This window comes from Neoarius graeffei, chromosome 21 (genome assembly GCF_027579695.1).
Source record: "Neoarius graeffei isolate fNeoGra1 chromosome 21, fNeoGra1.pri, whole genome shotgun sequence".
Taxonomy (NCBI): Eukaryota; Metazoa; Chordata; class Actinopteri; order Siluriformes; family Ariidae; genus Neoarius; species Neoarius graeffei.
The window spans coordinates 61,537,031-61,655,017 of record NC_083589.1 but is presented as its reverse complement, the minus strand read 5'-3'; the positions used below and the strand labels follow the sequence as shown (position 1 = coordinate 61,655,017).

At 44.1% G+C, this 117,987-nt stretch overlaps 1 protein-coding gene and 1 long non-coding RNA gene across 2 annotated transcripts; both read right to left on the bottom strand.

The window, feature by feature from the left end:
- Positions 1-29,184: 29,184 nt before the first annotated feature.
- Positions 29,185-78,508, bottom strand: si:dkeyp-38g8.5 (uncharacterized protein LOC568385 homolog). Its single transcript, XM_060903459.1, has 4 exons — positions 78,256-78,508; positions 68,947-69,040; positions 39,967-40,054; positions 29,185-30,402 (listed from the first exon to the last, which is right to left on the bottom strand). Exons 1-4 carry the CDS (start codon positions 78,491-78,493, stop codon positions 29,707-29,709), a joined length of 1,116 nt encoding a protein of 371 aa, XP_060759442.1. The 5' UTR covers positions 78,494-78,508; the 3' UTR covers positions 29,185-29,706.
- A 7,606-nt stretch (positions 78,509-86,114) lies between these two features.
- Positions 86,115-94,158, bottom strand: LOC132869912 (uncharacterized). The gene is made up of 3 exons (XR_009651019.1): positions 93,879-94,158; positions 87,576-87,753; positions 86,115-86,795 (listed from the first exon to the last, which is right to left on the bottom strand). It is a non-coding gene; the product is annotated as an uncharacterized LOC132869912 (long non-coding RNA).
- Between the last annotated feature and the right edge of the window lie 23,829 nt (positions 94,159-117,987).

The following is a 117,987-nucleotide window of genomic DNA, read 5'->3' as shown; positions in this document are numbered from 1 at the left end:
GATTAATCCTCAATTATTTAACACAAATCCATTTCTTAAATTTTAACCAACAATTTTCATACAGGGTTCAAAAACCTTTGGCATTTTTTTAAATAATCATATCCTGTATATTGTTATAAACTGAAACAGATAGAGTAAAGTATGCTAGTTTGATTGCTGGCTTGTAGAGTTAATAAAAGTTTAAAAATGGGAACAAAAGGAATAAAAAAAATCCTTTCTGTGGATTAAACACTCTGATAAACGTGTGACTCATACTGACCAGGCGCATTGTTTTGTCCATTGCTCATAACCGTCTCATTTACTTTCCCAGCTGCATATGAGGATTTATATGAGTCTATATATAATGATTTCGCATCTGTGTATGTGTTGGCTGTAACGTGTTGCTTCTCTGGCTTATTTTAGCCTGCGTTTTTTTGCTTCTTGTCTCCCCACAGATATGTATGTTTGCATTGGGGGGCTGGTGGTCAGGAGGTGGGGGAGACTTACAGCTCGCACAGAGTCAGGCCTTGTTGTCTCTCAAAAGCTTTTGGTGTCATTACACTGAAACTCCAGTTATACCTATTAAACACTCACTTAACCTTGAGCAGTGGAATTTTTGTAGACGCTAGTGGTGATATTCTTATAGCTCTTGCTAGTCATGCACACCGAGCACTGTAGTCTTAGTTTTGGAAATGGCTTCACGTTGGAGTTTCTCTTATTACTTTGTGCAAATGAAGCACTGTGCAGGAATAAGGATTTTCTGCCTCCATGTATGTCTTGGTTCCACAAGGACCATTCACATGTTGATGATAGAATCGGCTTTTCGAGCATGTGAGAAGCGTACAGTACAGCACGTGGTTTCATGGCGCCACATTCTGGTTTGTGGTAGAACTGCAGACAGAATGGAGACTCAGAAACCTGAACTGGATCCTGTTTCCTATATCATAGTTTGGTGAACTATTCAAAATCATTTCCTTGCAGTACGATCCACTGCATTGTGGTCAAAAGGGGCGTGACCAGTCCAGATATTACGCCGCACACCTGAAGCTCATTAACATATGAGGTGATGTGATGCTTTAAAAGTATGGATGCTCTGAACGCTGAGCAAATGTTCTTACTTGTTGAGACAAGCAGCTTCTTCAGATGTATAAAGAGTCGTGATGTCTAAGGAATTCCTGAGCAAACCTATCAGGAAGGGACACATTAGGAACCCCGCTACACCCACCTCCTGTTTTCTGTTCTCTAATCAGCCAATCCCTCGGCAGCAGCACAATGCATAAAATCATGCAGATTATTATCTCAAAGTGTGACTTTCTCTCACTGTGGTATGGGTGTTGGTTTGATCCAGATGGACTGGTTTGAGTGTTTCAGAAGCTGCTGATCTCCTGGGGTTTTCACACACAACAGTCTCTAGAGTTTACACAGAATGGTGCAGAAAACAAAAAACACTGAGTGAGTGAGCGACAGTTCTGTGGGTGGAAACAAATGCCTTGTTGATAAGGACAGACTATCAACAAGGACAGATTGGTTCAAGCTTTTTTGCCAGGATGGATACTTGCTGTATGCTAATGTGAAGGATGCATACAGAGTCACACCCCTCCCCCCACTAGGGAAGTCTGACCACAACCTGGTTCTTCTACAGCCGAAGTACACCCCCCTGGTTCAAAGGCAGCCTGCAACAACTAGCTCCATCAGGAGGCGGTCCTCTGAAATGGAAGATGCCCTCAGAGACTGCTATGACATCATGGACTGGGATGTGCTGCTTAGCCCACACTGTGAGGACAGAGGGGCTGGCACACTGTCTGACAGATTACCTCAACTTCTGTGCAGACGTGGTCTCCCCCGCTAAGACTGTACGGTGTTACCCTAACAACAAGCCATGGGTAACACAGGAAGTCAAAGCTATCCTCAACAGGAAGAAGGCCACCTTCAGGAGCAGGGATAGGGAGGCGATGAAAGCAGCACAGCAGGATGTAAAATGCTGTGTGAGGGAAGCTAAGGACAGCTACAGGAGAAAGGTGGAGCAGAAGCTGAAGGAGAACAGCATGAGGGAGGTCTGGGAAGGTGTGAAAACCATCACAGGCCACAATACAAAGACCAGAGTCGTTGAGGGGACAGTGGAGAGGGCGAACGAGTTGAATGACTTCTTCAATTGGTTCAACCAGCCCACATCCCCCCCACCCTCTCCCTCACTGCAGCCATCTCTCCTTCTTCCCTCAACACACCTCCCCCCAGTCATCACAGCAGCCCCCTCCTCCCCCACCTCAACACAGACTCCTCTATGCATTACTGCAGACCAGGTCAGAGGTCAACTGAGGAAGCTTCACCCCGGGAAAGCAGCAGGCCTGGACAAGGTGTGTCCACGACTACTGAAGACCTGCGCTGCTGAACTGGGTGAACCACTCCCAACGCATCTTCAACCTCAGCCTGCAGCTGGGGAGAGTGCCAACCCTCTAGAAGACATCGCGTATCGTTCCAGTTCCCAAAAAGTATCGGTCCAGCGAGCTGAACGACTTCCGACCAGTGGCACTCACTTCACATCTGATGAAGATGTTGGAGCGGCTCTTCCTCAGCCTCCTCAGACCCCAGGTACAACATGCCCAGGACTGTCTGCAGTTTGCGTACCGGGCAGGTGTTGGTGTGGAAGACGTCATCCTCTACCTGCTACACCGAGCCCACTCGCATCTGGATAAGGGAAATGGCACAGTGAGGATCCTCTTCTTGGACTTCTTGAGTGCCTTCAACACCATCCAGCCCCTATTGCTTCAGGACAAACTGAACAGGATGCGAGTGGACCCCTGCCTGGTCACCTGGATCACCAGCTACCTCACTGACAGGCCGCAGTACGTCAGGCTGAAGGACATCACATCTGACACTGTGATTAGCAGCACTGGAGCACCCCAGGGCATGGTGCTGGCCCCTCTTCTCTTCACCCTGTACACCGCGGACTTCTGCTACAACTCGGAGCTGTGTCACATTCAGAAGTTTGCCGATGACACAGCCATCATTGGGTGTATTAGTAATGACAGAGAGGAGGAGTATAAGAGCCTGATGAGGGACTTTGCTGTGTGGTGCAACAGAAACCATCTGCAGCTCAACACCTCGAAGACCAAGGAGCTGGTCATTAACTTTGGGAGGTCCAGACCAAGGTCACGACCAGTTCTGATTGAGGGAGTCGAGGTGGAGGCTGTGGATTCCTACAAGTACCTCGGGCTGTGGCTGGACAGCAAGCTGGACTGGACTTGCAACACCAATCACTTATACAGGAAGGGACAGAGCAGGCTATACTTCCTTAGGAGGCTGCGGTCCTTTAACATCTGCAGGAAACTCCTGTGGATGTTCTATCAGTCTGTGGTTGCCAGTGTCCTGTTTTACACCGTGGTGTGCTGGGGGGCAGCACATCCAAGAAGGACACATCCAGGCTGGACAAACTGATCAGGCGGGCCGACTCTGTGGTCGGCATGAAGCTGGACTCTCTGGTGACAGTGGCAGAGAAGAGGTCTATGGACAAACTATTGAACATCATGGCGTGATGCCAGTCACCCTCTGCACACCGTCATCAGCAACCAGAGGAGCCTGTTCAGTGACAGAATGCTCCTTCCCAAGTGCAGGACAAACAGACTCAAAAACTCCTTTGTCCCTCAGGCCATCAGACTGTACAACTCCTCTCTGGGGGGGAGGAGGGGTAAGAGAAGGACAGAGGACGGGAAGGAGCAGTTGCCGAGCCTGACAATAAGCAATACCGGACAATGTGCAATATAGTGTGCAATATAAAGTGCAATATCTTTCCTGCTTCCCCCCACACACACATATACACACACACTTACCCTAACCCTACTTCTCCTCCCCTTCTCCTCTTCCTCTCTTCCCCATATCTTATTCTTTTATATTTGTATATGTAAATACTTAATTTATTTTAATTTATCTAGAAGTTTTCTCTATTTCTTTTCTTGGTTTATCTGTAATGATGCTGCTGGAATCTTAATTTCCCTGAGGGAACCCGCCCAAAGGGATCAATAAAGTTTTATCTAATCTAATCTAATCTAATCTAATCTAATCTAATCTAATCTAATCTAATCTAATCTAATCTAATCTAATCTAATAACTCATATAATCACTCTTTACAACCGTGGTGAGCAGAAAAACATCTCAGCATGCAACAGCAGAAGAACACATTGGGTTCCACTCCTGCAGCCAAGAACAGGGATCTTACAACCCCAATTCCAAAAAAGTTGGGACAAAGTACAAATTGTAAATAAAAACGGAATGCAATGATGTGGAAGTTTCAAAATTCCATATTTTATTCAGAATAGAACATAGATGACATATCAAATGTTTAAACTGATAAAATGTATCATTTAAAGAGAAAAATTAGGGGATTTTAAATTTCATGACAACAACACATCTCAAAAAAGTTGGGACAAGGCCATGTTTCCCACTGTGAGACATCCCCTTTTCTCTTTACAACAGTCTGTAAACGTCTGGGGACTGAGGAGACAAGTTGCTCAAGTTTAGGGATAGGAATGTTAACCCATTCTTGTCTAATGTTGCTCAACTGTCTTAGGTCTTTTTTGTCGTATCTTCCGTTTTATGATGCGCCAAATGTTTTCTACGGGTGAACGATCTGGACTGCAGGCTGGCCAGTTCAGTACCTGGACCCTTCTTCTACGCAGCCATGATGCTGTAATTGATGCAGTATGTGGTTTGGCATTGTCATGTTGGAAAATGCAAGGTCTTCCCTGAAAGAGACGTCGTCTGGATGGGAGCATATGTTGCTCTAGAACCTGGATATACCTTTCAGCATTGATGGTGTCTTTCCAGATGTGTAAGCTGCCCATGCCACATGCACTAATGCAACCCCATACCATCAGAGATGCAGGCTTCTGAACTGAGCGCCGATAACAACTTGGGTCGTCCTTCTCCTCTTTAGTCCGAATGACACGGCGTCCCTGATTTCCATAAAGAACTTCACATTTTGATTCGTCTGACCACAGAACAGTTTTCCACTTTGCCACAGTCCATTTTAAATGAGCAACGGCGGATGGCACGGTGAATTGTGTTCACAGATAATGTTCTCTGGAAATATTCCGAGCCCATTTTGTGATTTCCAATACAGAAGCATGCCTGTATGTGATGCAGTGCCGTCTAAGGGCCCGAAGATCATGGGCACCCAGTATGGTTTTCCGGCCTTGACCCTTACGCACAGAGATTCTTTCAGATTCTCTGAATCTTTTGATGATATTATGCACTGTAGATGATGATATGTTCAAACTCTTTGCAATTTTACACTGTCGAACTCCTTTCTGATATTGCTCCACTATTTGTCGGCGCAGAATTAGGGGGATTGGTGATCCTCTTCCCATCTTTACTTCTGAGAGCCGCTGCCACTCCAAGATGCTCTTTTTATACCCAGTCATGTTAATGACCTATTGCCAATTGACCTAATGAGTTGCAATTTGGTCCTCCAGCTGTTCCTTTTTTGTACCTTTAACTTTTCCAGCCTCTTATTGCCCCTGTCCCAACTTTTTTGAGATGTGTTGCTGTCATGAAATTTCAAATGAGCCAATATTTGGCATGAAATTTCAAAATGTCTCACTTTCGACATTTGATATGTTGTCTATGTTCTACTGTGAATACAATATCAGTTTTTGAGATTTGTAAATTATTGTGTTCCGTTTTTATTTTCAATTTGTACTTTGTCCGGACTTTATTGGAATCGGGGTTGTAGAATCAACAACAAGTTCCTATTAAAGTGTACGGTGGGTGTAGGTGTATATGTATATTTAACAGTTATTCCATGAAATCGAGTCATACATGAGCTGATAGCGCTATAATCCATGTACGATGAGATTATGTGGAAAAAACGTTTTATTCTATCCACATTCACTGGATTTTGAGAAAGAGCATTTTCATTTTTTGCAAATTCGATAAAATAAATAAATACTTTATACAAAACGTCCGACAAAATTATTTCCGCTTAGAATGTAAACAAACCAACAAAATGACAGGAGCAATTTGAGAAAAATGTGATAATAATAATTCTTGAAAAATAAAAATAATACGTTCTTACCATCAAATACTTTCATTCCATATTTTGTTGCACTTTTTTTTGTATTTTTTGGGGTTTTGTTTTCGAGTTGAGTTTTTATTTCATCCTCGGTTGGTTGAGCAACACGCTCCACCATTTTGTTTTTTCTGTACTCACGGTATATGAGCTGATATACTAGTAGTAGAGTAACCAATCAGAGCGCGCAATTGCTCATATCCAGTGAATGTGGATAGATTGTATGAATAGAGATTTTACTGTGTGCTGCTTTCTATAGTTAAGTTTAAATGGATAACATTCAAACCACGTTCTAGCAGGTGTTCCTAAACATTTGGGCAAATGACACTAAAAGGATGTTGTGAATGTTCTTTGACCCCAGGTCTGGACTAACCTATATTAGTTTTATTCCAGATTTATAATTACAATTTGTAAATTCAAGTTTCTGTATACAGTAATTTTCTGTTCGGTGTTTTGGTTTCTGTTGTTCCACTGCATCATAATCATTCGATGTTGTGAAGGAACTTGCAGCAGTAGATGGATGGATGGAGAATTTGTTTTCTATTTTTAGTGCTCAGTTCAGAATAGTGAAAAAGATTAAAATAGAATACCTTCTTAATTTAAATGTGGGATTTTTAACCCTTTGGTGACTGACCCCTTGAAAATGGTTCCTCCAGGAACCATGACGTTTCAGTTGTCAAGACAACGGAAAAACTAAAATACAAATACAAGAGCATTTTGTTTTGTGCACAAGAGCATTGTGACGTATCTTTCTGTTTTTGTATTTTAGTTTTTCCGTTGTCTTGACAACTGAAACGTCATCGTTCCTGGAGGAACCATTTTCAAGGGGTCAGTCACCAAAGGGTTAAATGTCAAAATTTTCAATATAGTTGCACACAAAATCTGTTGCCATAATGGAGGAAGTCATGACCTAATGGTTAGAGAAGCAGCTTTGGGTCCAAAAGGTCACCAGTTCAATTCCCTGGACCAGCAGGAATGGCTGAAGTGCCCTTAAGCAAGGCTCCTCACCCCCAACTGCTACCCAGGCTGCTCTAGATTGTACATCGCTCTGGATAAAAGCATCTGCTAAATGCCATTAATGTAATGTAATGTAATGTAATGTAATGCAAACCGCGAGCTGGCCTAGTGGTTTGTGTGTCCACCTCTTGATTGGGAGATTGCGAGTTCTACTCTCGTTTGGTCATACCAAAGACCATCATGAAAATGGTATCTACTGTAATACAGATGTGAGGGGGGAGTCAAACTCTCGCGATTATCAGAAGGCTCGCCCCCCACTGTAACACTAGCTGTATAGGCGAGAGACAGAGGGCTATAGAAGCAGAGATCTGCACCACCCAATGCGCCTTAAGGGCCTGGTTGGTACTGGGATAGGAGACTGCCTGGGATGACCAGGTCCTGGCACAGGAAGGACTTTGACTGTAATGTAATGGTATCAGTGCATCCGCATTGGGTGTTTGGGCAGCGTACTGAGCGTACCATTGGGATGGAGTCAAATCAGAATTATGGTCGAACCATGCCTGCCCGAAGTGTTGTGTTGACATCAGAATTGCTGCACAGTAATGACAAGGGAATTGGAGACTGCTTCTCTGATATGTTCAGCGCCAAGCAGTAGACACATGCTTGTGTGGTCTTCTTCCTCACATTCCAGGTAGCTTAGACTTTGCTGCAATAAAAATATATATATCAATAAGGCCACATTTTTCCTTCTATATTGTAACCCAACCCACAAGATGGCACTCAGTAAAATAATCTACTTAATAACCACAAAACAGGGAAATAACTGTTTGTTTATTCATCATTACCTTGGTTGTCGTCGTCATCATCATCATCATCATCATCATCTTATTCAAACTGGTCTTAATTACCTTCAAAAAGACATTAAGCATTTAAAAAGACATGAGCCATAACAAATTGGACTTACCTTTCCTTTCCCTGCAGATAGAGATTAGCACTCTGTCCCCAGAGGAAGAATATGATCCTGCACGTGAAGCCTCACTTGAGGAAGAGGAACCAGAAGAGGAACCGGAAAAAGAAAGTGGGGATAAGAAGGAATTACCTATAACGCCTTCGCTCATCCCATCAGGCTCTGGAGTACCAGGGGTTTTGTTGGGACCACACACTTCAGGAGGTCTGTATTACACCAACCCAATCATACACACACACACACACACAATACTAAAAAAAACATTTGCCAACATAAAATATTACTTAATATCCATTTAACTAGCAGTTTGATTGGTTAAATGTTTTGTATAATTCTGTAACCCTTCTGTAATGCTTTCTTACAATGCATCACCTAAACCATTGCATTCATCATCTCTAACTGTCTAAACTGAATCATTGTCATCATGCAGTTCTAATCAGTCTCTTAACACCTAATCTTGTCTCTAACAAGAGGAAGAGCTGCGTCTGACACCCACTGAAATCCTTCATATCTCTGGAGACTCTTTGGGTTCTGGGGACATACTGAGTTCTGCAGGTTCTGAGGCTTCTGGAGCTTCAGGGTTTTCTGGAAAGATTCCCGATGCTAGAGAATACCATTCTGGGGAGCCTCTGAGTTCTGGAGGCTCTGTGGGCTCGATTTCTGAAGGATCTGCAGAAGTAAGCTCTGGAGAAATTAGTTCAGAAGGCTCTGTAGACCTTGGCTCAGGCATCTCTGGAGACCTTGTTTCGGGAGTATCTAGTGACTTTGTTTCTGGAGCATCTGGAGACTTTGTTTCTGAGGTCTCTGCAGACTTTGTTTCTGGAGTGTCTGGAGACTTTGTTTCTGGAATGCCTGAAGACTTTGTTTCTGAAGTGTCTAGGGAGTTTGTTTCCAGAATGCCTGAAGACTTTGTTTCTGGAATCTCTGGAGACTCTGCTCCCAGTGTATCTGGAGACTTTGTTTCTGGAGTATCTGGGGACATTGTTTCTGGAGTCTCTGGAGATGTTGTCTCTGGAGACTTTGCTTCAGGAGGATCTGGGGAGTTTGTCTCTGGAGTTTCTGAGGATTTTACTTCTGGGGTCTCAGGGGACTTTGTTTCTGGAATCTCTGGGGACTTTGTTTCTGGAGCCTCTAGGGACCTTATTTCTGGATATTCTGGGGATATTGACTCTGGACTTTCTGGGGTTTCGGTTGAAGAAATAACATTGGTTCCTGGCAGAGGTCAGTACTATTGACTGTAGTGGAAACTGCATTCTGTACACCTAAACCCTATGTATTCCATAGTATAGAATGTGACGTGTTTCACTATGGGTTGACTAGTTGTCTAGCTGGCCAGGTAAATGGTTTCTATTTTGATATTTAACTTCTTATTAGTTGTTACTGCTGAAGTTACTATCATACTGTCAGGCCTCTTCTTGTGCTATGGGGCTCTAATTGATCTCTTACCACATCGCCTTGTCTTTACCAAGAGGAGTACGACATTACAGTTACCACTGGCCCCGAAGAAGCCTCTGGGGTTTCTGGGGAATCGGGGGCACCAGAGAAACCTCTAATCCCTGTGGAGCCTGTGACTCCAGGGCCTCCTGAGGAATCTGGGGTTCCTGAGGAATGGGTAACAATCATCCCTACTCTAAAGAAAGGTTAGTACCTCACTTGCCCTGTAGAGATCATATTGTTAATATTTGCAACTTGGTAGCACAATAGCCTGAAAAAGAGCCCCAGAGTCATCGGCAGCACAACAGGCATATATTGGATCATTTGAACCATTAAAATAATATGCAATTTCCTGTTTCATCCAGTAATGCTAACGCATTTACTACACATCATACCTACTGATACATGATATTTTCCTCTTCTCACAAACCTTTGTGCTTCATTTAACTGGCTGTGATGGGTTAAATGTGTGTTATTTGTGTTCAACTCAAGATCTTCACTGCTCACTTTATCTCTTTGTCAAACTTTGTGCTAATCCTTCTCCTAACATCCTAACGTTGTGTGTAACAAGAGGAGGAGCTGTTTTTCACCACCCAGACCCCAACCCAGGAGGGGACTGGGAGTGCAACAGGTTCAGGGCTACCTGAGAGCCCTGACCCTGATGTTGAGGTCATTGACATTGACGTACAAGGTCAGTGTCCTACCTGTTTGTTGTGCATTTAAGGTCAACCAACATGAACATTGTAAATTGCAACAACCATATAGAAATTATCAAAATAAAAGAATATTCTGCAAAGAGCTTTGCACACATTAAAGTTGGTACATTTTTACAAATCAGAAAAAGTTGGGATGGTGTGGAAAATGCAAAGAAAAGAGAAAGCAGTGATTTCTAAATTGACTTTGACTTGTATTTCATTGCAGACAGAATGAACCCAAGATATTTCATGTTTTTTTGGTCAACTTCATTTCGTTTGTTAATATCCACCCATTCCTGCGTTTCAGACCTGCAACACCTTCCAAAAAAAAGTTGGGACAGAGCAATTTAGGGTGAGTAATTTGGTAAAACAATTAAATAATGATGTGATGTCAACAGATGACTGTAATCATGATTTGGGACAAAATCAGTTTCCAGGAAAGGCCTAGACTTTGAGGAGTAAAGATGGGCAGAGGATCTCCAGTTTGTCAACAAATGCATGAGAAAATTATTGATATGTTTAAAAACAATGTTCCTCAAACAAAAATAGGAAGGGATTTTGATATTTCACCCTCTACGGTGTATAATATCATTAAACGATTCAAGGAATCCGAAGGAATTTCAGTGCGTAAATGGCTGAAGCCTAATCTGAACACCAGTGATCTCTGATCCTTCAGATGGCACTGCATCAAGAACCGTCATTCGTCTATAGCTGATAGAACCACATGGGCTCGGGATTACTTGACAAACTGGAGATCCTCGGCCCGTCTTTACTCCTTAAACACTCGGCCTTTCCTGGAGACTGATTTTGTCCCAAATCATGATTACAGTCACCTGTTGACCTCACCTGCTTCAAATCACATCATTATTTAATTGTTTTACCTCATTACTCGCCCTCAACTGGCCCTGTCCAAACTTTTTTTTTTGGACTGTGTTGCAGGTCTGAAACACGGGAATGGATGTGTATTAACAAATGAAATGAAGTTCACCAACAAAATATGAAACATCTTGGGTTTATTCTGTCTGCAGTGAAATACCGTCCTAACTTTTTCTGATTTGGGGTTGTACTTTTCCCCAGCTCCCAACACATACTTACCAGGGAATCAGTGTTCTTGATTGTTTGGTTAAGGTATATTGTCACTGTATTGAAGACAGTAAAGTTGGACAATCCAGGGTTCCTGAGGACCAACTTGGGAAACATTACTGCAGGTTTATTGTTTCTTTCAGTTACATTTTTGCACTCATGTTTATGTGTCTTTTTTTTTTTTTTTTTTTTGGGGGGGGGGGGGGGGGGGTGGACACTATCTCCTGATTTGGTGACAAGATATGCCCACCTGTCTCCTGTGTACCTGCCTGGGAGGATCTGTGTACTGTGATGATGTGAAGTTGGTGAATGTGCCTCCTCTTCCCAAAGATACCACTCACTTCTACGCTCGCTACAACAGAATCACAAAGATCAACAAATCAGACTTCGCTAACATGAGTATGTTTCCTTGAGTATTTTTTTTTTCAGTTATAGGAAATATTATAGTGAAGTAAACATAATGTCGCACTGTTGAGTTGGGCTGGGCATTATGACTATATGATATCAGTATTGTCAAATATTAATGATACTTTTCATAATTTTCTTCAGTACTGTGGATATCATCAGGATCATTATAAAACTGCTGTTTATGGTATCCAGTCCACTTTAACATATAATTTGTATCCGTCCCATTCTGTATCCATCCATCCATCCATCCATCCATCCATCCATCCATTATCTGTAGCCGCTTTATCCTGTTCTACAGGGTCGCAGGCAAGCTGGATCCTATCCCAGCTGACTACGGGCGAAAGGCGGGGTTCACCCTGGACAAGTCGCCAGGTCATCACAGGGCTGACACATAGACACAGACAACCATTCACACTCACATTCACACCTACGCTCAATTTAGAGTCACCAGTTAACCTAACCTGCATGTCTTTGGACTGTGGGGGAAACCGGAGCACCCGGAGGAAACCCACGCGGACACGGGGAGAACATGCAAACTCCACACAGAAAGGCCCTCGCCGGCCACGGGGCTCGAACCCGGACCTTCTTGCTGTGAGGGGACAGCGCTAACCACTACACCACCGTGACGCCCCCCCATTCTGTATCTTCCATATTGAATATGTACATTTTGAAAAGTTGTTATTACTAAGGTCTTAGTTTGTAATAATGCTGTTCTGATGTTTTGTTAGCAAACCTTGGCAAAAGTAAATATTGAAAAGTTGGAATTATAGCATCAGTTCACATTAGTTCTGATATACAGTATATAGCTTTATATTATATAGAAACGAGTGTTTTACTGTGAAATACGCCACTGGTATTTTTCATCCAAGCTCCATCCGGGACATGGAGAACAAAAACCGTGAAATAAATCTCTATCTGTCACTTGTGAGGAAATTGATGAATTGTTTTGATAAACTTGGGGACTTTTTGTTTGTGAATGTGTCGATATAATAAAAAGAAAAATCACACATTGGCTTGAAGTGACGAAGTTTATCATCTTGTGTTGAAAAACTCACATTTTTCATATGAAATACATCACTGATCGGATTGAAATATGAAATACATATGAAAAACATCACGGATTTTGCATTCGATTTTATTCCAGCCCAATCTGTTCAATTCCATTGCATTTCATTCCATTCCATTTTATTCCATGCTGTTCCATTCCATTCTATTTAAATAATATTGTCTGGCTTTTTTTCGTGGTCTATCGGATATATTCCATTCAGCGAGCATGATACTGAACGAGTCGAAGACGAGTAGCTGAATGGAATATATCTGATAGACCATGAAAAAAGCCATTATTGTTATTACTGTTATTATTATTATTATTATTATTATTGTTATTACAGTGCCGCCTAGTAGTATTGGCACCCTTGAAGTTTATGTACTTAAAGTTAAGCATCTCCTGAACAAAAGTGATGTAGTGATGCAGAATTTTTCTACAGATAGCTCGTGGTTAATATAAAAGAGCAAAGTATCAACAAAATAAAAAAAAATAAACAATTAGAGTGAAAAAAATGAAAAAGGTAAATCTTGCTGTATCACTAGTATTGGCACCCTTTGCTGTTAGTCCTAAAACCTAACCTAACTAAACCTAATTTGACTCACCTATGGTAAATTACAAATGGAAATCACCTGTGAAGACCTGTCTGTGCCCATGTGACATGAAATGGCCAATGAATGATGAGATTTGTGTTTTGAAAAACCAACTGTTTCACTCAGTCCCTTTTTCACAATGGTGAAGACAAAAGAGCTGTCTGAAGAAACAAGAAATGCAGTTGTTGACAAACACAGGAGCTCCAAAGGATATAAAGCCATCTCCAAAGAGCTTGGTATCCCTGTGTCAACAGTGCGTAATGTTAAGAAATATTTGAAGCATGGAACTGTCAAGAACCTCCCTGGGCGTGGGGGTAAGAGAAAAATCAATGATAGAAGTCGTCGAAGGTTGGTGCGATTGGTGGCAGAATCACCTCAGTTAACATCTACGGACCTGCAGGCCCACCTGGAACAGTCTGGGGTAACTGTTTCAAGAAGCACCATAAGGCGCACACTCAACACAGCAGGGCTACATGGACGGAGGCCAAGGAAGACCCCATTATTGAAAAAAAGACACAAAAAGGAGCGTCTGGAGTTTGCGAAAGAGAACCTGGACAAGCCACAGTCCTTCTGGGAAAATGTCCTGTGGACAGATGAGACAAAAGTAGAGCTTTTGGGGAATTCTCACAGGCAGTATGTTTACAGGCGCTGCAATGAAGCATTCAAAGAAAAGAACACCCTACCAACAGTCAAGCATGGTGGAGGATCAATAATGCTGTGGGGCTGCTTTGCTGCATCTGGGACTGGAGGCCTTACCCATGTCATAGGTATTATGAAATCTGAAGATTATCAACAGATTTTGGAGCAAAATGTCCTGCCCAGTGTAAGAAAGCTCGGTTTGAGGCGAAGATCTTGGGTACTCCAGCAGGACAAAGACCCCAAACACACATCTAAAAGCACACAAAAATGGTTAGAAAAGAAAAAATGGACTGTTTTGAAATGGCCAGCAATGAGTCCTGACCTCAATCCAATTGAGAATCTTTGGGGGGAGTTGAAATCTGCCATTGGCAGAAGGAATCCTTCAAATATCCAAGACCTAGAGCGCATAGTGAAGGAAGAATGGGAGAAAATACCACAAGACAAATGCAAGAAACTCATTGATGGCTACAGGAAACGTTTGGAGGCCATCATCGCTGCCAAAGGGTGTGCAACCAAATACTAAGGAGGGGTGCCAATATTCCTGCAACTGCTGTATTTCTGTTTTTTGTTGTCTTAGAAATTAAAATGTCTACTTTGAACGAAAACAACTTTTCAGTTCCTTTGGACCTTCAATTAAAAGATCTTGGTATTGCAAATTGTGTCCATTTCCATTTATTTCTGGAGATATTACAAAAGTTGTGAATAAAATTAAGGGGTGCCAATACTGCTAGGCGGGGCTGTATTATACATTCCTTTCAGGTGTTCAACGTGTCTTTCTCTTTCAAAATTCTCTCAAAATCTTCCATTTTTAACGAAGCAAACCTGGCGGCCATGTTTGGTTACAAATTGTCACAGTCACTTTCTAGTGTGGAAGTTTTACGTCTCAGACGTGTGACGTCATGTTGTCTTGACAACTACGCAATATTGTAAACCATATTCAACGCTCATTCTCCATTGGGTAGAGTGACGTAATACATGTAGGATAAGCGATATGCTAACAATATTGCATGCTATCAAACCAAATGAGCGAAACCCGCTAGAAGGGAATAGAACACGTTTTCATTCCATCAAAAAAGTGTCGTAGGTGGATAATAATTCCCGATATTTCACTCCGATAACATCACTCCCAGTGTTTTCCCGCTGACTAGACACGCATTATAAAAATGGCTAATGGGTTCAAAATTAAAATTCTTTTGATTAACTTGCTTGTTTTTTTTTTTTTTTTGTGGACGTGTCCATATAATATAAAGAACATTACATGGTGGGGTGAAGCTATGAAGTTTATCTTCTTGTGTTGAAAAATATAAATATGTTCACCACTCAAAGATAAATGTAATATCCTCGCACAACCGTGTAATACCCTCGATATATGGCTCATGCTTCACTATTAGCTGAATACTCTCTTGACTTCTCTCTACATGTTGTGCTTTTTGCTCTCCATGATAAAGATAAACTGAAGCGGATCGATCTGACAAGCAACGCCATCTCGAAGATTGAAGATGGCGCTCTCTACGGCCTGCCCGCTTTAGAGGAACTCCTAATACGAGAAAACCGTGTGGCTCAACTCCCAGCGCTGCCAGCCACAATGACCCTTGTTGATGCCAGTCACAACCAACTGGGCAGAACTGGTATCCAGAACGAAGCCTTCAAGGTAAGAGGGAAAGAAAAGGCAATGTATGAGCTGTTGTGGGTTAAAGGACTGTTTACTTTTATTTGTTCCTTAGGCATTGCTTATAATAGTCTAATACATGATTGTTTCTATAGTAACAACTTACACAGGTACTTGTATGACAGACAGATTCTCCATATAAACTAAGACTAATGAGTATTGTATTGAAATGAAATGTACGGTATATTTGTCGATCTCCAGTCTTCAGTATAAGCTCCAGGGAGAACGTTTTTCTTGCTGAGTATTTTGCAATAACAGCATGTCTCAGATGTTGAGCTACTGGATATGGTTTACTTCTTTAACCAATCAGGATTCAAATTTCTCAAATAAATTACTTTACATATAATCCTTGATGGCGGCACGGTGGTGTAGTGGTTAGCGCTGTCACCTCACAGCAAGAAGGTCTGGGTTCGAGCCCCGTGGCCGGCGAGGGCCTTTCTGTGTGGAGTTTGCATGTTCTCCCCGTGTCCGCGTGGGTTTCCTCCGGGTGCTCCGGTTTCCCCCACAGTCCAAAGACATGCAGGTTAGGTTAACTGGTGACTCTAAATTGAGCGTAGGTGTGAATGTGAGTGTGAATGGTTGTCTGTGTCTATGTGTCAGCCCTGTGATGACCTGGCGACTTGTCCAGGGTGAACCCCGCCTTTCGCCCGTAGTCAGCTGGGATAGGATCCAGCTTGCCTGCGACCCTGTAGAACAGGATAAAGCGGCTACAGATAATGAGATGAGATGAGATAATCCTTGATATCAATTATGGCACAAGAAAACTTTTCAAAGTATTAGTGCAGAGGGGAAGCGTCAGGGCCTTCTAGTCATTCAGAGAGGTCCCCAACATATCAGCATTTCAAATGTTATATTTAATTTCTTTCATTCTTTCATAATTTCATCATAATTATTCTCTTCTAATTCTAATTTGGCCTCATTTTCTATCAAATTTGTTTCAGAAATGAAAGGGTTACTGTCCTGAAAACATTAAAATCGAGAGTGAGATTGTTTAGTTTGTTGTCTCCAGGCTGAGAAGAGTTTAGAGCTGCTCACTCATTGGTTAGGACTTCATTGCCGGGACAGAAGGCCATGGCAGTGTATGTTTATGTAGGAAGTGACAGATGAATTAACCAATCAGATTTTGATTTATAGTGGGCGGGACCAAAAATGTATCGCCTTCAGCCCTCTCGAAGGCCAACGTGAGTTTAACCTAGGGTGACCAGACGTCCTGGTTTTACCGGGACAGTCCCGATTTGGGGTTGTGTGTCCCGAGTCCCGACAAAAGTCTGTCGGGACACGGATATGTCCCGGTTTTCGCCACTCGCGACGTTTGCGACTGAGCAGCGTGGGAATCATTAGCGGAGAAATGTCTGCGTTTACTATTTTGATGAATTGACAGAAATCGCAAACTTTCCTGGTTACTGCCCCCTGGCCCTGTGGCATGGGTGTTTATTTAGCCGCATTATTCCAGACAACAGAACGGGTTGCCATGCAACAATAAAATAAACATTAACTGGCGCGAATGTTCTTTGTCTAGCAGCTAGCAGCAGTAATGCAGCAGCAATTATGCCGAAAAGAAAATGTACCTTTTCCAAAGATTTACAGGGCACCTACCCCTTCCTCCGAGAGGTGCAGAACAATGCGCACGAAGCCGACTGCACACACTGTAAGTGTTCCTTCTCCGTAGCCCACGGTGGTAACGCCGATATACAGGATCACATTAAAACTCTTCTTGTAAATATACGTAGGCTAATGCATTTTGTTTAGGGTGGGTGGATTGACAGTCGCCTTAGCTTTGTTCCTGTGTTTTGTTCTTGTACTGAGTTGGGTAGCCTATGTTGCAAATGCTGTGCACTCCTGTGGGGGCTTTCCTCGGGCTGTCGCCCCTCTCCTCCTTTACTGCTGTTTTGTTTGAGTGCATATTCTCAAATCACTTGTCTTTTTTTTTGTTTCTGTTTAACATACCATTCTGACAGTTTGGCCATATTGCTGTGTTGAACAGCTTGTTGCACCTTCCATTAAAGTGTTCACTTTTGTCCACATCTTCTTGCTTTATTCATTCAGTTGTGGGGAATGGTTAGTAAGGTTGATTCTGACCGAGGCTATGTTGAGGTCACATATCTACTTTTTAAGTTCATGCTATAGTGCATACAATTTTAGAGATATAGCCTACATGTGCATATGCATTCTTCTTGGTGTTCTCACAAACAGGTGAAATAAATCAGTGTAAATGTGGCCTATGGACATAGCCTGGCCTATTCTCAGCTATTACAAAATCTGCTGTCTGACCATAATTTAACTGATCTGTATACCACTATGCTACTAGATAACAAAATGCCTGTTTGTGTTAGGGTTTTGCTGGGATTCGAACCTGGTTCGTTGGTGTGATAATCCAGCAAACCCCCACTAGGCCACCAGGGGGATGACTCAAATGCTGAGGCGTGAGGCGGAAGTAGAAAAAGAATCAAAAGGTTTATTTAAACTATATACACTATATACAGGGCAAAACAAAAGACAAAAAAAAAAACCAAAGAGTATAATCCAAAAGAAAAGCAAAGTGCAAAAATACAAAAGCTAAGAAGATCAAAAAACACAGTACAAAGGAAACTGGAGATAAACATAACAGCACAAAGACTCCGTGACAAGAGGACTGAACTCAGGGGTATAAATAGACAAACTAATTAAGGACACAGGTGAAGATAATTAGGCAATTAACACAAACACAAAACACAGGAACAGTGGCGGCCTCTAGAGGCCAAAATAAACACGACATGAAAAGGAAATAACAGCGGCCTCTAGAGGCCAAAACAGTCCTAGTCCTAACAGGACCCCCCCCTCTAGGAGCGTCTCCTGACGTTCCCAGGGCGATCCGGATGGGCCGAATGGAAGTCCTGACATAGTTCTTTATCAAGGACATCCCGAGCAGGAACCCAGCAGCGCTCCTCAGGACCATAGCCCTCCCAGTCCACCAGATATTGCAACCCGCCGCGGACCCGGCGGGAGTCAAGCAGGCGATTCACAGTGAACACAGTCTGCCCCTGGAAGATGCGAGGGGGTGGGGGGTTCCTAGGGGCAGGGGCATACGTAGACGTCAGTACGGGCCGTAACAGGGAAACATGGAAAGTGGGGTTGATCCTCAGAGTCCGGGGCAACTGGAGCCGGTAGGAGACAGGGTTCACCCTGCGCACCACCTTGAAGGGGCCAATGTAGCGAGGAGCAAGCTTGCGGTTCTCCACCCGCAGTGGAAGGTCCTTAGTGGACAGCCAAACACGCTGCCCAGGGCGGAAAGCGTGTGCAGGTCTTCTATGGCGGTTGGCCTGAGTCTGGTTGGTTCTGGAGGTCTGTATGAGGGTCTTCCTGACCTTGCTCCAGGTCTTGCGACACCGTCTCACATATTGGTTGACCGAGGGCACCCCCGCGTCCTCCTCCTGGTCCGGGAACAGAGGTGGCTGGAACCCGAATTGGCACTGGAATGGCGACAGCTTGGTGGCCGATGACTGCAGGGTGTTGTGGGCGTACTCCGCCCATGGCAGCCAGGTGCTCCACGATGTCGGGTTATCCATAGCCAGGCCTCGCAGGGTGGTTTCCAGGTCCTGGTTGAGCCTCTCCGTCTGACCATTGGACTGTGGGTGAAACCCAGAGGAGAGGCTGGCAGTGGCTCCGATGACCTTGCAGAACCCGTGCCACACTCGGGAGGAGAACTGGGGCCCTCGGTCTGAGACGATGTCCTGTGGAAGACCAAAGACTCGGAAGACATGATTAAACAAAAGTTTCGCAGTTTCAAGAGCAGAGGGGAGTTTGCACAGTGGTATGAAGCGGCAGGCCTTGGAGAATCTGTCAACTAAGACCAAAATGACCGTGTTACCTTGTGACTCAGGGAGACCCGTGATAAAGTCGACTGCCACGTGGGACCAGGGACGCCGGGGAATGGTCAGAGGATGCAGGAGACCCTGGGGACGCTGTCGTGGGTTCTTGGTTCTGGTGCAAACCTCACAGGACAGGACAAATGACCTTACTTCCTTCTCCATGTTAGGCCACCAGAAGCGTCTTTTCAGGAAGTCCAGGGTCCTCCGAGCTCCCGGGTGGGCGGTGAGAGGGGAAGAGTGACCCCACTGGAGAACCTTGGCCCGGGCTTGATGTGGGACGTACAAGAGGCCTGGTGGCCCCGTCCCAGGACCGGGGTCCTGGCGTTGGGCTCGTCGGACAGCCTCCTCAATACCCCAGCGGACAGGGGCCACAATCCGGGACACAGGGATAATAGGCCCGACTTCATTCTCCCTGTTAGTGGCAGAGAACAGTCTGGACAGTGCGTCAGGTTTGGTGTTCTTGGAGCCGGGGCGGTATGAGAGGGTGAAGTCAAACCGACTGAAAAACAGGGCCCACCTAGCCTGTCGAGGGTTCAGTCTCTTGGCTTGCTGGAGGTACTCCAGGTTCTTGTGGTCAGTCCAAACCAGGAATGGATGTTGTGCTCCCTCCAGCCAGTGCCTCCACTCCTCAAGGGCCAGTTTGACCGCTAGCAGTTCTCGATCCCCCACATCGTACCGGGACTCAGCAGGACTCAGGCGGTGGGAGAAGTAAGCGCAGGGGTGCAGCTTTCCTTCCGAACGTTGAGAGAGCACCGCGCCGACACCACTGTCCGAGGCGTCCACCTCCACGATGAATGGTTGGGAGGTGTCCGGGAGAACCAGAATGGGTGCCGTGCAGAAGCGGTCCTTGAGGTCTTTGAATGCCTTTTCTGCCTGAGGAGACCAGCCATAAGATCCACCTGTCCCTTTGGTGAGGTCAGACATGGGTGCTGCCACAGAACTGAAGTTCCTGATGAACTTGCGGTAGAAGTTAGCGAATCCTAAGAACCGCTGAACCTCCTTAACGGACTTGGGAGTAGGCCAATCCCGGACGGCCAGGGTCTTGGCAGGGTCCATTTGGAGTTGGCCTGTCCGTACAATAAATCCCAGAAAGGAGACCTCGGGAACATGAAATTCGCATTTCTGGGCCTTGGCGAACAGATTGTTCTGTAGCAGCCTCTGGAGAACCTGGCGGACATGGTGGCGGTGCTCCTGCGCGGTCTTGGAAAAGATAAGGATGTCGTCGAGGTAGACAAAAACGTATAGGTTAATCATGTCCCTTAAGACGTCGTTGATTAGGGCCTGAAAAACAGCTGGTGCGTTGGTGAGTCCGAAGGGCATCACCTGGTATTCGTAGTGCCCAGACGGGGTGTTAAAGGCAGTCTTCCACTCGTCTCCCTGTCGGATACGGATGAGGTGGTATGCGTTCCGTAGGTCCAACTTGGTGAAGACGGTGGCGCCTTGGAGCAGGTCGAAAGCTGTGGACATCAGCGGAAGGGGATATCGGTTGCGCACAGTGATCTTATTCAGGCCCCTGTAATCAATACATGGTCGGAGCCCCCCATCCTTCTTGCCGACAAAGAAGAAGCCGGCTCCAGCAGGTGAAGTGGAGGGTCGAATAAACCCAGAGACCAGGGCATCTTTGAGGTATTCCTCCATGGCCTTGCGTTCTGGCTGAGAGAGTGAAAACAGTCTGCCACGAGGAGGGGTAGTCCCAGGGAGCAAGTCGATGGCACAGTCGTAGGCCCGGTGCGGAGGAAGAACGGCGGCCCTGCTCTTGCTGAATACCTCCTTGAGATCCCAGTACTCTGTGGGAACTTGAGATAACTCGGTGAGATCAGGGGGCTCGGCAGGAGACACAGGAGAGCTAGAGAGCAGACAAGAGGCATGGCATGCAGGGCCCCATTCCACAACCTGGCTTGTTACCCAGTCTATGCGAGGGTTGTGGCGAGTAAGCCAAGGAAGGCCTAGAATAACTGGGAACTCAGGTGAAGGAATCAGGTGCAGGGATATTTCTTCCTTGTGACCTTGAGACTGGAGGAAAACAGGAGAAGTAACTTGGGTGACTCTTCCATCACCTAACGCTTGGCCATCGAGGGCAGACACAGACAGTGGGACTTCAAGAGGTGCAGTCGGAATATTGATGCTTTGGGCGAAGTGAATATCCATAAAGTTCCCAGCCGCCCCTGAGTCTATCAAAGCTTGACAAGAGTGGACAGACTCACCCCAGGAGATGGAGACCGGGATGTAGATTCCTTGGCCAGGGAGTCCGGGAGAGAGGGTAGGCCCCGTCACAACCCTCCCTCGGCTGGACGGGGCGGTCCTTTTCCCAAGAGTTCGGGACATGATGCTCGGAAGTGACCAGGCTTGCCACAGTAGATGCAGCACTTGTCCCTCCTTCTGCGCTCCCTCTCAGATGCGGAGAGGCGAGTACGACCCACTTGCATGGGTTCTGGACAGTCACTGAAGGAGGTAGACGGTCTCCAGGTAGAGGTAGGGAGGCTGGGGGGGCTCAAGGCTTGGTGGCGTTCTCTCATCCTGTTGTCCAGACGAATAGCATGTGAGATGAGGGTTTCGAGGTCACTTGGGCATCCAATAGAGGCCAGACCGTCCTTGATGGGGTCAGACAGACCATGGTGGAAGGCTGACACCAGGGCAGTCTCGTTCCATCCACTTACTGCTGCGAGTGTTCGGAACGAGATGGCGTAATCTGCGACGCTTCCTCCTTGCCGGATGGACATGAGCTTTCGGGCTGCGTCGGTACTGATGTCTGCCTGATCGAAGACCCGAAGCATCTCTTCAGAAAACAGCTGGAAATCAAAGCACTCAGGTCCCTGTCTTTGCCAGATAGCAGTAGCCCAGGCTCGCGCCTTACCAGCTAATAAGGTGATCACAAAGGCAATCTTGTGGCGATCCGTAGTGTAGGTGGTAGGCTGAAGCTCAAAGGTGAGTTGACACTGGGTAAGGAACTCTCGGCACTCACTGTGCTTGCCGTCATACCTCTGTGGTGCAGGAAGGCTGGGTTCGCGAGGTGAAGAAGGCAGCATTGCAGGAGGCACTGGAGCAGGAGTGGGAGCTGGATCAGGAGCAGGAACTGGATCAGGAGCAGGAGATGCAGGCAGAGATGTCAGCTGTGCCAGGGTTTTCCCAATTTGCTGAAGCAGTTCCTCGTGGCGAGCGAGGGCCTCACGTTGGCTGGTGAGCATATGTCCATGAGCGTCCATGGTCGCTCCGAAGCGTGTCAAAGCTGCCATAATTCCCTGAAGGTTGGCCGGGTAGACAGTTGAAGCAGCCTCTGCTGAGTCGGTCATGACGGAGTCTTTCTGTTAGGGTTTTGCTGGGATTCGAACCTGGTTCGTTGGTGTGATAATCCAGCAAACCCCCACTAGGCCACCAGGGGGATGACTCAAATGCTGAGGCGTGAGGCGGAAGTAGAAAAAGAATCAAAAGGTTTATTTAAACTATATACACTATATACAGGGCAAAACAAAAGACAAAAAAAAAAACCAAAGAGTATAATCCAAAAGAAAAGCAAAGTGCAAAAATACAAAAGCTAAGAAGATCAAAAAACACAGTACAAAGGAAACTGGAGATAAACATAACAGCACAAAGACTCCGTGACAAGAGGACTGAACTCAGGGGTATAAATAGACAAACTAATTAAGGACACAGGTGAAGATAATTAGGCAATTAACACAAACACAAAACACAGGAACAGTGGCGGCCTCTAGAGGCCAAAATAAACACGACATGAAAAGGAAATAACAGCGGCCTCTAGAGGCCAAAACAGTCCTAGTCCTAACAGTTTGTTTGATTTCATGTGAGATGTTGATAAATGTGAGCTTCAACAAAATGATAAGAGCACCTCTCTGAGTGTCACGCTTATGTAAAAAAAAAGGTGTGCGTGCACGAGCATGGTCGCGCGCAAAAGTGTCCCGGTTTCAGACTCGGGAAATCTGGTCACCCTAGTTTAACCGCAAGTCGGCACCATCAGTGCAGCAGTGAAGTCACCTTCCAGCCGGTGTACCGTTCATCAGTAGTGTTAGCGAATGCTAATAAAGTGGTCAAGCCAGTGCTATCGAGAGCTACAGGCTAACGGCTGAGAAACCAAGATTTCTGTCTCCAGACTCTTCTTCCACACTGCACGCTCACTACAGTATTTTTCACTCAGACTTAAGGATTCATTTCCCTGTGGAATTTACTGAGTTACTTTTAAAATCAACATCGACAGCTACACACAACAGAGCGACCTGTCAGCCTGACGCTAATCCCTTACAAAATCCTTTACCCTGTTGCTGTTTTGGTGTCTGGCTCAGTTTTGGCTGAGCTCAAGTCCCAGCTTTAATAGTAACTGTTCGTCACTGTATTAGAGCCATACTAATCTTGGTGTTGGATGGAAAAGCAAATCAATGACATCTCCCATCCCTATTTATTAGCACAGTGTATACAGTCCTGTGCAAAAGTCTTAGCCCCCCTATTTTTTCATACAATCTTTGTTATAGATTTCTATTTTATGACTTCTACATTATCGAGTCAAAACATTACAAAAACATTTTAGAGTCCAAACGTTCAGGTTTTTTGTTTTTTCAAGACAAAATTAAATGTTACAGGAAAAAAAAAGTTTGTATCTGAGCAGCGTATTCCACAAGAGAGCACTTTTCAGATGAAAAAAGAAAGCATAATGAAGGCTGCTGGGTTTTGGTGTAAAATGAAGAAGTGAGTGTGACAGTCAAAGTGTCCAGAAGAACTGTGGCTGGTTCTGTAAGATGCTCAGGAAAACCTACAGATCATTTCCGCATAAAACTGACCTCACTGGACCTGAGACGGAGATTTTTATTTTTAAAGCAAAGGAAATTTTGTCTCGCACCAAATATTCACTTTGTTTCATTTATTACGGCTTAGTGATTACTGTTTATAGTATTTTTTTAATGTTGAAACATTTCATTTCATTATTTTAAAGCCATTTTTGGTCGACAGCATTTCTTTACATGAGCCTCAGACTTTTGAAGAGTATGTACTGCATATCCAGTGTGTGTGGAATGATCTGTCTGTATCCGTGCTGTTTCTGCATCGTAGGACATGACAGGACTTCTTTACCTCTACCTGACGGACAACGCCATCGATCACATCCCTGTTCCTCTGCCTGAGAGTCTGCGCTCTCTGCACCTTCAGGTACCTGCACTCCCACCTCACTACTGCCCCCATGTGTACACTCCGTGTGAAAGTGTTCAGTCTCTTTGACATTTTTGAGTCAGAGTGATTGCCGTCCTTCCTGCTATATTTAAAATCAGACACTTATAACAGCATCATGCAGACAGAATATCACACACAGAGTGGTGCAGGTCCCTGCGGACTCGATTCGATATTTCAATCCTTTTTAATGCACCTTTCAATGTCACTCTAAACTTACAAAGTTAGGGGACATTAACATTATACAGTAATACAATCTATTAACATGACACATTTTCATACATGTCAACCTATACGGAATGTCCGTATTTTATACGGATATGATTCAATAAACGTCGTATACGGGTGTACAAATAAAGTTATACGGATTCTTTAAAAAAACTTCAATATTTATTTAGAGCTATAATCAATTCCCACGATGATAAAAGAGCGCATAACATTTACAAACGTACTGTACACTACAGAAAGCACAGACAGCCAGTAAAGAGTCTTATGAAATCGCGCGTTATCTTGTGGTAGCGAGACTTCGTTCCACTTTTGATCATGCGCACACCACATTGTGAGAATCCCGCCAACCGGGAAGTAACATTTTGTTTGAAACGCGTATTTCCACCTGAGCGAATTTCACTAGCGACTGAAAAGATTCTGAATGGGCACTCCGGCAAGATCAACACAGACACTTGCTGTATTGGTGCAGAGCGCTAAAAAAGCTGTCATGGAGTACAATTCAGAACATTAGAGTGACACTTTGTGTTTTTGTCAAACATTGGAGCTTTGTATTCATTCTGAAGGTTTATTGTTATTAATATTGAATAAAAAAGTAACTTGGATACATCATTGTTAATTATCATTCAAATTTTAGGTAAATTATTTTAATTTGCATCTTATACGGATTTTATAAGGGAAATACGGATTTTGGAGGTTGGTTATACAGGTTTGATTGACCAAAGGTTGACATGTATGCATTTTTAGGATCGTATTGTTGTAGTCCTGTAATTAGTAGCTAATTATTGAACTATTCTTCCGTTCCTGTGCTTAAATATTTATTTATATGTAAATCAATCATCAAGACTGTATTTTGTGATACATACAGTACACTGAAGACATCTTCACAACACAGTATTGCAATACACTGCATTTTTGTTGCTTATATTGTTTCGTCTATGACTACAGTACCACACAAAAGTTTGTACACCCCTACTCGACTCATTTATAGGTTTTTCTGTATTTTGACTATTTTGTACATAATAATAATAATAATAATAATAATATCAGAGTTTCCATAAATATGGCTCTTCACCTGATATAAAAGCTAAATATACATACTCCTACATCCTAATATTAAAAATCCTAAATACTAATTGTTGAACTTATATTACTGAATATAAAAGATATTTTTTTTAAAAATTCCGACCCTGAGATACAAAAAAAACCCTTTGCTTATAAAACTAAATATTGGAGATATATGAGAAATAATTCAAATTAGAAACATGAGCAATACTATGATACTAATAGAGGAAAAATTATCTAAGACAAAGCGAAGGAATTAAACAATACGATTACCGATTAATAAAGAAAAAAGGTAAATGTAAACAGTGAGAGGATAATAAGGAAAAAAATTGTAGGACATTGTACATTGTAGAACAATACTGAAGACATCAAAACTATGAAATAATATCTGGAAGAGAGATGGAATTTTGTGGTAAACAAAAAAGTGTTAAAAAATGCATTTGATATTTTAGATTCTTCAGCGTATCCAGTGTTTCCCTTGATGACACGTTACACAATATTGGCATTATCATAACCAGCTTCATGAGGGAGTCACCTGGAATACTTTTCAATTAACAAGTGTGCCTCATCAAAAGTTAATTAGTGGACGAGTTTCTTGCCTTCTTAATGCATTTGAAATCATCAAACAGTAAATAATAAATAATAAACATACAAATAATAAAATAGCCCGATTCCACACCACGACTGTAGTAATCCATATTACATCAAGAAGCGTTCAGTGAACAGAAACGACATCCATCGTTACTTCAAGACATGAAGAAGTGTCTTTTAATTCATAAAGAACAATCATTGAATGAAAAGGCGTGTCCAAAGATTTGACTGGTATTGTTAACTTTTTAATAGTCTCTGGCTGCAAAATTTTTGAGAAGCCCTGGCTTTTAATTTCTTAAAGCTCAAGTAGGCAACATTGGAGAAACCAGCAAGAGTAAGATAGATTTTGAAGGTATCCAACTGAATATTCCCACCCCCTCCCTTCAAAGCCACTCCTCCAAAACACATGAATGTGCACTGCCTGACTACCGCTGGAAGACGTGTCCATGAGAGAGAAGCGTTGGGGAAAATAACAAATTCCCCACATCAGATAATTACCTGTACAACAGAAATTCAACAACCATGGTGTCACTCGTCAGGTCCTTCAACTCCTTCAGGTATCACGATCACTGAAAAGCCATACCCATGTCTCTTGCATTATCCAACCTTTTTTTTGTCGTAGCCTTTTCTACTTCAGTCTTCCTTTTCTGCAAGCTGTTGTAGGTATAACTTTTGGCATAACTGGAAATTTTGGCTGCCCTTTCTCTGCCATGCATATGCAACTCACTCCCTAGCTTTCACAACATGTCTGCAGTATGTCTGCCTCGCCTTGTAGAAGACTGAATAAGTGAACGAGTGCACAGGCGGAGTGCGTGCAGGTAAACAGGTCGGTACGTCGGCCTTACAGTTGTTTCATTTGGACTGAATGAAATAATTAGACAGGATTTTACAGCCCTGCGACTGCCACAGATGACGGAGTTTTCTTTTTATTGTCAGAGTGTTTGATTTATTCATTGCTGTCAGGATGTAAAGAGAATTTCAAACAAAAAAGGGCTTCTAAAATAAAAGACCTAGCCCAGTTTTAAAATGAAAGACTGCACAAAATCAAGACACTTCAAAACACGAGGCTTTTATCTTATTTTAATTTTATTCATTCCATAAAATATACGCAATATCAGAATAAAATAAGAGTTTGATGATGTGCTGGAGGGCGGCACGGTGGTGTAGTGGTTAGCGCTGTCGCCTCACAGCAAGAAGGTCCTGGGTTCGAGCCCCGTGGCCGGCGAGGGCCTTTCTGTGTGGAGTTTGCATGTTCTCCCCGTGTCCGCGTGGGTTTCCTCCGGGTGCTCCGGTTTCCCCCACAGTCCAAAGACATGCAGGTTAGGTTAACTGGTGACTCTAAATTGACCGTAGGTGTGAATGTGAGTGTGAATGGTTGTCTGTGTCTATGTGTCAGCCCTGTGATGACCTGGCGACTTGTCCAGGGTGAACCCCGCCTTTCGCCCGTAGTCAGCTGGGATAGGCTCCAGCTTGCCTGCGACCCTGTAGAAGGATAAAGCGGCTAGAGATAATGAGATGAGATGATCATAACTACACCTGCTTTTGATAAACTTTCCTAATCACTTTTCACTGAAATAGTAAATCCAGAGGAATAAGAAGGTTCTGGTCAGGACGAGGGAGAAATCTCGCTGCTTGTTTGAGTGGATTAAAGAGTTAATATAGAGTTCTGAGTGCAGCATGTTTGATCTGTTTATAGTAACATTTAATATTGTGGAATGTCCAGCAAACAAATTAGTTCCTGTTCTCACTTTAAACAGTCAGTCATTCTCTCACCAAACTCCACTGACCTCAGGACTTATGGAGACGCGCCGATACTGGAAACTCCTTCTATAAATGTTAAATCAGAGAAAATTTCACCCTCTGAATAACTGTACACTCTTTTAACCTGATTAAAATTGTTACTACAGAAATGTTAATGTATTAAAATGAGGTCTTTAATATAAAAACCTGTGATTTGCAGCTGCAGCCTGTCAGAGGAAATTCAACACCACCTACTGACACTGCGCTATCGGATTTACCGATTTTATAGTTATTGATACGAGGTATATTACAGCAAAAGAAGAGAATGAAAATTTCCCTCTTTTCCTCAGAACAACATCATCCGGGTGATACACGAAGACACGTTCTGCAAACAGCACAACTTGAACTACATTCGGATGGCGCTGGAGGACATTCGCCTGGACGGCAACCCCGTCAACCTCAGCAGAACTCCACAGGCTTATGTGTGTTTGCCACGTATTCCTATTGGTCGCCTTATTTAAACACACACACACACACACACCCCAAAACCTCCAAGTTTCCAGCTTTTTTTTTTTTAATAAACTTTGGGCTGGAGTAAACACTTGCATGAATGGCTGTCTTATACAAGAGATTTTCTCACACACACACAAAAAATGGTTGTTCCTCTTATCAATAATTTTTCCCCCATATGTGCAATAAACACACATCACTTAACATGTTTAAATGTTAAATATGGACAATAGGATTAAGATGTGTGGGTGAATATTCAAGAACAATCAGATTCATGAAATCTGGGAAAAAAAAAGGCAATTTAAGACGGCGCATATTGGAACTCCTGATCTAAAAATCAACCCTTTAATGTGTTTTACTCATTTTCCATTTTGGACTGGAAATGAAAACCAGACAAATGAAATGTGTTTTGTACAAAAATAAAATAAGCGATATATTGTTAATATTCATATAATTGTTTCTGAAATGTGTTTAGCGTAAAATCAGTCACAGCTGGTGCTCACTGAATTTTCAAAAGGTAAAATTTATTATCTAATGCAATAAAAGAAGCATCAACATAAACATTTTTGTTGTAAAGTTTGTATTGTAATATAAAAACATAAATCATGATTTTTCCACATGAACTGCAATATTTGGTATATAATTAATCAAAACATTTTTTCCTCTCTGTTGTTTTGTACACGGGGCAAAAGCCTTCAGGTGAACGCTTCAGAGCTGCTGTACTGTGTGAGGGCGAGAGATGCTGAACCTGGTTCTTATGTGCTTTGTATGGAAATACCACAATTGAATAAAAGTTGTTTGGATGACCTCTCCAAAACAGAGGTGGCTTAACGTTTTTCATTGACAGCCTCAGCTCAGGAAAACTCAAACTCAGACCCTGATCACATCTGCCGTTCACATCAGTAGGATATCACAAAAAACAAACAAAAAAATTCAAGCATGGCAAATTATACAGCATCTTCTGCGCCCCCCCCCAAAAAAAAAATACACTCAGAATATCAAGAAGCCAACTCTTCTAGAACCTTTCAGAAGTTTTCAATCAGCTTCTCGAATAAATCGAGGAATTTCTGTCTCCTCTGTATGGACGCGAGCTCCATTTCCTCCTCGGCCGCAGCTTTCTCGGGTCCCTCCTGACTGTCGATTGCGTCCCCTCCGATGCCTGCTCTCTGTCTCTCCAGTGCTGCTCTGTCTCTCTCCAGCCTTGCTCTCTCTCTGTCCATCTCAGCCCTCTTCTTCTCCAGCTGAGCACGCTCGTGCTCCACTGAGGCTCTGTCCCGCTCCACGGCGGCTTTCTCTCTCTCCAGGGACGCCCTGTCCCGGTCCAGCGCAGCGAGCTCCCTCTCCAGCCCGGCTCTCTCCCTGTCCAGGACCATCTTCTCTCGCTCCAGCACCATCCTCTCGCTCTCTAGAGCCGACCGATCGCTCTCGAGCAGCGCCTTCTCGTGCTCCATGTCATCTCGGTCGCTGCCCAGCTCTCTTCCTGTGTCACCCGAGAGCCCCGTGTCTTCTCCATCGACGAGGAGCTCGATGTCACTGCGGAATGAGTCGCGACCCCGTCTCCTGGGTTTGTCGGGGCGGTAGTCGCTGTCCTCCCCCAGCGACATGGTGGACACTATGGCCTCGCTGTCGTTCAGCCTGCCCTCCATGGCGTCCTCCATCAGGGAGAACCACTGCCAGTTGGTTGGGTTCACCGTGATGCCTGGTGGAGGGTTCTTCATTTCCTGGAAGAGGAACCACACCAGCTCATCTTAGATCAAAAATTACAATACAGGCTTTAAACTAACCAACACATTTTCCAGTTGAATGGTTTTTTTTTTTTTTTTAGTCTATGACGACTGGTACACTGATGAAGAAATACTAGATGATGAATACGATCAGCAACACATTGTGTAATTTGCTCACTTTCCCACTAGGAGTCACCAAACCCGTTTCCCCATCTTCAACGCCACACTAAATCAAAGCCAGGGTTCCCGCTGGCACTCGTCACACTCGATATCGACAAAGAGAAAATTACTCACAGTTGTCATGGTGACGAATGTATTAGTCAGTCATCACAAGTCATATTTTGTAGAAATTATTCCACAAATCCCTCTGTCGAAATCCAAACCCCAATGAAGAGACGACGGGAAGCCAGAGTGTAAACAATGAGCACGTGCTTGTGACCAATTAAAAATCAACTATATAAATGACCAAATGGGCGCCAAGCTTTTGACCAATCGCAGTGTCTCTGAATCAACCTGGTGTGGTGATGTCATTATCTCTACATGTACCAAACAATGGCGCAGTCTAAGCTGATGAAATTTTTTTGTTCGGGCTTCTTCAAGCACTGAAGATGGCTGAAGGGCTGAAACAGCCACGGAGGGAGGCGCACTCAGCCCCTACCGACCCCGAGCACATCGGACAGCGTCAGTAATACGGGTAATTCCGCCCCAAATCACCAGATTTAGAAAAATGTTTGCCACTGACCATCTCAGATTTGCTTCATACTTTCTGGAAATATTGTCAGTGTGTCCAATAAATAGTGTACAAAATTTTAGGCTTGTACCTTCATTAGTTTCTGAGATATAGGGGCTTAAAAAAAGGGGCGTGGCCCCAATTTCACTGTTGAAACGTGTGCTACAGAAAACGGACCCAACTTCCATAAGTCATTACTTTTAAACTATTCATGCAAGATGCATTAAATTTTCAAGGATTGTTCTTCAATGCCAGACGCCTTTAAATACTAAAATAGAAAGTTCACAGTTCAATATTTGCCAAGTTATGGCTTGCTGAAAATCATAAAAAAATATGTCTTCTAATCGTGCTTTGGAGCAAATTTGACGCCCCATATCTCCACATTAAAGCTCACCAGATCTTTCAAATTTTCTTATTTATTACTCATGTTATAGTACTCTTTAGATAACTAGGTATGTGTTCAAAAGAAATAAAACTTTGATTAGGCTTTAAAAATAAAAAAAATTAAAAAAATAAATAAAACCCCTTTTTGCACCTATAATTCATATGCATATTGCAAATGTATGACAAGGTCTACCATAAAAACAGTTAGACCACTGGAAAGAGCTTGTTTTGATTAGCAAATGCACAAAATATGAAGTTGGTACCCTAAACCAAACTATAAATATTAAGGCATCAAGTACGGCATGTTTTACTATAGACGGAAATGCTGTTTTAAGGCATATAATCTACTTGGATGCATCCAGAGATGCATAAAAACTGAAAAACCACAGGATTCTGCCCAGGGATCCCACTGGGACAACAGCCAATGCACTCTTCATCCATTTGCAGTGTACATTAGAGCAAAGAATGAAGATGGTACAAAAGTAACGAAATGCATCTCTATCTGCATAATAAGTGACTGCCTTAAGCACGATACAGTGGCCGTGCATGCATTCTTAAAAAAAAGGTTTTACCGTATGTATGCCATTTACATCCCCAGCTGAAAAAGGTCATTTACTTCAGTGACGGATCAGCAGCCCAATACAAAAACTATAAAAATTTCACAAATCTAATAAAGCACGCAGACGATTTTGGACTTTTGGCAGAATGGCATTTCTTTGCCACTTCTCATGGTAAATCACCCTGTGATGGTATTGGAGGCACTGTAAAGCGGTCAGCAGCTCAAGCTAGCTTACAGGCGGTCACGAGTGATCACATACTAACCCCATCTGATCTGTTTTTGTGGGCAGAAAAACATATAAAGAACATCCATTTCATCTGGGTTGGTACAGGGGAAGTTATGGAGAGCAGAAAAGCATTGGAGACAAGATTTTCAAGGTCAGCTACTATTCCTGGAACAGGAGACAATCACTCATTCGTTCCAATCATGCCAACCAGCTGCAGGTCAGCAGGGTGTCAGGTGGTCCTAGCTTCATTGTGGATACGAGTGGGAATCGGCCACAAGTAACGCATAAAACCCCTGTTAAATCAGCAGTCTCTCTGGCAGATACAATTCCTGGTCAATATGCTGTATGTTTGTGTGACACAGTGGTGGATAGGTAACATTTGTGCATTATCAGAGGAGGAACAAGATGTACAAGTAACATTTATGCATCCTCATGGTCCCTCTCAGACTTGCAGCTGGCCCAGGAGAGAGGGTAACTGTTGGGTCCCTCTGGTGCATGTCATGAAAATCATTGATGCCCCACTTACATCAACTGGCAGGCAGTATAAACTTCCATCTGATGTGGAAAAGCAAAATCAATATACTGTTTAAGCTCTTCAAATAAACTATTTTTAAGGTTATTTTTTCTACACTGTAGGTTTGTAATTGTATTGTAATATGCCTTAAAACAGCATTTCCGTCTATAGTAAAACATGCCGTACTTGATGCCTTAATATTTATAGTTTGGTTTAGGGTACCAACTTCATATTTTGTGCATTTGCTAATCAGAACAAGCTCTTTCCAGTGGTGTAACTGTTTTTATGGTAGACCTTGTCATACATTTGCAATATGCATTTGAATTATAGGCACAACATTTTTTTTTTTTTAAAGCCTAATAAATCAGAAAGTTTTATTTCTTTTGAATGCATACCTGGTTGCCTAAAGAGTACTATAACATGAGTAATAAATAAGAAAATTTGAAAGATCTGGTGTGCTTTAAATGTGGAGATATGGGGGGGGGGGGGTGTCAAAGGTGCTCCAAAGCACATTATTTTATGATTTTCAGCAAGCCATAACTTGGCAAATATTGAACTGTGAACTTTCTATTTTAGTATTTAAAGGCATCTGGCATTGAAGAACAATCCTTGAAAACTTCATGTATCTTGCATGAATAGTTTAAAAGCAATGACTTATGGAAGGGGCGGCACGGTGGTGTAGTGGTTAGCGCTGTCGCCTCACAGCAAGAAGGTCCTGGGTTCGAGCCCCGTGGCCGGCGAGGGCCTTTCTGTGTGGAGTTTGCATGTTCTCCCCGTGTCCGCGTGGGTTTCCTCCGGGTGCTCCGGTTTCCCCCACAGTCCAAAGACATGCAGGTTAGGTTAACTGGTGACTCTAAATTGAGCGTAGGTGTGAATGAGAGTGTGAATGGTTGTCTGTGTCTATGTGTCAGCCCTGTGATGACCTGGCGACTTGTCCAGGGTGAACCCCGCCTTTCGCCCGTAGTCAGCTGGGATAGGATCCAGCTCGCCTGCGACCCTGTAGAAGGATAAAGCGGCTAGAGATAATGAGATGAGATGAGACTTATGGAAGTTGGGTCTGTTTTCTGTAGCACACATTTTAACAGTGAAATTGGGGCCACGCCCCCTTTTTAAAGTCCCTATATCTCAAACTAATGAAGGTACAAGCCTAAAATTTTGTACACTATTTATTGGGCACACTGACAATATTTCCAGAAAGTATGAAGCAAATCTGAGATGGTCAGTGGCGAGGCCTCTGGTGATTTCACATGGATTGACCCATACAGGGGTCGGTTAAAAAACACCAAAGTGAAAGTGCTGTCAGCCAAGCAAGCGACTGAAGGGAGCTGGGTTTCAGGGGGCGTGGCATGTTGAGTCCCTGTAGCAAACTAAGGTATGATGTAAAATGCAGTCATTCTGTGTTCAGTTCATAAATCGACGGGAAATTCAGATTCCTTCACTGTTGGTTGTTCCAAGATTCTTCTCGACTGTTCAATTGTAAATTAAGTGCTGTGTTGAAGTAAAGGCTAAAGGGAGTCCTAACATCTCTTTAGGGTAATTCCATGAAAAAAAATAACCTTCAGTGAGCTCAAACTAAAGAGGGTTATTTGAGCTTGATGGTACACAGGGGCCCAAAATCAGGTCGGTCTTATTAGAGTCTGGAGTGGAGCCCAAATTTTATATGGAACGGAGAGGCCAAGCTGCATCTGTACAAATATTTCAATGGTGCCAGTTTGGTTGGTATAAACCTGAATTAAAGTCCACTTTGATAAGTTGGTAACTAAGGGAAAGAAAAAAAAGAAAAATTGAAGAATACTTCTTTGACTTGATTTTTCAAGGAAACTAGATACAGGGTTTCTGCAGGCTTGAACAAGTTCAATTTAAGACTTAAGACCATAACAGGTTAAATTTAAGAGACTTATGCTACACAAAAAAAAATAAAGAAACTTGGGAGAGCCTGAATTACTTTCGAAATAACAAAATTTATCATCATTCACCAATGAACTCATTACATCCCTAGGGTGCGCTCTTGCATTAATGAGGAACTAAGCTGCAGTGGAGCCAGAGACATCCCGCAAATCACTTGAGGATGAGGCATTCGATTCCGTACGGTTTGCGTGTTGTAGCGTTACAGTTTGCACGGAGTTCGCTGATACACCGTCTCGAGATGTGCTTGGACCTGACAACGGTGAACAAAATTGAGTGATGGCATGCGAATGTTGCAGACGTTTATGGGCAGCCTGGTGCTTCTCCGCTTTCGCGTGCGATTCCGGTGCCTTTACACCCAGGGTGCTGAGTTTGAGTGTTCTTTTGCACAATGTGCGGTACGCCTCAAACGGATTGTTTGGTACACGTTTTAACCAGTCTACGAAATCATTGCGTTCAAGCCAGCAGTCGTTAAACTTGCCTTTGCCCATTTTGCTACAAACCGTGACAATAGGGCTGTGCGATATGGGAAAAAAAAATGAATATCCCGATACATTTTCTCCATTTCATGATATACGATATATATCTCGATATATTTAAATCTCCTCTAAAGGACCCCATGAAATCTAACTTTTACTCTTTACTGTTTTCACTACAATCCCTGCAGATTAAATAACATTCTTGGTTAACTTTACAGGTGGTTTTCAACAACACATTTTAAATTTTCATGTTGGTGATTAATCACAATTGAGTTGAAATAAGACTATTTTTATTCAACAAAGATGTGGCACGAACTGCAAAAACAATCTTGAAAATTGCAGCAAAGGGGCAACACAATACAGAGCTGCTCAGAGCTCAAACCAATAAAGTGCAGCTCAACACTGAGAAAGACATTTAGCCTAAATAAGAAAAGTGCTCATTCATTAAATTATTTAAAAAAATAGATCTCCAAGCTATTAACCTGACTACTGAGAACCACTGGAACATTCACAATAGAGAGAGATTGCGGGAGAGAAGAGAGAGATCTGCAAAACATAATTTTTCTCTTTGCACACTTTTGAACTGAATGTTTTCTGGCTCTGCCTCTCACGCCCCTTTTCCACCAAAGCAGTTCCAGGGCTGGTTCGGGGCCGGTGCTTAGTTTGGAACCGGGTTTTCTGTTTCCACTGACAAAGAACTGGCTCTGGGACAGAAAAACCGGTTCCAGGCTAGCACCAACTCTCTGCTGGGCCAGAGGAAAGAACTGCTTACGTCAGCGGGGGGCGGAGTTGTTAAGACCAACAACAAGACCGCGAAAGATCGCCATTTTTAAGCGACGAGAAGCAGCAGCTGTACAAACGCGAAGTCATCCATTATCAGAGGTGGAAAAACCCGGGTGCAGAAAGTAAAAACCCTGCCACATTTTTGCTCCAGCCAATTCAATGAACCAGCTGATCCTAATTACCACATCCCCCAAGCCAGGTTGATGAGCTAATTGGTGAAATCACCTGTGTTGAGAGCACAGGCAGAAGGAAAACCTAAGCAGGACTTTTACTTTGTCAATCCAGTTTTTCCACCTCTGTCCATTATTATTATTATTGTCGCTGCTGCTGCTTCTTCCGCGTTGTTTTTGCTTCGATATTCGCACCAAGGTTTATGAAACGTAGCGACGTAACTGACGTATACAGCGACGTAATGACGTATACAGCGACGTAATGACGTATACAGCGACGTATACAATGACGTAACTGACGTATACAGCGACGTAATGACGTGTCTTCTCTTAGCACCGCGAGCGATGGAAAAGCAAGCTGGTTCTCAGCTGGCTCGCAAGTTGAACGAGTTGTGAACCAGCACCAGCCCCGAACCAGCCCTGGAACTGATTTGGTGGAAAAGGGGTACGAGATGTGTACAATTCCGGTATTACCTTCTCTGTAAAATGTCTGTGACCAGGCAACTCATGTTTGGGATCGAGTGTGTTTAGTAATTTTTGGAAGCCTGGTTTTTCCACTATACTAACTGGGAGCATGTCTTCGGCAATGAAGTTAGTGATTGCATCCGTTATAGCTCTCCATCTTTTCTCATATGGGGTGGCTTTGGAGAACGAGGCCGCTATGGTCATTTGTTTAGCTCGTGGGCAAGTAGTTTGGAGTTTAAGAGACTCTTCATACTGTACCAGGTGAGTTTTCAGGTGATGGAACATATTTGTAGTGCTGCTGCCTTTCGTGATGACAGGTTTTTTTTGCACACTTTACAAACTGGCATTTGCTGTTCTACGTCCTCCTCGCGATATCCAAAAAAATGCCAGATGACTGACCCCTTACTAGTTCTTTTAGGAACCAATTCGTCCGCCTCCATTTTTAATTTGTCGCTGAAATTGACAGAGCTTACATGGTAGCCTACGCAACACCAGCAATTGCACGAACTGAATCAGCGCTGTAAACCGGAACCAGGAAATCTTCCTGCCGGCAGTGTTGCCAGATACTGCTGACGTTTTCCAGCCCAAAATATGTTCAAAACCCGCCAAAACGCACTTAAAACCGCTCAATCTGGCAACACAACCGAAACTAGAAAATATTCCCGGAAGTTCCTTTCAGCACCGAGATGCCAACCAATCCCGGTTGACATCTAGGTGCTGAAAGGAACTTCCGGGAAGATTTTCTACGTGCAGAATAATTCTGCACGTAACCTAGGTCTTAAATTACCCAAATGAGATTTTAGACCAACAGTGCAAAATATCTCTGTATTTTAGACTTTTTTAGGCCTAAAATTGAAAATGTGTAATTTTAGACTTTTTTTTTTTTAGACTTTAGACTCCACGGACACCCTGTAGATAGAACTCGACGCCAACGATGGGGACGCCTCCGTCCGGTAGACTACACGCCTTAAGTTGTGATTTGGGGATGGACATTTGACCTCACAGTGACCTTGACCTTAGACCTTTTGATCTCAAAATCTAATCAGTTCATGTTTGTCCCAAAGCGCACAAATGGTGAAAGTTTGGTGAAATTCCTTTCATTAGCCTTTGAGATATCGTGTTCACAAGGTTTCGGGACGGACGGACGGACAACCTGAAAACATAATGCCTCCTGCACCTTGCGGTGGCGTTGGCATAAAAAGTGGGGAACATTTTTCAGAATCCAGGGGGAATGCTGAAAGCTGATAATACTGTTATTCTGATGTTGATTAGAGGTTTTAAGACAATCCCGAGTGGACAGATCAGAAGGCCGGGTGACCAGGACATGCCAAGGTTGTGTCTGGGCTTTTAAGTAATTCACAGCTGGCTGACAGAGGGGTAGGATCCATGAACAAAGAAAGGAGATAGAATGAAACTCTCTAGAAAATATAAAATGTTTGAACAAAACCTAGAATAACATTGTGCAAAGTTACAATGGAAGGGTTTTTTATGCCTCCGCCACCGTAAGGTGCAGGAGGCATTATGTTTTCGGGTTGTCCGTCTGTCCGTGCGTGCGTGCGTCCCGAAACCTTGTGAACGCGATCACAAAGGCTAATGAAAGGAATTTCACCAAACTTTCACCATTTGTGCACTTTGGGACAAACATGAACTGATGAGATTTTGAGATCAAAAGGTCCAAGGTCAAGGTCACTGTGAGGTCAAATGTCCATCCCCAAATCATAACTTAATAAGGCGTGCAGTCTACCAGGCGGAGGCATCCCCATCGACGCCGTTGGCGTCGAGTTCTATCTAGTTTTGTTTATTTTTTTAATCCGTTTCTTCAGTTCCACACTTTACTTCCTGCTTGTGTTTGGTTCCCATTCGCAGTCAGACACACAAAAATGGAACTGTGATTTATTTCGCCACTCATTAAATGCCTATGGAGACGTTACAAAGAAAATTAATGCTTGGGAAGGAAGTCGCAGAAATCAAGGATTCCTCTGGCAAACATACTGCATCTGTGACGATTCTCAGTCATCCAGGTACACAGTAATCTGTGGTTGAAGAGAGCAACTGGACTTGTTTGAAGATTCTTGAAAACGTTTCGCCTCTCATCCTAAAGGCTTCCTCAGTTCTGTCTGACTAATAGGGAGTATCCAGTATTTATCCTCTCATGGATCATCATAGAATCCGAATCAGTTGCTCTCTTCAACCAACCACAGATTACTATGTACCTGGATGACTGAGATTCGTCACAGATATGTTTCTACGCACTTTGGGATGAGTTCCCTATGAGAGGACTTCTGGAAAACTGGCAGACATCTTAGCCAGAGAGGATCGTTCATTTTTGTCAACCTGGAACGACCATCACTGAACAGAGGTGGGTGTCTATGACATCTTTTATCAGCCACCTACAATGCAGCCATCAGCATTCTGATTCAGATTATATGATGATCCATGAGAGGATAAATACTGGATCCTCCCTATTAGTCAGACAGAACTGAGGAAGCCTTTAGGATGAGAGGTGAAACGTTTTCAAGAATCTTCAAGCAAGTCCAGTTGCTCTCTTCAACCAACCACAGATTACTCTGGCAAGCATACATAGCTAATACAATTAGCCTGCTTTGCTCAATACGGTGTTATTTAATTTGCATTTATCTCGTTAGGACTGTGTCCTAATGGTCCATTCTAGGCCCTTTCCTAACCACTTTTCCCTCGATGGAGGTGAAGGAGAACTCATGATGACGCAGGCTAATGACGTGTTACTTTAAACGCTGTTACTGTGAGGGATTGTGGGAAGCATTATCTCGTTTCCTTTCCTAAAGGACAGTCCAGTGCACCCTACTCTAAAGCAGATAGCAAAGGAAGCAGTGAAGCACCTTTCCTTCACATTTTAGGGAATTCAGAATACGCAGCCTGTGTATTTTTCCACCATCGTTTCTCACTGGATCTAAAGACCTTAGCAGGCCACGCCCACGAGTGACAACCGTATCCGTCTCTCCACAGCCACCAAAGACAAACAAACGACACAAACAGACTTATCACTCGTTAGTATGGACACATGGTTAGTAATGAGTGCTCAGAGGCTTTAAGGCAATTCTGTGCCTCAGTGCATCCAATCTGATCCTAATCCTGTACTCCATATTCAGTGTCTGATTACAGTCCGAGCTGAGTTTGGGCTCATGAGCTCATCAAAAACTTTACAAATGTTGTAATAAACACGTTGCACCATTTTAACTGCTGAAACCAAACAGAGTTGAGGATATTCGGCAACAGAGGAACAGCAGAGCACAGTTCTGCCCCGTTTGATTGGGGATTTGTATTTTACAGGACATAAGTGGATTAGACTGGGGCTGTAAAAACATACCTTGTATTTCTTTTTGAGGTTTTCCCATTTCTTTCTTGCCTGACTGGTCGACATCTTCCTGTGGATCCCCATCTCCTTCAGGATGGCCCTGTAACACGAGCACACAGAGCTGAGAACACAGCTATACCCTGAGTACTCTGCACCCGAGAGAGAGAGACTTTCAACTAGTCTTTAACAGTCTTAGCCCATGTTTACATTAGACCGTATCAGCGGATCATCAGATTAACGTTTTTAAAACGATTAGCGTGCAGACAGCAACACCAATACACGATTCGCGTGCACACAACAATACCAATACACGGATACGCTCGGCTCCACAGTAGGGCTGGGTATCACCAGATACCTCACGATACGATACTATGGCGATATTTTGCCCACGATAACGATATTATCACGGTACAGCGATTCTGCGATAATCGATATATTGCAAGAAATTTCAACCACATCACAATATCTGTGTCACTGAAGAAAATCAGAATTTATTGACCACTGTAAAGTTACATTTCACATACATAACTACACACTCTTGCCAGACATATATTTCTCTATTCTACTGCTGGCAAAACCAAGAGTTGCTTCACTACAACATACAGAAAATTCCCATTTCTGTGCTAGTATTATCAACTGTTCTGTAAGCATGGACACATCAGTGCTGCTTAACAAGCAGAATCAAATTGTTTTATGAAAACTTAAAACTTGCACTGCAGACTGCACATACATTTCAGTGCTAACACTAATATCAATTTGTTCTTTGTAAACTTGAGAACATATACCGGAGAACATTTAACTTGTGCTTATTTTGCAGGAACAACACACTGTCTGAAACACACTGAAAAGTGCAGTGGGCATCTTAATTGGAGCATCTTAATCAGGGATGCAAACAGCGCGCCTTTTGGCGGATGGCGCCTTTTTCACGGCTGAATCGCGCAGATCCGAATTTTTTTTTTTAGGAGGGGCGTTGGAGTGTCTGATTATAATTTCAAAGTAAATTCTGTATTAAAATTACTAAATAAGCAAATCCGTTACAGTCCATGAAACAGGAAGTATTTGCATCAGTATTTGCAGTATTTTCATACTTTAATACTCTTTAATGAAAGGTGATACAAGGCGGAAGTCCGCACCGTTTTTCAGCAGTCACGTCACATGACCAACGCCAGCGAATCAGGAAGGTGGATGTCACAGTGACGTTGTCCAATGATGACGCCAGCTAGAGCTCAGCACAGCGTATCCGCGTATCTCAATGTTTACACAGCACCGGAGCTGACACGATCTGGATTGAATACGTGGACGCTGGCGAATTCCCGTTTCCCGGCGTTTCCAGGTGGTTTAATGTAAACGGACAGTGCATCCGCGAAGAAAACGAGACAGATACCGTCTAATGTAAACGTAGCCTTAGTTGGCACACAGTTTTGAGTCATCTGGCAAGTACATGAACAAACAAACAAACAAAAACTAAAATGAACAATTCAATTACAATTTGGTAAACCAAGTTAAAAGTATATGTACAATGGTGTGAAAAAGTGTTTGCCCCCTTCCTGATTTCTTTTTTTTTTTGCATGTTTGTCACACTTAAAATGTTTCAGATCATCAAACAAATTTAAATATTAGACAAAGATAACACAAGTAAACACAAAATGCAGTTTTTAAATGAAGGTTTTTATTATTAAGGGAAAAAAAAATCCAAACCTACATGACCCTGTGTGAAAAAGTGATTGCCCCCTGAACCTAATAACTGGTTGGGCCACCCTAAGCAGCAATAACTGCAATCAAGCGTTTGCGATAGCGGGCAGTGAGTCTTACAGCACTGTGGAGGAATTTTGGCCCACTCATCTTTGCAGAATTGTAATTCAGCCACATTGGAGGGTTTCCGAGCACAAACTGCCTTTTTAAGGTCATGCCACAGCATCTCCATCGGATTCAGGTTAGGGGTCGACCGATAATCGGCCTGGCCGATATATCGGGCCGATATTCTGCATTTTTAGGGTTATCGGTATCGGCCATAATTTCTACCGATATGCCGATAACATGCCTTTTTGCAGCCATTTCGTTCCTAACGCGACTGTCACTGCACGTCCTTTCCTGCACTCGCCTCTCTGAGTTCAAGAACACGGTCCCGCCCACCACAACATCTGATTTGTTTGGCACAAGAGATATAGCCAATCGACACGCGCAGCTAAACACTCTGAACTGTTTCAAGGCGCCCGTATCAAGGTAAGGACACGCTGCTTTTCCCGCAATAAGTCACAAACACACAAGTTGCAAAAGCACAACATCATTATATGTTTACATTCTTCATCTACTACTCGTTAAAATGGTCCATTTGCATCTGTGTAGCCAGGCAAACTTAGCTTACGGAAGGAAGCACTTGAATTAGCCTACAACCAACTAGTCTCGCTGAAACAGCATAACGCAGGCTGCAGTCATTTTTAAATCCCCGTCTGGAAACGTTGTGAATGTGTCAGTAGTTCTACTCGAACAGTAGAATGACAGCCATACAGAGAGGCGGTCAAGGCAACTTTATAAAGCGCTATTTGAACATTTAAACACGCCAGGTGTGACTAGTATTTATAATTCTTGCGCAAGTGATTCTCCTCGCTAGCGCTTCTGATTCGGAAAGCGATATACTCTTAAAGCAGCAGCCGCTCCTAATAGGGAGTGATAGCCTACTTTACTGTATGTTTGAGTTTACTTTTTAAAAAATGCTGCAGGCAGCTCCCTACACTTGGTTTGTTATTTAAAAACTACTTGAAGTTGGTAAGTCTTACTTAGTTCTTAGTGTAAAAGAATCCAGAGTGTATTTTCATTTATTTTCCACTGAAAATGGTGAGCTGTAATATAGTAGGGAGTGATTTATTTTTTTTATTGGTGAATATTTATTTTATTATTATTTTATTTCTCATTTTATTCTAACTAATGTTTGACTTTATTGTACAAATGCTGCTGGCATCTCCCTGCACAAAATTTCATGTTCAATTTTACAATTAAACATACATTTCATGGATATGAAGGTCTGTGTCAGTGTGTGCTATGTTTAATTTCATGTGAATTATAATGTTTACATTTATCGGTTGCACATATCGGTTATCGGCATCCCAATTCCATAATAATCGCTATCGGTATCGGCCCTGAAAAAAAACATATCGGTCGATCCCTAATTCAGGTCCGGACTTTGACTCGGCCACTCCAAAAGTCTTAATTCTGTTTTTCTTAAGCTGTTCAGAGGTGGACTTGCTGGTGTGTTTTGGATCATTGTCCTGCTGCAGAACCCAAGTGCATTTCAGCTTGAGGTCACGAACAGATGGCCGGACATTCTCCTTCAGGATTTTTTGGTAGACAGCAGAATTCATGGTTCCATTTACCACAGCAAGTCTTCCAGGTCCTGAAGCAGCAAAACAACCCCAGACCATCACACTACCACCACCATATTTTACTGTTGGTATGATGTTCCTTTTCTGAAATGCTGTGTTACTTTTATGCCAGATGTAATGGGACATACACCTTCCAAAAAGTTCAACTTTTGTCTCGCCAGTCCACAGAGTATTTTCCCAAAAGTCTTGGGGATCATCAAGATGTTTTCTGGCAAAACTGAGACGAGCCTTTATGTTCTTTTTGCTCAGCAGTGGTTTTTGTCTTGGAACTCTGCCATGCAGGCCATTTTTGCCCAGTCTCTCTCTCATGGTGGAGTCATGAACACTGACCTTAACTGAGGCAAGTGAGGTCTGCAGTTCTTTGGATGTTGTTATGGGGTCTTTTGTGACCTCTCGGATGAGTCGTCGCTGCGCTCTTGGGGTAATTTTGGTTAGCCGGCCACTCTTGGGAAGGTTCACCACTGTTCCATGTTGTCGCCATTTGTGGATAACGGCCCTCACTGTGGTTCGCTGGAGTCCCAAAGCTTTAGAAATGGCTTTATAGCCTTTTCCAGACTGATAGCTCTCAATTACTTTGTTTCTCATTTGTTCCTGAATTTCTTTTGATCGCAGCATGATGTCTAGCTTTTGAGGATCTTTTGGTCTACTTCACTTTGTCAGGCAGGTCCTATTTAAGTGATTTATTGATTGAGAACAGGTGTGGCAGTAATCAGGCCTGGGTGTGGCTAGAGAAATTGAACTCCACTTTCCAAAGATGTGATAAACCACAGTTAATTTATGTTTTAATTGGGGGGGGGAGCAATCACTTTTTCACACAAGGTCATGTAGGTTTGGATTTTTCTTCCCTTAATAATAATGACCTTCATTTAAAAACTGCATTTTGTGTTTACTTGTGTTATCTTTGTCTAATATTTAAATTTGTTTGATGATCTGAAACATTTAAGTGTGACAAACATGCAAAAAAAAAAAAAAAAAAAAAAAAAAAGAGAGAGAAATCAGGAAGGGGGCAAACACTTTTTCACAACACTGTATATACACATAATTATTGACTGTCCATTATTTATATCGCCATTTAAAAAGACAAAAGCAAAGATTCATCAAACACACGACATAACACGTCTCCTCGCCCCCACATTTCAACAAACTCATCTAGACATGAGGTCATTTTGTAATAAAATTCTATTTTCAGCCGAGCTGCCACGAGACCTTTGGTCATGAGAACAGGGTTGACCGGCCCTGATCCTAGCATTTTGTTTCTCCTTGTAAGGCAAATGCTCATTTTAGCCTGACTGATCAGAAAGTTAAGACTAATCTTCCTTCGTTTCAATGCGTTGTATTTTAAACTGAAAATGAAAGCTGCCTCGCTCAGCTCCTCTTCAAATTCCCTGAACCATTCCTTCAGTAAACCAAATAAGCTTCTTAACCTTCCGCACTTTAGCCATAGATGTTGCAGTGCTTCCTCTTCCAGGCAAAAAGGACAACCCTGTCTACCCTGGGATCTGTGTGTGCCGCGTGTCAGTTTGCGGCCGCGGCCCCATGTGCTATTCTCCACTGCAGATCCGCAGTGCATTTCTCTATAGGAGCTTTGTACAGGGACCTCCAGCATCCTCTGGGGGACGAGCCTGGTGCAAGCAACCCCAACCACCTCGACTCCTGCAGTCTGTCCAACGTCACCTTGTGTCGGAACTTGACACTTCGATAGTATAAGGCCTTTTTTGATGTTGCTGGAGAGTCCGCTAGTTGGGGTGTTTTAAAGGATAGAAGCGTCTGTTCCTCCTCAACCTGGTTTTCCACCACAGCAGTGATAGCCAGAGATGGGAAGAGCAGTTCCCTTCCATGAACCTCCGGGACAGGTTTTGTTCAGAGTGCCCTTCTGAAGTTACCGGGGAGTGAGGACAAGACTTCATCCAACAGTCTTTGCAGCAAGCGGATTGATTTTATTCCTGACTCCTCACTCAGTCTTTCAGCAGTTTTCCATGTCCTTCCGCTCCTTAGGTTAGCTCAATTCACCAGACTAGCCTTTACGAACGCTCTCTTCACATCTGCAGAGTTCAATGTCCTGCTCTGTATGAAGATATTATGAAACAGTGGTTCCTGTCCTACATTGCCATAAAACTGTGTGGTAAGTCTCTGAGCCTGTATGAACTTGTTCCAGGCCTTCAGCTTGGTTTGATAAAAACCCATAGTCCCGGACAAGTCCATCCCTTCCAGCCTCGTCAAAAAGAGATGTTTTTCATTGCCCAGATTCCCAGCTTTACGTAAGAGTAGGCAGACTGTTTTTGTCCATGCCAGCTTTCCTCTGTATAGAAGACGCTGTGCTGACTGTAAACGGAAGGCTGCGATGAGACTCTGCAGATCAATTAGTCCTTGACCTCCTTCATGCAGGGGTAAGAACAGCACGGCAGGTCTGGTCCAGTGACATCGCCACCAGAAGTTTACCAGCTTCTTCTGGATCTCCTTAACGAGTGCTTCTGGTGGCTCTAGGACAGTGAAACAGTGCCACAGCATCGAAGCAATCAGGTTGTTCACAACCAGAGCTCTCCCCCGGTATGACAACTGGGGCAGGACCCAAGTCCATCGAGACAACTTGGCACTGACCTTCTCTACCAAGGAAGACACCTAGACATTTCGTTCCCTCCCTGCTCCACTCCAGTCCTGCTGGCAGAGTTGGCAAGCCTTTCCTTTGCCACTGACCCATCATGTATGCTCTGCATTTTCCTAAGTTTATTTTGTCAGATGATGCTCTTTCATAAAGGGCCAAACTGCACATAACACTACCTACATCCTCCTGGCCTCTTATAAAGACAGTCACATCATCCACATAAGTGGACAGAGCTACTTTACCTTGCTCATTTACTTCCTGAAATGGAAGCCCCATTAGATCCTGTCAAAGTTTATGTAGTAAAGGTTCTATTGCTAATGAGTACCCAGATAAAGGACATCCTTGTCTGATCCCTCTAAAAACTTTAACTGAACGACTATGTCCGCCACCAACTTTTAGGATTACAGAAGCATTTAAAGCATATACGCAGAGCCATGGCCTCACTTTCGTTTATAAATGCCTTGAGACCTCAAGAATGGCACAGGAATAGTTTTAAGCATGAACAAGAAATCTAATATAGTAATTTTTATGATTAAAGTGATTCATATAGGTAGCGGTCTGAGTGAATGACCTTGACATCCATGACATCACAGCAGGAAGTCTATCAGTCTCATCGCCATTTCCGCTATACTAAAACACAGCGCTGACTGCAACTCCGATCCTCCATTTTGAGCTAATTTATCGCCATGCCACGTAGATGTGTTGCTGGCGGGTGCAGCAACATGACAGAAGGTGGATTTACGTTGCATTCACGGCCCAAGAATGTTCAAACTGCAAAGATTTGGACGCATTTTGCGAGAAGTTCACGGGCACATTGGGCGCCTATGAAGTGGTCTCTCCTCTGCTCTGCACATTTTACTGAAGACTCGTACGAGACCTCTGATCTGTTGAGGAGCGTTGGCTATAAGCCCGTATTGAAAGAGGGTGCAGTACCAACAATTAAAGGAAAAGAAAACTACAAGGTTTTTTTTTTTTTTAAAGGAAACGGAGTTCAGTTGCACCAGTCCTCCCAGAGCGTGAGCCGAGGGTTGTTGCTAAAACCCGGGACAGAACAGGATGGGACATATCGCTCGGGCAGTGACCTCCCCGCAGTTGTTGCTAAAACCGGTGACATCCTGCTCCGTCCCGGGTTTTAGTAATTGCCTGAGCCCAGCAGTAATGGCGGAAAGCACAGTATGAAGAAAAGTGAAAGTGGAGCAGCCATCTGATTTCTAAACTGGATATTACTGCCGTCTCGCCCTTACATGGAAGAAGTGAATGAACAGCGAACTGAACGAACAACTGAAAGCCAGATTGTTTCAAAAACAAAATCGGCCACAAGCTCGGCCTTCAAGAAGCGAGAACAGACGAGTAAGCTCCGACTCGCATTTGGATTAAAAAAAAAAAAAAAACCACGTTGTTTCCCTGCATTTAGATTAATCCATGTAACTTGTACTGTGTGTTTAAGTTAGCGGTATAAGATTATTTAATTTGCTTCAGAATGTGATTGTCTCAGTTCATCTGATTATTTAATGAGCCTTTTACATTTTATCAGTGAAAATGCATGCATGTACATGTATGTTGCATAAGTTATAGCACCCATCCTGTTTTAATGAGAGTCAACCCACAATCAGTGAAGTCAAATCAGTCTTAGTTGAGCGAGTCAGTAACGCTATTTCTTACTTTCACCACCAATTTTTATTTATATGACTTTGGTCTACCCCTCCTTGAACTGCCACCTTATTGTGGTGGAGGGGTTTGTGTGCTTGAATGATCCTAGGAGCTATGTTGTCGGGGGCATTATGCCCCTGTCAGGGTTTCCCAAGGCAGACAGGTCCTAGGTGACAGGCCAGACTAAGAGCAGTTCACCAAAACCCCTATGGAGAGAAATCCGAGGACCGTGACGTCGCCCGGGATGACGCAGCCGGGGCCCCACCCTGGAGCCAGGCCCGGGGTTGGGGCTCGTATGCGAGCGCTTGGTGGCCGGGCCTTTGCCCATGGGGCCCGGCCGGGCTCAGCCCGAAGAGCTGACGTGGGCCCGACCTCCTGTGGGTTCACCACCCACAGAGGTAGCAGTAGGGGACTGGTGCAATGTGGATTGGGTGGCAGTCGAAGGCAGGGGCCTCGACGACCTGATCCCCGGACACAGCGGCTGGCTGTTGGGACATGGAATGTCACTTCGCTGGGGGGGAAAGAGCCTGAGCTTGTGCGGGAGGTTGAGAGGTACCGGCTAGAGATAGTCGGGCTCACCTCCACGCACAGCTTGGGCTCTGGAACCCAGCTCCTCGAGAGGGGCTGGACTCTCCACTTCTCTGGAGTCGCCCGTGGTGAGTGGCGGCGGGCTGGTGTGGGCTTGCTTATAGCTCCCCAGCACAGCCGCCATGTGTTGGAGTTTACCCCAGTGAACGAGAGGGTCGCCTCGCTGCGCCTTCGGATTGGGGAGAGGGCTCTTGCTGTTGTTTGTGCCTATGGCCCAAATAGCAGTATAGAGTATCCGGCCTTCTTGGAGTCCCTGGGAGAGGTACTGAGGAGTGCTCAGACTGGGGACTCCATTGTGTTACTGGGGGACTTCAATGCTCACGTGGGAGATGACAGTGACACCTGGAGGGGCGTGGTTGGGAGGAACGGCCTCCCCGATCTGAACCCGAGTGGTGTTTTGTTATTGGACTTCTGTGCTAGTCACGGTTTGTCCATAACGAACACCATGTTCGAGCATAGGGGTGTCCATAAGTGCACGTGGCACCAGGACACCTTAGGTCGGAGGTCGATGATCGACTTTGTAGTCGTTTCATCTGATCTCCGGCCCTATGTCTTGGACACTCGGGTGAAGAGAGGGGCTGAGCTGTCAACTGATCACCACCTGGTGGTGAGTTGGATCCGCTGGCGGAGGAGGAAGCTGGACAGACCTGGCAGGCCCAAACGTATGGTGAGGGTCTGCTGGGAACGTCTGGCCGAGCACTCTGTCGGGGAGGTCTTCAACTCCCACCTCCGGGAGAGCTTTTCCCAGCTTCCGAGGGAGGCGGGGGACATTGAGTCTGAGTGGACCATGTTCTCTACCTCCATTGTGGACGCAGCTGTTCAGAGCTGTGGCCGCAAGGTCTCCGGTGCCTGTCGTGGCGGCAATCCCCGAACCCGGTGGTGGACACCAGAAGTAAGGGATGCCGTCAAGCTGAAGAAGGAGTCCTATCGGGCCATGTTAACCTCCAGGACTCCCGAGGCAGCTGACGGGTATCGGCAGGCCAGGCGTGCTGCAGCTCGGGCAGTTGCGGAGGCAAAAACTCGGAACTGGGAGGAGTTCGGGGAGGCCATGGAGAAGGACTATCGGTCGGCCTCGAAGAAATTCTGGCAAACCGTCCGGCGCCTCAGGAGGGGGAAGCAGTACTCTGCCAACACTGTTTACAGTGCGGGTGGGGAGCTGTTGACCTCGACTGGGGACATTGTCGGGCGGTGGAAGGAATACTTTGAGGATCTCCTCAATCCCACCGTCATGTCTTCCACTGAGGAGACTGAGGCTGATGACTCAGAGGTGGACTCGTCCATTACCCAAGCCGAAGTCACTGAGGTGGTTTGCAAGCTCCTCGGTGGCAAGGCACCGGGGGTGGATGAGATCCGCCCTGAGTATCTCAAGTCTCTGGATGTTGTGGGGCTGTCTTGGTTGACACGCCTCTGCAACATCGCGTGGCGGTCAGGGACAGTGCCTCTGGAGTGGCAGACTGGGGTGGTGGTCCCTCTTTTTAAGAAAGGGGACCGGAGAGTGTGCCCCAATTATAGGGGAATCACACTTCTCAGCCTCCCAGGGAAGGTTTACTCCAGGGTACTGGAGAGGAGAATTCGACCAATAGTCGAACCTCGGATCCAGGAGGAACAATGCGGTTTTCGTCCTGGTCGCGGAACACTGGACCAGCTCTATACCCCTCATAGGGTGCTCGAGGGTTCATGGGAGTTTGCCCAACCAGTCCACATGTGCTTTGTGGATCTGGAGAAGGCATTCGACCGTGTCCCCCGTAGTATTCTGTGGGGGGTGCTTCGGGAGTATGGGGTTCGGGGCTCTTTGCTAAGGGCTGTCCGGTCCTTGTACGAACGGAGCAGGAGTCTGGTTCGCATTGCCGGCAGTAAGTCAGACCTGTTCCCAGTGCATGTTGGACTCCGGCAGGGCTGCCCTTTGTCACCGGTTCTGTTCATCATTTTTATGGACAGAATCTCTAGGCGCAGCCAGGGGCCAGAAGGAATCCTGTTTGGGAACCACAGGATTTCATCTCTGCTTTTTGCGGATGATGTTGTCCTGTTGGCTTCTTCAAACCAGGACCTTCAGCATGCACTGGGGCGGTTTGCAGTCGAGTGTGAAGCGGCTGGGATGAGAATCAGCACCTCCAAGTCCGAGGCCATGGTTCTCGACCGGAAAAGGGTGGCTTGCCCTCTCCAGGTTGGTGGAGAAGTTCTGCCTCAAGTGGAGGAGTTTAAGTATCTCGGGATCTTGTTCACGAGTGAGGGAAGGATGGAGCGTGAGATCGACAGGCGGATCGGTGCAGCCTCCGCAGTGATGCGGTCGCTTTACCGGTCCGTTGTGGTGAAGAAGGAGCTGAGCCAAAAGGCGAAGCTCTCAATTTACCGGTCGATCTACGTTCCGACTCTCACCTATGGTCATGAGCTTTGGGTAATGACCGAAAGGACAAGATCGCGGATACAAGCGGCCGAAATGAGTTTCCTTCGCAGGGTGGCTGGGCGCTCCCTTAGAGATAGGGTGAGAAGCACAGTCACTCGGGAGGAGCTCGGAGTAGAGCCGCTGCTGCTCCACATCGAGAGGAATCAGCTGAGGTGGCTCGGGCATCTTTTTCGGATGCCTCCTGGACGCCTCCCTGGGGAGGTGTTCCAGGCATGTCCCCCCGGGAGGAGGCCCCGGGGAAGACCCAGGACACGCTGGAGGGACTATGTCTCTCGGCTGGCCTGGGAACGCCTCGGTGTTCTTCCCGAGGAGCTGGCCGAGGTGTCTGGGGAAAGGGAAGTTTGGGCTTCCCTGCTTAGACTGCTGCCTCCGCGACCCGGTCCCGGATAAAGCGGAAGAAGACGAGACGAGACTTTGGTCTATAGCTGTAAAAGGCCTCGGCCTTAAAACCGGTTCCCACTGTGACGTCACGCACTCAGGGCTGGCTGGCTCAAATGCCAACTTTTTTAACTCTCAAAAATATTTTTATGCAGCATACAAGAGTCAAAGATGGAGATACTATCCACTCAGAAATGTATTTAAAAATAAAGGCTCTGCGTATCTCCTTTAATAAATTGTTATAATAAATAAAAAAGTGTTACCAAAACCAAAAGCTCTCAATGTCTTAAACAAATATTCATGATCAACCCCAGGGCTTGAAATTCATATATTTTTCCACCAGCCAGCCGGACTAGTTCCCTTCCAAAGTAACTCGCCAAACAGAAAATCAACTCGCCAAAATTTGTTCATGTATGAATTTTACTTCTGTCAAAAATAACACAAAAGTGAGTAGTTACCATTGTTCATGACTAATGTGCATTTATTTCAAGACCCGAGTATTTTGATACTGTTGTTAAATACATAAATGAGAACAACACAGAGCACCATAATATAATATCAACAAATAATAATATATTGGACTTTTTTCCCCATCAGCGGGGGGGAGGGGTCTGCAGGTTGGGATGTCTGTAAACCAATCAGGATGCTCTTTGTCTAGCATGCGCTACATGAACAGTCTCTCTCGCGCACTCCGTCATATGCGCGATGCAGACATTTATGTTTCGCGTGCACGCTCTTGCTCGCTTGCTCTAGATTCCGGGAGATATTCTCCAATTTGCGAGCATCAGGGAGCCACTATCAATATGCGGGAGACTCCCGGAACTTCCAGGAGACTTGGGATGTCTGTTACATGCATGCGCAGTAGTGAAAAAACCGACAGCCTGACCGTCCTGCCAATAAACACATCGATTAACAGACACGGCACGCGCTTAATATGTGGCAGCTTTAGTTGACGGTGTGTCTGAATCTTCGCTTCATATATCTTTATTTTCAACTAGCCAGCCGGGCTGCCTAGTGACAGGAATTACTTGCCAAATGACAAATTAAGTCGCCTCGGGCGACCAGACCACCGTGAATTTCGAGCCCTGAACCCTATCAAAAGCTTTTTCTTGGTCAATGGATAAAAAAAACAAGATTAAGTCTTTGAATAGTTGATAGATCAATATCACATATTAAGAATAGATTGTCCATTATTGTACGTCCAGGAATGCAATAGAGATCTTGCATGTGACGTCACAGCCGATCCAGATTGTAACAGACACCATCTTGTCGGTTGTGGGTGCAATCAGTTAATTATTGAAATTAAGTGATCAATCTCGTTAAATCAGTCTCATTAAATTTTGAAGGTCAATAATTAAAATGAATCAATCCCATTGAATCGTTTAATTTGACTCGTTTGAATTGAATCATACCATAGAATCAGTCTCATTCAATGAATCATTTAGTGAATCATTCAATGAATCGTTTAGTGAATCATTTGGTGAATCATTCAATGAATCATTTAGGGAATCATTTAGGGAATCATACCATTAATCCTGGTGCTTAATAATAAATTACCAAACAGCTAAATTATGGTATATTTCCAAATTATTACGATCACTTACCATATTACATAACATACGCACCCTTTTTGAATTCTTTGAGAAGATTGGGGACTTCAGATGTTGTTCACCAACAAGATGAATACACACAGCTTTGATAATAAATGAATTTATTATACAAAGATTAAAAAAAATGGATAATCAATATATACAAGCAGTGAGGTGTATATACATGTGTGGTGTGTGTGTATGGCCTAGCTTGTGGCTAGCTAAAACAGTGTGTGTGTGTGTGTGTGTGTGTGTGTGTAGGACTTGACCATGTGTTTAGCCTCGTGTAGCTAACTACACGTGGTGGAGGCCTAGATTAGCCTTGTGTTGCTAGTGTGTGTTTGCTAAAGGCCCTATGGCCTAGCTAAAGTGTGTCTGTTAGGCCTGGTGAGGCCTACTGAGCACGTGTTGCTAAAGACAAGGGTATTAGCCGTAGCTAACTAAAAGCTGGCTTGTGGATTTCTAGCTGAGGTGTGGTTTATCAGGCCTGATGGCCTGCTGAGCACATGGTAGGCCTTGATTAGCTTTGTGTTGCTAAGCAGACAAAAGGGAAGCTGTAGCTGACCCACTAGCTCATAACCATACTGAATCCACTGAAATCTTAATGAGATCAAGATGTATAATAATGAAATTATAATGTTACTAAGAATAAGAGAGAGAGAGAAGCATGCGCAGCCTATCTATTAAACAATTGAGAGAACATAGAACCAAAATAAATCAACACGCTGCGTGTCTAACAGTGTAATGAATAAACCTGGGTTTAAATTCACACCATTTCAAATAAAAGCAAATTCCTAAGACTATCCTAATTATGCCCAAATGCCAAAATCTTACTTAATCCTGCCTTTAGCAAGATACGAAGAACTATTCGCCGGTGTAGTTTCAGGCCTCACCGTGGGAGCACGTGAGCCGCTCGTGATGGAGGTGTAGAAAACTTTCGGGTCCAGCGGAGCACTTGGGTGGTTCCCGTGGAAAGCAGAGGATTCTTGGTCCGAACCTCAGCGTTCGTGAGGAAAAGTCTCTGATCAGAATAAGATGCACAGCGCTTTTGAGTTAAAAAGGATTCAATCGCTTCTTAACTTTTAACTGCCTGGGCTGCAGTCGTGACGTCACTTCTAATGCAAGTAAACCGGTTGTAACTCGGGTTGAGTTTAAGGATCGCGCGACTCTAGAGTTTACCTTTGCCAAGGGTAAGAAAAAAAATCGCGCTGAGTGATGGATCTTGCAAGAAAGAAGACGTCTTTTTGGGGTGGAGAGCGCGCCTCTTTATACGTCCAGATTCATCGGAAGCCAGACGTGAGAGACAAAGATGGAAGCGTTGTCCCATTGTTTTATGTTTCCTTGTATGATGACGTAGATGATCCCGCCCACGCGTGACGTAGGTCACACGGAAGTGGACTGGGAATTGTAGTTCTGACACAAGATGGCGGCATGATACCTACACGGTCAAACGCCATATTTCCGCCTTCTACTTCTGGTTCTACTTCTGCCTTTTCTTCTGGAAAACCCTACTATATACAATTCTACTACAACGGCTGCGGCTACAAGCTCTCCCTACCTGTGCACGTTTATGTTTTTTGTGTGGATTTTTGCGTGTTGTTCGTCTGTACCGGACTTCAATATCCACTACAACCGTATGGACTTGCTGGACATTGGTTTCCAGCAGAAAATGACGGTTTGTAGCGATTTCCATCGCATGCACAACATTCCGGACAAGATAGCGAGACTAGCGGGGTCTCCGTGGATTGTTATCGGGTCTGGCAGGTGAAGGAGGCGGCGTCAGGAGCAGAAGCAAAAGCGAGGCTGCAGGCAGAGCCGGCCTGTTGACTAAGCTCAGAAAACAGCCACTCAAACCTCCACTGCCAAGCCTCTACCTCTCCAACGCCAGATCCATGGTAAACAAGACGGACGATTTGGAATTACAGCTGGAATTACCTTATTCTATTCTATAATCAGCTGGTCAGTGCTATACTAGGTACTACTGATATATCTAGTATCAGTACTAGTACTCAATACTTAAGTGACTTACCCGTCCAATGAGGATTATTATTTTCTTGTTTACAAGATGCCACATCTGAGTCGCTGACAAATCCTGAATTTCTGTAAAGATAACTGTGCAGAGATTTATAAGCACGCAGTGCTTCACCACTGAACAGCGAGGGAAAGTTAATGAGGTAATTATACACATCTGGGTATTCCACCTCTGGCAGTTCAATATCCACTGACACAGTCGTGAAAACTCCGTCCGGTAAGCCATAAGAGTCACTAATCTGTAGGTCGTTTATTTTAGACATATCTAGTTATCTGTTCATTAGAAAAATGAGCCGTGTAGTCCGTTGGTTGAAATTGATCCATTTTGTACACGAGTGCAGCAGTATTCAGCGGTGTTCTTTACCGACAAGATGGCGGCTGTGTACTTTCCGGTCACGTGACTGCAAGATCTCTATATGATTGATTTACGTGTACCAGGGCTTTACATTAGCACCCGCCCACCCGTAGGTAAAATTGGGCTTTGGCGGGTAATGACTTTAGTCTCACTAGCCACTTTGGTGGGTGGTTTATTCTGTGGTATGACAATATATATTAATTGTAGTTTTCTCTGAAGGTATTTGATATAATAAACGCATTGCAATGTAATATTACGCACCTACAATTCTCATGAGCACCTGCATAAACATTCTGACAACATGTTAGAATTGTTTAGAACGTTCGTTAACAGCTCAGATAAAATCAGTGATACGGTTACCTGCGTTTAATGAACGAAGCAACAAAAGTTGCTGACGACTGACAAGCGCACAATGCGGCGGCATATAGCTGGAGTTTCAAACCCTGCTGCTCAGGGAAAAAGGGGCGGAGATGATCAGGACCGGAGCAGCATTTTAAAATCACCGAGGTCCGTGATGCGCAAAGCGCGCCGAAACATGTTCGACATATTTAAATGAGAGGGTGAATTACACGCCACACAAAAGATCTATTCCTGAAATTACTTTTAATGGTGTTTGAACTAAATATAATCAGTTTTGGAAAAAAAAAAAAAAAAAAGGTGGCAAGAGTAAGAATAGTTTAAGCTTGTTTAATGGTTTGATCTGGCCCAAGCAATGAGGGCAAAACTGCACTGCTTTGAAAATGTAAATTTAACAGCTTGATGAAAGTGCGCTGATTGTTACTATGGAAACCCCATGTCTCCTGCACTGCGTTCCTCCGCCGAGTCGCACGCTCATTCGCTTTTGTGTTCTTGGTCTCAGAGCCGCGCGCACAAAACAGACAGAATCAGCGTTTAACATCATTAACAATGCACTTTTTACGGAGACGTTTTAAATGTTCTTTATTTTTTTTATCCAGTTGAATATTTGGCGTACAAATGTATTTTCAGCTCTTAAAAATGGCCGAGGTCCAGACCGCGGGGGCCTCAGAGCTGGCTGCGGCCATGGAGATGAACAAGACACCAATAGGAAAAGAAAAGGCAGTTCAATGGCAAATGGAAGTTCGGGTGAGATTGGCTAGTTCATAGCAAAACCGAAAAGACCATGTACTGTGAAGACTGTAGAAAGTCTGGCAAAGACAGGCACCAGTAATTTTAAACTCGAAACTATAAAGGACCACGAAAAGTCAAATGCACGCATCGGTACTGTAACATCAAAACCAGCGAAGACGGCTGGTTCATTACAGGACAGCATTGCTTTCAGTCCCTGGCTGTCATGAAGTCGGCTGAGCTGGAGAGGATGGAGCTGCTGTTTAGAAACGTTCACGCGATTGGAAAGAAGTTGATCCGCCCCAGCTATCAACTTATAGCCTGCTGGAAGCCTCAGGTCACAAAGACCATTTTTCATGGACCATTCAGACTCATCTGATGATGAATGTAATGAGGACATTTAATGTCCCTCTCTACACATGTTCTCACACACACACACACACACACACACACACACACTAATAGATAATACACATAATAATACTTGATAATACACATAATACTTGCATATCAAAACATCAAATGTTTTTCAGTGGTAAATGTTTTGAATTGGACTTTTAATATTAGAATCAGTTCAGTTGTACTGAATGTTATTTTTCATATTATACGATATTTCATATTGTAAGGGGCTTGAATTTGAGTTCAATAAACAGAATACTCTGTTTATATTTTTGTCTGAACTGGTTGCATGTTTTCATATAGGGAGCGACCTTAACAGCACGGAATACTTGAGTGCTACTGTAGAGATACATTATACGCTGCCGTTCATAATTAAATCTAGATCTTCCGAACTTTAACGTATCATGGTGAAGAAAAAAATGCGATTTCCTAGTAACACAATTGTGGCTAGTGAAAAGGCTGAATGGCTAGTGACTCGGGAAAACCACTAGCCACAGTGGCCTGTGAGCAAAAAAGTTAATGTAAAGCCCTGGCGTGTACTATAGTGTCGATGTGATTTTTTTAATCTATTTGAGAGGCATTTAGACAGTATTTTATAATCAGTACACAGTAATGAAACACACAAAAAAAAAAATCCGAGAAGTAAATTTAACATAACTTGAATGTGATATTAACAATTAAAAAAAAAAAGTTTGTATGTTTACACAAATATATCTAGTTTTGAATCAATTTGTGTTTGTTAGAAACAAAAGAATTTTTTTTTTTTTTTGCTCAACAAGAATAATTACGTAATGCAAGCCAATCTTCTTACATTCCCAACCTCAACAAAACAAACCTTGTTATCTTTACTCTTTTCCATTCAACACCAAAAACACTGAGGTTTATGCGCCCCAAGTGCATTGTGGGCACATTTTGCAGCAACAAGTCCGGTCCAAACCAGTCTGAACCAGGTCGGAGCGGAGCGTCTTTGACACTTAACATTAAATGTCAGTAAGGTAAGAATAATGCTTTTCTCTCTTTTTTTGCTTACTGTTGTCAAAAACCAGAATTAATCGGACGCTTTTCGTGTTAACTGAAGTTACCGTAGTGTGTTAAGAGACTAGTAAAGGAATTAAGTTACATGACTTATAATCTAACAACTTACTAGCGCCAAATCTGTAACGTTAGCTATAGATAGTTTTCACTGACGTCACGGCATTCCGGGGAACGCCCCCCAGCCGCCATCTTGGAGGGCAAACAAAACGGACCATCGCCACTACTGGCTACGTTATCTCGGACGAATTTATGAAGTTATATAGTCAGTTTTCTAAAATAAAGATCAATGTCGGCAAAATCAAGCAAACAGAAGTATATAGATACACATCTCACGGTATGCAGCCAAACTGGCCTTGACTGGGGGAATTGACCCCTACGGTGTGGACAAAGATGCATTTTCAAGTGACTATGCAGGGCTGCCAAAGCCTGAAACTGCCAAAGCCTGAAACTGACTTCATCAAACTTTAAAGGCTGTCTGATATATACAACTTTATATATTCACAGCGCGCCTTTTGGCGGATGCTGCCTGAATCGCGCAGATCCGATTTTTTTTTTTAGGGGGGGCGTTGGAGTGTCTGATTATAATTTCAAAGTAAATTCTGTATTAAAATTACTAAATAAGCAAATCCGTTACAGTCCATGAAACAGGAAGTATAAGGATCAGAAAAAAACAGTTTAAATCGGGAAGCTGCGCACATTTGCGCAGTCCTGCACACCGCTCAGGACTACAGAATAGACCTAAAATGTTTTTCAGAAATGACCCTTGCGTGAGTGAAGTGACACGTTTCAAATAGAAACGTGACAAACGAGCGATATTAAGTGTACATTACAATGTAAACGTACACTCAGCGGTTCCAGTTAGGCATTCTCCAGAGATTGTTCACACGATGTTTTGGCTTCCAAAAACAAACTTAAACACAATTGATTGTTTATTTAAACAACTTACCACTTATAAAATGATCGGAGCAGACTTTGCTGTGTTTGGAAGGCTGATAATCCTTGCGGCTGATTCTCGCAAGCCATAGATTTCTCCTTTGTATGCCGAGTTTGTTTGCTCACCTTCGTGCTCCCGTACAGTGGGAATTCCATAAAAGCTCCGCTTGACTTCATCATCTGACCTATTACGACAGCCGTGAATACAACAAGTTTGCACCATTGCTAGCTTTAAATAAATGTAAATAATATATAAATGAATGTAACTCGCGCGCTACAATGTGTGCTCAGTGACCCGTACGGTAAGCTTGCCCTCCAAGATGGCTGCCACCAGGGAATCCCTGACTCTGTGACGTCATGTGAAAACTATCTATAGACCCGACCAAACCTTCGGTCAGCCTGCGGCTAGTGTCGCTCTGTAAGCGCTACTGCTGCCAATTTTTTCGCGGTGTATCCTGCCCTATTTTAAGTAGAGACGGTCACCTTGCCAAGGCCTTAACGCTTAATGTTATTTGAACGGTAGGTATAAATAAAGTCGATCATTTAAGTGGCCTGCTCGACCGTTACTGTTGAACAGCTGGGCTGGTCCTCACAATTATAGCAGATTCTGTGCAAATGTTAAAAACACACGTGCCGCAAGTTTAATGCCATCCACGCAGATCCTTTACTTAACCGACAACACGCAGTTATAAAGAATCGCAGCAGGATTAATGTCAAATGTCCCATTTTTATTTCGCTGTACATATTTGGGCGCAGCCTCCAGGTCCAGCTCTCCCTCCCTGGCTCCCCGAGGCTGAGGGAACACAGCATGTTATAGTATTATTCAACTGATGTTTCCAAAGTAAACCTTGACTACAGTGAGACGCTAAAATAAAACTTAAGCATACGAATATACGAATAAAAAGTTTGACCTGACATGAGACGCGTCACTCTTCAGGAAGTACATAATCATATGATAATAACTGGATAAAGAACAAGATTAAAAATTCATTGTGGCTGCAAACAGACCTACCATTCAAAAGCAGAAAAGGAAAGAGACCTCAGCAACAGAAAAATGATGAAACCGTCTCGAACTGTGGGCTAGTTATTGTTGTGTAATTGTAATCGAGTGTGACGATGTAAATTTTGGTTTCTGAATTACAACATCCAGAGATTAAAAAAAAGTGTAAATTATGCAGTTTAAAGCTTTCAACAATGAAAATAATGCAGTAAATTCAACTGTGTTTTATTTTCATAGATGAAAGAACAACCTATTTTTTTTTCATTTCCAACATTATTTATATAGAATTGAGGAGAACAGAGGAAATAAAGGGTTTGAAAAAAAGTCAACAATTTCAGGAGGAGATTTTTCTGAGTGAGAATGAGAGTTAGTCATGTAACATTGTGCAATTTAAATTTCTTTTAGATAAGTAGTTCTTTTAACAGTGTCTTAGAATGAAAAAAAAATTATTAAAAATTAATTTTTTGTTTCAGTCGCCAAGTGCATTTAGACATTGGACTTTGCACAAGTGAAGTGTTCGGAAAAGGTCCTGTCAATCCGGTTCCGTTAGAGGAAGGAAACAGCTGATAAAGTTTGATTTTTGGCTCGGCTATGCTGTTAAGATATTTTTAAATTTTAATTTAATTTTTTTTTAAATTGCTGTTGTCGTCATTTGCTTTCAGTTAAATTTAACTTTGAAGTGGTCGCTCATATTTTGTATCCAAGCCAGTTTGTGTCATATTTTTTCTAAATAATAAAGGCAGATTCTACCGTAACTGGATCCATTAACCACTTGCCCACAAAATAAGAAATTTTTCTTGTCCTTTTTTCAGTGAGGTAATATTTTCAAGATTGAAAATGTGGTATTTGGTCTTCTAAAACAGCACGTCATTTAAAAATACACTGAGTATATCAATAAAAGATTTTTAAAGAATAAAGTTCTATTTCTTTGACATGTCTGACAGACATAACTCCCATTTTAAAAATCCCTTTCATTATCTCTGTTGCTATCGTCAGTGAATTTCTGTCAGATGACCTGACGATAGACTCGGCCGTTATGGATCTTTGGTAGTTATCGTGTGGAAGCAGGCTTTATCATTTTTGGGTGTCAACAGATAGAGCTGAAATAGATTAACAGCGAAAAAACTATTTCGTTCACGAGAGAAGCCCACAGTTATTTTTAAAAAATGCTGTCATCAGTCTGTCAGTCAAATGCACCTGACGATAGCAAAATTCAAGCCCTCACCACGCACATGTTGACTGACGCAAAGAGGAAATTCTACTGCGCATGAGTTTTGTGACGGCAGACATTTACTTCCGGGCAAGACTCGGAGTTCTGACAGCTAGATTTCATCAAATAAATCAAGGTAAGATTTTCAGTCAGCTATCCTGCCAATAGAAATTTTTGACGGTAGAAACATTGAGAATATATTTGTGCATTCATATTTACATTTTTCTGGAGGAAAACTATCGTAAGTTGAGATAAATCAGAGCCACTTGCGACCCTTTCAGCCGACAGGCCATTTCAATGTGTTATTTCCCCACGAAAGTGACAGTCATGTCTATCGTCACTGTTCTGACAATTATTGCTGATATTTCAATTTTGAAAATAAATTCTCTTTTTTATTTCAATATTTTATTATTTGGTTCTACTGATCTCATCTCATTATCTGTAGCCGCTTTATCCTGTTCTACAGGGTCGCAGGCGAGCTGGAGCCTATCCCAGCTGACTACGGGCGAAAGGCGGGGTTCACCCTGGACAAGTCGCCAGGTCATCACAGGGCTGACACATAGACACAGACAACCATTCACACTCACATTCACACCTACGCTCAATTTAGAGTCACCAGTTAACCTAACCTGCATGTCTTTGGACTGTGGGGGAAACCGGAGCACCCGGAGGAAACCCACGCGGACACGGGGAGAACATGCAAACTCCACACAGAAAGGCCCTCGCCGGCCCCGGGGCTCGAACCCGGACCTTCTTGCTGTGAGGTGACAGCGCTAACCACTACACCACCGTGCCGCCCGGTTCTAGTGATGAGGTATTTAATATTATTACTAAATTTATGAATATGAAGAATATGATGGTAGCCGTTAGTGTTAGGACTAGGACTGTTTTGGCCTCTAGAGGCCGCTGTTATTTCCTTTTCATGTCGTGTTTATTTTGGCCTCTAGAGGCCGCCACTGTTCCTGTGTCTTGTGTTTGTGTTAATTGCCTAATTATCTTCACCTGTGTCCTTAATTAGTTTGTCTATTTATACCCCTGAGTTCAGTCCTCTTGTCACGGAGTCTTTGTGCTGTTATGTTTATCTCCAGTTTCCTTTGTACTGTGTTTTTTGATCTTCTTAGCTTTTGTATTTTTGCACTTTGCTTTTCTTTTGGATTATACTCTTTGGTTTTTTTTTTGTCTTTTGTTTTGCCCTGTATATAGTGTATATAGTTTAAATAAACCTTTTGATTCTTTTTCTACTTCCGCCTCACGCCTCTGCATTTGAGTCATCCCCCTGGTGGCCTAGTGGGGGTTTGCTGGATTATCACACCAACGAACCAGGTTCGAATCCCAGCAAAACCCTAACAGAAAGACTCCGTCATGACCGACTCAGCAGAGGCTGCTTCAACTGTCTACCCGGCCAACCTTCAGGGAATTATGGCAGCTTTGACACGCTTCGGAGCAACCATGGACGCTCATGGACGTACGCTCACCAGCCAACGTGAGGCCCTCGCTCGCCACGAGGAACTGCTTCAGCAAATTGGGAAAACCCTGGCACAGCTGACATCTCTGCCTGCATCTCCTGATCCAGTTCCTGCTCCTGATCCAGCTCCCACTCCTGCTCCAGTGCCTCCTGCAATGCTGCCTTCTTCACCTCGCGAACCCAGCCTTCCTGCACCACAGAGGTATGACGGCAAGCACAGTGAGTGCCGAGAGTTCCTTACCCAGTGTCAACTCACCTTTGAGCTTCAGCCTACCACCTACACTACGGATCGCCGCAAGATTGCCTTTGTGATCACCTTATTAGCTGGTAAGGCGCGAGCCTGGGCTACTGCTATCTGGCAAAGACAGGGACCTGAGTGCTTTGATTTCCAGCTGTTTTCTGAAGAGATGCTTCGGGTCTTCGATCAGGCAGACATCAGTACCGACGCAGCCCGAAAGCTCATGTCCATCCGGCAAGGAGGAAGCGTCGCAGATTACGCCATCTCGTTCCGAACACTCGCAGCAGTAAGTGGATGGAACGAGACTGCCCTGGTGTCAGCCTTCCACCATGGTCTGTCTGACCCCATCAAGGATGGTCTGGCCTCTATTGGATGCCCAAGTGACCTCGAAACCCTCATCTCACATGCTATTCGTCTGGACAACAGGATGAGAGAACGCCACCAAGCCTTGAGCCCCCCCAGCCTCCCTACCTCTACCTGGAGACCGTCTACCTCCTTCAGTGACTGTCCAGAACCCATGCAAGTGGGTCGTACTCGCCTCTCCGCATCTGAGAGGGAGCGCAGAAGGAGGGACAAGTGCTGCATCTACTGTGGCAAGCCTGGTCACTTCCGAGCATCATGTCCCGAACTCTTGGGAAAAGGACCGCCCCGTCCAGCCGAGGGAGGGTTGTGACGGGGCCTACCCTCTCTCCCGGACTCCCTGGCCAAGGAATCTACATCCCGGTCTCCATCTCCTGGGGTGAGTCTGTCCACTCTTGTCAAGCTTTGATAGACTCAGGGGCGGCTGGGAACTTTATGGATATTCACTTCGCCCAAAGCATCAATATTCCGACTGCACCTCTTGAAGTCCCACTGTCTGTGTCTGCCCTCGATGGCCAAGCGTTAGGTGATGGAAGAGTCACCCAAGTTACTTCTCCAGTTTTCCTCCAGTCTCAAGGTCACAAGGAAGAAATATCCCTGCACCTGATTCCTTCACCTGAGTTCCCAGTTATTCTAGGCCTTCCTTGGCTTACTCACCACAACCCTCGCATAGACTGGGTAACAAGCCAGGTTGTGGAATGGGGCCCTGCATGCCATGCCTCTTGTCTGCTCTCTAGCTCTCCTGTGTCTCCTGCCGAGCCCCCTGATCTCACCGAGTTATCTCAAGTTCCCACAGAGTACTGGGATCTCAAGGAGGTATTCAGCAAGAGCAGGGCCGCCGTTCTTCCTCCGCACCGGGCCTACGACTGTGCCATCGACTTGCTCCCTGGGACTACCCCTCCTCGTGGCAGACTGTTTTCACTCTCTCAGCCAGAACGCAAGGCCATGGAGGAATACCTCAAAGATGCCCTGGTCTCTGGGTTTATTCGACCCTCCACTTCACCTGCTGGAGCCGGCTTCTTCTTTGTCGGCAAGAAGGATGGGGGGCTCCGACCATGTATTGATTACAGGGGCCTGAATAAGATCACTGTGCGCAACCGATATCCCCTTCCGCTGATGTCCACAGCTTTCGACCTGCTCCAAGGCGCCACCGTCTTCACCAAGTTGGACCTACGGAACGCATACCACCTCATCCGTATCCGACAGGGAGACGAGTGGAAGACTGCCTTTAACACCCCGTCTGGGCACTACGAATACCAGGTGATGCCCTTCGGACTCACCAACGCACCAGCTGTTTTTCAGGCCCTAATCAACGACGTCTTAAGGGACATGATTAACCTATACGTTTTTGTCTACCTCGATGACATCCTTATCTTTTCCAAGACCGTGCAGGAGCACCGCCACCATGTCCGCCAGGTTCTCCAGAGGCTGCTACAGAACAATCTGTTCGCCAAGGCCCAGAAATGCGAATTTCATGTTCCCGAGGTCTCCTTTCTGGGATTTATTGTACGGACAGGCCAACTCCAAATGGACCCTGCCAAGACCCTGGCCGTCCGGGATTGGCCTACTCCCAAGTCCGTTAAGGAGGTTCAGCGGTTCTTAGGATTCGCTAACTTCTACCGCAAGTTCATCAGGAACTTCAGTTCTGTGGCAGCACCCATGTCAGACCTCACCAAAGGGACAGGTGGATCTTATGGCTGGTCTCCTCAGGCAGAAAAGGCGTTCAAAGACCTCAAGGACCGCTTCTGCACGGCACCCATTCTGGTTCTCCCGGACACCTCCCAACCATTCATCGTGGAGGTGGACGCCTCGGACAGTGGTGTCGGCGCGGTGCTCTCTCAACGTTCGGAAGGAAAGCTGCACCCCTGCGCTTACTTCTCCCACCGCCTGAGTCCTGCTGAGTCCCGGTACGATGTGGGGGATCGAGAACTGCTAGCGGTCAAACTGGCCCTTGAGGAGTGGAGGCACTGGCTGGAGGGAGCACAACATCCATTCCTGGTTTGGACTGACCACAAGAACCTGGAGTACCTCCAGCAAGCCAAGAGACTGAACCCTCGACAGGCTAGGTGGGCCCTGTTTTTCAGTCGATTTGACTTCACCCTCTCATACCGCCCCGGCTCCAAGAACACCAAACCTGACGCACTGTCCAGACTGTTCTCTGCCACTAACAGGGAGAATGAAGTCGGGCCTATTATCCCTGTGTCCCGGATTGTGGCCCCTGTCCGCTGGGGTATTGAGGAGGCTGTCCGACGAGCCCAACGCCAGGACCCCGGTCCTGGGACGGGGCCACCAGGCCTCTTGTACGTCCCACATCAAGCCCGGGCCAAGGTTCTCCAGTGGGGTCACTCTTCCCCTCTCACCGCCCACCCGGGAGCTCGGAGGACCCTGGACTTCCTGAAAAGACGCTTCTGGTGGCCTAACATGGAGCAGGAAGTAAGGTCATTTGTCCTGTCCTGTGAGGTTTGCACCAGAACCAAGAACCCACGACAGCGTCCCCAGGGTCTCCTGCATCCTCTGACCATTCCCCGGCGTCCCTGGTCCCACGTGGCAGTCGACTTTATCACGGGTCTCCCTGAGTCACAAGGTAACACGGTCATTTTGGTCTTAGTTGACAGATTCTCCAAGGCCTGCCGCTTCATACCACTGTGCAAACTCCCCTCTGCTCTTGAAACTGCGAAACTTTTGTTTAATCATGTCTTCCGAGTCTTTGGTCTTCCACAGGACATCGTCTCAGACCGAGGGCCCCAGTTCTCCTCCCGAGTGTGGCACGGGTTCTGCAAGGTCATCGGAGCCACTGCCAGCCTCTCCTCTGGGTTTCACCCACAGTCCAATGGTCAGACGGAGAGGCTCAACCAGGACCTGGAAACCACCCTGCGAGGCCTGGCTATGGATAACCCGACATCGTGGAGCACCTGGCTGCCATGGGCGGAGTACGCCCACAACACCCTGCAGTCATCGGCCACCAAGCTGTCGCCATTCCAGTGCCAATTCGGGTTCCAGCCACCTCTGTTCCCGGACCAGGAGGAGGACGCGGGGGTGCCCTCGGTCAACCAATATGTGAGACGGTGTCGCAAGACCTGGAGCAAGGTCAGGAAGACCCTCATACAGACCTCCAGAACCAACCAGACTCAGGCCAACCGCCATAGAAGACCTGCACACGCTTTCCGCCCTGGGCAGCGTGTTTGGCTGTCCACTAAGGACCTTCCACTGCGGGTGGAGAACCGCAAGCTTGCTCCTCGCTACATTGGCCCCTTCAAGGTGGTGCGCAGGGTGAACCCTGTCTCCTACCGGCTCCAGTTGCCCCGGACTCTGAGGATCAACCCCACTTTCCATGTTTCCCTGTTACGGCCCGTACTGACGTCTACGTATGCCCCTGCCCCTAGGAACCCCCCACCCCCCCGCATCTTCCAGGGGCAGACTGTGTTCACTGTGAATCGCCTGCTTGACTCCCGCCGGGTCCGCGGCGGGTTGCAATATCTGGTGGACTGGGAGGGCTATGGTCCTGAGGAGCGCTGCTGGGTTCCTGCTCGGGATGTCCTTGATAAAGAACTATGTCGGGACTTCCATTCGGCCCATCCGGATCGCCCTGGGAACGTCAGGAGACGCTCCTAGAGGGGGGGGGGTCCTGTTAGGACTAGGACTGTTTTGGCCTCTAGAGGCCGCTGTTATTTCCTTTTCATGTCGTGTTTATTTTGGCCTCTAGAGGCCGCCACTGTTCCTGTGTCTTGTGTTTGTGTTAATTGCCTAATTATCTTCACCTGTGTCCTTAATTAGTTTGTCTATTTATACCCCTGAGTTCAGTCCTCTTGTCACGGAGTCTTTGTGCTGTTATGTTTATCTCCAGTTTCCTTTGTACTGTGTTTTTTGATCTTCTTAGCTTTTGTATTTTTGCACTTTGCTTTTCTTTTGGATTATACTCTTTGGTTTTTTTTTTGTCTTTTGTTTTGCCCTGTATATAGTGTATATAGTTTAAATAAACCTTTTGATTCTTTTTCTACTTCCGCCTCACGCCTCTGCATTTGAGTCATCCCCCTGGTGGCCTAGTGGGGGTTTGCTGGATTATCACACCAACGAACCAGGTTCGAATCCCAGCAAAACCCTAACAGTTAGTTTGTCTGTCAGATTTTGATGATAGAAACCGATGTGTTTGTATTGTCATTTAGCATGTCTGTCACGTCAGGCTTTTATTAATTAGTTACCAGGACTACTGTCCTAAAATTTACTGTGAAATGTCCAAGACCCCAAATGCTACTAGAAAAACTTAATAGAATGATCAAAATAATCAATTCAGCAATTTAAGGAGATGGGACTTCACTGGCCTCTGTTACGGTAGAATCTGCCTAAAGCAAGATGTGGTGCATCATAAAGTGAGACTCTGACAATTTTTCCCCCCACTTTTACTATTCTGCTGTCGTATCCACAGCCCCAGGAACGCCAGGTAATGGCTTTGTGCTTGTCCACTGGTGTTGCTATTGGCATGGGAATGCACATGCAAGTTAAAAATAACTCCTGCATGTTTGAATAATAACTACATCCCACAAGGAATGTTCTTGATATAACTAATTAAGCTGCAACTACAATCAAAACCAGTTAACTTGCAAATTTTATTTTAAATATAAAAAAGTAATTCATGTTTTTAACATTATGTTTGATGTACATAAAAGTTGATCTTACATGCAAATGTCGTTAACTACGTTAAATTTAAGTTTTTTAAACAAATAGTTTTTTTTGATCTACATAATTAAACCAAGTTGGTTTTACTTGCAAATTTCATTTATAACAAAAAAAAATCATGCAATTCATACAAAGACCAACTCTGTTGAATCTAAACAACAAAATTAAGTTCATATTACTTGGATTATTTTTTTCATGTACAAAAACAAATGAGTAGTTTATACAAAGAATAATCTGGTGTGATCTACATAAATTATGCAAAAAGTTGCCTTAAAAAAAAAATTAAGTAGATCTGGCACTTTATTTTTATCAGTGCAGGTCTCCAATTTGTTAGGAGTCCAAGGTCCCCCTTTTTTGGTAGCAGTGAGAGAACTGCTCGTGTGCTGCTCGTGTGCAACTTCCCAGAGTTGAAACAGTCCATGAAGACTTCCTGTAAATCTTTTCCCAATCATCTCCAGAAACGTTTGTAGAATTCTGACGGGAGGCCATCGATACCAGAGGAGCGTCCATATAACGTCCTGCACTGCCTTCGACATTTCCTCCATCGCAATGTGGGTTTCAAGAGCAGCTGCTTCCAGGTGTTTCCACCACAGGTGCCCCCCCTCAGTGCACGGCTGAGCCACGCCCCCGGTGTCTCCGCCGCAGGTGTCCCGTCAGTGTGAGTCTGAGACTCGATCCCGACCCGAGAGGAGCTGCCCGCCCCGGCCTCGGTATCTAAACCCAAGTTTCTGTCGGCGGTCTCACTCTCCGCTTGTGCGCGGTGCAGAAGGAAAAAGTGCTCATGTCCAACGTCACCACACTCAAAACACTTCATATTTCCTGAACTAGCGTACACCATGTAATGCCCCTCCTCATATTTCACCCTAAATGAGATCTCTAGTGATGGAGAATTGAGGAATATAAACCTGTCTCCGCAGAGACTGAACATGCTACAGCTTCGGGTCTTTACAGCCGAGGCAAACAGTTTTAAATCCGCTCACGAGCTTCCCAAACCGCTGTAACTCTCCCTCCAGCGCTTCGTTAGGGATGAAGGGAGGCGCTCCTTCCTGATACAGCCAACTCTAGTTACAGAGTACTCTAGGTACAGCTAGCGGAGAAACTACAACTAAACGATCATCTAAAATAACACCACTTTCAACCAAGGAAACGACCAAACGCTCCTCTCTCAAAAACACCACCACAGCTTTATTCATTCTCGAGCCACAGAAAATAGTTTTATGACCCACTTTTTCACCAACAGCAAGTAAAACATCCTCGACAGTAAAGCGCGGGTCAGCCGCGATCCTGAGCCCGTGTCTGATTGACAGGGACACCATCCTGCACACCACCAAACTCCAACCAACTACTCCTCCGTCACTTTCTAATAATCAAAACCAAAATAATGCTTTCTTACCTTGTCATACAGTAAGGGGGGGGGGGGGGGGGGAGATAAAGCGTAGAAAAGCAATGAAACATTTCAAAATAAACAAAAACTCATTCAGCGCCTCCAATCACACACCCAAACTCCCAGCATGCAATGAAGGGTGAGAGAGAGTGAAGGGTGAGAGAGAGAGAGAGAGAGAGAGAGAGAGAGCGCGCAAAGGGTGAGAGTGTGTTATAATAACACTATTATTACCTCCAGGCAATGACTGACGTGTTCCTCTTCCCAGTGAAAAGCGCATCGTTTGCAGCCCGTAACCTCACAAACTTCACCAGCTCGGCTTCAGACACTTGTGGAAAACAAAATAAGGTCTTTAAATATCATAAGTAGCACATGTTTACTTTAAAACACATAATTTGCCTGAACTGCTGATTTAAACTACAAACTCCGATTCCAAAAAAGTTGGGACAAAGTAGAAATTGTAAATAAAAACGGAATGCAATGATGTGGAAGTTTCAAAATTCCATATTTTATTCAGAATAGAACATAGATGACATATCAAATGTTTAAACTGAGAAAATGTATCATTTAAAGAGAAAAATTAGGTGATTTTAAATTTCATGACAACAACACGTCTCAAAAAAGTTGGGACAAGGCCATGTTTCCCACTGTGAGACATCCCCTTTTCTCTTTACAACAGTCTGTAAACGTCTGGGGACTGAGGAGACAAGTTGCTCAAGTTTAGGGATAGGAATGTTAACCCATTCTTGTCTAATGGAGGATTCTAGTTGCTCAACTGTCTTAGGTCTTTTTTGTCGTATCTTCCGTTTTATGATGCGCCAAATGTTTTCTATGGGTGAAAGATCTGGAGTGCAGGCTGGCCAGTTCAGTACCCGGGCCCTTCTTCTATGCAGCCATGATGCTGTAATTGATGCAGTATGTGGTTTGGCATTGCCATGTTGGAAAATGCAAGGTCTTCCCTGAAAGAGACGTCGTCTGGATGGGAGCATATGTTGCTCTAGAACCTGGATATACCTTTCAGCATTGATGGTGTCTTTCCAGATGTGTAAGCTGCCCATGCCACACGCACTAATGCAACCCCATACCATCAGAGATGCAGGCTTCTGAACTGAGCGCTGATAACAACTCGGGTCGTCCTTCTCCTCTTTAGTCCGAATGACACGGCGTCCCTGATTTCCATAAAGAACTTCAAATTTTGATTCGTCTGACCACAGAACAGTTTTCCACTTTGCCACAGTCCATTTTAAATGAGCCTTGGCCCAGAGAAGACGTCTGCGCTTCTGGATCGTGTTTAGATACGGCTTCTTCTTTGAACTATAGAGTTTTAGCTGGCGACGGCGGATGGCACGGTGAATTGTGCTCACAGATAATGTTCTCTGGAAATATTCCTGAGCCCATTTTGTGATTTCCAATACAGAAGCATGCCTGTATGTGATGCAGTGCCGTCTAAGGGCCCGAAGATCACGGGCACCTAGTATGGTTTTCCGGCCTTGACCCTTACGCACAGAGATTCTTCCAGATTCTCTGAATCTTTTGATGATATTATGCACTGTAGATGATGATATGTTCAAACTCTTTGCAATTTTACACTGTCGAACTCCTTTCTGATATTGCTCCACTATTTGTCGGCGCAGAATTAGGGAGATTGGTGATCCTCTTCCCATCTTTACTTCTGAGAGCCGCTGCCACTCCAAGATGCTCTTTTTATACCCAGTCATGTTAATGACCTATTGCCAATTGACCTAATGAGTTGCAATTTGGTCCTCCAGCTCTTCCTTTTTTTGTACCTTTAACTTTTCCAGCCTCTTATTGCCCCTGTCCCAACTTTTTTGAGATGTGTTGCTGTCATGAAATTTCAAAATGAGCCAATATTTGGCATGAAATTTCAAAATGTCTCACTTTCGACATTTGATATGTTGTCTATGTTCTATTGTGAATACAATATCAGTTTTTGAGATTTGTAAATTATTGCATTCTGTTTTTATTTACAATTTGTACTTTGTCCCAACTTTTTTGGAATCGGGGTTGTATGTAGCAGGAAAAAAACAAACAAACCCTGATGCCATTCTCATGTGTAAGACTCAGGTTTTACAGTAAGGTTGTCATGGTAACCTGTTTCTTCTAATTTCTTTTTTTTTTTTTAAAATCCTCACACCACTCCTATTGCAGTCCCCACGATTTTCAAAAGCTGCATCAGAATAAAAACAAAAGTACTTTGAGTTTCCTTCAGTCTGTGGCTTTAAAAATATGAAACTCAGCAGCAGTCTGAGATCGGGTCACATCCCTCCTCACCACCGTAATCTCTAATTGTTTTTGCTTTTTCATCAATAATTTGAAATGAAACCCTTTTAGTTTTATTTACATTCTCTAAATGATGAAACGCCTCCAATATACACGCTTTTATAACCTACACATCGCCTCATCCTATTTTTCTTTTGACCACATGGTCACTTTGTGAGGAACGGTTAACCTTCCTGCGGTCCTTACTCTTTTTCTACATGAAATCAATGACTTACGCTACGTTCACACTGCAAGGCTTAATGCTCAATTCCGATTTTTTTGTGAAATCCGATTTTTTTGTGAGGTCGTTCACATTAACAAATATATGCGACTTGTATGTGATCCTCAGTATGAACGAAAAGCGACCTAAAAGTGTTCCGCATGCGCATTGCAGGATACGACGACGTTACACGCAGTGAGCATGGCCAGTGTTTACGGAAGTAAAACCGCCCGGTTGCGGTATGACCCATCCAATCTAGCTTGAATAGCTGCATCCCCCCAAATGGAAATCAGCTCCCTAACCTCTGCGTCCTTCCATTGAGAAGATTCAGAACCTTCACAGCCCGAAGCGTCCCTCGCATTGATGTCATGCGCAGGGGCGCAGATACGTTTTTTTGAACTGGGGGGGACAAAAAACTGGGGGGGACAAAGCTGCCAGCAAACCAACCCCAACCCCGATATGCCTGTCAAACTTGTTGTTAGTAACCATAGCAACCAAGCTCAAGCTCGCAACCTGTGCAGTCTGCGCAGCTCAACCAACCGAATATCAGTCTTTGTTTTGTTTTATGTGAGTTGTTGCAACTATGTATACACTGCTGTGCACCTCAATAAACCGAATGGTAATTAGTCTTTTGATTTTTCCGTGAGGTTTGCCTTATGCAAAGAAAGACAGCATAGACGTTTTTTCCTCCCTATAAGTGGGGGGGACCGAACGAGGTGAATTTAAATCTGGGTGGGACGAATCCCCCCTGTCTATCTGCGCCCGTGATTATGCGCCACGTTGTTGTAACTTTTTTTGAGAGACCCGCCGCCTACTTCAGCGCAGAATAGTGACGTTTGTGGCTTGTTGATGACGTGTAAGTCGGATGAATGCGACCTGGCGGTTCAGACTGAAGTCGCATATGAAAAGAGCGGATAGGGATCGGAATTAGGACCACATATCCAAACGGCCTGGGTCGGATTTGAAAAAATCGGATCTGTGTCGTTCATATTGTCAATAAAAGATCGGATACAGGTCACATATGGGCGAAAAGATCGGATTTGAGTCACTTCAGCCTGCAGTGTGAACGTAGCCTTAATGATTTGGATTATTTTTATGGTCACTTTTAGGATATGTAAAAAGTAGATTCTGAGGTAAAAGCTGCCCATTTCTGTAACGTTCTACACATTTTTCTTCCTAAAATGATCGATATCATGTGATTTGTGATGATTACTGGTTCAACATCAGTGATCACTTTTACACTCTGCACACACAAGATTAACTTCAATTCATTTCTTGCAAGTCAAATATGCAATTTGTCTTATTTTTTCCCCCCAAATTCATACAGTACAAACAGAATTAGATAAATAGTAATGAGCTGAAACTGTATCAGTAGAAATAATACAATCTTCTGTACGTTAAATCACAGGAAGCACAATCCACTAATACTGTGTGAAACATGTCATGGGTCGAAATCTGTTCACAGATTGATGATCTCTAATAATACAAGATTATTTTGGGACAAATTAACTTTTTGGGAAAATGTGTTTTTGAAAGCTGAACTTTTAAAGCAAGTTTTCATACAATAGGCTGATCTTATAGAGATCTGGCAACCCAGGACTACATTTCCATGTTATTATCAGGTTATTATTTCTACAGACTCACTGTGCTGAAAACAAACACAATAAATATCTTAAACACTTCATTTCTCATCCTTTACGCTTCAGCACAATGAGGCTGATTTACATTTGATTTCCACCCTCGAGTATTGAACAGCATCAGCAGAGTTTATTGTGACCGATAATATTCACCTGGTCTCATTTAAAACCATTAACTACATTTATAAAGGCAATCATTTTTAAAATAATTTATTCCATCAGGTTTGTGTTACATGTCAATTTTTTATTGGTAGTTACAGGCACAAAAGTAAATAGAAACAATTATATTTTGGCTGTTTTAGCAAATCAATCAATAATAAACTTTGACCTAACATTTATTTATAAAGTTGAAATTTTTGTTTTTTCAAATTCTCATGCTTTTTTTTCCTATTTTCGGTTCAAGCAGCGGCTACAATTATCAACACCTTTTCAGATTTAACAATTATTTAAAAAAAAAAAATTACAATGGTGAGTTTCAAGTCCAACAGTTATTACTGGTTAATTAATCAACCGAAGACCCCCCCCCCAACCCTTTGATCTTGTCGTCTGATGACGCAGCTCGTTACCGGAGATGGAATTTTGTTTAGCACAATCAGTATTTTGAGGAAAACCCGTACGTTATCATCACAGGTGAGCATGGTGGAAAGATCATGGACATTGTTTTTACTGATCAAATTCACCAATATTTCATGATCTCCTCGTCGAAACCTACTTCGTTTCTTACTCTTATTTGACATCCACTATTTTGTATCTAAACATGCGTTAGAGAATCATGTGAGGTGCCGATAATAGCGATCAGTTTCACAGGCGTCCACCATTATTGACACCCTGTGGGATTAAGAGACATTTACAACTGTTATTAGGTCAGATAAAACTTTATTGATCCCTTTGGGCGGGTTCCCTCAGGGAAATTAAGATTCCAGCAGCATCATTACAGATAAACCAAGAAAAGAAATAGAGAAAAACTTCTAGATAAATTAGAATAAATTAAGTATTTACATATACAAATATAAAAGAATAAGATATGGGGAAGAGAGGAAGGGGGGAGGGGGGTTAGGGTAAAGGGTAAGTGTGTGTGTGTGTGGGGGGGGGGGGGGAGGAAAGATATTGCACTTTATATTGCACATTGTCCAGTATTGCTTTTTGTCAGGCTAGGCTACTGCTCCTTCCCGTCCTCTGTCCTCCTGTTCCCCCTCCTCCCCCCAGAGAGGAGTTGTACAGTCTGATGGCGTGAGGGACAAAGGAGTTTTTGAGTCTGTTCGTCCTGCACTTGGGAAGGAGCATTCTGCCACTGAACAGGCTCCTCTGGTTGCTGATGACGGTGTGCAGAGGGTGACTGGCATCACGCCATGATGTTCAATAGTTTGTCCATAGACCTCTTCTCTGCCACCGTCACCAGAGAGTCCAGCTTCATGCCAACCACAGAGTCGGCCCGCCTGATCAGTTTGTCCAGCCTGGATGTGTCCTTCTTGGATGTTCTGCCCCCCCAGCACACCACGGTGTAAAACAGGACACTGGCGACCACAGACTGATAGAACATCCACAGGAGTTTCCTGCAGATGTTAAAGGACCGCAGCCTCCTAAGGAACTATAGCCTGCTCTGTCCCTTCCTGTATAAGTGATTGGTGTTGCAAGTCCAGTCCAGCTTGCTGTCCAGCCACAGCCCAAGGTACTTGTAGGAATCCACAGCCTCCACCTCGACTCCCTCAATCAGAACTGGTCGTGACCTTGGTCTGGACCTCCCAAAGTCAATGACCAGCTCCTTGGTCTTCGAGGTGTTGAGCTGCAGATGGTTCCTGTTGCACCACACAGCAAAGTCCCTCACCAGGCTCCTATACTCCTCCTCTCTGTCGTCACTGATACACCCAACGATGGCTGGGTCATCGGCAAACTTCTGAATGTGACACAGCTCCGAGTTGTAGCAGAAGTCTGTGGTGTACAGGGTGAAGAGAAGAGGGGCCAGCACCGTGCCCTGGGGTGCTCCAGTGCTGCTAACCACAGTGTCAGACGTGATGTCCTTCAGCCTGACGTACTGCGGCCTGTCAGTGAGGTAGCTGGAGATCCAGGGATCGATCTTTGTGTAACATTGTTGATGTAAATGAAGCACTTTTATTTATTTATTTTTTTTTAAAAGTGCTGCGATTTATAACAAATTTTCTGATTCATAACAGAATGGAATGTTTATAGAGTATTTGAAATCTGACTGCAGTAAACAGAATTAGAATTAAACATTTTTTCTGAATGGAATAGAAAAACCTGAATATTTCAAGCATGTAATTTTTTATGTTAGGAATTTAATTCTGGTCTAATTCTATTTATTGCAATCGGATTCCAAATACGCTATAAACATTCCATTCGGTTATGAATCAGAAAAAAAAAATTATAAAAATCACAGCACTTTTAAAGTACTTCATCAACGTTACACAAAGACTGATCCATAACAGTTGTAAATGTGTACTATACATATTTTTGGCAGTTTGTTGTAAATATCTACCACATATTACAATATCAGTAGATATTTTATATTTTGGTTCGAGGAATGACATGCGACCTTTGACCTGGATTTCCATGCGGGTACAATGTCGATTCCCTGTTGAGATTTATTGTTAAACTAAAAACTAGAAATTAATACAAACAACGAATAATTAACAAAATGTGAGCTACGAAAATACTTAGAAACTGGAACAAAACATTAGAATTACTTCCTCATTTACGTAAACACCGACATCCATATATTTATATAAAAGATATTTTGTACTAAATGCAAGTTTATGGAAAACAAAATTTAAATAAAAACAATGTTTCGTTAACTTAATACAACATACCAACTTATAAATAAATCACCTGGATGTCAATAATTGTGGAACGGTGTCCATAACTGTGGACAAAGGTGTCGATAATTGTGGAACGGTGTCACGTGATCTGATATGCTAAGTAATTGGGAATCAACTTTTTTTTCCAGTAGAAGTTTGAGTAAATATTCATGCACAATTTACATACTGAAAAAGCCTTTACTTTTGCAACGGCCAAAAGATCATCAAGGTGTTGATAATTGTAGCCGCCGCTCTATTACTTTTTTTTTTTACTCAGTTTAATTTCTTAACTTTTTTTTTCTATTTTTAAGCACCTTGACATTTGGGACTTGATATGAAAAGTGTCATGTAAATAAAGAATTATTTATTCAAAATATATTTATCCAAGGGGCGGCACGGTGGTGTAGTGGTTAGCGCTGTCGCCTCACAGGTCCGGGTTCGAGCCCCGGGGCCGGCGAGGGCCTTTCTGTGTGGAGTTTGCATGTTCTCCCCGTGTCCGCGTGGGTTTCCTCCGGGTGCTCCGGTTTCCCCCACAGTCCAAAGACATGCAGGTTAGGTTAACTGGTGACTCTAATGGCCCTTTTCCACTACCCTTTTTCAGCTCACTTCAGCCCGACACGGCTTGCGTTTCGACTACCAAAGAACAGCACGACTCAGCTCGCTTCAGCCCTGCTTAGCCCCTAAAACTCGCACGGTTTTGGAGTGGGGCTGAAGCGAGCCAAACCGAGCCGAGTGAGGCTGGGGGCGTGAGGAGACACTCCCCTGTACACTGATTGGTGAGGAGGAGTGTCCTCACACGCCCACACACGCCCCGCGAGCACGCTGGGATCTGTAAACACCGCAAACCCAGAAGAAGAAGAATTACGAATTGCAAGAATTATGAAGCCTTATGCGCCTCGCCTCATCTATACGCTCTTGCCAGTATCTGTTGGCGTTGTCGGTGACAACAAGCCACAGCACCAAGACCAGCAACACTAACGACTCCATGTCCTCCATGTTTATTGTTTACTATCCGGGTCGTGAGGCTACCGCTTAAAAGATCAGTGATGTCACTGTTTGCGCCGCTTAACGACATCACGTGACGTCCACCCACTTTCGTTAACTCCACCCAATGTGTCCACCCACTTCCAGCCAGCACGGTTCAGTGCGGTTGTAGTCGAAATGCAACTCCAACAGCCCCGCTCAGCTCGACTCAGCACGGCACCGCTCAGCTCGACTCAGCTGCGTTGGTAGTGGAAAAGCGGCATAAATTGACCGTAGGTGTGAATGTGAGTGTGAATGGTTGTCTGTGTCTATAGGCCTCTGCATGCTCTTGCGACAAGGCTTTCGCAGATAGCTTTTCGCAGACAGTTGTAATTTATTGTTGAGCGGGAGTAATAGGCGTGCGCGATGTTATTCACCGCCACAACGCAAGGGGGCACGAAGTCGCTAGGAGTAGTCGGTGGGTGTGGTTAGTGGAGTGTTTATCCTCCGGTTACTTATAATGACTAGAACTGGAGTCGTATAGATGTACGTACTTCCTCACTTCCTCGATCAACCGCTCTTCGTGCTGCTCCATCTTCGCTCGTGTTTTTAAAAATGGCGGCCGTGAAAACAAACCAAACCGGGAAAGTAGGGAAGCGGAAGTGCGTGTACAGCGGATGTAGAGTGGACCAATCAGAGCCCTCTTGTCTGAGACACTGTCTGCAGTGGTCACAATTTTTGGGAGGTGCGCGCAGAACCCCCCTTTGCAGACGCCATCTGCGAGGACTGGGTTGTCAGCATAAATTGGCCTTAAGTGTCAGCCCTGTGATGACCTGGCGACTTGTCCAGGGTGAACCCCGCCTTTCGCCCGTAGTCAGCTGGGATAGGCTCCAGCTCGCCTGCGACCCTGTAGAACAGGATAAAGCGGCTACAGATAATGAGATGAGATTTGTTTATTATTATTTCCATTTTTTAAACATTTTCTATAAAGCACTTTGAGATTTGGGACTCAATATGAAAAAGTATTATAATCATTAAGGTTTTTATGAATAATCTTATTTTTTAAGGATTCAAGACAGATGTACTAAAGGGAAGAAATCTATTACTGTAACAAACAAACAAACAATAATATCCAGATGTGCAGTTAAATTGCCCCCCTTCTTGTGCAATTATTCCACTGCACCCTTATTTTATTAGCTATTTTGTTTAAAAAATAAACAATAAGACAGCACACCTTTCCCCCAAAAACATTCCTGTCAGAACTGGAACTAAATCAACACTGAGCTGCTGTTGCGCTGCGCCCCAGTGACGAATAAACATCAGCACCCAGGCAGCGGGCTGAGCAACACAGCGGGCTGAGGAAGCGCGGACAGGCGGGCGGTGTTCGGTCTCCTCCCGGCCGGAGCTCCTCCAGCCACCGCGCTTCATTCAAACCGAGACGAAGCCGCAGCGCCGCGGAGCCCGGACTCCATCACACCACCGCCATGAAGCGCGTGCGCGCGCCCGACAGGCTGCTCACTAACTAGTCAACATGGCCGCCGTCGAGGGCGCGCGCGCGCAACAGAAAAACACCCCAAAAAGACACAAAACATTAAACACAGAAAAATATAACCGATTAACTTCCACTTACTCTTATACGTGAAATCCGGGCTGATCGTGGGGTCTTCCGGTGGCGACTGCACCACGTAAAACGCGTGATCCATGCCTAAAAAGTTGTGCTTCCTGCCGGCGCGAAGTGGTCTAGTGTCCGACACGAAGGGGACTTCGAACAAAATGGCGGACGCTCCCTCCCGCCTTTTCAAACGCGCGAGCTCACTTTGCTGCAAGCGCCCCCCAAAGGAGACGTACCACTTCCGGTTACACAGCATTATGGGTAAGTAAGTAAATAAAACATTAATAAATATCAGTAAATGTTACTGAAACTGATTTTTAACAGTCAAAAAATCTTTGAGGGTTATATGATTTAATTTTCTCAAAATAATAAAATTACGTGATTTTGATGTAAATATTATTTATGTTCAGTAGCTAGCAACGGTATTGATCTTGAGGGAAATTGCAGTGACAGTGCTGAAAAAAAGACAAACATTCACAGATAAACATGAATACAATCAGGTAAGACAGTGCAGAAAAACAGAGAATTGAATGGAAATATGTTAGAAAGGGGATGGAGGGTCTCTGTATAAAAAATAAGTGCAAACAAACAAAAAGGTAAAGGATTGTCCAATTGGTTGGCCAAAAAAGAGGCTCAATAGACTTGAAATAATACTTTTAAACAATAGTCTTCCAATGTCCAGAAGGTTTTATATTCAATTTCTAATATATATAGTGTTGAAGATGGATATATTTTTTAGAAAATAATCATTAAGCCCTGTGATGACCTGGTGACTTGTCCAGGGTGAACCCCGCCTTTCAGCCGTAGTCAGCTGGGATAGGCTCCAGCTCGCCTGCGACCCTGTAGAACAGGATAAAGCGGCTACAGATAATGAGACGAGATGAGAAGACAAATCCTTTTTATTTTATGTAGAAAGCAAAACTGAGGATGACAAAATAGTCTACAGAGCGATAACTTATACAGGAATGCTCTCTGTCAAGTAATCTGGAGGTGATTTACAGCTTTTTTTTTTTCGCAGTCAGGTTTCCATCAAATCCTGCGCTCTGATTGGCTGGTGAGTGGGTCTGTATCTTGCAGTACTACATAGGCGGCAAAATGTAGTTTTTTTCCTGCCATGGAAGTGCACTTGTATACCGAGGAGGAAGCCATTTGCATTACAGCCGTGAATGAGGATTCAAAATGGCAGCTCGGCTGGGTTTTCCCTTGCGGGTGCTCTCGTTTTCTGTTAGAATTTGGTAAAGAAAAAAATATATATATTATTTACCAGCTTAAGGTCAGTCTGTATGGTGAAATACTGTGACCTCGGCCTTGAATACTGACCTCCACCCAGAGGGCCTCGCTCAGTACTTTCAAGACCTCGGTCACGGTATTTCACCATACGGACCTCCCAGCTGGTAAATAACATATATTTTCCAAAAGCATAAAAAAGAAACCTTTATTTGTTACATGCACACTTCAAGCATAGTGAAATTCACCCTCTGCATTTAACCCATCTGAAGCAGTGAACACAAACACACACCCAGAGCAGTGGGCAGCCACACCAGAGCACCCAGGGAGCAGTCAGGGGTTCGGTACCTCGCTCAAGGGCACCTCAGCCCAAGGCCGCCCCACGTCAACCTAACTGCATGTCTTTGGACTGTGGGGGAAACCAGAGCACTCGGAGGAAACCCATGCAGACACGGGGAGAACATGCAAACTCCACACAGAAAGGCCCTCGCCGGCCACTGGGCTCAAACCTGGACCTTCTTGCTGTGAGGTGAGCGTGCTAGCCACTACACCACCGTGCCACCCATTCAACAGACTGTCTATAAGGGTGTACACTCTGCATGAAATGACTAATGTCTTTATTATTAACAAGAACTTTATATTTAGTTAAATAGACAGAACTTGTAATAAAGCTTCCATCTTGTTCATGGTACATGTTATTAGTTACCTGTTACCTGTCCTCCTCTTGGCACACAGGGCCTTCACAGAGCTCCTCCACCTCTCACTGTTGGCCGCTATGACCTGCACCTCATCCCATAAATGTTTGTTTGTGTTGTATGATGTTATTTTGTGAATAAGCCCCTTCACACTAATCCTCATTATGTTTGGATGAGATGGAGTTTTGTAACTTTTTTTTTTTTTAACTCAGACTATGACACGATCGGACACTAGGTGGCGGTATGGATACGTCATCGAACACCAAAAAAAAAACCACCGACGAAGATAAAGTGCGCGGCGTCTGATTGGTTGATGACTTAAATCGTCACTTCCGCCTACATGACGCAGCAAGTCTAGCGGAACAGAATCGTTGAGGCGGCGAGCAGAGAAGCAGCTCTTGTTGTTGTCAGTGGTTATTGAGGTTTTAATTTTTACGTCCCTCCGGAAAACTAAACTATCTTCGGTTAACGGAAGCGGCATTTTTAAGGCAAAAAAAGAGAAAGCGCACGAGCGTTGATATGTGTACTGATACTCTGGGGAGAAAGCAGCGCGAGCGCAGAGCGAGGCGGTTCCGGAAGCGGAAGTGTGTGTGTCCTGGCGCTCGGAAAGCAGCTGTTCGGAAAAACGCTGCGAAATGGCCGAGGAAAGCCGGAGGTTTGGCTGCTGCTGCTGCTTCTCACAGCCAGGTGTTGGAGGAGGAAGAGAAGGGGAATCAGGCGGACGCGTTTCCCTCAGGAGCAATGGCGCCGAGAAACACCACACAGTACCTCATGGAAGTCGTCTACAGTGACCTGAACATCACCGCACCGTCTTCCAGCGACAGAAACTATTTAAAGCCGAAACACAAACACATGTATTCTTACACCTCACCGGACGCAGATGAGGACACTTTGGACTTTCAGTACCGGGACTCGGAGAGTGTGTTCTATCAGAATGAGCTCTGAATCGACGCCATCTTGGGACTTGAAATGAGAAAGAGGAGAGAAATCCTGAAACTGAGCCGCTGAACCTATTTAAAGCTAATGTGAGCGTTGACATTGTACCTCAAGTTCATGTTACCCAGTTATTGTGTTAAGATTTTAAAAGCATGTATGCGAACAAGGGTTCATCTCTTGGCTCTGCTTGTCTCACAGCGACGCGCATGCGCAGCGGGAAGCTCGTGGCTCTGCGTCATGTGCCGCTGCCCAGAGTGTAAGCCCCGCCCACGCCGGCTCAGACTCATGAGCACACAGGTAACCCTGCTCCACAACGGTGTGTGTGTGTGTGTGTGTGTGTGTGCGCTGTGTATTGTGTGTGTTGTGTTGTGCATGAGAGACTTTTGCAGGTGTGCTGCTCCATGGCTGCTGACTTTCAGCTGAGCTTTCTGAGCAGTGGCAGTCAGGACACGAGGCCCCTAGTCTTCAGACCTGGGGTAACTTCCTTTTATTCTGATCACACACTCGCTGTACTGATCCACACTGTGGAGATGTTTGAGAGTTATAAGAAAACTGGCTTGTATGTTTTTGTATACATTTGTGTTAATCTATTAAAATTATTTTTGGTAACATGGTTTTTTGGGTGGCTTTCTGACTTTGGATAAGGTCCAAGAAGGGATGCTGTTCTTATTCAGGGTACATCTGTAAAATATGGTGAAATTTTAACTTGCAAGCAGTGGCATCTTGATACCATCGACAATGAGGTGTCTCAAACCAGACACGACTGCGACAGCACATCTGAGGGGAGAAAGTCATTAACACATCAGCCACGGGCCAAGTTCAGCACACAGCTTTTTCCTTCGGCCTGCTTGGACATGGGAGAGACAGAACACTGAAACACTCAATGTTTTTACATGTGATTTCATAGAGATGGGATGAACCAGGGATGAATTTTGGTGGTATGAGGAAATGTCATGAATAATTTTCTTAATCTATACTGTGACCGTCACACAACAGTAGAATTATTTGCTCATTTAATGCACAGGCTACTCTCAATCTTAATGACTCGTCTTTTTATAATGTTGACACAATATTGACCCTTCCACTGAATTAAAATAGCAGGTGGAGGGAAACACCCTTTGTGTTATAGATCCAGATCTATTTTTATTTTGCAGTAAACTCCTGCTGGTGACCACCTCCAGCTCTCGCCTCAAAATATTAGTGGTGGCTTTTTTTTTTTTGGTATAGATATCTGCCAAGTAGCTAATTATCCAATTCTGGTTCTTATTAAAGCAGTTTGTGTCCAATATGTGGTGATACAAAGAATGCATTCTTAAACACTTCAATGTTTTTAGCCAATGTTGCAAACACTTCCTGTTACAGGCTTCCTGTTGTAATTTCAGAGCCTAGGTCATTGTTCAGCTTGTTAAGTTAAAAATAATTTCTAGACTTTGATTACAGCTCTACAGGATCTCACAAAAAAATGTGGCCCAGGGACAATTTAGTTTGACATTTAAAATAAAGTATGCAATGAAGTATTAGTCTTCAGCCACTCAGTGATCACTTTAAGCTTTTATATAAAATAGCTTTCCTTTTTATTACCCTAATGTTTTTTTATTAGTGTCTTGGGCAGTCACAGGAGTTCTAACTGACTCAACACCTCACGGGCAAGGTTTCCTTTCAGCTTTTCACCTTGCATCTATTTTAACAAAAATAATACAGGAAAAATCTTGTCCTATCTTCATCCAAATAAAGATTGGCAGGAAATGGAATAGAGGCTTGAGTTTACTGTTAAGTTAAAAACTAAGACTGCCTGAGGAGTGCAATAATGCTTTGAAAAGTAAAGTATCATCTCATTATCTGTAGCCGCTTTATCCTGTTCTACAGGGTCGCAGGCGAGCTGGATCCTATCCCAGCTGACTACGGGCGAAAGGCGGGGTTCACCCTGGACAAGTCGCCAGGTCACCACAGGGCTGACACATAGACACAGACAACCATTCACACTCACATTCACACCTACGCTCAATTTAGAGTCACCAGTTAACCTAACCTGCATGTCTTTGGACTGTGGGGGAAACCGGAGCACCCAGAGGAAACCCACGGGGAGAACATGCAAACTCCACACAGAAAGGCCCTCACCGGCCACGGGGCTCGAACCCAGACCTTCTTGCTGTGAGGTGACAGCGCTAACTACTACACCACCGTGCCGCCCCAAAAAGCAAAGTGTTTTGTGTAAATGTTACAACTGCAGTTTGTTTCAAGTCTGTATACTGGACAGTGGAACACTTTTGTTAGTGGAATATTATGTAGAAGGAAAAGTACTGCAAGACAAGCAAGTCCACTCACTGCCTGAATTTAACCTTTTTGCCACTAGATGGAGCCATTTGATGGGGTGACACGGTGGTGTAGTGGTTAGCACGGTCGCCTCACAGCAAGAAGGTTCCGGGTGCAAACCCAGCAGCCGGCGAGGGCCTTTCTCTGTGGAGTTTGCACTAACTAATTACAAATTGTTCCACTGTCCAGATGCTCTGGTTCCCCCCACAATCCAAAGACATGCAGTTAGGTTGATGTGGGGCGGCCTTGGGCTGAGGTGCCCTTGAGCAAGGTACCTGACCTCAGACTGCTCCCCGGGTGCTCTGGTGTGGCTGCCCACTGCTCTGGGTGTGTGTGCGTGTTTTCACTGCTTCAGATGGGTTAAATGCAGAGGATGATTTTTCACTGTACTTGAAGTGCATGTGACAAAGGTTTCTTCATTTAAACTGAGCAAAGCAGCACTGAAATCCACTCAAATGAGCTCGTTCTTCTGAATGATCTCCATTCCTGTCACGAAATGCTTTTCTATTCTGATGGACATGGTCTCTTCTCAGTTTATTAGGCTTAGGGGATGATCTTGTCCCTGTTCATAGGTCATGAGGGGTCATATAGTCTGTGTGTGCTGTTGATGTGCTTTGGCTTATCAAATCTGCTTTAGCTTATCACACCTTACAGGTGTTTAGCAGACACTCTTACCCAGAGTGGCATGCTCTGTACCCGGAGGAGCCTGGGGATCAGTTGGGGGTTAGGTGCCTTACTCAAGGGCACGTCAGCCATTCCTGATGGTCCAGGGAATCAAACCAGCAACCTTTTGGTCCTCAAGCAGCTTCTCTAGCCATTAGGCCATGGCTTCCCCAGTTGACTAAAGGTTGGAGTAATGTATTAGCATTTTTCATGACAATAAATAAAACTTTCAGATGTTAGTCATTCCGATACTGTTCTAAAGATGTGTCAAATCCTATAAAAAAGAGCTTTGAGTATGTTCTAGAGACTCATCTTTGAGCTTCTGAAGGGTTTAGGAGAGATGTACCATTATGGATGGCATCCAGTCTACAAACAGCTATTAACCATCTCAGGAGACGCATTCATTAGGCATCAGTATGCAGTTATCATCCGCAGATCATCAAATCTGCTCTGATCTTTCCCGTACGTGACTAATTTCCTTCCAGGAACACCGTGTTCCTGTCCTCACCCCGAGGACCACTCTTTGGACTCTGCATGCACTCGGGAACAGGTGCACACTCCTGACCCACTTCTGCCACTGTGAGGCGCTGCTGTAGCATGGTCCGCAAGGACAGCAGGACGTTCTTTCATCCTGTGGTGTCTGAGGACTTACAAGAGCAAGGTGTTGATTATTCCAGTGCCACATTTAGATTATAGCGTGCGGCATCTGTCTAAGAGGGGCATGTGGGTTTTAAAGTGAAGCGAGGGGAGGGAGGGAGTGTCGAGAACCCAGGACAAACTGCTCCGATTACACACCACGAGGACATGCACTTCCTCCGGTTTGTTAACTTGGTCTCTGACTTTGATCAGCCTGAATCGGCCTGTTACTGCCTCCTGTCTAGGTACTGAAGCAGAGATAACATCCCCCCCCCCCCCCACACACACACACACACACTACCCACTTTAGAGCATCCCCGTGGTCCACCTGCCACGCATAATAGACAACTCTGGCTCATGCGTGTGCCGGCATCGAGGATGCTGTCAGGGAGACAGAGGCAGGGTGCGATGTGCTCGATGCTGATTGATGTTTGAGCCTCTGGCCCAGGCAGCGCTGCCACTCTATTGATTGGTCACCAGGCTGATCTCAGGAGGAGCTGCACCCTCGTGCTATTCATCAAACCTGTTTTTTGCAGCTAGGCAGACAGGTAGTGAGCCACAGTAAAGCAGTTTGCAGAATGGCCTTCGAGGGACTTCATTTTCACTCAAATGTGACATCCTGAATGTGATAGCGTGAGATTAGTGCTGCTAAATTCTTGAATCTGTGCTTATTCTAATACAATGGTTTCCATGGTAACAAATTACACTAAACTGATTTAAAAAAAGGTTTATGTAACATTTACGTAAGGAGTCTTGAGTCAGAACATGGGCAATCAGAGGTAGTATAGAAGTCATCTTGTAGAACTTTATCTTTTTAGTGTCATACCAACCATCTTTTTTTTTTTCCTCTTTAAGAGAGAGGATAAAGAGGAGACGCTGCTATTTAAAGCTAATATTATAACAAGAAAGAACAGGAACTAACTTGTTTTGACATTGACACTCCATAACAGTAGCTATAAATGGATAAAAAAAATCTGACGACATATTGATTAATCCCTTATAATAGCATCCCATATCCATCCATTCATTATCTGTAGTCACTTTATCCTGTACAGGGTTGCAGGCGAGCTGGAGCTTATCCCAGCTGACTATGGGTGAGAGGCGGGGTTCACCCTGGACAAGTCACCAGGTAATCACAGGGCTGGCACACAGAGACAAACAACCATTCACACCTGCGGTCAATTTAGAGCCACCAATTAGCCTAACCTGCGTGCCTTTGGACTGCGGGGGAAACTGGAGCACCCGGAGAAAAGCGGGGAGAACATGCAAACTCCACACAGAAAGGCCTTTGTCGGCCACTGGGCTCGAACCCAGAACCTTCTTGCTATGAGGCAACAGTGATAACCACTACACCACTGTGCTGCCCTGCCATGTCATGTTTTATTCCTTAATAAATCAGCATGACTATATTTTGTAGACTTGTACTGAAATATAAAGGAAAGTGGAAACCATTTGTCTTTATTTCCCAAGTCATGTGACAGTAAAATATTGAAGGATATCAAGATCCTCCCCAAGGCTGCATCCTTTCTCCTCTACTCTTCTCCCTGTACACCAGCAGCTGCATCTTCATTCATCAGTCTGTAGAGCTTCTAAAGTTCTCGAATGACACCACCCTCACTGGACTCATCTCTGATGATGAGTTTGCCTATAGGTGGGAGATTGACCATCTGGTGTCCTGGTGCAGGCAGAACAACTTGGAGCTTAATGCTCTAAAGACAGTGGAGATGATTGTGGACTTCAGGAGGAACTTTGCCATACCCTCCCTTCCCCATCGCCTTGTTTGACTCCCCAGTAACCTCTGTGGTTACAGCATTTCTTCTTCCTGGGTACCAAAATCACCCAGGACCTCAAGTGGGAGACAAATATCTGCCCTCTCTCACCAAGAAAGCACTGAAGTTCAATTTGCCAAAGACAATGAGGGTGCACTTCTACACCACCATCATCGAGTCCATCCTCACCTCCATCACCATCTGGTACGCTGCTGCCACTGCCGGGGACGAGGGCAGACTGCAGCGCGTCATCCGCTCTGCTGAGAGGACGATCGGCTGCAACCTACTGTCTCTTCAGGACCTGTACGAATCCAGGACCCTGAAGAGAGCAGAAGAAGAAACCTTTGTCACATGCACAGTGAAATTCATCCTCTGCATTTAACCCATCTGAAGCAGTGAACACACACACACACACACACACACACACACACACACGGAGCAGTGGGCAGCCACACCAGAGCACCCGGGGAGCAGTCAGGGGTTTGGTACCTCGCTCAAGGGCACCTCAGCCCAAGGCCGCCCCACGTTAACCTAACTGCATGTCTTGAAAGGATTGTGACCGACACCTCTCACCGCAGACACATACTTTTTGAGACACTCCCCTCTGGTAGGAGGTTGCGGTCCATTAGAACCAAAACCTCACAACTTTTTCCTCACTACAGCTGCCTTGTCAGTAAGGCCCGAGACCCCACTGACTTTTAACTCGGTCACATTAATGCACTTTCTCTCAACTGCGATTTTGTCCATTTCATGATCATGTCATACATCTCCATTCTGTGAACCTTTTATTGTACATTCCAGCTCACACTGTACAGCTTGGTTATTGACTTCGCCCACGACACACATCTCTTCCTCTCACACATTCATGTCATGCCTCGTCTCTACATCATGTGACCTATTTTTGCACATTCTGGACATATTGTACAGCTCAGACTCCAACAACTCAAGCACACTCCTTAAATACTTTTCAAACTTGTAGATTTAGATTCTTCTTATTTTTATTCTATGTATATAGCTACTTTTGTCTTTGCTAAATTCTTCCATCTTAACTGTTCAAGCACCAACCACCAAAGCAAATTCCTTGTATGTGAGGACGTACTTGGTAGAAAACGTGATTCTGAGAGCTGCTCTAGTGGTATGATGGAGAATCGTGATGTCACAGTGTGTTCAGGACGCTGATGTCATGATACGAAATGATGCATGGGAGAAAGTCTTTGGCTGATGATCTATAACATCTTTTGTTTTGGCTCCGTGTTGAAATGTGATGTGAAGGATTCCTGAAGAGAAAAAACAAAGACTTTATTTCGAGCTCACTGAAGCTCGTTATAAGCAACGTTTCTCATTTGTGTGTCGAGTAGCTGCACATCCAGTACTAAGCTTGTTTCACTGGAATAATAAACATCTGTCTGCACACAGTTAATACATGTTTAGAATAAGTTCGTGTTTAGCTTATCCTCCAATTGATGCATTTTCTTGGGACCAATCAGGCTGGTTAACTCAAAGCACCAAAGATACACATGACATGCTGTTAGGCTACGGTTACACTACAGCTTGAAATGCTTTGTGCAATGGGTTATGGATCAAATTGGGGCATTTTGGTAGCGATGTGTACTTCGTACAGGCGAGAAGTTGTGATCACACATCAGGCAAACGCTTGACGACGTTCTTTTGAGGAGACCTGGTATTTTTCCTAGGAGGCATGCTTGAGGGTTTGTACGCATCTGCGTCTGACGGGAGAATGATCCCAGATGCCTTGTTCAATAGATTTCAACAACGTGCAAAATCAGCACCAACCAATCAGCGATGATCACAAATGTGTCGTCTAACCGTGGCCAAACATTCATGAACTTTTCACCCAACCAGTTACGAACATTGGTGAAGGATCGCCGAATGTAAATACACTTCTCAAGTCTTGGTGAAGGTTTGGTTATACCTCACCACTGTGTTGAGCATCAGGGATATGGATTTGAGACAAATGCATCTCACGAGGCTTGGCGAAGATTCCTCGAACTTCAGGAAGTATTCCCAAACCCATCTGTGAGTATTTGCTGCTTAGTTTGCCAGCGAAAACATCAGCACCAAATTTCATGCATGCATTGAATTTTTCTGACTTTGGCCACTCACAAGGCGAAGAGACACCAAAAAACAACTCCCGAAGCTTGGAGAACATTCACCATTATCTGCATCATACGATTGGTGGCGATGCTACCAATTTTTCATCGCAAAGTATTCGCAAGCTGTAGTGTGACCAGGGCCTGAGCTTTGGAGAGGACTTAAGAGCACCTCTGCATGCTACATTTACCTATAAACCCCCTCTCAGTTTCACGATACAGATACGCTTCAGTGCAGAGGTGTGTCAGGCTCGAGTCTGCGATAGAAAGCTTAACTCTGTCTCAGCGCTTTTATTTAAAATATTACATTTAGAAAGCTGTCTTGATTATGCAGCCTGTAGATGTTTATACAGTAGTGATGCTCATGGACCAAAAAAAAAGACAGATACGTTGTTTAGTAACCATCTCACTTTCTCTTGTGTTGTAAGTCCAGTCCATGTCCCCATCATCAGTGTTCCATTGAGAGCCTGGAACACATGACTAGATTATCATGATGTGTCCAGCGTGAATTCAGGAGCATTTCGAATGTAACCGTCTCCATAGCTTAGATCAGTGTTACAGAAAAGCAGAGATCCGATGAAATCCTTTCGATTTCGAAAGTGCCCTGCTTTAATATGATTCAAACATTTTCAAGATACTCGCAGTGAGAGAGGAAAAGAGGAGGGGAAGGCGGGGGTTGTGACGCGACTGAGCTTCCAGATGTCGTTAATGCTTTGACCTTCTCCAAGACAGGAAGTGACAGTTCCCTGTGGCATTTGGAGGAGCAGGGGGTGTGTGGACACTGGAGTTGCTGGGGTTGTGGAAAGGTCGCTCTGTAAAGTCTATATGGTTGATGAGCTGTGATAAAAGTGAGATCTTGCTGGGGTTTTTTCTTGCTGTTCTCATGTCGCATTAATCCGTTTACTTGATGTTGGGTACTTGAGATTTTTTTGGACAGGTTGAGGGTTTTTTTTTTGGCTCTTGGACAGATGTGCAGACTCCATTTGAAACTCTGCATTTTGCTGTGACCTAATTGTGGTCGTCCAGCTCAGGGATTTTAAGGATACTGAGCACAGGAACTGGGGCATGGATGAAGAGAGCTGTGTGTGTGTGTGTGTGTGTGTGTGTGTGTGTGTGTGTACTTCTGGGAACATTTCCCCCCAACTTCAGCCTCGCCTCATTAGTCTAGCCACTCTGTGGCTGAGGCAGTGCCTGTGTCGCGTTTATTTCTGTCCCCCTTCCTCCAAGGTACCCGATCAAACCTTTACGTCTTGCCAGCCTCCTGGGATGTGGAGTGAGTGATTTGACTGGCTGGGGGGTCAGCACCATGATGAAGTGTAGAGCCCAAGTGGGTTGAGAATCGTGTGTGTGTGTGTTGCAAGGAGGATGGAAGTCTGGCCTGGTTCAGCATGCTAGTAAAACACATACTGTTTAATTCTCAATTTCACTTGGTCAGAAGGTCACGATTAAAGAATAATATCAGACTGATGTCACGCAAGTATCATCTCATTATCTGTAGCCGCTTTATCCTGTTCTACAGGGTCGCAGGCAAGCTGGATCCTATCCCAGCTGACTACGGGCGAAAGGCGGGGTTCACCCTGGACAAGTCGCCAGGTCATCACAGGGCTGACACATAGACACAGACAACCATTCACACTCACATTCACACCTACGCTCAATTTAGAGTCACCAGTTAACCTAACCTGCATGTCTTTGGACTGTGGGGGAAACCGGAGCACCCGGAGGAAACCCACGCGGACACGGGGAGAACATGCAAACTCCGCACAGAAAGGCCCTCGCCGGCCACGGGGCTCGAACCCGGACCTTCTTGCTGTGAGGCGACAGCGCTAACCACTACACCACCGTGCCGCCCCGCAAGTATCATTACTTTGCAAAATATTTACAAGACTAACATCCATATTAAGTGCATTTTAACAATATGCAAAAGTTAAAGAAATATTCTCATCCACACACGCACGCACTCTCTTGCTTGAATGAATGAATGAATGAATAGACAAAAATAATTTGTTTACTCAATTCACTTCCAGCGTAAGTATCAGGGCAGGTGTTGGACTTCCATAATACACATTTATGTAAACATATTTTCAGAGAAAGCCTTTGTGAATTTTTTTGTCACATGCTGCTGCTCATGACGCGTTACAGAGAAGAGAGAGAGATAGATAGATGATAGATAGATAGATAGATAGATAGATAGATAGATAGATAGATAGATAGATAGATAGATAGATAGATAGATAGAATGCCTTTATTGTCACCTTTATTGTTATCTGCCCTCTTCTGCATACATCACCTAATGGAAGCCTGGGATTGGCTAGCTATTTTAATATTCAAATACTATTAAATTTTATTATATTTACACAAAAAATAATCATTTAAATATTTTAAGGTGGGGCGTCACGGTGGTGTAGTGGTTAGCGCTGTCGCCTCACAGCAAGAAGGTCCTGGGTTCGAGCCCCGTGGCCGGCGAGGGCCTTTCTGTGTGGAGTTTGCATGTTCTCCCCGTGTCCGCGTGGGTTTCCTCCGGGTGCTCCGGTTTCCCCCACAGTCCAAAGACATGCAGGTTAGGTTAACTGGTGACTCTAAATTGAGCGTAGGTGTGAATGTGAGTGTGAATGGTTGTCTGTGTCTATGTGTCAGCCCTGTGATGACCTGGCGACTTGTCCAGGGTGTACCCCGCCTTTCGCCCGTAGTCAGCTGGGATAGGATCCAGCTCGCCCGCGGCCTTGTACAGGGTAAGCGGTTACGGATAATGGATGGATGCTTTAAGATACCGTGATTTTGTACGAGTCAGTTATCTCAAACCTTGCAAAAATACGACCAGAACTCACTCAGCTGACAACAGTTTTCCAGTTCATGAGCATCTGCTAGTTTCATACTTACTTAATAATTGACTACTAAGTAGCTGAAGTAACAAATGCACTTTTTTTTAAGGCCCGAGCACTGGAGGTGTGTAGCCTCTGGTATCCACCAGAGGGCGCTGCACAAAGGTACAAGGCTCTATTGTTTTCCTAAGTGTTTATTATCTCATCTCATCTCATCTCATTATCTGTAGCCACTTTATCCTGTTCTACAGGGTTGCAGGCAAGCTGGAGCCTATCCCAGCTGACTACGGGTGAAAGGCGGGGTTCACCCTGGACAAGTCGCCAGGTCATTACAGGGTGTGTTTATTATTATTATTATTATTATTATTTGACATATTTTTTTAATTCTTTAATTTTTATTTTTTTTCTTTAAGACTTGGTAATTTTTGAGGTGGTTCCCATGGGTAAAAACTCATGAAATTTGGTACACACATCTGTCCTGGCCACCATGACTCGGGGATAGAGGCTTGGCCCCTGGTGTGTCTGGGGGACTCCATCGTGCCCCCACATGTCATTGAGGCTTTTGCCTGATATATAGTTTCACTTATCTGTGTCAAATGTAGTAGGTGTGTGCGGTGCCCCAAGACGAACAAAATTGTAATGTACATAATTAGCCATAATCAACAGGAAGTGAGTTATTTTTGGTTTTGTGCCTTTTGACATGTGTTACATTTTGACATTCTCCACCTAGGCAGTTTGTTGGATTCATGCCAGATTTGGTGTACCGGAGGTGCTCAGGACCTTCATCGCTGCTTACGGCTAAATTTAAAAAAGTAAAATTGGAATTTTCCATTAAATTTGTTGTAAATCTCCTTATATTCACTCACAAGGCTAATTTTTTACTGATAATTTGTCCTCCATGTTGGGTTTCAGCCCTGTGATGACCTGGCGACTTGTCCAGGGTGTACCCCGCCTTTCGCCCGTAGTCAGCTGGGATAGGCTCCAGCTTGCCTGCGACCCTGTAGAAGGATAAAGCGGCTAGAGATGATGAGATGAGATGAGATGTTGGGTTTCATGCTTGGCCCCCTTTAACCTCCAATCTGATTGTTCACCTTTCGACCAATCACTTGATGTCCCTCTGTTGGACTCTTGGAAGTTCTGTTTTAAGTTCAGTTGCAGGTTTGTGCTAGAAGTCTTTCTTCCTTTAGGATGGACAGGTGACACATTGTTCAGGTCTTGGACTATTTATATCACCACAAATAAAAACTGCCGGTGTTGGAAAACAGGTTACCTGTTCTGAGCTAAAGGGAAGGATCCAGTCATTCACCAGGTACATTTCTGTAGAAAATCAGCTTCAAAGAGCATGTACAACCCCAATTCCAAAAAAAGCTGGGACACTGTGTAAAATGTAAATAAAAACAGAATGTGAAGTGGAAATCACTGTTTGGGAACACTTTAGAAACACTTCATTACTGCATCCACAAATGCAAGTTAAAACCAGATATAAACAATATCCAGAAACCCCGCCCCCTGCTCTGGGCCCAAGCTCTTTTACGATGGACTGAGACGAAGTGGAAAACTGTCCCGAGGTCTGACGAATCAAAAGTAGAAATTCTTTTTAGAAGTCATGAACACCACGTCCTCCAGGCTAAAGAGGAGAGGGACCATCCGGCTTGTTATCAGTGCACAGCTCAAAAGTAGCATCTGTGATGGTATGAGGGGGCGTTAGTGCACATGACATGAGGAGCTTGTACATCTGGGAAGGCATCTTTAATACTGAATGATATAAACATGTTTCAGAGTAATATGCTGCCATCCAGACTAAATCTTTTTCAGGGAAGGCCTTCCTTCTTTCAGCTAGACAACGCCAAACTGCTTTCTGCACATATTACAACTGCATGGCTCCGTAGTAAGAGTTTGGGTGCTAAACTGACCTGCCTCCTATTTTAAAACATTCAGCGCATTATGAAGCGCAAAATGCGACAAAGGAGACCCCGAACTGTTGAGCAACTGAAATTGTATATCAGGCAAGAATGGGACAACATTTCGCTTTCAAAACTTCAGCAATCGGTCTCCTCAGTTCCCAAACATTTAGTGTTGTTAAAAGTAGAGGTGATGCAACACAGTAGTAAACACGCCCCGTCCCAACTTCTTTTGACACGTGTTGCTGATATCAGGTTCAAAATGAGCATTTAAAAAAAAAAAACAATAACGTTTCTCAGTTTCAACATTTGATATGTTGTTTTTTGTACTATTTTCAATGAATTATAGGGTTTCTATGATTTTGCAAATCTTCACATTGTTTTTATTTACAGTTTACACAACATCCCAACTTTTTTGGAATTGGGGTTATAGTATCCCCTTGTGTTTATCTAATAAAGAATTATTTCATTAATTTGTCTAGATTTTAATTCAGAGAAGAAAAAGATGTCAAAGTGATCGGGAAGCCAAAAAGCTTCTTTGCTTAGAGTTCGATACCAAACCACTAACCTTGTCCACACAGCGACGAGTGTCATGAATACCAGCAGGTTTGTCTTCGCTTCTCTCTGGGGCTGTATTCATCTCTCCCACACGCTGACCCAGCTCTGGTTCCCTTCCTGGAAACCAGAAACACACCCCCACTCTTCCCAGAATAGAGCCATCACACTCCGAACAGGAGTTTCCATACGAGAGAGAGGGGGAAAGAAAGAGAGACAGCGACTGTTGAGGAAGGGCTAAAAACAGCTAGTTGTTGAGCTGCAGACCGAGCCCTGGTGTTGTAACCCTCATCATGATCACTAGTGCTGAAGATTTGTTCATGCTCCCCAAGATCAGCCTCCTCAGACCTTGTAATTAAGGATGAGTCGCTCCAGAGTCAGTGGTGCTTGTAGTGAAAGGGAGGTTTCAGAGAGACATGGAGATGATGTCTGTTTATCTTTTGCCTGTCATCCATTAGCTATTGGAAGGGCAAGCTTGTGGAGTCTTGTGTTGTAAATATGGTGCGAAAGGAAAAGGACTAGAAATAGCATAAAATGGCAGTATAGTGGGGGAGTTTCATGACTCTAGCTGGGGTGACCAGGCGTAAATATAGATTATGAATCATACATGCGCTTTCACACCTAGAAAAACAATTTGCTTTAAGATTTCTGCTAATGGAAGACAAAAAAAAGAGAATATTTTGTCTCTCGTTTTGTGCAGTGGAAGTCTGACTCATATCTCGTTAGAAAAGTCAGGCTCGTTAACCTCCCTCTAATTACCCTCAGGCCCATGACAAACTTTTTTTTTTTTTTTTTTTTCTGTGAATTCTCCAGTCGATTCAACTACATTTTCTCAGATTGAGCCATTTTGGTTCTCGAGCTTCAAATATTTCTAATCCAGAGGCAATATGATGATTGGTGATTAAAAAATGTTAAGACTTGTACTACAAGAACTTTAAAAACCACTGACAGGTGAAGTGAATAATATTTGAGTATCTTGTTACAGTGGAACCTGTCAGTGGGTGAGATATACAGTGGGGCAAAAAAGTATTTAGTCAGTCACCAATTGTGCAAGTTCTCCCACTTAAAAAGATGAGAGAGGCCTGTAATTTTCATCATAGGTACACTTCAACTATGAGAGACAGAATGGGGGGAAAGAATCCAGGAAATCACATTGTAGGATTTTTAATGAATTAATTGGTAAATTCCTCGGTAAAATAAGTATTTGGTCACCTACAAACAAGCAAGATTTCTGGCTCTCACAGACCTGTAACTACTTCTTTAAGAGGCTCCTCTGTCCTCCACTCGTTACCTGTATTAATGGCACCTGTTTGAACTCGTTATCAGTATAAAAGACACCTGTCCACAACCTCAAACAGTCACACTCCAAACTCCACTATGGCCAAGACCAAAGAGCTGTCAAAGGACACCAGAAACAAAATTGTAGACCTGCACCAGGCTGGGAAGACTGAATCTGCAATAGGTAAGCAGCTTGGTGTGAAGAAATCAACTGTGGGAGCAATCATTAGAAAATCGAAGACATACAAGACCACTGATAATCTCCCTCGATGTGGGGCTCCACACAAGATCTCACCCCGTGGGGTCAAAATGATCACAAGAACGGTGAGCAAAAATCCCAGAACCACACGGGGGACCTAGTGAATGACCTGCAGAGAGCTGGGACCAAAGTAACAAAGGCTACCATCAGTAACACACTACGCCGCCAGGGACTCAAATCCTGCAGTGCCAGACGTGTCCCCCTGCTTAAGCCAGTACATGTCCAGGCCCGTCTGAAGTTTGCTAAAGAGCATTTGGATGATCCAGAAGAGCATTGGGAGAATGTCATATGGTCAGATGAAACCAAAATAGAACTTTTTGGTAAAAACTCAACTTGTCGTGTTTGGAGGAGAAAGAATGCTGAGTTGCATCCAAAGAACACCATACCTACTGTGAAGCATGGGGGTGGAAACATCATGCTTTGAGAGCTTCACAAGGAGTGGACTGAGGCTAGTGTCAGTGTATCAAGACCCATCACGAACAGACATCTTCAAGAAAGGGGATACAACTTGCGCATTCTTAATATCAAGCTACTCCTGAGCCAGAGACAATGTCAGAAGTGTCTTATCTGGGCTAAGGAGAGAAAGAAATGGACTGTTGCTCAGTGGTCCAAAGTCCTCTTTTCAGATGAAAGTACATTTTGCATTTAATTTGTAAATCCCGGTTCGAGAGTCTGGAGGAAGAGTGGAGAGGCACAGAATCCAAGGTGTTTGAAGCCCAGTGTGAAGTTTCCGCAGTCTGTGATGATTTGGGGTGCCATGTCATCTGCTGGTGTTGGTCCACTGTATTTTATCAAGTTGAAAGTCAACACAGCCATCTACCAGGAGATTTTAGAGCACTTCATGCTTCCATCTGCTGATGAGCTTTTTGGAGATGCTAATTTCCTTTTCCAGCAGGACTTAGCACCTACCCACAGTGCCAAAACTACTACCAAATGGTTTGTTGACCATGATATTACTGTGTTTGATTGGCCAGCCAACTTGCCTGACCTGAACCCCATAGAGAATCTATGGGGTATTGTCAAGAGGAAGATGAGAAACACCCGACCCAAAAATACAGATACGCTGAAGGCCACTATCAAAGCAACCTGGGCTTCAATAACACCTCAGCAGTGCCACAGACTGATCACCTCCATGCCACACTGCATTGATACAGTAATTCATGGTAAAGGAGCCCCAACCAAGTATTGAGTGTATAAATGAATATACTTTTCAGAAGTTGGACATTTCTGTATTGTAAATCCTTTTTTTGATTGATCTTAGGGAATATTCTAATAATTTGAGAGAACGTTATAAGCTCGACTTGCTGAAGCACATCTCCGGTAATATCCCAGCAGGGGTTGAGATCCTGCTGTCTCATGCCTGGACTCAGTGTGCCATATAAAATAAAACCCACTATAATCACCAGAGGCACCTGGGCAGTGCAGGGGGTGAAAGGTCACGAGCTTAAGGTCAATAACAAGTTCATCTCAATACTTTGTTATATACCCTTTGTTGGCAATGACAGGTCAAATGTTTTCTGTAAGTCTTCACAAGGTTTTCACACACTGTTGCTGGTATTTTGGCCCATTCCTCCATGCAGATCTCCTCTAGAGCAGTGATGTTTTGGGGCTGTCGCTGGGCAACACGGACTTTCAACTCCCTCCAAAGATTTTCTATGGGGTTGAGATCTGGAGACTGGCTAGGCCACTCCAGGACCTTGAAATGCTTCTTACGAAGCCACTCCTTCGTTGCCCGGGCGGTGTGTTTGGGATCATTGTCATGCTGAAAGACCCAGCCACGTTTCATCTTCAATGCACTTGCTGATGGAAGGAGGTTTTCACTCAAAATCTCACAATACATGGCCCCATTCATTCTTTCCTTTACACGGATCAGTTGTCCTGGTCCCTTTACAGAAAAACAGCCCCAAAGCATGATGTTTCCACCCCCATGCTTCACAGTAGGTATGGTGTTCTTTGGATGCAACTCAGCATTCTTTCTCCTCCAAACACGACAAGTTGAGTTTTTACCAAAAAGTTCTATTTTGGTTTCATCTGACCATATGACATTCTCCCAATCCTCTTCTGGATCATCCAAATGCTCTGTAGCAAACTTCAGACGGGCCTGGACATGTACTGGCTTAAGCAGGGGGACACGTCTGGCACTGCAGGATTTGAGTCCCTGGCGGCATAGTGTGTTACTGATGGTAGCCTTTGTTACTTTGGTCCCAGCTCTCTGCAGGTCATTCACTAGGTCCCCCGTGTGGTTCTGGGATTTTTGCTCACCGTTCTTGTGATCATTTTGACCCCACGGGGTGAGATCTTGTGTGGAGCCCCACATCGAGGGAGATTATCAGTGGTCTTGTATGTCTTCGATTTTCTAATGATTGCTCCCACAGTTGATTTCTTTACACCAAGCTGCTTACCTATTGCAGATTCAGTCTTCCCAGCCTGGTGCAGGTCTACAATTTTGTTTCTGGTGTCCTTTGACAGCTCTTTGGTCTTGGCCATAGTGGAGTTTGGAGTGTGACTGTTTGAGGTTGTGGACAGGTGTCTTTTTATACTGATAACGAGTTCAAACAGGTGCCATTAATACAGGTAACGAGTGGAGGACAGGGGAGCCTCTTAAAGAAGTTGTTACAGGTCTGTGAGAGCCAGAAATCTTGCTTGTTTGTAGGTGACCAAATACTTATTTTACAGAGGAATTTACCAATTAATTCATTAAAAATCCTACAATGTGATTTCCTGGATTCTTTCCCCCCATTCTGTCTCTCATAGTTGAAGTGTACCTATGATGAAAATTACAGGCCTCTCTCATCTTTTTAAGTGGGAGAACTTGCACAATTGGTGACTGACTAAATACTTTTTTGCCCCACTGTATTTGGCAGCAAGTGAATGGTCAGTTCTTGAAGTTGATGTGTTGGAAGCAGGAAAAATGGGTGAGTGTAAGGATCTGAGTGACTTTGACAAATTGTGATGGCTAGATGACTGGGTCTGAGCATCTCCAAAATGGCACATCTTGTGGGGTGTTCCCGGAATGCCGTGGTTAGTACCGAACAAAAGTGGTCCAAGTAAGGACAACTGGTGACAGGGTCATGGGTGTCGAAGGATTGTTGATGCATGTGGGGAACGAAGGCAAGCTCATCTGGAAGCTACTGTAACAAATTCTCGAAAGGTATTGGTGACCATGATAGAAAAAGGTATGAGAGCACACACCTTTATATGACCTTGTATGTATGAGGCTGCATAGCTGCAGACTGGTCAGAGTGCCCAAGCTGACCCCTGTCCACTGCTGAAAGGTCCTACAATGGGCACGTGAGCATCAGAACTGGATGATGGAACAATGGAAGAAGGTGGCCTGGTCTGATGAATGTTCCTTGTTTGAATGTTTTGTCCACCAGTTGTGGCATAGCTCCAGACCTGGTTTTGGGTGTCGGTTTCCTTAGGCCTTGGTCCACCATGAGTGATGCGTGTTCTGCTCGCTATGGACTATAGTGAGCTCGCTGTTCTCTTGGACATTGGAGTTGTCTGGTGCTGTGTGTGGCGGTGCTTCTGTACTCGCTTTGTGGATCCATGGTGTGGTGTTTCAAGCACTGTTGTCTGGTGGTGGATGTCATGGTAGCTGCACAGTTGGTGTGGGACACCTTCATGCATCTTTAGGTGGGCTTGTGGGCAGCTACGCCAGTGGAATTACATCCTGACCCTCTTTTGGTGGATTTTTTTTTTTCCCTTCCCGGTTTGTTTTGTGCTTGTAAAGCGACCTTGAAACAAAAATGCAATGCTCCTTGGTTAGGAAAAGGCACTATATAAGTTAAACTTATTAATTTGTGCTAGCGCAAATTGTCACTCTCACTCAGGATCTTTCTACATTATCTCATCTCATTATCTCTAGCCGCTTTATCCTGTTCTACAGGGTCGCAGGCAAGCTGGATCCTATCCCAGCTGACTACGGGTGAAAGGCGGGGTACACCCTGGACAAGTCGCCAGGTCATCACAGGGCTGACACATAGACACAGACAACCATTCACACTCACATTCACACCTACGCTCAATTTAGAGTCACCAGTTAACCTAACCTGCATGTCTTTGGACTGTGGGGGAAACCGGAGCACCCGGAGGAAACCCACGCGGACACGGGGAGAACATGCAAACTCCACACAGAAAGGCCCTCGCCGGCCCCGGGGCTCGAACCCAGGACCTTCTTGCTGTGAGGCGACAGCACTAACCACTACACCATCATGCCTCCCCTTTCTACATTATTATTATTATTTTTATTATTACTACATTTTTAAGACGCTATTTCTCCCTCAGTTTTCAACCAATCAGCACCAAATTTCACATGAAGAATCCCTCTGAGCTGAATAAAGTTGCTGTGACTTTTGGTGCTGATCTGGTTCACTGAACTGGAATGATCCATGAAAAATGGGCTTTTTTCCTCACTGAGTGAGTTGTTTTTTTTTTGTTTTGTTTTTTCTTTCACTCACTCACTCACACACACACACACACACAGGAATGGGAATCGAAAACCGGTTCTTGTTGAGAACCGGTTCCCAGTGTTTCAATTCCATGGAATTGTTTGCCAGATTTGCTAACGATTCCCTTATCGATTCCAGCGGGCACGACTAACATCATGTATGTTACGCAACGTGCGTAGCAACATGCAGTAAGCAGTAAACATGGCAACCAAGCGGTTTAAACACTCAAAAGTTTGACTGCATTTTTCAAGGAAAGATGACAACCGGGTGACCTGCAGCCATTGCAAAGTAGATATTAAATCGTCGGGAGGGAATGTGAGTAATATGCAAAAACATTTGCGCACACAGTATGCGATACTTTTAAATGAATGTCACGTTTTCGACACGCTTCGGACTGGTGAATCTCAACCCAGCAGCAGCAGCCACGCAAGCATGTCTTCTGCGGTTACTACGCCAGGTAATTAAGTAACACACATCATGTTAGCGGCGGCACGGTGGTGTAGTGGTTAGCGCTGTGGCCTCACAGCAAGAAGGTCCGGGTTCGAGCCCCGGGGCCGGCGAGGGCCTTTCTGTGCGGAGTTTGCATGTTCTCCCCGTGTCCGCGTGGGTTTCCTCCGGGTGCTCCGGTTTCCCCCACAGTCCAAAGACATGCAGGTTAGGTTAACTGGTGACTCTAAATTGAGCGTAGGTGTGAATGTGAGTGTGAATGGTTGTCTGTGTCTATGTGTCAGCCCTGTGATGACCTGGCGACTTGTCCAGGGTGTACCCCGCCTTTCGCCCGTAGTCAGCTGGGATAGGATCCAGCTCGCCTGCGACCCTGTAGAAGGATAAAGTGGCTAGAGATAATGAGAATGAGGACATCATGTTAGCGCCATTTGCTTCTTTGTAAAACCTATTACTAACAGTTAACATTAGTTAACATTAAATGAATGCCTTCTCATGCATTACATTTAGAAGATGACCATGATGACGACGACGAGAGACAGAGTCTGACTGACTCAGAGGCTGGCAGTACTCGCTCTAGTTCACTACTACCGCCTCTAGCTTCTCCTTTCATCGACACAGCAGGCAAAAGTAAAATGCCCCAGGCCAGGGTAGACGAATGTCACGAGCAGTTACTAAGTTTGTCGTAAAGGGCTTGCACCCATTTGCCACAGTAGATGCCCCTGAATTTCGGTAGGTGAAGGTACTCAATTGTATGTTAACCCTTAGAGAGTGCTCATCTCACATATCCTTTTAAAAAGGAGAATTTTATTTTCTATTAGAATAATGTTTAACATGTGAGTAATTCACTGTTGGGTTTGTAAGGTCATGTGTGTTACTCCTAAACTAAACAAAGTTGATGCTAATTGACCTGTTTGTTCTCTTTTTTTCAAATGAGAATCAATAAGAGAATCGATAAAGAACCGAATCGTTAAGCAGAATCGAAAATGGAATCGGAATCGTAAAAATCTTATCAATTCCCATCCCTACACACACACACACACACACACACACACCGTTCCAGATCACAGTATCTATCTAGTTATTATTATTGTTATGAGACACAGAAAAGGCAAACAAAATAACAATTAAAATGAGCATAATGACAGCAGATTAGATGTATGGCACAACCAAATAATTAAAAAAAAGAGCACACTGCACCTTGTGTTCGTTTTTAATCACCACACTCACTCGCTGTTTCTGCTCTGTTTATACGCCATAACATTAAACTCAGCATGACAACCAGCACTTGAAAATTACCTGTAATATGTTGCTAGGAAACAGAGGTCAATTTGAGACATCCTGGATAACGCACAGGAAGTGTGTGAAGAGAATCCTGAATAGAGCACAGTGTATGAGCACTTTGTCAAAGGGAGCATATAGAGATATTGTAAAGCGTACAGGTTACACGGTTGTCTGTACATTTAGAAAGGCTTAATGATGAATCAGTCTGTGTGTGTGTGTGTGTGTTTTGTCGCTTCTGTGCTTAATTGTGTTTACAGCAGGTGGAGAGGAGAGAAGAGTAATTGGCTTCTGTCAGGAGCGACTTGTGAATTTTGGCAGCAGCTAAGCGAAACAGGAAAGTGATTGATGCTGACAGAGAACACCAAGAACAGAGTCTCTCTCTCTCTCTCTCTCTCTCTCCACAGTAAATTGCTCCCACACAAACAGGTTTTTTAAAAAACCGCACTCATTCACAGGAAATGCTTTGAAATTGGTATATTTTTCTCTGTAGGCTTATTGTTCTAAATTGAGAATAGCGAGATCACAAAAACACTAAAGATGTTTAACGTGCTCTGTTCTTTGCAGAGCCCAGATCTGCAAATCTGCTGACTTTGACCCCAAACAGTTAATTTAATTAATTAATGCCAATTATACTTGATTACGATTGGTCAGAATCACAAGAAGCATTGATTAATTTTCTAGAACAGCAGCTCTGCCAGTAGTGCGGCTGCAAATCGCAGGGTTATATTAATGCGCTCGTTCTAATACGTTATTGTTGCTATAGTAACAGCTCATTCAGTGGGACTTGTACAGCATGTACGCTCACCATCCAGTTTATCTTTATAAGGTACAAAAGCTTTATTTATACAGCTATCCAGTTGGCCAATCATGTGGCAGCAGTGCAGTGAATGAAGGCATGTAAATATAGATCAAGAGCTTCAGTTAATGTTCACAATGTGCAAACATCAGAACGGGAAAAATTGTGATCTCACAGTGAAGTGTGACTTTCTCTCACTGTGGTATGGGTGTTGGTTTGATCCAGATGGACTGGTTTGAGTATTTCAGAAGCTGCTGATCTCCTGGGGTTTTCACACACAACAGTCTCTAGAGTTTACACAGAATGGTGCAGAAAACAAAAAACACTGAGTGAGTGAGCGACAGTTCTGTGGGTGGAAACAAACGCCTCGTTGATAAGAGAGGGTCAGAGGGAAATGGACAGATTGGTTCGAGCTTTTTTTTGCCAGGAAGGATATAGTAACTCATATAATCACTCTTTACAACCGTGGTGAGCAGAAAAGCATCTCAGCAGAAAGAACAAGTTCCTATTGAAGTGGCTGGTGAATGTAGAATTGTTGCTATGGTGACATTTATCATTTATGGAAGGAGTCTCCAGTGTCAATAATGCAATGTAAAGCTGTAAGTTTTCTAAGTTAGAATTGAGAATTCAACAATCGTATAACGGATAATAAAAGCTCATTTGGAGCCTTGAACACAGCGGAAAGGTGGAAACGATGATACGGAGTGCTTCATCTCAGACTTGGCCAGTGTTCTGTGCCCCCCACCTGCGTCTCACCTGTGGCAGCTTGTCTGTGCCCGATTCACTCCAGTGACTCTCAGGATGAGCCAACCAGCCTGCCACCTGCATCCTCAGATATCATTCTAATTAAGAGAATGAGAATTATGCAAATGTCTGCAGCAGATGTTGCAAAAACAAAAGCAGTATGTCCTCAGTGGTCATGCTTTCCACATGCCTTCGCAGACTTCAGGGACGGACTTTCAATTTGCTTTCCATAAAAAAAAGTTCATGTCAATAAAATCTATTGAGCAGGTCTGGCATGAGAATGTGACGGTTTGTTGTGGGGTTTTTTTTTTTTAAGACAATTGAAAAGGGATGAGAAAAGCACATGGCTGGACGGATGCTGCTTCATGTCACGTATTTGTTGTTTCTGCAAACACGGTTCTCTGCATGGCCAGAATGAGAACAGAAGGAGCTCTCAGTGAGGGCCCTGTGCTGGGGAATGTGTTTCTGAAGCATGCTTTCTTTCATCAGGTGCACAAATATGCACCATTTTTCTGTTTTGTTTGAAATTACACAGTACATACAATAATTCCAGTATATCTAATAGAACAAATAAACATTTCACGAATGCAGGTCAAATTAAAAACAGGTTTCTGCTTCTGAATATCTACGAAATGTTTCAGAGGAAACCCGTGTCAATCAGAGCGAGGCGACCCAATCGTCGGTGTCTGTAAGATCATGTATGTGGAAGAGGGTGGATGGCGTGTTCCTTTTGAGTTTATGATGTGATGCGTCACAGAAGTTTGAAAAGACGGAATTGCTCTTGGGTGGATTCGCGCGTCCCGGGGGAAGCATGTGGTAGCTTTTACACTCCCTGCTCGATAGATAATAGAGTGGGCGGAGTCAGGTTAGCATGGTTGATAAAGGAAACTGGCACATATACTGTGTATAATTACATATATTATCTGGACATGAGGGTTTTAGTGGGAAATACACCACTCATATTTTTGATCCGAGCTCCATCTGGGACGTGGAGAACCAAAACCGTGACATAAATCTCTATCTGTCACTCGTGAGGAAATTGAAGAAGTGTTTTGATAAATTTGGGAACTTTTTATTTGTGATCGTGTCGATATAATAAAAAGAAAATCAAATGTTGGCTTGAAGATATCAAGTTTATCTTCTCGTGTTGAAAAACTCATATTTTTCATATGAAATCCATTGCGGATCTGAGTAACGTTTATTTTTTATTATTATTATTTTTATTTATTTTTTTATGGATAGGACAGTGTAGAGAGACAGGAAATGAGCAAGAGAGAGACGGGGAGGGATACGACCTCGGGTCAGAATTGAACCCGGGTCCCCGGATTTATAGTATGGTGCCTTAGCCATCTGAGCCACAACACCCCATGAGTAACATATTTAAATAATATTGACTGGTGTTGAGTGGTCTATTAGAAATATTAGCATGATAGCTTGATGCTAGCATGATACTGAGCGAGTCGAAGACGAGTAGCTGAATGGAATATATCTGATAGACCACAAAAAAGGCAACCATTATTATTATTATTATTATTATTATACATTCCTTTTGGGTGTTCAACGCATCTTCTTTCAAAATTCTCTCAAAATCTTCTGTATTTAATGAAGCAAACCTGGTGGCCATGTTTGTTTCCAAATTGTCGCTCGCTAGCACAGACGTTTTACGTCTCTGACGTGTGATGTCATGTTGTCTTGACAAGCATGCAATATCGTAAACCATATTCAACGTTCATTCTCCATTGGGTAGAGTGATGTAATGCACGTAGGATAAGCGATATGCTAACAATATCGCAGGCTATCAAACCAAATGAATGAAACCCGCTGGAAGGGAATAGAACACATGCTTTTATACCATCGAAAAAGTGTCCTGTATGGATAATAATTCCTGCTATTTCACTCTGATGACGTCACTCCCAGTGTTTTCCTGCTGATTACATACATGTTGTCAAAATGGTGAACCGGTTCAAAATTTCAGTTCTTTTGATTAACTTGTGTATTTATTTTTTGTGGGTGTGTCCATATAATATAAAGAACATTACATGGTGGTGCGAAAATATGAAGTTTATTTTCTCATGTTGAAAAATATATCAGTCATTTGTTTCATACGCTCGTGTATATGTTCACTGCTCGAAGATATCATCACACCACCATGTAAGATCCTGTCTGTAAACTGACCTAACAGAACACATGCAGGGTGGCACGGTGGTGTAGTGGTCAGCGCTGTCACCTCACAGCAAAAAGGTCCGGGTTCGAGCCCCGTGGCCGGCGAGGGCCTTTCTGTGTGGAGTTTGCATGTTCTCCCCGTGTCTGCGTGGGTTTCCTCCGGGTGCTCCGGTTTCCCCCACAGTCCAAAGACATGCAGGTTAGGTTAACTGGTGACTCTAAATTGAGCGTAGGTGTGAATGTGAGTGTGAATGGTTGTCTGTGTCTATGTGTCAGCCCTGTGATGACCTGGCGACTTGTCCAGGGTGAACCCCGCCTTTCGCCCGTAGTCAGCTGGGATAGGATCCAGCTCGCCTGCGACCCTGTAGAAGGATAAAGCGGCTACAGATAATGAGATGAGATGATGTGACTGAAGTGGGCGGGGCTTAAAGTTTTCTTTGAAGTTGCCAAGTTTCAGATAATGCCGTGGTTGTGAGCAGACAAAAACATTTTACTGTTCAGGTTGAGCTTTTTTAATTACTCATTAAGAAAAGTCCAAAAAATTAATCTGTGAATAAAAAAAAAAAGACTGGAGCAGAATTTGTCCTTGTTGCCTGCAGTGTCTTGCTGTCCTGCACTGATGAACTGTTCTCTCACTTTCCCTTGTTGTCCTTGTCTTCGTCTCTTTCACACTCCTCATGATGATTTGCTGCAGTCTCCAGCAGCTCCATCGCTCAGTGCGCTCTTCCTAAAATTACAGCACCCCTTGTTCCAGCAGGTAAAAACCAGAATCCCGAAGAGGCGCTCACCTCTCACATTTCCATCTCTCACACACACACACCATCGCACATGGCTGCAGAACCTCCTGAGATCTTCCTGCCTTTATCCTACGTCACCCTGCTGCTTATAATCCAGTACTACATCACGCGCTTCCCGTCTTTTAACCTTCACACACTTGTTCTCACACTCGAGCACGCTGCTATTTTCAGCTCATCAAATTCCACCCTGCCATCTACCTTTTGTTCTGTGATGAGATTATTTCGATCTCTCTGCAGCAGAGACGCAGCACTCACTCCGATATTAAGCCTGTCATGTTTCTCAAACCTTTTTATAAACTGCATGATGTCACAGCGTGGTTGAATTCTCAATTCTGATTGGTCAGAAGACGCTGATGAATTTTTCTATAACACCCCTTACAGCTTCTCGGATATTACTGCGCTCGTTCTAATGTGGCATCGTTTCTATAGTAACAACGGATGCAGAGTTAGCATAAAGCTGTGTGTAATTGTTGATGTGGTGAAGTCTGTGCTAGTATTTTTAAAGTGGATTTCCAAACTCCTGATCGGGATGGATGGATGGATGGATGGATGGATGGAGCGACATTACCACTTTCATTTATTTCATGCTGCACCTGTCTCGTCTGTTCTAATGAGGAGAAACTCAGCCCCCTGATGAGCCCACAGTATAACTGATCACACACAACCTGCTGGAGCTGCGTTTCCTCCCGCCTGTACACACACTCACTTTACATCAGAGATGACCTGCAGATTAGAGCTCCGTTACTGCAGGAGGTGAGGTGAAGTCTGTGCACGTCCAGTAATTAGCCTACATGCTAGGAATGTTTCTTTTTTTTTTTGTAACAGTAAGTTTTCCGCCATGGGAAAGTCCTCAGGAGGGGCGTAACCCTTTTATCTTCAGTAATGAGCTGCATTGTTTGTCTCATTGGATTTAAAGGAGAGGCTTAAGAAGGAACGACTGCTCTAACGTAAGCAATGACAGGAACTCCCTTGTGTCATGGAAGTCCCATTAACTATAAACGGATAAAAACTACTGTATGTCATTCTTTAATACATTTATATCATACAGTAAACCACATCACTACAGCAGCCTGTAAGAGGAATAAAACACTTCAAGGTGTGCTGTAATAGGGAAATGATCAACAATTGGGTGGTAAGTATGACTCTCATCATTGATTGATTATTTAACTGTAACAGCACAACATGCAGTGTTAAGAATGACACATACATCATGATTTCGGTACAGCTGTTTGTACACACATCTGTAATCATGAAATCAGATGCTTAAAATACTAAAGTACATGATATTGAGGTGATGAGATGAACTCTGTTATTGATTATTTTCCTATTACAGCACACTCCTCAGTGTTTTACTTAAAACTCACCCAGGCTGAACGGTGTTTAACGGCGTGAGTGCCTGCAAGGACTGATCGTTTATACAAAGTGCTGCATCAGGGATGGAAGGGAAGGGAAGGGATGGGAAGAATGGGTGGAGGGATGGGAAGGATGGATGGAAGGGAAGGGATGAATAGGGATGGATAGAAGGGATAGAAGAAGAAGCAGCCTTTATTTGTCACATGCACACTCCAAGCACAGTGAAATTCATCCTCTGCATTTAACCCATCGGAAGCAGTGAACACACACGCACACAAGTGAGCACACACCCAGAGCAGTGAGCAGCTATACTACAGCGCCCGGGGAGCAGTCAGGGGTTCGGTACCTCGCTCAAGGGCACTTCAGTCCAAGGCCACCCCATGTTAACCTAACCTAAGCAGGGAAACTGAAGCACCCGGAGGAAACCCACGGAGGAAACCCACGGGGAGAACATGCAAACTCCGCACAGAAAGGCCCTCGCCGGCTGCTGGGCTCGAACCCATAACCTTCTTGCTGTGAGGCGACAGTGCTAACCACTACACCACCGTGCTGCCCGATGGAAGGGAAGGGAGGGATGGATGGATCTGCTTTGTTAAAATCACTAAATATAATAAATTGAGTACTAAATGCGATTTAAGGTTGATTTCAGAATGCGAGGGTTCTGGTGATCAGGATAAACCTGTGTTAAAGCATCCATGAGAAGCCTGAGATGAAATCTCCATACAGAACCAGATGTGCAGCAGAGAACGTTATAAGCTCGACTTGCTGAAGCACATCTCCGGTAATATCCCAGCAGGGGTTGAGATCCTGCTGTCTCATGCCTGGACTCAGTGTGCCATATAAAATAAAACCCACTATAATCACCAGAGGCACCTGGGCAGTGCAGGGGGTGAAAGGTCACGAGCTTAAGGTCTCCTTCTGTAACTACAATTTACAACCCCGATTCCAAAAAAGTTGGGACAAAGTACAAATTGTAAATAAAAACGGAATGCAATAATTTACAAATCTCAAAAACTGATATTGTATTCACAATAGAACACAGACAACATATCAAATGTCGAAAGTGAGACATTTTGAAATTTCATGACAGCAACACATCTCAAAAAAGTTGGGACAGGGGCAATAAGAGGCTGGAAAAGTTAAAGGTACAAAAAAGGAACAGCTGGAGGACCAAATTGCAACTCATTAAGTCAATTGGCAATAGGTCATTAACATGACTGGGTATAAAAAGAGCATCTTGGAGTGGCAGCGGCTCTCAGAAGTAAAGATGGGAAGAGGATCACCAATCCCCCTAATTCTGCGCCGACAAATAGTGGAGCAATATCAGAAAGGAGTTCGACAGTGTAAAATTGCAAAGAGTTTGAACATATCATCATCTACAGTGCATAATATCATCAAAAGATTCAGAGAATCTGGAAGAATCTCTGTGCGTAAGGGTCAAGGCCGGAAAACCATACCGGGTGCCCGTGATCTTCGGGCCCTTAGACGGCACTGCATCACATACAGGCATGCTTCTGTACTGGAAATCACAAAATGGGCTCAGGAATATTTCCAGAGAACATTATCTGTGAACACAATTCACCGTGCCATCCGCCGTTGCCAGCTAAAACTCTATAGTTCAAAGAAGAAGCCGTATCTAAACATGATCCAGAAGCGCAGACGTCTTCTCTGGGCCAAGGCTCATTTAAAATGGACTGTGGCAAAGTGGAAAACTGTTCTGTGGTCAGACGAATCAAAATTTGAAGTTCTTTATGGAAATCAGAGACGCCGTGTCATTCGGACTAAAGAGGAGAAGGACGACCCAAGTTGTTATCAGCGCTCAGTTCAGAAGCCTGCATCTCTGATGGTATGGGGTTGCATTAGTGCGTGTGGCATGGGCAGCTTACACATCTGGAAAGACACCATCAATGCTGAAAGGTATATCCAGGTTCTAGAGCAACATACGCTCCCATCCAGACGACGTCTCTTTCAGGGAAGACCTTGCATTTTCCAACATGACAATGCCAAACCACATACTGCATCAATTACAGCATCATGGCTGCGTAGAAGAAGGGTCCGGGTACTGAACTGGCCAGCCTGCAGTCCAGATCTTTCACCCATAGAAAACATTTGGCGCATCATAAAACGGAAGATACGACAAAAAAGACCTAAGACAGTTGAGCAACTAGAATCCTACATTAGACAAGAATGGGTTAACATTCCTATCCCTAAACTTGAGCAACTTGTCTCCTCAGTCCCCAGACGTTTACAGACTGTTGTAAAGAGAAAAGGGGATGTCTCACAGTGGGAAACATGGCCTTGTCCCAACTTTTTTGAGATGTGGTGTTGTCATGAAATTTAAAATCACCTAATTTTTCTCTTTAAATGATACATTTTCTCAGTTTAAACATTTGATATGTCATCTATGTTCTATTCTGAATAAAATATGGACTTTTGAAACTTCCACATCATTGCATTCCGTTTTTATTTACAATTTGTACTTTGTCCCAACTTTTTTGGAATCGGGGTTGTATATCCCATTATTGAGACACCACTGACCTGCACAGCAAATTCATTAACATTAATATTTCATCAACAGAACAGTTAAAGCCATCTAACCGAGATGTGAACATGCCATGATTAAATCCACACATCCTCATGATCGACAGTAGGAAGAATTTATCAGTTTCTGTTCAGCTAACCCTGTGGTTTATACTGTTTGAATTATACAGTTCATTTCCCCCATTAATCCACAGCGAGGTCGATTTCTCAAGTCAGAAGGTGTGTGTTCATTTTCACTATTCCAGATGTAACATGAACAATTGGCTAATATTCATGCGCTCATTCTGATACATTATTGTTTCTATAGTAACAGCTCATATGCAGGTTTTTTTTTGTGTGTGGATGCGCTACATAATCTAAGGCGAATACTAAACAAAAAAAACTGTTTAACAAAGAAAAACATGTAAACATGAAGATACGGTGAAGTTTTACAGAAGGAGAATGTGTTTATGGAAGGAGTCTCCAGTGTCCAAGACTCCTCAATCTTCAAAAGACAAAAAAGCAGGGCATGGTGTTGGAATGACTGTTTATAGCTGCTATAACAAGCAACAACAGGAGCGTTTCATGACATTAAACATTATCAATTTGTACTAAATTAAAAATGTAGCCAGTTGCTGTGGTATAAATGGAATAACACACTTCATGGCATGCTGTTATAGGAAAATAATCCACATTAGGGTGGTAACAGTAACTCCACATTGCATCAGGAATATTTTCCTATACCTGCATGGCATGTCATGTGTTATTCCCTACATATACTGTAGTGCCTTCCAAAATTATTGGCACCTCTTGTAAAGATTAGTAAAAACTGTACAGGGTTTTGTCTTTTTTCCCCCCTCACTGTACATGGGGGTAAAATAAACTTGGGTTTTCTTCCAGGCAAGTTTATAACAGTTCTAGTAGGTGTCCACTTATTTAATCATTGCCCTAACAGTAGAAATGGACATTTTCAGACGAGTAGGTTTTGTTTGTTTGTTTGTTTGTTTGTTTGTTTGTTTGTTTGAATTCCCATTCCCTGACTTATGAAGGCCAACACACTTCTCCCTCATTGTGTTTGTGTGTCGCTTACCTTTCCCATGGTGATGTTGAGGGAATTTGGCCTCTGTGTCACCTCATATTTGTTCCCCAGTTAATCAGGAAGTCATGGATTACAGCCTGAAAGTTTCTACACACTCCAGTCAACTCACACACGGACAATTTAAATAGAAACATGCTTCAGGTACATTGCGTTCATGATCATTTCCAGGCAAGGCAAGGCAAGTTTATTTATATAGCACATTTCATACACAATGGCAGTTCAATGTGCTTTACAGAAGTAAAAACAAAAACAGTAAACAATAGAGAAATAAAATTACATAAAATAATTTTATCTTTATTCTAAAATAATTAATTAAAAGAATTAAAAGAAAATAATAAGAATTAAACAATAGTAGAAATAAAGTATTAAAATGCCAAAAAGAAAAAGGAGAAAAAGAAAGAGAAAAAAAACCTAGCAGAATAAAATAGAATAAAGTTAAAATAAATTTAAAACATGCAGAGAAAGTAAAGATTATAAAAAATGTAAAAATATTAATTATTTAACAGAAAGCATCTGAAAACAGCTTGGTCTTTAACCTAGATTTGAAGCTGCCAACAGCAGGAGCATTTTTAATGTCCTCTGGCAGTTGGTTCCATAGCTGCACTGCATAGTAGCTAAAAGCTGCTTCACCACACTTTGTTTTAACAACTGGTTTTAATAGTAAATTTTTCTGCTGCGATCTGGTAGATCTGATTGGGTTAGGCCGCTGCAACATATCAGAGAGGTAATTGGGCCCTGTACCATTTAGAGATTTGTACACCAGCAGCAATGCTTTAAAGTCAATTCTGTAGCTTACTGGAAGCCAGTGAAGGGACCTTCACTGGCTTCCAGGGGTGCCAATAATAGTGTCATGTGTGTTTATGATTAAAATATATTTCTTGATGATGGATGTGTTTTTCTCTTAGTAAATTTATTTCAATTAAAGGTCGGATTTTTCTCATTTTTTCAGTGTGGGATGAAGCGACTTCATCAAAAGGTGGATTTTGTTTTTGTCCTAACCCTTTTTACTAATCTTTATAAGGGGCGCCAATAATTGTGGAAGGCACTGTAGTGCAGTTGCTTCAATCGTATGTCATAGTATTGATATTTTTGCCATAGAGTCAGCACTGAGAGAGCCACTCGCACATCCACACACTCCCTGGGTATTTTCCAGACGCTCTGATTTAACATCAGTGTGAACACGGTGAACATGAAGCTGTTCAGTAAAACAGCGGTTCAGACACACACACATCACTGGTTCTTCCACTCACCCTAATGCATTTAATAACAGCAGTATGCTCACACAAAGATTTTTTTCTCCGTGTTTACTCCGTGTGGTGAAAGCCATTTTGTCGGCTCAGTGGGAAATCAATACGCGATTCTCTCAGCGGAGCAGAGCAGAGACAGACAGCGGTGGTTTCAGCGGAGAGACAGACCGAGGTGACGGCGCCAGGAATCTTTGATAGCAGGTGGTGGTGGTGGTGGGAGGAGGGAGAACGGGAGGTGAGCTACATGAACCTGCAGCTAATGCGCAGATCACAAGAGTGTGTGAAAAAAATAGAAAGAAAAAAGATTCTAGGCTAATCGATGATGCTGATAAACCATTATTGACAAACTACAAACCAATAACCACGCTCAGCAGGCTCCAGCTGATTGAATGTTATCTGAACTTTCAGACAGATTCTGGTTTATTTATGGGCGCCATACTGTAATTTAAATATCAGGGCAGGAACATGAAGGGATGAAGAGCAGGAGGTCCCTCCTCGTCTTCTCTATTTTCATTGCTACACTTCACCAAACAGTTGTTTCATGCTTTGACTGAAGTACGGCTGTGTCTCAAATTCTACACTATTTCTTTAGACATTTCCATTGGATTAAGGTCAGGACTTTGACTTGGCCATTCCAAAACATTAACTTTATTCTTCTTTAACCATTCTTTGGTAGAACGACTTGTGTGCTTAGGGTCGTTGTCTTGCTGCATGACCCAACTTCTCTTGGGATTCAGTTCATGGACAGATGTCCTGACATTTTCCTTTAGAATTTGCTGGTATAATTCAGAATTCATTGTTCCATCAATGATGGCAAGCCGTCCTGGCCCAGATGCAGCAAAACAGGCCCAAACCATGATACTACCACCACCATGTTTCACAGATGGGATAAGGTTCTTATGCTGGATTGCAGTGTTTTCCTTTCTCCAAACATAACGCTTCTCATTTAAACCAAAAAGTTCTATTTTGTTCTCATCCGTCCACAAAACATTTTTCCAATAGCCTTCTGGCTTGTCCATGTGACCTTTAGCAAACTGCAGATAAGCAGCAATGTTCTTTTTAGAGAGCAGTGGCTTTCTCCTTGCAACCCTGCCATGCACACCATTATTGTTCAGTGTTCTCCTGATGGTGGACTCATGAACATTAACATTAGCCAATGTGAGAGAGGCCTTCAGTTGCTTAGAAGTTACCCTGGGGTCCTTTGTGACCTCACTGACTATTACGCGCCTTGCTCTTGGAGTTATCTTTGTTGGTCGACCACTCCTGGGGAGGGTAACAATGGTCTTGAATTTCCTCCATTTGTACACAATCTGTCTGACTGTGGATTGGTGGAGTCCAAACTCTTTAGAGATGGTTTTGTAACCTTTTCCAGCCTGATGAGCATCAACAACGCTTTTTCTGAGGTCCTCAGAAATCTCCTTTGTTCGTGCCATGATACACTTCCACAAACATGTGTTGTGAAGATCAGACTTTGATAGATCCCTGTTCTTTAAATAAAACAGGGTGCCCACTCACACCTGATTGTCATCCCATTGATTGAAAACACCTGACTCTAATTTCACCTTCAAATTAACTGCTAATCCTAAAGGTTCACATACTTTTGCCACTCACAGATATGTAATATTGGATCATTTTCCTCAATAAATAAATGGCCAAGTACAATATTTTTGTCTCATTTGTTTAACTGGGTTCTCTTTATCTACTTTTAGGACTTGGGTGAAAATCTGATGATATTTTAGGTCATATTTATGCAGAAATATAGAAAATTCTAAAGGGTTCACAAACTTTCAAGCACCACTGTAGGTACCCCTACTTTCATTCCAGAAAGAATCAAAATCAGTTAACAATTGAGGGAGAAGAAGCGATTTGTGTGGAAACTGCTCATTAGGGATTGATTAATTACTCCATATCTTCATTATTAATTGCAATTATGCAAATTTGGGTAGAAGTTATAGCACCCCAGGCAGACCTAGCTTTGGTGAAGAATTGAGAGAAAAGAAGCAATTTTCCTGAAATGTGGATGATGCCGGACAGACGACAGACAACACATGATGGCATTAAACTCATCACCTGTCGGCTGGATGAGCTCATAATACAACCCCATTTCCAGAAAAGCTGTGATATTTTCAAAAATGCAATAAAAACAAAAATCTGTGATTTGTTAATTCACATGAACCTTTATTTAACTGACAGAAAACCAAAGAAAAGATTTTCAGTAGTTTTACTGACCAACTTAAATATATTTTGTAAATATAAACAAAGTTAGAATTTGATGCCTGAAACACACTCAAAAAAAGTTGGGACGGAGGCGTTATTACCGTTATGTTACATCACCTTTCCTTTAATAACACTTTTTAATCGTATGGGATCTGAGGAAACTAATTGTTGCAGTCGACTGAGATCATTCATTCATTGGTATGTATGGAACACAGGCTGTACTGTGGACTTTATACTGTGTTTTGATAGGAGCACGACTATTAGATTAGATTAGATTAGATTAGATTAGATTAGATTAGATTAGATTAGATTAGATTAGATTAGATTAGATTAGATTAGATTAGACTAGACTTTATTGATCCCTTTGGGATTAGATTAGATTAGACTAGACTAGACTAGACTTGACTTGACTTGACTTGACTTGACTTGACTATTTTATTTTATTTTATTTTATTTTATTTTATTTTATTTATCCCTTTGGGAGGGTTCCGTAAGGGAAAATAAGATTCCAGCAGCAGCATTACAGATAAACCAAGAAAAGAAATAGAGAAAAACTTCTAGATAAATTAAAATAAATTAAGTATTTACATATACAAATATAAAAGAATAAGATATCGGGAAAGGGGGGAGGGGGGGTTAGGGTAAGTGTGTGTGTGGGGGGAGTAGGAAAGATATTGCATTTAATATTGCACATTGTCCGGTATTGCTTATTGTCAGGCTAGGTTACTGCTCCTTCCCGTCCTCTGTCCTCCTGTTACCCCTCCCCCCCAGAGAGGAGTTGTACAGTCTGATGGCGTGAGGGACAAAGGAGTTTTTGAGTCTGTTCGTCCTGCACTTGGGAAGGAGCATTCTGTCACTGAACAGGCTCCTCTGGTTGCTGATGACGGTGTGCAGAGGGTGACTGGCATCACGCCATGATGTTCAATAGTTTGTCCATAGACCTCTTCTCTGCCACCGTCACCAGAGAGTCCAGCTTCATGCCGACCACAGAGCCGGCCCACCTGATCAGTTTGTCCAGCCTGGATGTGTCCTTCTTGGATGTTCTGCCCCCCCAGCACACCACGGTGTAAAACAGGACACTGGCGACCACAGACTGATAGAACATCCACAGGAGTTTCCTGCAGATGTTAAAGGACCGCAGCCTCCTAAGGAAGTACAGCCTGCTCTGTCCCTTCCTGTATAAGTGATTGGTGTTGCAGGTCCAGTCCAGCTTGCTGTCCAGCCACAGCCCGAGGTACTTGTAGGAATCCACAGCCTCCACCTCGACTCCCTCGATCAGAACTGGTCGTGACCTTGGTCTGGACCTCCCAAAGTCAATGACCAGCTCCTTGGTCTTCGAGGTGTTGAGCTGCAGATGGTTTCTGTTGCACCACACAGCAAAGTCCCTCACCAGGCTCCTATACTCCTCCTCTCTGTCATCACTGATACACCCAATGATGGCTGTGTCATCGGCAAACTTCTGAATGTGACACAGCTCTGAGTTGTAGCAGAAGTCCGCGGTGTACAGGGTGAAGAGAAGAGGGGCCAGCACCGTGCCCTGGGGTGCTCTGGTGCTGCTACTTACAGTGTCAGACGTGATGTCCTTCAGCCTGACGTACTGCGGCCTGTCAGTGAGGTAGCTGGTGATCCAGGTGACCAGGCAGGGGTCCACTAGCATCCTGTTCAGTTTGTCCTGAAGCAGTAGGGGCTGGATGGTGTTGAAGGCACTCGAGAAGTCCAAGAAGAGGATCCTCACTGTGCCATTTCCCTTATCCAGATGTGAGTGGGCTCGGTGTAGCAGGTAGAGGATGGCGTCTTCCACACCAACACTTGCCCGGTACGCAAACTGCAGACAGTCCTGGGCATGTTGTACCTGGGGTCTGAGGAGGCTGAGGAAGAGCCGCTCCAATGTCTTCATCAGATGTGAAGTGAGTGCCACTGGTCGGAAGTCGTTCAGCTCACTGGGCTGATTTCTTTTTGGGAACTGGAACAATACATGATGTCTTCCAGAGGGTGGGCACTCTCCCCAGCTGCAGGCTGAGGTTGAAGATGCGTTGGAGTGGTTCACCCAGTTCAGCAGTGCAGGTCTTCAGTAGTCGTGGACACACCTTGTCTGGGTCTGCTGCTTTCCTGGGGTGAAGCTTCATCAGTTGACCTCTGACCTGGTCTGCAGTAATTCAGAGAGGAGTCTGTGTTGAGGTGGGGGAGGAGGGGGCTGCTGTGATGACTGGGGGGAGGTGTGCTGAGGGAAGAAGGAGAGATGGCTGCAATGAGGGAGAGGGTGGGGGGACGTGGGCTGGTTGAACCAATTGAAGAAGTTGTTCAACTCGTTCGCCCTCTCCACTGTCCCCTCAATGACTCTGGTCTTTGTATTGTGGCCTGTGATGGTTTTCACACCTTCCCAGACCTCCCTCATGCTGTTCTCCTTCAGCTTCTGCTCCACCTTTCTCCTGTAGCTGTCTTTAGCTTCCCTCATGCAGTGTTTCACCTCCTGCTGTGCTGCTTTCATCACCTCCCTATCCCTGCTCCTGAAGGCGGCCTTCTTCCTGTTGAGGACAGTTTTGACTTCCTGTGTTACCCATGGTTTGTTATTAGGGTAACACCGTACAGTCTTAGTGGGGGAGATCATGTCTGCACAGAAGTTGAGGTAATCTGTCAGACAGTGTGTCAGCCCCTCTGTCCTCACAGTGTGGGCTAAGCAGCACATCCCAGTCCGTGGTGTCATAGCAGTCTCTGAGGGCATCTTCCATTTCAGGGGACCGCCTCCTGATGGAGCTAGCTGTTGCAGGCTGCCTTTGAACCAGGGGGGTGTACTTCAGCTGTAGAAGAACCAGGTTGTGGTCAGACTTCCCTAGTGGGGGGAGGGGTGTGACTCTGTATGCATCCCTCACATTAGCATACAGCAAGTCTTTTGTCCTGTTGTTCCTTGTTGGACAATCTACAGCCTGGTAAAAAGCAGCCAAAGTAGAGTCCAGAGTAGCGTGATTAAAGTCCCCAGAAATGATGATAAATGCCTCAGGGTGCTGTGTCTGCAGCCTTGCTGTGGCAGAGTGAATCCTCTCACATGCAGCGGCTGCATCTGCCTTCGGAGGGATGTAAACACAGATGGTGATCACGTGACTGAACTCCCTCGGCAGATAATATGGCCGCAGGCTAACGGCTAGCAGCTCCAAGTCTGGGCAACGTAAAGCTGTCTTTACGGAGATATGTCCCGGGTTACACCAGCGATTGTTGACATAAATGATGAGTCCCCCACCTTTGCTTTTCCCACGTGTTAGTGTCTCTGTCGGCTCTCACAGCAGTGAATCCCCGCAGGTCCACGTCAGCATCCGGTACAAGGTGTGTTAGCCATGTCTCCGTAAAGATAAATAAGCTGCTCTCCCGGTAAATCCGCTGGTTGTTCAGAGCAGAAAGCTCATCGACTTTATTCGGCAGCGAGTTCACATTCCCCATGATAACAGAGGGAATAAATGGTTTGTAGCGCCACCGGT

What these genes read in the sequence shown, in the direction of transcription:
- si:dkeyp-38g8.5 (XM_060903459.1), bottom strand. Translation starts at nt 78,493, where the DNA reads ATGCTGTGTAACCGGAAGTGGTACGTCTCCTTTGGGGGGCGCTTGCAG. An exon ending in CCCGGATTTCACGTATAAGA is followed by an intron (nt 69,041 to 78,255) that starts GTAAGTGGAAGT and finishes GTTTTCCACAAG; the next exon opens with TGTCTGAAGCCGAGCTGGTG. An exon ending in ACCTCAAAAAGAAATACAAG is followed by an intron (nt 30,403 to 39,966) that starts GTATGTTTTTAC and finishes TTCCTCTTCCAG; the next exon opens with GAAATGAAGAACCCTCCACC.